Raw genomic sequence first — 144,179 nt, 5'->3', positions numbered from 1 at the left:
GCAGTTCTAGGACACTAACGCAGAGTTTTCATAATGAGTGAAAACTAAACTACACAGTGCCTGTAATGATTTTTCCCTACCTTTCAAAAACATTCCCTATGGAATAATTCAATTAAAAGGCATAATATTTCATGTTACTAAACCACATTTACTCACAAAAACTTGAAACTGAAAAACACAACTTAAGACATAGCTTTGTTCCTGAATTGTAGGGGCTTTTCTTTATTCGCACACCTTGCTCACATACCTTACTTTAAATGGATAACTATAATAGATTACTAAGAATAAAGCAACAAAATGTAAGGGACAGTGAACATCCATCCTAAATGCAGTGAACTCTCTACCAAATGTGTATATAATTTGAGACGCCAATGAATAAAAAGAACAGAAACTCACTTTATCCAAACTGAGTGAAGGCTTCTGAAATCTTACTTTAGCTGCAACAAAGAACAATCACTGTACTTTAAACATAACTGTTTACTAGTAGGAAACTGAAACAACTCCTTTCAGCCCCATCTTCCCTTGCCAACGTCCTCACACAAATGTTTAGTTATGGACTTTTGCACTTTATGAAATTCAAATTTCTTAGTGTTGTTCAACACAATCGTTCATGCTAATACAGATACACGGCAACTCCATCCTGTTATCAGTTAATAAGTGAGCAGCATGCAAACTGTGGACAGACGTATGTACAATTATATGCATATTTTCACACATGCTTATATTATTTACAGAAACATACATTTACATTAGCTTGAATATTATTACTCTATGATAGTAGGCAGGTACAGATATAAAGTTAACTTTATTCACTTTAAGAACCAATAGATATTTTATTTTAAAAAAGTACACATGGAAGGAAAGGATAGCTGCTATGAGCTGCTTTTAAATTTAGGTAAAGAAAAAACTGATCCTTTGATAGCCTTTTAAAGTAATCTGGCCTGAAAAACTAAATCTTGTAACTGAAATAATTTATCACCATTATTGGCAGTAAGAAAATACCTTAAAGAGGTTCTTAACTCTCAGTGACTGCTTTAGGACCACATAAAGGCCTTACAAAGGAGGAACACGGACAGGCTCCATAAGCCAAAAGACAGACTGTAGAGTTTATCAGTCTGACACTTCTCCCTAAAATCACTATATTCCTCTGAAGTAACTAAACTGAATATAAAACCTGCAAATAGAAGGTAACTTCCCACAGAGAACATCTTGGCAGACTTGCAGGAGACTTAGGAATACGTACCTCCACAAATAAGCAGACAGCAAACCAGAAAGGCACTGAGATAAACATAAACTAATAAAACTGAAGGTCAGAAGGCACATTCTAAAGAATACATTCCAGTAAAAAAAAAAGAGAATGAAGCTTTACTAATAAAATTCTCAAAAAACTCATTAGAGGCTTAGAAAACTATTTTAAAAATTACACATTTAAATCTTATGCAAAAGCAAAAAATGTTTTCTTATAAGGGCTTTTTATTTTAAAAGAAAGTTTTAAAAATTTACAACAGAACTAAGAGAAAACGAGGGGACTAGCCCAGTAGCATAGTGGTTAAGTTTGCGCACTCCCCTTTGGCAGCCTGTGGTTGGAAGGTTTGGATCCCAGGTGTGGACCTAGCACCGCTCATCAAGCCATGCTGTGGCAGCATCCCACATGAAACAGAGGGAGATAGGCAGGGATGTTAGCTCAGCAATAGTCTTCCTCAAGCAAAATGAGGAAAGTTGGCAACAGATGTTAGCTCAGGGCCAATCTTCCTCACCAAAAAATAAAAACAGAAATAGAGCAAATGAAATTTTCTTCCAATTCAAATATTCTCTGAAGCATGTCATTTTCTCCTAATTTGTCCTTTAACTAAAAAACAAAGATCCCAGATGACATTAGTGTGGTATAGAGTTCATGGCAGATTCAGTGCTGTTTTCTTTATCCCGATTTTCTTCCTCACGTGGTGAATCCAGTTCATTTCTGCTATTTTCCTCTTCACTGGAATCACTGTCCAGTCCACCTCCAGCTCTGGCAGACTTCTTGTTATGTGAGGAACTTCCACAGGCGTTGTCTGTGGGAACAGCTCCTTTCCGCTGGGGTAAGATGGTAAAAAATGCTTCCTGCCAGTCTCTGGTTTCCAGATATTCCAGAATAATCTCAAACACTGCAACAAAGACAAAGCCCATACATTTCTTAGCTGAGTTCATCACAATGCTGCATGCTGTATTTTAACACACATTGTGTTTGTGTGAAGAGTGCCAGCATGTCCTAACAACTACTCCGTCCTTACCACTTCCTTCTCCCACTGGCTCTCAGGGCCAGCTGCCCCAAGGTGCTCAGCCTGTCCTGCCTTGTCTGGATTCCCCTCAATCTAGTCCGTAGGCACGCAGGGGTTCACCACTACTCTTGTTAGTGATAATCAGCAGACAGAGGACCTTTCTCCTTTCCTGCCTATTCTTCTTTATCCTCCTCACTTCTTTATCCTTTATGTGCTAATAACAACCAGAAAAAAAAAGTTGACATTAATCTAAATTTCTTCTGTCTTTCCTATAGAGCCACTCACTCCGAGGAGCGTCTGGCCTGCCTTTTTTCTATATTAGAGGTAAAGAATATTAATGCTGTCTCCAAGGTACTCTCACTTTAATACACTGCTCAAGGGTTAATCAGGATTACTTTACGGAAAAGTAATTTCCACTGTCTATCCAAAGTCTTAGAAGTAGTTCATTCTCTGAATCAACAAGTTCATTTCTATAACTCCCTAGATGCTGCTATAGAGAATGTGCTTAGCACATAAAAAGAGTCCACTAAATAGTTGTGTACTAACAAAAATCTGTACTAAAACTGTTTTAAAAAGCAAAACTCCAGGCAAAGACTTAGGTCCAAGGATGTCTATTAAAATGTTATTTACAGTAGTAAAAAGAAAAAAAAAATCAACAGAAGAACAGTTAAATTATTTTATATATATATATATATATATATATATTATATATTCAGATGGTGGAATATTACATAGTCATTAACAATGATTCAATGACATGGAAAAATATAATTATAAATGGGGAAAAAAACACCCCAGATTTTTAACATCTTATGCAATACAGTAAAAATCCAATTATGTAATAAACAGTATCTATGCATAGGAAAAAACTGGTAGGAAACACATCAAAAAGTTAATACCAAGTATCTCTGGATAGTGAAATTATAGCTTATTTTCCTTTATACTTTACTACATTTTCAAAATTTTCTAAAATATGCCTGTGTTATTTCTATATTCAAACAAATTACACATGATTATACTTTAAAATTTTGTCTCCAGCAAGGTACATATTTTGTACTTGTCCAAATGTAAATGTAATATTCTTCTTCAAAATGTTCACTCAGGTATATTTTCAGTTTATCCCCTCAGAGCTTACCATGATTAACTGCCAAAACTTTTCTACTATTCATCTTCACGAAATTTCCAAGGGGAAGCTGCGCATGATCAATTCCATGCTCTGATGCTTGTTTATATGTGAGTCCCTAAAACAAAGACACTATAACTTGGACTAGAACATTAAATTATTTTAACTTAAAGTCTATGACAGAATAAATAATTTCTAGAAAATACTTTAGTTCAGAGAATGTAATCTGAAGAAGTGTGTGTGTGTGTGTCTGTGCGTGTTTAACTGCTAATTTGGAAACACTCTCCTGACAGTAGCAGTTTGTTTAGGGCAGTAAGTAGAATGTTTAGGGCATTTGCTTAACCAGTTTACAAGGAGGAAACCAGAGACATGTCCCCTCCCCTGTCACAAAGCCCCCAGTGGCGGACCCACAGGAGAAGCCTGGCTCATGCCTCCTGGCTCAAATATCTTTTCACCACTCCACTCTGCCTTTTCTCTCACTTTAAAATACTCAAACTGAATTCCTAGAGCAGCACCATTACTCTTCCCACACATGTAAAAGATATAAAGACAAAACTATGTTTCATTACATAAGACTAGAGGCACAAAGGACAAATTAAATGAAAATCTGAATTTAGAAATTTTAAAAATTGCCTATAAAATTTTATTTTTCTCTTTCTGTCAATTAAAAGAATGTTGAATATGAATTTTCTCCCTTCTCAAAATTAAAATCCTTAAAGCCTGGGTCTAACCAGAACTGAAACAGCCAAAAGACAAGAGCAGAGGAGAAAGAAGAGCGAAATTTCTCAACTAGTAGTTTGCCTATTTTAGGGACAAATACTTAGTAACAGATTGAGGTAAGTGCTTTTGAAAACAAAATTGTTTTAGTTCAGAGAAACAGTCAACATGAGAGGAAAAACTTTGGTTCCACATAAGTAAAAGAGAATTTTTCCACTGAGAAAAAAGTAAAAAGGCCACAGATCATTCTGCTAAAATTCCCTATGATGCTAGAGAGCTGCCCTGTCCGACTGCAGCCACAGTGACCACTCCAATTTAACAGTTTACACAAAGTCAGCTTCTCAATCACTCTGTGCACATGTCACGTGCTCAGCAGCCATGTAGCTACCGTGCTGGACAGGAGGACAAACGTTTCCAGCATTGCGGGAAGCTCTTCTGCACAGTGTGCTCTACAAGAACAATGAATTCCTTCCTGTTACTCTCCTAACAATACTTCCTCAGACACTTAGGAAGCATGGTTTTCTTTAGTTCGGTTAATTTGGCCTGCCACAAAGTAGCTGGCAAAGTACAAAATGATGTTTTCTTTTAGAAAGTGTATTTATGTAATTTTTCATTAGAATGAGGGTGAGTAGGTGGGAATAGACAAAAGTATGAATATGAAAGAACAGAAAACACATCCCATGAAAATCACATATTTAAAACTTATAAATTTACCAGTTTTGGTATAAATTGATATAAATTTTACCAATGCCTAGACAGTGATTAGCAACATCATCTTCTATCAATATAGTGTATCACTTAAGTATGTGGGCTCTGGAACAATCCGCCTGGTTTCAAATATCTGCTTTACCACCTATTACTATTGATTCTAGACTTATTTCTCTGTGCCTCCGGTTCCTCATCTGTAAAAGGCAGATGATAACAGCACTGACTGCACTGGGCTGTAGTGAGGATTAAGCAAACTAACGTACGTGAAATGCTGTGCCTAGCTAGAAAGGTGACTGAAATTTGCTAGGCACTCAATAAAGATCAGCATTACTGTTACTATCAAGAAGTATTTTTACTATCAGGAAAATTGATGTATCAATTTTAAGTATGAGCAAAAGCAAAAATGAAACCTTAACAGTACCTTGTGATGGTTGTGATCCACTAACCCTCCGATCACATAGGCCTTGGATTCATCTAATTCCTTCAGGACATTAGGTGAATCTGACGTAAGATAAATCAGGTCTTCTTTCTTTATGAATTCACTATAGTGATCTGGTTTGATGTAGATATCCTTTAAGACACAGGGCAAAGATGTTATTAATTAATAAGATTTTGTGAAGACTGGCTAAAAATGATTATGTTCTGTTCCGTAGACAAACCCACCCAAAAACACACAATAGGAAGTTTGAAAGAATATCGTTACGATGTATCATTTAGAGCCTACTACCTCAACTCCTTATCACCCTCACATGTCAATGATTTAAGTAGCCCCCTAATGTTACTTCCCTGTCTCTAGCCTCAGATCCCTCCAATTTACCTCCACATGCTGATGGAAGACTCATTTTCTAAAACACTATTTTCAGTGTTTTATCATTATCTGTAGGATAAAATTCAAACTCCTTAATTTAGTAACTCTTTCCTGAATATGGCACTGACCTACCTTTCTAACTTTATCTCTGTTCCAAAAAAACAAATGCATTTTTGTCACATATTTGCTCACACTGTTCTCCAGCCAAAGAATGCCTTCTTCAATTACTTCTTCTACATCCACATGAATCAGCAAAAGAAAATGGCTGATAGATTTAATAAATTCCATGCATCTGTTTTTACAAAGATACACATTTGAAATCACCTTCACCAAAATTGTCAGGTTAGAAGTCCAAGACTGAACAACAGCTGGCAGGCAGAATTTTGAAAACTACATTGACAGAATAAAAGAGGATGTGACACCAGGCCCAGATGGCATTTACCCAATAATTTTTAAGGAAATCAAAAGTGAAGCAGGAAACCTCTCACCTAAAATGTACAACCTACTGATTAATAAACCGCCACTTTTCTGGAAAATGGTATATTAAAAATTTGACCCCTATGCTTAAATAAAGGCCCTAAGAAGGACCTGAGTAAATACAGACCAGTGAACTCATGTCTTTCTGGAAAGCTGGTGGTATAAATAATAAATTTACAAGGCACAAAATAACTGAAGGTATGCCTATTTCAACTTATTACATTATGCCTCAGGAAAACAGGCATGAACATAAAACTTGGTAAATATCTGTACTTTAAAACTTAAAAAAGTCTTTGACAATGTTTCACCCTATAAGCTATTAATAAAATAAATGTAGTCATTACAGGACTAGTGAGTGTGAGAGGGAAAGTTAGTCACAGAGAGAACTGGCTTTGAGAAAGAAAAGCATAGGAATAACCCAATACAGACCAGGGTTCCTCAGCAATGGTACCAAAGCCGAGCTATTAGTCATCTTTGCAAATGACTGAGAGTGCTTTAGCCCAACATAAAAAAAAATGTGAGCCACATATGTAATTTTAAATCTTCTAGTAAAAGTAAAAAGAAATAGGTGAGATTAATTATAATAATACATTGCAGTCAACACAACATAGACAAAATGTTATCATTTCAACATATAATAGTTTTTAAAATTCCACGGAGATATTTTACATTCTCTCTTTTTTTGGTTACTAAATCTTTGAAATCCAATGTATAGTTCACATTTACAGCACATCTCAATTCAGACTAGTCACACTTCAAGAGTTCAACAGCCACGTGTGGAATGTGGATGCCATATGGGACAGTGGAGATTTAGAAGAAACAGAATGCATTCACATTTCCAAATTTTAGAGTGACTTCACTCTTATAAATAATGGATAGACAGTTCACTAGGCAGAGATTGTATAAAGATCTTTAAAAGTCTTCCTTTTTCAAAATATGTTTTAGGTTGGTGGTAAAATGGCAAGGGAGGTTTAACGAGAGTGAGGACAAACTAATAGAAATCTCAGTCTCTCTAGCTTCTCCCAGTCTTGTAACCTTAGACTTAGGTACAGTGATACACTGGGTTTGGGTTGCTGACTCCTATATTTATTGGCAGTACATAGAATATAGGTAAAAAATGTAGACTTTTAAGCATAAATATATTGGAATTATGTTAGAGTTACTCTATTCTAATTACCTTCCAGTTGACCCATCCTTTGTCATTTTCATCCATGTTCTTTTTCAACTGGCCTCCATGGCTTGTCAAGTAAAACTGTAAAGAGATTGGTAGGCATAGAAAGAAAGAGCAAATGACTATGAAAGTCCAATATTTTATTTCCCTCATTCACCCATCTGATCATCAAGGAAACACAAAATATTTTCATTCTAGAAAAAAATAAATTTGTGACATGCTTTAAACACACAAGAACAAACTTGTGGAAAAATGACATTTTGTTTCTCTCATAACCCACCAACTCCCATATTCCATCTACATTTTCACCCCATTTTTCAAGCAGCTATCATTTGCCTCGCCCTTAACGACCACTCTTCTACAAAGTCCCTGCTTCCATGTCGAGTTCCCATTCCCTTTCTTTTGCCACCGCTGTTACTTTTCACCAGTCCAAAGTCTTTGTAATTTGCCTTTGATTCTAAACCCTGATACCTATTTCAAGTCTAATCAAGGGTGAGAGAAATATAAAATTATTATCACTTGACAAAAAGAATATAGCTAACCAAAAAATATCAAGAGTTTCTGGTTCTTAACATCAGTGAGCCAGTGTTAATTTGTAGGTCATCTAGAACTCAAGTAAATTCAGAGAGAAAAAAGACCCTCCTCTTAAGAGTAGCCAACTAGTCTCACAAATCACTTCCTCACTCTAGCTAAGGAAGTATCCTTCAAAATTATCAGTGACTCAAAATCCTTTAAGTAGAAAAAATCTATCCAACAGGTACCACAGCACACAAGAGGCAGGGGAGTTCCCCCACTCCCCAGAAGGGAAGGAATTGAGAGCTGAGAAACTGGTATGAAAATATGTGTATATCCCTTAATGCAGACATTTAACTACACAGAAATGAGCAGCAGGTCCATGTGCACAAGACTGACGGTGACTCCGCAGAGCGTGCCTGAGAATGACATACATGAAAAGACGTTTAAAACATTTTCCTTTATTTTTGCAGAAAAATGAAATATTTTTCAAATAGGCATTTTGTTCTCTAAGGAAGATTATCTGTAAGACTCTTGTAAAGGCAATTAGGATCATCTATGCCTTTTTCTGAGGCAGACATAAAAGGAAACTGGAGTCTGTTTTAAATTCCTCAAACAAACCTGCACAGGATGCAGTGCTCGTCGATTTTCTGCATAACATCGTTGAATCTGCTTATGAAGTTTCTTAATGTCCTATAAAAGAGTGCAGTTTTTAAAGGAGCATTTTCAAAATCATCTATGACCATTCCATAATCTCAGTGGAACAGAATAAGCAGAAGCCATGACTAGATAGATGCATGTTTTCTTTTGAAATACAAGTCTTTTCTGATAATTTCCATTCAATTTCCTCACATATTAACAAAATAATTACCATAAGTAAAGTCAATACTCTGTAAGTGAACCAATATTTCATATTTTGCATCCACTTAAAATACTAGTTCATCAAACATGTACTTTTCTTAAGAGACAACAACAACAGAAAAAACTCTCTTAGAGCCATACTATTACTATTTTCATAACTAACCCATGGTTTGGAAAGTAATTAAACCATGTTCTCTTCACTAGCATTGCTCAAACAATCAGGTTTCTCAAACTATTAAATATAAATAATTCTATTAAGCAAATCATATTTCTTATTTTCTTCTTTTTGATTAGGACAAATAAAAACACACAGATCCTTATGACTAATATGCCGTTATTGACTTTTATAATATAATCATGGTGTCTGTCTCTCTCCCTCTGTCTATACATATACACATGAGCAATTTATTAGTTTAATTTAGGGGGCACAGATTTTTAAAAACTTGATTTAAGATACATTTTAGCACACAAATTTATATCAAAGTGGTATCACATATTAAAGCAAGAATGATTCACCCTACTTTACCTACAGGATTTTTCTTACAGTGATTCATGATACCTTTAACACCATCAAGCTGTCAAAACTGCAGTCAATGACAAGGCGGAGTGTACTATGAACAACATCTCTTCGAATACGTTTTCTGTCATTTCCATCTGAGTTTGAGTCCTGTTGACAATGTCGCTCTAACTGCTTTCTCTTGCGTTTTTCCTTTCGCTTTTGTCTAAAATTAGTAATTAAAATAACTTTTTGTTATTTGTATATCCAGATATTTACAAGCCTCTTCTAAATAGACAAAGAAACAATTACTTTTTTAAATCAGCAGACTTGAACTAACGTATGAAATTGCCACTTCTGTGGATCAAAAATGATCAAATATCAGCAATTTTATATAGTCAATCTAAAAACTTTTGATAAGAAGGAAATGAGTTTGAAAAACAATATAATGCTTTCCTTACAAACTTAAACTACACTACTAATAATTTCATGTATTATTGGCATCACACTATACCAAGAAAACTTTATAAATACTGAATTTGAGAGTTATGATGAATTTTTCTTTTATTCTTCCCCTACATGATCTTCAAGCAACATTTATGTGCTATCGGAAAAAAATAAAGTAAAATTACTTGTAAAAAGCACTCATAGACTTCTTCTTTGATCTACATTAACTATAGTTTATTTCCTCCCAGTAAATTCTGACATTAGACAATATTAGCTTCAGCCTTACTGCTCTCACCAAAACCTGCAACAGTTCTAGCAAAATCAACATTAGGCCCAAATTTGATCTTTCTGAGGTAGTTATTTTTGTTCCACATCTAGCACATGGATACTAACTATATCCCTTATCTAAGTCAGTTGTTTCAGAAACTGTGCGGCTTACTCACAATAGGTTCTGGGTGAGAAAAAGTGTATAGTGTAAATTCATTAACATTGCTAAAAGAAAATAATCGAAACACACACAGTTTTAACAGCCAACTGACAATGTCAGCTAACAATATGTGTAGCCCCAATTTCAATTAACACAATTACTTTGAATGTGAGAAAGGGCTACGCGAGGTCCAACATTCCATACGTCTGAATGGAGCCAGAACATAGGCACTTTGAAACATACTTGCGGAGTTCTCGTTGTTCTTCCCACTGTTTCTGCTTTATTAGCTTCTTCATTTGTCGTTTAGATATTGGTTCCAACCCTTCACCTGATCTTGGCTTCTGGCTCTCCTCTTGATCCTCACTTAAGTCTTGCGTTCTTTCAACATTAGAAGTCTCAACAAATGCTGGCAACGTTTCAGATGACATTATTTGATGCTTCTGAAAAACTGAAAAGCAACTTTTGACATGAACGTGATTCACAAACACACAAAAAGTAAAAAAACAAATAACCAAGAGATGAGGTTAAAATTAAACCATATCAGTAATGAATAAAAATGCAAACCAAGACAATTAAATGTCATTTACTGGCAAAGAGCATTTGATGAAATGGGGTGTTTTCATATACTACAGGTGGTCATGGCATAATTTTTCCAGAAGGCTACACAGATCTATGTTTTAAGAGCTTTAAAATGTTAACACCCTTTGACCCAGTAATTTATTTCCTTAAAATAAATTCCTGTAAATGAATCAAAAGTACAAAATTAATGCAAAAGAGAAACATTACTTTCATTATCTAGGTATACACTTACAATTGGTTTTTGACCAAAAATATGCTACAGATTTGTACATTTTGAACAGCGTAAAAAACAAATTTTGTTGCCCCCCCACTATTTTTCACTGTAAATATATAATTGTAAATATTCCACTTTAGTAAAGTCTGAAAACCAAAATATGGAAGTTGATTCTGTAATCAGTTGTGGAATACTTAGGGCCATCTCAAACATTTCGATTTAACTAGCCACATTTTTATATACTGCCTAGAACTGAACTTGCCTTCAGAATAGAGAAAGAGCTAGAAATACTGAGAGTTCTTTTCTTGTTAATAGATTACTAACACCAGAGCTTAAAAATGTATTTTGCTATTTATCCCTATCAAAGACTAAGCATGAAGCTTGCAAATACTTCATTGGCCTTAAAGAAAATTCTATGATTCTTCCTTCTTACAGAGATAGCTAACAACTCAGTGCAGAGAAGCTACTATCTAAAACAAAAAGAAAAAAAACCCACAATTCAGATAATGGAAGGATGAAATCTTAACAGCACATAACAGAAGCAGTAGTTTTATTATATGGTTCTTGCTTTCTTTAAAAGTGCAATGTCGTTTAAAAAACAAGACCCAACAATATGCTGCCTCCAGGAAACACACCTCACCCCAAAGACAAACACAGACTCAGAGCGAAGGGGTGGAAGATGATACTCCAAGCTAAGAGCGAACAAAAGAAAGCAGGTGTTAGCATACTTATATCAGACAAAGTAGACTTCAAGACAAAACAGGTAAAGAGAGACAAATAGGGGCAATATATAATGATAAAAGGGACACTCCACCAAGAAGACATAACACTTATAAATATATATGCACCAAACACAAGAGCACCAAAGTACATAAAGAAAATATTAACAAAACTAAAAGGAGATGTCACCAACAATACAATAATAGTAGGGGACCTCAACACCCTACTAACACCAATGAATAGATCATCCAGAGAGAAAGTCAACAAAGAAACTGTAGAACTAAGTGAAAAACTAGACCAGCTGGACTTAATAGATACATATAGAACACTCTATCCAAAAACAGCAGATTACACATTCTTCTCAAGTGCACATGGAACATTCTCAAGGATAGATCATATGTGGGGAAACAAAGGAAGCCTCAACAATTCTAAGAGGACTGAAATGCTATCAAGCATCTTTTCCAACCATAATGCTATGAAACTAAAAATCAATTACAAGAAAAAACCTGGGGAAGGGGCAAAGATGTGGAGATTAAACAACATGCTACTGAATGACCAATGGATCACTGAAGAAATCAAAGGAGAAATCAAACACTAGCTGGTGACAAATGAAAATGAAAACACACCATAGCAACTCATTTGGGATGCAGCAAAAGCAGTCCTAAGAGGGAAATTCATTGCAATATAGGTTCACCTCAACAAACAAGAAAAATCTCAAATAAGCAATCTCAAACTACACTTAACAGAATTAGAAAAAGAAGAACAAACAAAGCCCAAAGTCAGTAGAAGGAGGGACATAATAAAAATTAGAGCAGAAATAAATTAAATTGAAACAAAAAAGACAGTAGAAAGGATCAATGAAACAAAGAGCTGGTTCTTTCAGAAAATAAACAAAATTGATAAACCTTTAGCCAGGCTCAGAAAAAAAGAGAGAAGACTCAAATAAATAAAATTAGAAATGAAAGAGGAGAAACTACAATGGATACCACAGAAATACAAAAGATTATATGAGACTGCAATGAAAAATTATATGCCAACAAATTGGACAACCTAGAAGAAATGGATAAATTCTTAGATTCTTACAACCTCCCAAAACTGAATCAAGAAGAAATAGAGAATCTCAATAGACCAATCACAAGTAAAGAGATTGAAACAGTAATCAAAAACCTCCCCAAAAATAAAAGTCCAGGACTAGCTGGCTTCTCTGGAGAATTCCACCAAACATTCAAAGAAGATTTAATACCTATCCTCAAACTATTCCAGAAAATTTAGGAAAATGGAGCACTTTCTAACACATTCTACAAGGCCAACATCACCCTGATACCAAAGCCAGACAAGGACAACACAAAGAAGGAAAATTACAGGCCAAAATCGCTGATGAACACAGATGCAAAAACCCTCAACAAAATATTGGCAAATCGAATACAGCAATACATTAAAAGATCATCATGATCAAGTGGGATTTATACCAAGGACACAGAGATGGTTCAACATCTGCAAGGCAATCAATGTGATATACCACATTAACAAAATGAGGACCAGAAACCACATAATCATCTTAATAGACACAGAGAAAGCATTCAACAAGATCCAACATCCATTTATGATAAAAATGTTCAATAAAATGGTTAGAGAAGGAAAGTACCTCAACATAATAAAGGCTATATATGACAAACCCACAGCCAACATCATACTCAATGGGGAAAAACTGAAAGCCATCCCTCTGAGAACAGGAACAAGATGAGGGTGCCCACTCTCACCACTCTTATTCAATATGGTTCTGGAGGTTTTGGCCAGACCAATTAGGCAAGAAAAAGAAATAAAAGGAATCCAAATAGGCAATGAAGAAGTGAAGCTCTCGCTATTTGCAGACGACATGATTTTATATATAGAAAACCCTAAAAAAATCCACTGGAAAGCTATTAGAAATAATCAACAATTACAGAAAAGTTGCAGGGCACAAAATCAACTTACATAAATCAGTTGCATTTCTATACTCTAATAATGAACCAACAGAAAGAGAACTCAAGAACACAATCCCATACACAATCACAACAAAAAGAATAAAATATCTTAGAATACATTTAACCAAGGAAGTGAAACACCTATACACTGAAAACTACAAGACTTTCCTGAAACAAACTGATGACAACATAATGAGATGGAAAGACATTCCATGTACATGAGTTGGAAGAATAAACATAGTTAAAATGTCCATACTACCTAAAGCAATCTACAGATTCAATGCAATCCCAACCAGAATCCCAATGACATTCTTGACAGAAAGAGAACAAAGAATCCTAAAATTCATATGGGGCAACAAAAGACCCCAAATACCTACAGCAATCCTGAGAAAAAAGAAGAAAGCTGGAGGCATCACATTCCCTGACTTCAAAATACTCTACAAAGCTATAGTAATCAAAACAGCATGTACTGGTACAAAAATAGGCACAAAGATCAATGGAACAGAATTGAAAGCCCAGAAATAAAACCACACATCTATGGACAGCTAATCTTCGACAAAGAAGCTAAGAACATACAATAGAGACAGGAAAGTCTCTTCAATAAACGGTGCTGGGAAAACTGGACGGCCACATGTAAAAGTATGAAGGTAGACCATTCTCCTACACCATTCACAAAAATAAACTCAAAATAGATCAAAGACTTAAAGGTAAGACCTGAAGCCACAAAACTTCTGGAAGAAAATATAGGCAGTACACTCTTTGACATCAGTCTTAAAAGGATCTTTTCAGACACCAGGCCTTCTCAGACAAGGGAAACAATAGAAAGAATAAACAAGTGGGACTTCATCAGATTAAAGAGGTTCTACAAGGCAAAGGAAAACAGGATTGAAATGAAAAGACAACCACTAACTGGGAAAAAATATTTGCAAGTCATATATCTGACAAAGGGTTAATCTCCATAATATATAAAGAACTCACACAACTCAACAACAAAAAATCAAACAACCCAATCAAAGAGTGGGCAGGAGATTTGAACAGACATTTCTCCAAAGAAGATATACAGATGGCCAATAGGCACATGAAAAGATGCTCATCATCACTGAGCATTAGAGAAATGCAAATCAAAACTATACTAAGATATCACCTTACACCCATTAGAATGGCTATAATCAGGCAAGACAAAAAATAACAAGTGTTGGAGAGGTTGTGGAGAAAAAGGAACCCTCATACAGTGCTGGTGGGAATGCAAACTGGTACAGCCACCATAGAAAACAGTATGGAGATTTCTGAAAAAATTAAAAATATAAATACCATACAACCCAGCCATCCCACTACTGGGTATCTATCCAAAGAAACTGAAATCAGTAATTCAGAGAGACTTATGCACCCCTATGTTCATTGCAGCATTATTCACAATAGCCAAGACATGGAAGCAACCTAAGTGCCCATCGACTCATGACTGGATAAAGAAGGAATGGTATATATACACAATGGAATACTACTCAGCCATAAAAAAATGACAAAATAGTCCCATTCATAACAACATGGATGGACCTTGAGGGTATTATGTTAAGTGAAATAAGCCAGATAGAGAAAGACAAACGCTGTATGATTCCACTCATATGTGGAAGATAAACAAACAAATGGACAAATGGAAGAGCTTAGTGGTTACCAAGGAAAAGGGGGTGGGTGGGTGGGCACAAAGGGTGAAGGAGTGCACCTATCAGATGAATGACAAATAACAACATACAACTGAAATTTCACAATGTTGTAAACTATCATAACCTCAATAAAAAAAAAGAAGAAAAAAGTGCAACGTTGTAAAAGGACATATGGAGATAACTTAGTAAGCAAACTTAGCAAGTTTACCAAATTTTGACTGAAACACAAGAAGTTTTAATATGTGTGCTTTCTAGGCTACAGCAAAAGCCCTGGCATTTTACCAGGTCACAAAACTACTAAGATAGAGAAAGAATCATCCAGTAATCCAAGTAGGAGTTCACAAGTTTTCCTTATACTATTAACCAAATAGCATCCTTAGTTTGAGGGAACACCTAGAAATAACTCAAATTTGATTCTACACTGGAAGCTCCACATGAGCAGGGATGATGTCCACTTTTGCCTAACATTAGATTGTCAGTACTAACACAAGGACTGGCACTTAACAGATGCTTATTATATAGTGGTGGAATAAATAAATGAGTGAATATGATATTACAAAAGACTTTAAAATGCAATGAAAATAGTAAAGTCGTGAGTCACTTAATGACAGGAGTATATTCTGAGAAATACGTCATCAGGCGACTCGGTCATTGTGCGAACATCACAGAGTGTACTTACACAAACTTAGTTGATACAGCCTACTACACACCTGGGCTAAATGGCACTAATCCTATAGGACCACCGTCACATATGCAATCCATCATTGGCCAAAACGTTATGTGGCGCATGTCTGTAATAGCAAACATTTATTAATTTTTACTGTGCTTAATAAAAAACTTAATATCTAATTTAATCCTTAAAATAACCCTATGAGGTAGACGATATTATGCCTACTTTACAGAGAAGGCAGGCACAGTGAGGTTAAATAACTTGCCCTAAATTACAAAGCTACTAAATATTTCCTAAGAAGCAAGGCACCTAGACCAAACCTAGCACTAAGTAGGTCCTCAAAATACTTGTTGAACGAATAGACAAAGCGATGGAGCTAAGATTCAAACCCAGATCTAACTCTACTATCTCCAAAAATCCAAAACCGTATTTAGAAAATAAGAGTTTCCAAAGAATGTAAAAGAGCTGCGTTGCTTCAACCCTGCTGTTGGAGGCCTCTGAGAAGACTTGTGTCACTGTAAGATACAGGGAAAAACAGCTGCAGTCCTATTCCTACGCCACAGAATAAGGAAGTTGGAAGAGACTTCCTGGAGATGGTTGCCAAGAGTTCATGTTTTGAAGCACCTTGCCTCCCAGTCTTGAAATACATGACAACAGGAGATAAAATATAAAAAGGGGAAACAAAAAAAGGTATAGCCTCTCTCAAAACCAAAACCAAGAACTAGAATAGGTACTGACCCTGCTGGTCTGCTGTGCAAAGGCAGCTGGGAGACCTCCTAGTTGTAAAGTAAGGAGAATAACAACAACACAAGACAGAGGATGGGGGAGACAGGAGACAGTTTAAGACGAACCCTTAAACTAGTATTTACAGTGGGGCTCTCCCTTCCATGAAAAAAAACTGAAAACAGGTAAAATGAGACTAAGGCTTATACAGAGTACTTGGGGGAAACCTGAAGGAAGCAGACACAGCCTCGTAGCGACAACCTGGGCCAAGCCGTGAGGGGACATACGAACTTTAACACTACATGGTAAGAATTCTGAAGCACCCATATACGCTTTGCTGTGGCCTGAAGCACTGAACAGGACCATGGGTGGGACCAACCACAAAATCAGTACTAGACAGACAGGTGGTTTGGAGAAGGGAAGTGATAATTCCACTCAACATGAGCCTGCAAAGTGAAATTACAAAAAGACAGAAACGATGGGGAAAAAGCCAAAATCAACACTTGAGATAAATCCACTCGACACAAATTGAAAATAATAGGGCAATGTGAAAATGACTTTAAAATAAGTTTGACTGGAATCTTTCAGACATCATAAGGAGTAAGGACCATAAAAACAAAACAGGAAATTGGGACACAAACATAGACACAAAAAAGTAGAATTAGAATACTTGAAAAAGAACCAATTTGGAAACCAGGAAATGAAGATATAAAGATTTCAGAATATGAGACAAACTCCAGATTACCTGGTGTCCAAGAAGTAACTGATGAATTAGAAGACATCCTCACAATCTGACTCAGAATTCAGACAGAGAAGAGAACGAAAAAATAATACGTTGGAGCAGTTAAAAGCCTGAATAATAGGATGAGAGAAATACAGGCAAAAAGGCCTCAATTGGAGACAAATGTATAACATTGAGGGCATTTACTAATTTTTTTTTTTAAAGCTAGAAGATAAGGTAAGCACTCAACTTAGCAAATGGGAGGCAGGAGAAACTCAACTACCCCTGAAAAGATTAGAAGGAAGAAAATTTTAAAATACATATTGCGATCCCCAGGATCACTTTCATTTTACTTCTTTCGCATAGACAGTACATTAAATAGAAGTCAGCCATGAGTGTATCTAAAACAACATAGGGTGAAAAAAACATATGCTGAACCTGTCTATTAGGCTAAATGTGCAAACTTAAAAGCACAATTAAAATTCACAGGAAACAAATTGCTCTCGTCACAAAACAATGATTAAGATTCTAAGAAAGAACATTTCCGATCATCACTGGCATCGTGTTTTGCCAGTTCCCTATTAAGTTTAAAACTGCAAGTGTTTATTCGCTCTATAATGTGAAAACTTTAAAAAGCAATGTATAGCCATGTTTTACAGCTCATGTACACCAGGGGGAGCGTTTGCCTTTCCTATCCAAGCAGCCTAAGTTAAATTTAACCTGGCCTATCATTGCATACTAATATTTTTAAACAGCCTATCAAATACTAGGAAAGATCATGAGTTGGTCAACATCATCATTATTATTTTTAAAGCCATTCCCAATTAAGAAAACGCACTGTAGTAAGTGAATTTTTTTTAAGTTTTGAATAAGCTACATACAATGAGGCATGGAATATAACAAAAATGATGCTGGCTTGAGCTCCTATAAATTATTGCTCACAACACTCTATGTACAAAGATATGTACCAACTCCCCCTGCTGTACCACCCAATAGCGTTTCACTATGTGCTAGCTTGTTCGGATCGCCTGTTCAGCAAAATACGGCGCTTCACTAGGTACACTTGCTTCTTATTTTAGTTTTGGCCGGTTTATAAGCTCCACGGCAGAGGGTTTTGCACTCCTTTCTCACACACAGTGATGCTCAGTGTACGTTTTCATTCATTCGACCACGTCCAACCAACATTTAAGAACGGTATTTTGTAGCAGTTACAGAAATATTTGCGTGAAATTTTACTTTAGCATAGGGAAAAAATTTGGTTCATTGAGTCACAGACATCGATTATCAGGTGGTCTTACAAGAACGGGAAAACGATGACTAAGGCCATCTGCTGTGGGACTAATGCGTAAAAACTGATGCCAATCCTCCTTGTATTTCCACCTCTTCGCACAGCTTCCGGCAGGGAGGACACATCATCCATCAGTGAGCGTCCAAAAGAAATGTTAAAGAACAAAATAACTTTTATGGATTTTATTCACTGGGCTGAAATAGAGTCTTCATTTGTGACAGCCTCCCTTCCAGAAAGATCCAAACCAACGCCGGAACAACTGCAGAACGCAATTACAGAGCGACAGCGACGGAGCAGGAGCAGCCCGGGGAAGGGGCGGGCCGAGGCCGCGCGGCGTCAGTTCTTCGGCGGGCAGGCCCGGGGCGGGGCTGGGGAGAGCGGCAGGATTTAAACAAACAAAAACCGGAAGAGCCGCTGTCGCTACCCTCCCTGCAGCTCTAGAAAACGTGCCGAATTGTAACGCTGAAAGTATTTCGCTGAAAGCAGGAACACTGGGTCTCGCGGGCGCTGGACCGGCCTTGGCGCTCCACGTCCCAAGGCGCTCGCTGCGTACCCCCAGGGGGACACGGGGAAGGCGCCTTGCCCACGCTCTCCAGCCACCCAGGGACAGGACGAGAGCTCGTTTTCCGGCCCTTCAGAGCGCAGACTTCCCTCTCCCATCATTCTTTAGAAACTCACTCTTCACATACTAGGGCCCGGCCGACCCCACACACACGTCGACGACAGGAGGGCCACTGGGGAGTGGCAGAACCTCGCCCCACCCTCCCTCTAGGCCACCCCCAGCGAATGCACTCGAGAGGCGGGATTAAGCAGCAGCCAGCGAATCAGGAAGCCGCTTGGCGCACGACGGGGACGCGCGGTAGCTGACGTCACTTCCTTCGGAAACTGGGTTGAGGCTGCCCCTTCCACAGCCCAACTCCCCTCTTCCCCCGGAAGCCCTTGTTAGTCGAGAGCGGCTCTGGCACGCACTGTTTTTGCGGCCGGAAAATACCAAAGGGTAGGAGAGCGCCAGCCTCAGTGCCAGGAGACTTACCTAGCTAAGGAGTGGTTGGGGAACCTGAGAGCTCAAGCAGAAAGCCTTTCTGGAGTGGTCTTGGTCCCGCACCCGAGTCCTTTCGGAAACTTCAACTCCCAGAGGCAGAGACGGTAGCCACACGTAGGCGGCTACGCCGGCTACGCCTTACGTCATCTAACTGCGCCAACGCCGGACCTGCAGTGGGAGAAAGGGGAGGGAGGTTTTGTGGGGCGGAGTCTGGAGTGGGAGGTAGTTACAGTGATGCCTGTTTTTCCGCTTCAAGGCTAGTGCGTACCTACGGGCGTGTATTCATTCATATATTCCTGCGGGCATGGGGGAGGGGGGATCTTAAGACATTCCTACTCTTCAAAATTAAAAATGCGACACTGACAAAGGGCTCTTAATCTGTGTTGGAAATGAAAGGAAATGATTTATACGGAAGGTTGTCAGTATCACATGATTCTACACAACTCAAATGGAAAATCAAATTTAAAAAGCGAGTCAAATTCCTAATAAGGTGCATTTCAATCTAGAATGCGTAAGCCTTTTTTCCTGCTTACAGCTGTAAGTCTTACTCCCATTCATTCCTTGAGCTATTTTTCTCTATCCTGTTTTGCAAAACATCAGGTGACATTTCATTGTTTATAATACTTGACCTTATATAATCTTTTTGCTATATATAGACCAAGTCAACTGAGGGAGAACTGAAACATAATCTCATAGACTGTCGTTTTCTATTTAGTTTTTGATTTGATCCTACTTCTAATAGTATCACAGAATTGGAACATAAGAATGAGATTTGAATCAATGAGTAGAAGACTACCATTTCAGCGTGGAAAGAATTTGGAAGTATATTATTCTTGATATTTGAAAACATTTAAACGTTTAAATGTTTCAATGAGTAGGAATTTAAATTCAGAATTTGAGTTTTCTAAAAGTATTGAAATTTCTCTAGTCACAAAATTAAAGTCACTCTTGCTTTAAACCCTCAAATTTTACTTGAAAAATCATGTCAGCTGGAACACTGTCGTGGCTTACTCTGTTTCTTCCTCATCTCAAATCTAAAAGATCTCTTAACTGGGCATTGGCAACGAAGTCTGGATCCATTTCTGATCTGTTAGTAGGGCATCTTTTTTCAGCTGCCTCCATATCAGGGCAAAGGGTAGCTGAGGGAGGATTAGTAATTGGATATGTAGCCCTTCACATGTAGGTCATTAAACTCAGGCTGGCATAGTGATGTGCCAAATCTTTGAACAGCTGTTCACTTGCCCCTTAGGGATCTGTTTAGTGAATAATTATATATTTTTTCAGAGTTAATGCCTGGCATCCTTAGATTCGCATATTGGAAACAAAAATTTTAAGTTACTTTAAAAGCCCTCATCTTTGAATAGTGGAGTTTGTAAGTTTTATTTTGACATAGCCATTTAACTTTATAGTCATATGGTACAAAATTTAAAATGATTCCAGTGTCAATCCAAAGCAAGCACCAAAAAAGTACCGTCAAAAAAGGGCACTTTAACAGAAGATTGAAGCATATAGAAAGTATAGGAAGATAAAATCATGATATGGAATAATCTTACTTTCATTGATTTGTAAAATTCATGGGTTTATTTGACACATTTATTGACTTCCATGTTTTTTGTCTTAGTACTGTTGATACAAAGATAACTAAATCATGATCTGTACCCATAAGGAATCCCTAGTCTAGAGGGAAAGCCAACAGTAAATAAATGCCATACACTATATAATGTACTTGAGATGCCTTTACTTGGAAAGGAGCAAACTAAATGCTCCTGGAGGCAGGGGATGTAGTTTCAGAAACTGATTAATTTAGTTCTGTCTTGGAAAGTAAGTAGGAGTTTTCCAAATGTCAAGAAGGGAAAGGTATTTAAAATATTGGGAACAGTGAAAGCAAAGATATGTCATAGTTTGGCACATGACTGAAAAGCTGTGGGTAGGATGAGGAAGAAGGAGGAAAGAATAACCCTAAGGGTTTTTCTAGTTTGGACAACTGTGGGACTGTAATTCTGTTAACTGGGTCTTTTAGAGAATAGTGGAAGAAAATTAGGTTTTGAAAAAAATGGTTTGATTTTGAATATGTGGGTTCTGGGGAGAGTCTACAGGACATCTAAGTAGAAACAGATTTAGAAATCATTAGCATGTATTTGGTAGTTTAAGCCAACATAAGAGATTGAAATCAAAGAGATGCTAGTCCATGGGTTACAAACTTGTAATGTCTATGAGGACTAGAAGGTAACAAATGAGAGAAGCTATCTGGGAGAAAAGTGTCACAGACTGAGCAAATTCTATGTTTAATCAGGGTACAAATTCCAAGTAGGAATGTGGGCCTAATGACAGAGATGTCAATTTTTTAAGAGCAGATGGAAATCTGGATTTTTATGTAAAATCTGGTTTTTTAAGTGTTAGCAACTATTTTGTTTGTTTTTAAATACTGAGCAGGCAAAACAAAACGTGTCTGTGGACCACATTCAGACAATTGGCAGCCAGTTTGTTAAATTGGACTGTAGATTGTAGAGTGAAAGGTGGCTACAGATAGAACCAGAATTTCAGGACACAAAAACATGGTAATAAATACAATTATGAGCTCCTCCAAATGTTTGGCCTGAAAACATCAGGCAGTCATTATAAATTCCAGTATTTTAAGCCTACTTCTGATATTTTGTTAATTCTGAGAGTATTCTTAGCAAGTTGAGAATGAGGAAGTATGCAAATAGAGTAGCACTTGTGAGTATCTTAATTTCAGGCTAAGAAAGATAAAAAGAAACTAATTTTTTTAAATGACTTGAAAGGTATCTAAAAGGCAGAATCAACATATCATCCATAAACATTTCTCTTGCATTTTGTTTGACTTTAAAAATATAGTAAAAGTTTAAAGTGTTCTTTTAAAAATACTTTATTCCCCTCCCAGTAATATATGAATATTGAAGACTCTAGGAAGATGATTATGGAGGGAGGATAGTCTGAATCTCCTCATAAAAACAGGCGGAGTGTCTAGAATAACAAAACAACGATAATAACAACAAACCCAGATCATGGCTACAGCATAACTCAGTGAAAAAGAATCCTTATAACATTCATAATATGAGCAAGCAGGAACAAACCACCAACTTAGTTTCATCATCTGTGTAAGAGGAAATAGTGGGAAGACAACAGAGCATCTGAAGGCCATGAAAATGGGAAGACCCCCAAACTGCCAACAGGTGTCCACTGAAAAACAGGGGAAACCAATATAAGATCAGCAGCAAAACTGGCAGAACTGTTATTCAGGATGAGTACAAAGGGAAGAGCAGGAAGCTCTGAAAGTGCTGGAGGGATGTGAAGTCTCCGAAGTCTCGAAACTTAGTAAGCTTGAGCTTCCTTCTTGGACAAAGCCCAACACCAAGGAGAAGCTTCTGGGAGTAGAATCCACATTGAACATGACAGGGACAATAGAGGCAAAGGAAAAAGCGGGTCCAGATAAAAGTGGGAGAGAAGAAGAGGAGACACAGCTCAGAAATGGCAAGGATACATGTGTGTCGTTTTATGAACAGATCAGGAAAGGAAGCTCTAGAACCATGAGGCTAGGAAAGCTATTTAACCCACTCCTCCCTCTTAAATCTACAGAATAACTTATGTAGCCTACAAATATACCACATAAAATGATCGCGGTTGAGTCCTATTTAACATTATTATAATAAAAAAGAGAATATGAAGCAGGAAAAAAGCAAATGAAAACTATAACCCAATATTTCAAAACAAGTTAAAAGAATTTTTTTAAATGATGGAAGGTAAAACAACAGAAAGCAGAAAAACTCAGGAGTGACAGAACGCAGAAAAGAATATGAAATATAAAAAGTACACATATATATTCAACATCATGTTGGAAGTCCTAGCTAGTGCAATGAGGCAATAAAAGGAAATAAAAGGAAGTAAAACATTTCAGATGACATCATTGTCCATGTAAAAAATCCCCCAAAATCAGCAAAAAGAATCTTCATGAAACTAATAAGTGATGATAGCAAGGTCACAGGATGAAAAATTAACATACAAAAGTCAATTGATTTCCTATCTACCAGCAATGAACAACTGAAACTTGAAATTAAAAAAGTAATAGCACTGAAAAAGGAGAAATACTTAGGTATAAATCTAACAAAATATGTATAGGATCTATATGAGGGAAACTACAAAACTCTGATGAAAGAAATAAAGATCTAAATAAATGTAGAGATCTTCTGTGTTCGTGAATTGAAAGACTCAATAATGTAGAAATGAGCACACTTTGTGTCCAGATCTTGGTTTCTAATACCATTCTTCAATAAAAGGAACCAGAGCTCCTTGGGGAAATGACTGATTCTAGAATTGGGGTCAAAAAGTACAAGATGATCCTGGAGCATCTTGTAGTGCCCGAAATTAAGGAAATACTTACACACACACACACACACACAAGGATGGGGTATGTCAAAGGAACACAGGAGCCAACTGAAAGAGCTCCCAATGGCTAAATCTGGAACAACTGTAGAAACAAATTAAATAAAGGAGTATTGGATTATACCACAAAATATAAAATAAATATTCATAAGTCCATACTGATATAAATGATAAATAAATGGAGGAGAAGAGATAACTCTCCCATATAGAGGAATTCCAAATAATTTATGGAGGTACTCTAACCTTAAGGAGGAGGAACATAACTCCTTACTCCTTAAGTATGGGCTGCACATAATATTTCCTTCCAAAGAGTACAGTATGGAAAGGAAGGTGAAAAAAGAGTAACTTTTACAATGTAGAAACCTGACAATACTACTCAGCCAGGTGGTCAAGGTCAACATCGACGGTGATAAATCATGTTGATAGCATGTCCCTTTGATGTAATAAAAATGGCACCTCTGTGGTCTTCCTCCCCCAACCCTATAAGCCTGGTCAAATCATGAGAAAAACATCCAACAAATTCCAATAGAGGAGTATCCTACGAAACTCCTAACCTGATGCTACAAAACACTTCAAAGCTGTCAAGATCACCAAAAATAAGGAAAATCAGAGAAATTGTCCTCACCAAGAGATTGTTTATGATGTGACAACTAAAAGTAGTGTATCCTGGGTGGGATCTTGGGACACAAAAAAAACGTTAGATGAAAACTGAGGAAATCTGTGAGCCAGCCCCATGGCCAAGTGGTTAAAGTTCCGCACACTCCCCGTTCGTGGCCTGGGTTTGCAGGTTTGCATCCTGGGTGCAGACCTACTCCACTCATCAGCCATGTTGTAGAGGCATCTCACATACAAAAGATAGAGAAAGATTGGCACAGATGTTAGCTCAGGGTGAATCTTCCTCACCAAAAAGCCAAACAAACAAACCAAAAAAACTAATGAAATCTAAATAAAGTATGAATTTTAGTTAATAATAATATATCAATATTGGTTTATTAATATTAACAAATCTACCACACTAATGTAAGATACTAATAATAGGGGCAACTGGGTACAGGCTATATAGGAAATTTCTGGGCAATCTTAATAAGTGAAATTATTTTGATCAAAATTTAAATTTTGTTTTCTTTGCATTAGTCTACTGAAAGAAAGCCATCGATTCTCTCCTTTAAATGCTAGAAATTCAGTTTTGTGTGATGAAAGGTAATGTAAGGTTAGACTGCTCTTGGGGTGACTGTCGTTGACCCATGAAGACTTTTTGGTTGTTGTCAAATATGAGTGCTTGGGGGCGATGAGAGCTAGGGGTAAAGTTTGGTTAATAACTCCATTTCGGAAAAATGACTATTTTTCTTGGAGGGTCTTAGATTCCAAATGTTTCAAACCTGATTTTCAAGTTTACTTTTGTTAAGGAAAGGCATTTAGTGGGTTATTATTTTCTCAAAGGGAAATCTTAATGCCCTTTGAAATAGTATATGTACTTTCTTATAATTTTGCCTTGGTAAGAGATCATCGCATCATAAGAATAATCTTAACCTAAGAAAAATCTTTTTTGCGAGATTCCTTGGAAATGCTAACTTTCTCACTGAATTGAGAATATTAGTAGATTTTATTATGACCACTTAGGGATAACTTGAAGTGCCTCTCTAAAAAATTTTTTTCATTAATGTCATTCTCCTAAGAACAGAGTAAAGTGTTCTGATGTTATAAAGTCTTTTTTTTTCTCTATAGCTGTCATACATCCTGACTTATCATATCTCTATCTGATAGGGTAATACATTTCCTTCCAACCTTTAGTGGGGTGAAGTTCATCTGTCTTCCAAGCTAGGAAAATGAGTTAACTCCCGACAACTTCTAATACTCAACAGAAGCACAACTGTATTTTGTACATTTCATAGTCTCTTATTTATCACTAAAATGGTAGTATAGCAAATATTCCATGGTGTCATGTACTATCAATGGAATTTCATTGCAATAGGATTGTTTTAAAATCTACTATTTGATTTTGACTTGGCTAGAACAGGTCAGTTTTTTCCCCTGTATGTTTAGCCTGGAACATCTAACCATAACAAGCAAGTGCTCTGTTAGCCTCCATAAAAAATTATGATGGACTTATTAAAGGACAGTCCCAATAATTCTATGTCATCCATAAGAAATATTTTCCACTTCCTATCTCTAATAATTTTTAAGTAAAGAAGAATATTGGGTCTAGGTTTCAAAGTTTGTTTTCCTATTTTGCTTAAATCATTTTACTAAATTAATCTGAACTTCATTTTTCTAATATGTAAAATCTTTATTTTTAGGATATACTATAAAAAATGTAAAGTGCTTAGCATAGTGTATTGTACATAGTAATCATTCCACAGATGGTAGCTCTTGTTATTTTCATACTGTGCTGTGCACCTGTCCTGCTTCACATGCCGTGCAAAAAAGCCGATGAGTTTTGGGAGGTATCTCCCACGTATGTTGTACAGTATGATATTTGTTCTGCTTCATCAACAGAGCAATAAAGGAGAATGCCTGTTCTTTAGTACACAGAATTCACTGAATATGGAAAGAGTTTGGCATTTTTATTTCATCTCTGGTAAAACAATCTTAATATATCTTTCAAATGACATAAGAAAAAGCAAAAAAAGTTTTTGTAAAAAGAAAAAGTTATAAGCAAAATATAAAAGGGTGATATTATTTATTGCCAACAGAAGCAGCCTTATTTGAACATCCTATGTTGAAATGACTGCTTAATACAGTGACTCGTAGGAGCTTTCTAGTGGAGAGCCAATGCTGAAATGAAACAGCATTTATTTTGTTAGGCAATAGTGATATGCCTTTTATTGGTTGGACTCTAGGAAACACCTGACCACAAATGGTACTTTACCCTAAGAGACACGTATCACATACCACATATTCTAAATGCAAACATTAAAGGTCCATATAACTGTGAACCTCAAGTGAAAATACAAAAGACAATTCTCATAGAGTCATGTAGTATTCAAAATAGTCTTTAATTTAAGTAAATAAGGATGTGAAGTTTAAGTGACTACGATGGCTTCATGTATGTATTGCAGGAATTGTGGGAATACATAGAAATCTATTCAAATGCAAAGCAATAAAGCACATTCACGTTACCTTATATTTATACCAACTATTCATAAAAAGTTATGTTTCTTCTACAAAGGTATTTTTCTAAGAATGGCCTTTTCTGTTTGCCCCAGGAAAACTTATTATTTATGACTTCAAGGTAATAGTCACAAATATTTTCTTTTTGTGTAGGTACTTTAGCCATGATCTGTATACAAAGCTCATGATAGCACATGAAGTTCTCAACTCAACAGACAATAAAGACAAACACTTTTCATCTTTCACTTCCTTACCTAAAAATATATTTCAAGGGGAAATGTGCTTAACTTTGGAGATTTTTAAATTTTGTATTTCATTTTGTGGCCCCGTCTGTCAAGCTGGCTATCTTTTACCTAGGTTGTCTAGAAGATTTAAGCTTAAGGTTAGGATTCTAGAAAAAGGTTTTGAGAGAGAAATGAGGGTAGATTTAGGAACTCAGTTTATCCTTAAACGTGGCTGTAAGTATTTTCAAGTTCATTCACACAGCCCTTCACCACCGCTTATTCCCTCCTTTGCCAAAACCTCCTCATGCGCCTCCCAGACATCTCATTTTAGTAGGTTTTGTTTGATCACGTCTTTCTTGAGGGAGTTTCCAAGGACAAGAGTGGGTTCAGTTAGCGTGGCCTTAGCCATACTAGGGTATTCACTTTAATTCTGGAGAAGCTTCCTAGGTAATTTTCTGAAGAAAAGTGCTAAGGCCTAGAATCCCTTCCAAGAATGGGATTCAGAAAGCACGGAGGACCCTCTCTAGCCAGTCTGGGGACTTAGACAAGTGTTTCTTGTCATAGACATGGCTAGGGGTCTGCTAGGATATACTCAATCGGCCTGCTAGCATGTTAATGATAGACAATGCTGATTTGCTACAACTCCATACAGTTTCACACATAAGGAGAATCATGTAGCTTTCAGAAATGAAAAGTTCTATCTACTCCAACGTGTTGAAAGGATTGGTAGTGGTACAACTTAAAAATTTAAAAGTCAAATCCTAAAATTCAGAGTGATTTTTTATAATAGCACACGCATAGCATAAGAAAATTCAAAGATGACCATACAAGACATAATACAATTCAAGTAAGTTTAGCTGAGTTTGAGAGTCCTCACCACCCTTCCACATAAAGTGGTAAAATGTGAAGACAGGCGTTTAATGTTATAGGCATGGTGATGATTACGTACTGAGCGGAAAAGTATCACCACCAGTTTTCCTCAAATGTCCCTCAGTATTTCTGAAGTTACAAGAAGGTAGACTGGTTTAGTTCAGCTCTCAAAAGTGAAGTTTTTAAAAATTTTTACTTGTTGAGTAAAATAAGTAGAAGTAAAAAATAAGAAGAGCGAGAGACTGAAAACTACAGCCCACCTAAGTTTAATCATTAATAGGGAGCCCTTTGGTGAACTTAGGTCCTGATTTTGGAGTTTGGAATCTGACCTTTCCAGCGAGATAAACATTATTGATGCAGATTCTGAGGAGGGTCACTCCCCGGCTGCCTTCAAAGGAGTCCACTTCTCAGTGACTGCTCACTGGGAACCGGCTGTGTTAAGAGGGCAACCAGTCAATATGATTCTTCTTGCTGTGCTTTTTCTCTGCTTCATTTCCTCATATTCAGCTTCTGTTAAAGGTAAGTTTGTGTTGCCTTTTGCTAAATTTTAATTTAATCTTTGAGGGAAAAAATGTGTGTGCGTGTGTGTGAATGGTGAAAGAGTTCCTAACTAAACCATCCTCAGAACCATGTAACTTTGGAGTGTTTGTGAAGACAGGACTGGGTTGGAATGAAAACCAAATCAAATTCCTACATACACTAAGAAAACAGGGGTTCCTTTTAGTTTCAGTCCCTCAGACTGGTGTGCTTTTTGCTTCGTTTTCTCATTCATGGTCTATTTTTTAAATGGAACAAAAAGATGCCAACTATTGTTACCTGCTGCTGTTGGTCACTCACTGAATGCAGCTCTTTCATTTGAATTGTAAAAGAGGCTTTTAAAAAACCAGTTCCTAAATTTCCCTCTAGTTGCTTAGCAATGTGACATCGAGAAGAATTAGAAGCAATGAAAAAGGCCTTCCATTTGCCAAAGAATTATGAATGAAATGGTAAAGAGTGTATTTAATTCCATTACCATTCAAAAGTGATAGAATTATCTTGGTGAGTTAACAGAAAATAAAACTACGTGATATAGATTTAAGAAAGAAGACATTATCTTTGGAAAAATAGTGTTGCTGGTTATAGCTTCTATTTTAAGTTGAAATTTATTTAAAAAAACACGTATGAATTGATACCTTTAACAGAAAACAAATTTTTTATGAGTAATGGTTTCAAAATCTGTATGAAATGTATTAATATGGAATCTTGTTTTAAATCAGCTCGTTTATACACTCTTTTGGTTTCTAAATGTTGCACCTGTAAAATTTTCGCTTTTTATAGTCTCTTAAGAGGCTGCAATGTCAAAACCAATTGATCTAACACTTAGCACAATAGGGTCCAATTTTAATAACTGTGTACTCAAAGTAATTGATATAAAATAATTCACTTGTAAACTTCTAAAACCCTTTTGGGATAACTGTGGCTTTTGATCATAAAAATGAAGTTTGTCTTAAGATTCTTTCTGAGGAAGATTAGCCCTGAGCTAACATCTGCCACCAATCCTCCTCTTTTTGCTGAGGAAGACTGGCCCTGAGCTAACATCCATGCCCATCTCCCTCTATTTTGCATGTGGGACGCCTGCCACAGCATGGCTTGATAAGCAGTGTGTAGGTCTGCGCCCAGGATCTGAACCAGTGAACTCCAGGCCGCCAAAGCGGAGTGCGTGAACTTAACCACTATGCCCCTGGGCCAGCCCTGTCTTAAGATTTTTTGTGTAGAAAATTTCCACGTGGAACAATAAATGGAGAGCTAAATAGAGATTGTTTCATCTAAGCAAATCACACTTTAGGTTCTTGAACTAAAGATAATATTTTTCTCTAGTTTCTAAAATGTTTAGCATTTAAAGATACAGTCCTTACTTGGATGAAAAAAGTTTTAATGAGAAAAAAGTAAAGGTTTCTAAATTATATCTGACTGAGAATTTTTATAGACAGCTTACTATTTTATCTGTCAAATAAACTGTTGAGTATTTGAAATATGAGCAATTTATATACCATTAATATCAAACCTAATGTCATGATTATTTTGAGACAAATACTTGAGATATAGTAGTTATTGTGGTGTTTTTTCCCCCGGTCTATAAATGAGAAACTTGAATAACTTGATATTTTCAAATACATGCACTTATAAAGATTTAAAAATACACACACATACATACACACACATATAACAATGACATACAGAGAAATATGATTTAGAACATGATAGATAGCTGCAGTTTGTTGTGTGCAAGCTCAGTGGCAAATTGAAATTTTTAGACCCTGAAGCTTATGCCGTTAGGGATCATCTTTGAGAAAAGATTACAAAAATATCTTACTTTTGCAAATGTGACTGAAAAAATGATATGGCATATGTACACATTCCTAGAGTCCCCTCCAAGGTCTTGGAAGGAGCCTGGGGAAGTGAGGGCCCCAAAGCCTCAGTGCCATTAGCCTCATAGCACCAGCTGCTTCTACCAAATATCGCAAATACAAGGTACAGGACTCGGCAGGTCTCTCTCTACTTGGATGCGATAATCTCTTGTATTGCAGTATAGTGATTTAATTGTAGGTTCCTTTCCCTCTGTAATGATTGACATTTAATATGCAAACAACTTGTGAAGAGATTACTTTAAAATCAGGCCATTATAAATTTTGGGATCCTATGCATCACCTCAAAACTCATCTCAAATTTAATTATCAGTGTAACTGGCAAATCCCCGGATCTGGGTGGATGTTGAGTGCAGCTGGGCTGTGAAGAGAATGGAGGAGGGGTTAGGATTTCTATGGAAGGGGTCTATTTAGAAGAGATATGCTGAGTGTGAACATTCTAAAGATTCAGGTTTTCCCTACTTTTTCTGAATCGTATTTTGTAATGATGGGTCTATTTTCAATGCCTTCTTCAGCTTTCCTTTTTGTACTTTACTTCCAATAATTCATACATAAGCTTTCCGTGTAATCCTGTCACCTCTACAGTCCTGAACTGCTCCTGCACTTCCTGTCTTTCTCTCAGCCCCTGGCCCTACCTGTACTTTTCAGTCCATTCTCGTTAATCATCGTCCAATTTGTTTTTCCTTATCTTTCATACTTCTCTTTTACTTCCAGCCTTATAGTTTTCTGTTGGAATCCTAAATCCCATTGCCTATCATCTTTATCACTATTGCATGTCTCTTCAAACCTCACCTTTAATTTATCTCTACTTTATTTTCTTGCTTAAGCAAATTAACTGTGCTGTTGTATGCATGTAAGTGTGATAAATGAGTATTTTAAGATATTTCTTAAAAGATTCAAAACTGGGGCTGGCCCAGTGGCATAGTGGTTAACTTCATGTGCTCTGCTTTGGCAGCCTGGGCTTTACCTGTTCAGATCCTGGGTGTGGACCTGGCACCACTTATCAACCCATGCTGTGGCAGGCATCCCACATATAAAATAGAGGAAGATGGGCACAGATGTTAGCTCAGGGCCAATCTTCTCCAGCAAAAAGGGGGAGATTGGCAGCAGCTGTTAGCTCAGGGCTAATCTTCCTCAAAAAAGAAGGTTCAAAACTAAGAATTTTGTTACTTTTAAGTCACTTAAAAATTCTAAATGCACTTGAAGAGGCACAGTGATGAGGTACCGACTCCTTTTTGGGCTAAAGTGAATTTCCCTTCTGGTTTTACCAACATCACTTCCACAAAATGCCATTCTAGAAATTAAGTCAACAATATGAATACTGCCCTGTGTTGCCAGATCTCTGAATAACCTAAAAAGAGAAATATTTATCAAGGAGGAGAGGATAAAAGGCCCACGCTACAGCACAATCCACTTATTTGAACCCCTTTAGGCTTTATCTCCTGTTGAAAGAGGTAGGAACAAGTTCTAGGTGAGCAAGGCCCAGTCTTTCCTGTGCTTTATCACATGCAAGTCGTCATCAAGGACTGGTCTATGACATATTGTCCTTTTTCACATTCTTTTGACCAGTAAAGGAAAACTAAGAAAAAAATGATCAACATGAAAAGCTTTGGAATTTAAGAATTTAAGAAAGGCTACCTTCCTACAAACTTTTGTTACTTATTTTAATCAAAAGACACCTTCATGTAGTCCACAAAACTTGGATCTCAGTAAATTTAAACGTCAAATTCTGCATGCTGTCTGCTATGTTGGGATGAATGCAGAGTCAGCTTTTCTCAGCTGTCGTATAACGCTTACCTTTCAGAATTGCTCTGAAGATTAGATAAGACAGCATGCATTTCCTACATGGGATTTGGTGGGTGTCGTAAAAAGAAGGCCTCTCTGGCCAGAATATCTTTCCTGGCCAGGAAGCCAATGTTTGACCCTGCAACACTACCTCCAGCTAAGATGTAGAACAGTTGGAGGTTGGCGAGACTGGAGGGAGTCACAGACTTCATCTCTGAGGTTTTTCCTGACTTCCTGCCTTCCCATCTCACACCTGAGCTTCTGCCTGCCTTGGCGCTTGGCCACAGTCTGTTTTTGTGTGTATACGCCTGAATAACCACTCCCCCTTCCCTTTCCTGTTTCATTTTCTTTCATTAGTACTTCTGACGTACTTATAATTTGCTTATATGCTTATTTTTTATTGCCCATCTCCTCCTCATTTAAATGTAAACTCCACAAAGGTAGATATGTTCTCCGCTTGTTAAATAGTATAACCCCAGTGCCTGGGAAAGTGGCCCCCACCCAGCAGGTGCTCAGCACATCCTTGTCGAGTGAATGAGTGAATGAATGAATTCCTAGATCACTCCCTAGGAGTGGAACAGAGTTCAGCCTAAAGCTTTAGATACGTGCAGTACAGGTAAGAGCATGGTCTCTGGAGCTGGCAGCCTGGGTTCAAATCCTGGCTCCACTGCTAGCTATCTGAGTAATCTCGGGTACAGTGTATAATCTCTGTGCCCCTCGATTTCCTCGTCTATAAAATGAGACTAACAATGGTACCTACCCCGTTAGGTTTTTGTGAAGATTAAATAAGTTAATGCACAAAAAACATTTACAACACTTTATTACAGACAATGTGTCTTGGCCATTTTTTCCCTCTGGGCAATAAGTGCTGTAGTAGGTGATGAAGACTGTAGATGGTAAAGACTTGCCAGAGGTTTTCTTAATTTTTTGGACTTGCAAAGTAGCTTTCCTTCCTTTCTCAGCTGCCTCACTTTAGTTCCAGTCATCTCAACCTCCTTTCCTGTCCCTCCCCCCATATGCATATTTCCTGAGGGAAAAGAAAGTTATGGTTGACTCTTATAGTTAACTAGGCAATGCAACCTGGTTAGCACCGTGGAAAAATGTGTACCGAAATGTTTTTTGACTATCTCCTGAAAGCCACAGACAGAAAATATACAAATAGAGTTTGTATGACCCTAAACTTCAAGTCTTCTCTGGGAAAGACTTGATCCTACTGCTTTGCATGTCTTTGGGTTAGATTAAACTGAACTGGAGAGTGTGTGAAGTCCTCTATATATGATTTTAGCAGATGGAGAAGTAGAGCCACCTTTCATTCAGCAAATGTTTACTAAGCTTCCACTGGGCACCACTGTGCTAGATGAGGAACGCATTGATGACAAGATAGCACACACCCTGCCCAATGGGTGCCTTACAAGTAAGACTTAACTTGTGTCACTATCTTTGTGCAGGTCACACAACTGGTCTCTCATTAAATAATGACCGGCTATACAAACTCACGTACTCCACTGAAGTTTTTCTTGATCGGGACAAAGGAAGCCTCCAAGACAGTGTGGGCTACCGAATTTCATCCAGTGTGGACGTTGTCTTGCTGTGGAGGAATCCTGATGGTGATGATGACCAACTGATCCAAATCACGGTGGGCAGTTTGTACCAGAGAGACGCAAAGCTTAGATGTCAGCAGTCTTTAAGAAGTGTACCATTTGACAGTAGTTGTTCTGTGCGGTCGGTTTCATATCCGTTTAGTTTGTTATCTCTCACTAAAATGAGTTGACTACAGTTTTGAAGTTTTTCGAATCAAAGTGATCTGATCTTTCTAAATTGTTGAAGCAGGCAAAAGAAGGCATATACTGGGGAGTAACTAGAGTATGAAGTCCCGTTCTACATGTTGTGTTAATAGGCACATTAAACTAGAAGCCAATGGAAACGTTCTGAGAGTGAGCAGTCTAGAATCCATGTCATGGAAAAAAGCAATTGAGACTGTGCTAACTGAAAGAGGAGATATATTGGGACATCCCAATTTTTCTGAGTTCCTTGACATAACAGATGGAATTACCAGTGAGGGAGTAAACCTATTGTGTACTCATCCTGAGGAAAGAATCAAGTGCTCACCTGCATGGCAGTGTTTGGTCACTTACGATGGTTCAGGTTTATGTGTTGAGAAAGGGGGTCAGATTAGATGGCCTCTGAGGCCTCTTCCAGTTTTAATATATGGTGATTCCATATTTGCTTTTCAAGGACCTAAAGACAATAGATTTCTTTAGTAAAGTCGGTTGGTGTTGTCCACGTTAGTGTGAAACAGGTACACAGAACCAACATTTGCTTGCTTGTAACTAAGCAGCTGCTGGTATACTTTATAATGAAGTGTCATTGCGATACATCTAACAAGGAATCTTTGCTTCTTTGTATGTCTAATAGCTGTTGTGTTTTCTAAGTTGGATCAAAACTTCGTCAGCCACCTCTCTGAGCCATTTCTCAATAAAACAGCAAAGTACTCTGTAGAAAACATTACATACCTCCTTGTTTAGTAGTCAGACTATCTTTAATTTTGTGTATACAGATAAAGTGCAGCGAGGCATGATTCCTTTTAAACAAAAAGTGCAGAAAGTGAAGAGATCAGACAGACAGCAACACTTCAAAACGAATGAGGAGAGTGACAGTGGCATAAAAGAGCCATCTTCCAGTCACAATTATGGTAAACCTGAAGTCACAGATTTCTTTGAGTATCAGTATTTTTACCTAATTTTTGAATACCTTCTCCATTCTGTTGAAGTTAATGGCTAGGTCCTGTGAATCATAAATTGAGAAACAACTGACGAAATTATGGCCAGCTCTGTTTATTGCTTTACCATTTTATTTTCTAAAAGACTCTGATGGAAACAGGCATAGGAAGTTTTTCTAAGAGGTTTCTTTCCATTATTCCAGATGAAGGACGTAAATGTTGAAAGTGTAAATCAGCAGCGAGGAGAGCAGAGCATTTTCAAAGGAAAAAGTCCACCCAAAATCACAGGAAAGGAAAACTTGGAAGCTTTACAAAGACCTGTGCTCCTTCATCTAATCCATGGAAAGGTGAAAGTGACTGGGGGCTCCACATCTTTTTTCTCCAAATTCATGTGTTTCTTCCCTTCAGTAGAGATTACTTTGAGGTGATCATGGTGTCACTACATGTATGGTAAATGGAATTTTTTCAAGAACTGATGAATAGAAGTTGCAAATGAAATGTTTCAGAAGTAAATCAAGGCATTAAACTCACATTTTCTAGCCCTTTATGTTCTCTATTTTTATGAAAATCTTTATAGTAGAATCAAGTATCGAGGCGTTACTAAAAGGTGCATTTCTTATTAAATTATGAAGGATTAGAAAGATATTGTAACACAACAGGTCGTCACAGCTGATTGGATAAATTTAGGAAAGTAGACAAATTATGAGAATGAAGTGATCTAATTTAGATAAGTGATATTAACTTGTTATGAGAATATCAATATCTGGCTAAAGTATAAAATTGAAGCTTTTGAAAGGGCATAGCATTTCTAAGGTAGAGTTGATTTTTAACACAGCGTTTAGAGATTAGTTTAACACCATGACTTTGAAAAGCATTTTATGTATAAAGTAATTAATGAATACTATAATATTCATTTGGAAATTTGCTCAGAAAATTCTGTAAGTGTGCATTACTTATGATTTGATTCTAGTCTGTTAAAATGGTCTTAATATCTTTGAAATTGAGAAGCAATTGTGATCAGTGAATTATTAGGCATTATATTTGTGGGTTTATGAAGAGTATAGATATTATATTGACATGCATAAAAATGTATCAGTAAAGATGAAAGCTCAATTTTAGTAACTAAAGCAGAAAAACAGAAAGAGATCATTAGTTAAAAGTTTACAATTTCTAAAATTTCTCTAGACTCAAAATAAAAATGAAAAAGAACCTTTAAATATAAATTTCAGACAATATATCGCTAATCACAATGCACATTTTTATCTAAAGTACTAAAAAAGGACTCACAAGAAGCATTCTTGTGTTGTCACCTCTCCTACAACCAAATATGAATCACCACCTCAATAATGCTTCTCTTCCTTCTCTACTTGTCAATATACCACGCTTCAGCTTTGCTCACAAGCCTTTTCTTTCATAAAGTTCACACCCCTCCAGCCATCAGGAAATAGCCATCCCTCTTTGGAACCGTCTTAACGTTTTGCAGCTCACTCAAGGCCCTTATTACTTTCAGTTTGGCCATGTGTGTTCATGTTAGGTTATGGGTAGAGAAAAATTCCTGTTCCTCTTTGTATTCCAGGTGCTCCCCCTCACCTTCATACCCTTCCACTCCCTTCCTCCCTAAATCCCCAAGAACCGTGCACTGATTGACCTGATGTTTGAGGAAGCTTCCCTAACATTCTCCCAAACCCATACTCCCCTGGGTTTATTACAGTGTATTGTAACCCTCTCTTTATCTGCACACCATCCACATTCGAGTAAGCTTCTCTTGGGCAGCAATTGTGTCTTTATCTCTGTATGTTACTGCCTTGCTCATAGTGGGAACTCAATAAATGTTTGTAAACTAAAGGAATGAACAAATAAGGTTATATGGGGCTCAAATGAGTTGAACTTTGAGAAAGGCTTTGCTTATTGTTTGCTTAATGATAGCTAAAATGTACTGAGCACTTTCTGTGCCCCAGAGGCTGACTGAAGGCATTACAGGAGTTAGCTCTTTCATCTTCATGACAGCCCTAGGAAGAAGGTGCTGCTTCATCATCCTCTTGTACTAGATGAGAAAACCCAAGTTAAGAGAAGTAAAGAAACTCGCCAAGGGTCACACAACTGTCAGGTGGTGGGGCTGGGAAGGTCTAATTTCAGAGTCTAGCCTGGAAACCTTCCATGTATACTCTCTTCTAGCTGGAAAGTATTTGGGGAAATACCGCGTCTTTGGTTGACTTGTAGTATTCCTGTTTCAATCTTCACTGTATCTGTTAACTCACTTGATTTTCATATGGCACAACTTTGTTAACAACGCGAAATACTATTATTTTCTTCTCTGGCCTTCCAATGTGCTAAGACACTTAAACCCATGAGATATTAATTGCATTTACAATCTTAGTGACAACCAATCATTTTCTAGCTCCTTGGGCAGCAGTTGAGTACAAAGTCTTTTGTTACACACACAAAAGGACTCAGTACCCTCACTGTTCAAAGGCTGGCAGGGAGCTGCCACATCACTATTTCAGTGACTCCAACGTGCCAATTCTGGAGGAGCTATGACTTATGATGGTTTACTGTAGCCACAGGTTAAAGTGCAGTATGGTATCTTTTAATTATACAATAAAGTACTTGTGGGAAAAGACATGACCCTGGAGGCTAACAAGCCACGTGGAATTTTCAGCCACATCACTGTTAGAAAGATCATTATTGAACTATCACTTCAGCTTACTATGAGAAAAATTATGAAAGGAAAGACTGAACTGCTGATCGGCAATTTTCTTAAAGAGTATTTTCTACCCCAGGCTCAAATTAAGTTTTACTTTCTGGAATTTCTGTGATTTCAAGGATGCTCATCAGCATGTATTTTTTTGTCCTTCCAGAGCCCCTTTTTTATGCTCCTATATTTACATTATAAAGGAGAGCCCATTAAAACACTTAGATGCGTATTTATTGCACGTCTTTTTTTTCCCATGTCCCCTCATCTCCCATATGTAAGTGTTTGGGTGTGACTCTAGTTTTGTCTACAAACCATAATTGAAATTGGGAATATGACATTTTCTGGTTAAGTTGATTAACACCAACAAGCAAAAGATGCCTCAAGTTACTGCATGGATCCTTTTTGACCTGAAATGCTAATCCAGTTAACTGGATAATTACCTGCTTTCCATTTCTAGTTTTCCCGGTCAGTATCCATTAAATTCATCACTTTGCTGCTGAACCGGCCCTTTATTTTGTGTCATATCTAAGCATTGGTTTGCTATCTGAACCTCGCAGTGTGGCTCCTGTGTGCACACTGAACCTCTAAAAGAAATGTGACACCTTGAGAGCCTTCTAATTCTCCACGTATTTCTTCCCTTCTTGGTTTCCAGTGTGCCATTTCCTGGCTGTGCTCTGTCTTAGACACATGTCAAAGATACGTTTAGAGACGTGGCTCCCGCTAAGTAGACCAAATCAAATGACCAATCTCTGTTTGCTGGGATTCTTTTTGTTTCTTTTTGCTTTTGGCCACTTAATGGAATTTTGCTTTACCTTATCCTTAAAGAATGTATAAATTAAGGGAATTTATAGAAGCATTTTTTTCCTAAGGTAAAAGTACTAATAATCCCTACTGATTCCAAAGGGAAATTTGGCCCTTGGAATTTGGCTGGAAGAGGCACCGCATCTCCTTCCCCACAGCCCACCCGTCTCCATCTGCGCTCGGTTCCTCTGGGTTAAAGGCCGAGTCTGTAACTGGGTTGCGCCGCTGCTGCTCCCGGGGCGCTCTGGGGACTGTGGACGTAGATAAGAGTCCTGTGCTCTGAAATGTTCAAAGCTCATTTCAGAGCTGAATGAAGTAATCAGCTTTACAGCCTAAACGTGGTAAAACGTACTCAGCTCCTATTGAGAGAGAATGAATTTAAATTATTGCTGTGACAGCCACGTGAATTGAACTGCAAAGTTCTGACTTATTATTAATTTTTTGATTATCTAAAGCCAGCCCAATTCTAACAGTTTTGACATTTCGCTAATATGGATACCAGTGCTGTCTTCATTTTGGATCTCATTGGTCTGCAGTAAAGGAACAGAATTTTAGGCCCCAAAGCGAGCAGTCATACAAAGGAAAAGAGACTTGTCCACCTTTCTAGGGAAACAATGAAAACTAACAGAAGGAATGAAAAAAACATTCTCTTTCTGTCTCGCAGTTTACATTGTTCAGACTGCCAGGAACAAAAAAGGATCTAACACCATTTTCTTAGGGACCTAGCGGTCAAGATCAAAACTTGATCCATAGAAGTGGGCCCCTAATAGAGGAGCGCTTAACCTTATGCACGGTCCAAAGGTGAAATCTGAAATTCTAGGTTTCCTGAAATTTTAGGTAAAACTTTATGAGTAGTTCAGCTACATTTTGTAGCCTGGAAGGAAATTGAGGATACTGATGATAGTACAAGTATTTTTCCCGCTTAATGGCTCCTCTTGCTTTCTGAGGTATTTAAGACAGGCCAGAAGAGTCGCAGGCCATAGGCATGTGTATATTGCCACTGAGTGAGCCCTTCTGACTGTATCTGGGCTCAAGGGATCTGGTTATGAACCTCTAATAGTCATGATATCTGGAGATATCATACTCCCAAATATTTGAAAAGGAAATTACACTGTAATTTTTCAAAGGAAAGACCCAGTTTGCAAAACAGAACATCAAAAACTCAGCCTTGGATCTGAGAAATTGCCAGTGATTTGTTTGAGAATATGATAGCATGGATTTTCAGACGCTGAGGTCACTATTCCAGTTCCTTTTTAACCTGGACAAACACAATTCCAACATTTATAGGTTTGTCCAGTGAAACAACTAAAATTGATTGCCGAATAAAGTACCTAGTAAATCTGTCACTAGGCAGAGTATATGTAGAAAATAGAAATAGAGATTCGGGCACTTGTTTGGATAATTCAAATAAAATATTCTCTTCTTCTAAGGTATGAGAGAGTTTTCATGTAGGCTGAATTGTTCAGATTGATATTAATGGAGTTCATTGCATAATTACTGAGCTTTCTGTTTTGCTTGAGAAGTCATGGTTGATTTTAAAGATAAATAGGAAGGCATTCAGGATATTTCTGTTAGAAAAGCTCAGCTAAAATTATCATAGACTTTGGGAATTTTTATAGGGAAGCTATATCCGTCCTCTATTTCTGAATTGTGTGAAGTGTTTGGAGTTAATACAGGGTGAAAAATGACAGACTGCTTTCCAGAAAATTTTCTTTGTATTTTTGTCCTTGTTTCTTAAACATTATCAAAATTGTATGAGACATTGTTATCACCCTTGTGCCCATAAATATCAAGGACGAAGCAAAGCTAAGATAAGCCATTTATTATTGCAGCCAAATCACAGTCACTCTCCTCTTTTCAACTTCCTTTTCCTTCTTTCTTAAAGGGAACTCAAGCAGGCCAGACAGTAATAGCATTCTCAGCCTCAAATCTTCCAACTCTGAATCTCCTTATACCCAAGGCCAACACGAACGCTCTGGAGGGCCAAAGAAAGTCACCCCTGTGGAATTTTGTCCATGGACTTTATGGCCACATCTGGCCCTTATCACATAGAGGCTGTGCCATCTCAGGAGTCTCAAGAGTGGTGATAGCTGTTCTCTTCCAAGAACCTCTGTCTCTGCTGTTGTTGTAAACCTTGGGGTTTTTTTGTTTCAAGCAGGGTTACAGGTAGAGAACATGTCGACATGTTCAAGGAGAATGCTCTTGATTTCTCTTCCTTGAGCAATCTTGTTTTCACAGAAATCCCAGCCTACGTCAATGTTCTCTTCTCTTCCCTGTGCTGTGTCCATCACGTTAAGAGCCTTCCTTATCAGTCTCCTGAAATTCCATATTCTGATGGTCTAGCTTCTTAGAATGTAAATAGCTTCTTTTCGCAGAAAAAGAAACCCCGGCTTTGGAGTAACAAACTTCTTTCTCCCAGAATTGATAGGAGTGAGAATCTGACCCTTCCTGCCACTTATTTAACCAAATCTTATAAATGATGCATTTTTGCCTCATTTGTGCTTGTCCTTTTTCTCCCTTAGGTCAAAGAGTTCTACTCATATCAAAATGAGCCAGTGGCCATAGAAAATCTCAAGAGAGGCCTGGCTAGCCTATTTCAGATGCAGTTAAGCTCTGGAACCACCAATGAGGTACTTACTAGTATTGAGGATCCAGAATCTTATTTGTCAATGGAGTTGCCAAAATTGTTTATATGGATTTTTCTTTGTAAAAATTCAGTAAAAAAGTTACTACTGTGGTAATGCTCAGAAAAGTTGAGTTAGGTAGTCATCTCATTTACGTATGAAACAAATTGCCATTTACCCCAACATTTTATTACTCAAATATAGGGTAAAGGAAAATAGAATTGGTTATACTAAGGAGGCCTATCGAATGACTAAATGTTAGAGATGCAGAAAACTTTGGGGAGCATTTCAGTGACATGACTGTGCATGTCTGTCCTACAGGCAGCTTCATAAAAATGTAGATTCTCTGGATGCCCTGCACAGATTCTGATTCAACAGATGACGGAGGACCTGAGCATCTGTATCTTAACAGTTTTCTCACACAGTTTGTATGTGTTGTCAGTTTGGGGAACCACTGGTCTAAACCAACCCCTTTCATTTTACAGACAAAGAAATTAAGGTTAAACTAGGGAAGTTGAGTGGCTCTCCCGGCATCACACCTGGAGTCAAAGGTAGAGCTGAGTCCAAGTTTCCTAGTCTGAATTCAGCCACCCATGAGTGGGTGAGAAAATCTGATGGTAGGGCTAGGCCAAGGAAGTTGTTGGTTAGTTTGCTAGAACAGAGGCTGAAGTGGTGCTGGCAGATGCCCAAGGGGAGGCTCAGAGAAGCTAAGCAGAGTCTGTATTGGGATAGATTTGCCTGCACTCAAGTTGTTGATGTCATTTATAATGAGTTGAATTAATCCCACAGGATTTTAAGAATTTCTCATTATATTCAGCTGGTCAAAATATGTGCGCACACACACACACACACACACACACATTCACACACATAGCCTAGAAGCAGCATTAAAAGTCAACTCCCAGAGGTTTTGGTTATGACCAAGCCGTTTGTCCAGTTCTTATTAGATATTAAAGAGAAGTAGGAAATCCTTTATTATTATTCTTGGGGCAATTAGAAGGCACCAGAAAGACTCAACCAAAGAGAATAGAAAAGAGTCTATAGGCTGCAGGAAACACTGAGTTCTCCTGTCTTCCTATCTTGTCAGCCTGGACAAAAGGGAGTTCCCAACAGTGTATTAGGGACCCCAATTTCCAGGCCACTTCCCACTAAGATTCAAATGGTCTATGCGAGAATCCCAACATTGTATTTTTACTTTTCTTCTTAGGTAGATATCTCTGGGGATTGTAAAGTGACTTACCAGGCTCATCAAGACAAAGTGACAAAAATTAAGGCCTTGGATTCGTGCAAAATAGAGAGGTCTGGATTTACAACCCCAAATCAGGTATGATAGATATCACTTTCTTTGAGGGATTCAAATAACCACATTTTGTAGAGATTAAATTTAAAATAATAGAAAAATAAGGTAAGGGTATAGTTTTGGAATATTTAAAATGTTTAGTTTGGGGTGTAGTTTCATACATATCAAATGAATAGATTTGATATAATATGAGTTTGGGTATGGGGGGAGGGTGTAAAGGGGCAGCTCTTTTGAAGATTAAAAGAGAGTTTGTTATTTGACTTGATTCAAAGATAAAAAGCAGATTACTTGTGACTTCTATAAATATTTATTTATTTATTTAGGTCTTGGGTGTCACTTCAAAAGCTACGTCTGTCACTACCTATAAGATAGAAGACAGCTTTGTTGTAGCTATGCTTGCAGAAGAGACACATGCTTTTGGGCTGAACAGTCTACAAACCATTGCAGGGAAAATAGTATCAAAGTGAGAGAATTTTTATTTTCTTTTCTATTATTTAATATACCATTGTACTTGGCTTTTAAACAAGTGTATATATACATATTTGTGTGTGTGTATGTGTCTGTGTATTGTGCTCCCTCGTTTTGACTATGAGCTCCTTGAAAACAGTGATTTCATCTTGCTCATCTTTATTTTTCACATCATCTACAATAATGTGGCATGTGATAAAACTTCTATTTTTCAATAGAATTTCATTAAAAATCAGTTGTTTATTGAATAGAATTTAAATTTTAAAAAGACAAACTATTTGATTCATTGTCGTTCATTTTCTAATTTCTCTGTCAAATGATCTTCATGTTCAGGTTAAAAAGTAGTGGCATTCGCACGTTTTCCCCTCAAGAGTTTTTTTGTTATTGTTGTTAAGCAACACGTAAAACTTCCATAGTAAAGCAATGTGACAGAATTTTTGGTGGGATTTATAACACAAATATTCAAGCCTGTTTCTTCAATTGGAGGAAATTTCTCTGGTCAGAATAAATCTCACAGGATTAAGAACTGGAATTTTAAATCTAAGAGTAGGTGATATTTTTAGATTTTAATTCAGAAACGAATATTTTCTAGCATTAAATGTAATAGGCCTTATGCCACTGCTTCGCACATGTTTCTTCCGAAGCAGCCCTAACGTCAGAGGTGAATGGATGCAAAATCTTTGGAGAAGTGCCTCAAACTATAAATGCTTTGAAATTTTATTGAAGCCTCATCTGGAGTAGAATTTTGCATTTTATTTTGTACTATATATATACTGTTTTCATACAAACTAAATATTTTTAATTGCTTATCGGGTCCATCAGATTTCTGTTGGTGTATAACAAACCACCCCAGATTTAGCGGTATAAAAAGGAACAATCATTTTCTTTTTCTCTCTCATAATTCTGGGGCCTGCCTTGGCCCAGCTGGGCGTGACCTGCTTGGCATCTGTTATGCAGTAGCAAACGGTCACTGCCTAGAGCTGCACTCGTTCAAAGGTTGCTGCCTCACCTATCTGGTGCCTGGGCTGGGAAGACTCAGCTACTGCGGGTCCTCATGCGTCTCTTTATCTCCACATGCCTCTCAACACGGCAGCTTCAGGTAGCCAGACCTCTTACATGGCAGCTCAAGTCTCCACAGGTACTTGTGCTACTAGCACGCCATCTGAGAGCTGAGTTCCTATGTATGACTTAGCCTTAGAGGTCACATAGTGTCACTTCCACCGTCCTCTATTAGTCGGGGCAGTCACAGAGTTCTGCCCAGTTTCAAGAAAAGGGATGCACACTCTACCTCCTGATGAGAGACAGGCAAAGTTCTAAAAGAGCATATCAGAGAAAAATATTATTGAGGCTATTTTTGGAAAATAAGATTTCCTAGTTGTCTTAGTTAATAAGTGACACATGGTCGTATTGAAGATATCATTTTCAGAAAGCCGGGCTAAATTTGAAAGAGGTGACATCGCATATCTTGTTCAGCATCCAGGCAAATTTTTTCCCCTGTATTACCTTGTCATAATATTTTGAAAATTCAGACTTACATTTTCAAATTTTTGAATAAAATTATTGCTCTAGAAAGATTTCATAATTATCTTGAGGTTTGTTACCACTGGAGATACCGCAGTTTGAAAGACATGGACTTACACAATTTGAATATATTAGTATCCTATTTGCCAAAAGAATGGCAATCTGTAGCTTGTTCACTTAAAAGAAGGCTGCTAATGTGATATTTCTCTTCCTCTATATGCAGGCAGAAATTAGAGCTAAGGACAACTGAAGAAGGCCCAAGACTGATGCCTGGAAAGCAGGTTGCAGCCATAATTAAAGCAGTTGATTCCAAGTATGTGGCCCTTCCCATTGTGGGACAGGTCTTCCAGAGTAAATGCAAAGGATGCCTTTCTGTAAGTGTGAAGAACTGCATTGTGTGGCCAAATATGGGAATAATCATGCCTTAAAATTTTATTTTCCTGTTGTCTCCACTGGAAGCTTCAGTTAATTCTATGAAGAAAATTGATAAAGAACCACCAGCCGTTACTGAGTTAGAATGGCAGTAGCTTAACAATATGCGCCTGCAATGATGAATAATAATATAACAATAACTAAAAATAACTACCATCCACTCATCTCGAATCAAGAATGTTATGATGTAAGGGCAGCTTTTTAAAAGTGGCACCTAGAATGCAGGAGGAATAAGGGCCCAATGAAGTCAGGGGGAAGCGTATGGTGTCAAGAGCGCGCACAGGGATCCGAATCCAGAAAGTTCTACCACTTAGTAGTGATGTGTCCACAGGTGAAATGTTTTACTGAGCTCAGTGTTCTGAGTATTGCTGTGAGGACTAAAAAAGGATACAAGCTCTCTGCCTAAGTTAGGGAAGACTTCTCTACCATACCCCAAACTGCCCTACAGTTACAGCCAGAAATGAGATAGCATGTCCCCAAGTCAAAGTACAAATTGTCTTACAACACTTTTAATACAACAAAGAGAAATTTCATTTATTGCATGAGTCAGTTGTGATGTATGGCCACAGAAATGACTTTCGGGTCCATTATTTCATAATACTTAACCTCTTGTCAAGAGAGCAAACACTTGGCTTCGTGCTCTGTTCTTAGCTACGAGAAGATGTTCTTCCCGTGGGTCTTATTGGTGTTCAGGGAAGTAGAATGATCAAGAACTAATACCATAATTTGCTTAAAGTACAAGGCACTAATTCCTTACTAGTTTCTCAAATTTATCAAAATTGAATTAAGGGAAAACCAAAATGAAACAGAAAATCATCATTCTCAAACTTCATTTTATTTTTTACCTGTTTTTTTCTTCCATATATCATTTAATGTTCCAGTGTAATTTTCTAATGTCATGTGAGATGGAAATTGTTTAGGAAGGTGACTAATAAAACCAATGATCTTTTTCATGCTGTGAACTATTACTTTCTCCCCCCATAGTTATTAAGCATCATGAGCCATCCAAGATTTTTGATAATTATTTCATCATTATTGTAGGAAAGGTTTATGTCTCTGAGAAATTTGCTTTTCCAACTTCAGTATAATGTCACAATTGCAATGCTTTAGAGAAAAAAAATCTAAATTCACACTGATATGCTCTCTGCCCTTAGAAATGACTCAGGAAATCTTTAGCTAAGTACATCTGGAATTTTGCTTTGGAATATCCTCCTAAGATTAGATAACCAAAAGGATGTGAAAAAGAGCAAAATATGTGTATATCGCTTATTAGAAGGAGTTAATAAATTAAAAACTGGTATCATGCTGATTACCACAGAGTTGGAGAGTTGGAGGTCACTAATGGGATTTATTGCATTCTTTACAACTAGGGGAAATGTGGTCAACTACAAAAAATAGGTTCTTTAGCTTATTTCAAAGCCAAAAGATGTCATTATTTAGAACTATTTACTATTCTTAAAACCACAGTAGAATAGCAATAGAGTGTATGAGAATTACCTTTATCTAAATACTACTCTGACATATGAGTAACGAACAGTTCAGACCTCAGTAATAGTTAAACATTGCTTTCATACAAACAATAAAGTGAAGAGATAGAATAGGGAGCTCAAATTAATACAAAGATGGATTTTCGGTGAGACCCCAGTAAACAAGAAACCTGACACCTTTCTTCAGCAATTCTGATTCTTTCCCCCTCCAATATCATTGTTCCCCTCCAATACCATTAATTAATATTCTGTGCAATTTCACTATGGTAGTCAAAGCCTGGCCTCCGATATAATTCCCTTGGTGTAACCATGGAATGACGTATATGCCCGAAGCCCAAGGTCCTTTGAGCTAAATACTAATAGACAAAAACGATCCTTCTACAGAGGAACCGTCCCCAGGGTGGGTAGGCCTCTATATGTGCCTCTGAGCAGGGCAATCAGGTATAATGAGGTAAGATGTAAAAAGCTTCTTTTGCTTGTCAGATCTGAGGAAAAATTTTTTTCTGGGGAGAACATCCCTTGTAAATGTGGATGTTCAGAATTCTGAATGGGGTATGAGCCTGCCGCCATGTTTTGCAGCTCTCAGAGCATTGGCATTTCACCAGAAAACACCTGCAGCCTGACAACCTCTCCAAAGCTGAGGCTGTCAGAAGCTTCCTGGCCTTCATTCAGCGCCTCAGGACTGCGAAGAAAGAAGAGATCCTACAAATCCTAAAGGCTGAAAACAAGGAAGTACTGTAAGTTCACTGAACATCGTGTGGGGTCATCTGTTGGGAAGCATTTCTGGGTTATTGTTTTTTTGTTAAGCAAGAAAGACCCCTTTTTAACCAACTGCCTGCCCCACCTCCAAATCAATTATTTCATTGTTTTGCATTTTCATCCAACAGTTATGCCACAATGCTGTAATTTAACAGTTACTTGGCCAGAAATGCAGTAACAAGTTTTTAGCAGTGACTCAGGATGAACATTTTTTGAGTATTTATGAGTTTAAATCAGGTCTAGCTTGGTACATAGATAGAGGAGGGCAGGCTCCATCTTGACACCATGGTGCATGTGCGGTCTCATGGCTTTTGAAATTGTGTTCCCAGAACTATTAATTTACACTTGAAAAGATTTCAGAGTTGATTATAAGAACAAAAAAAGAGTATGACTTTTTCAATTGAAAAATATGATTTCATTAAAGATTCAATGATCATCCCATTGAGGCAATGTTTTATGTAGAAAATTGAGAACTGAGGTAAATAGCCAAAAGAATCTAGAAAAAGAAATCTGTGCATTATTTGAATATTTGGTGAAAGTGTGATTCATTGTACATGCACAGTAAAGACAGTTGACTTAATTCTCAAATTTACTTTGCAAGAGTTTTTTGTCTGTAATGTAGAATTTCTAAGTGCAAATTCAGCTGTGTGCTACCTGTTATCCTCGTGATATAGAATATGGCTCCGATTCATTTGACAAACACTCGAAACGGGCCATTAACGTGATCAAAAGTGGTAATTGGCCAAGTTGCACGGACACATGGCAGCAGTAGTCACTGAGTTCAAAGGACTCAGATTTTCAAGAAAAGAATTTAGGTTTTTTTCTGAGAAGTCTATTTATTCTTGATTGTATTTGTCATTTACTTGCCTTGAGGATATTAAAAAAAATTGATAGGAATTCCATATGACTAACTATACTTGGTTGCTTTCTCACAAACTCATAAATTCTCAGACCCTGTTTTAATCCTAGAACTTTAAGATGTGTTCGTAGGGTGATTTGTCTTTATATCAAACACAAAAATACTGACAAGAAAGAGCAAAAATTAGCTATTGATTTAGAATAGATATAAAACTAGACCTTAACCTTATTTGTATCCTAAAAATCTTAAGGTGGCAATGATCTGGATGACTTCATGTATTTGATGTATTTTCTAAATCAGATTATTTTGAAAATATTGTATCATATTTGACACACGTAGCATAGTGTAGTAGAAAGGATACTAGGATGAACTAAAATCAGAAGACGTAGTTTTAAATTCTTACTTCCAATGGCGTATAACCTTTAATCAAGTCATTTACATTAAGCCTCTCTGAGCCTCACTTGCAACATCTGTAAAGTTCAGAGAATAATTTGCTCTATTTACTGTAGGATGGTGAAAGGCAGGGTGGTGGAATGTAACCTTTCCCAAAGTGTCTATTGTGTGTATCCTGTAATTCGCAGAATATTAACAAGTATGCCAAAACAAAAGGATTCTGTAGGCCACTGAGTTTGAAAAACACTGCATAAAACTAAGTCAAATAGTTCTCTTTGCTGCAGAAATTTTCAGCATCTTTAATCAGATAATATTATAGATGTTTTCATAAACATTTTCTAAACTTACATGACCTTGAGAATCCCTTTTCTTAAAGCATTTTGTAGTACTAGAGTTGCATGGAAAACACTTTGGGAAACACTGATGTGATTAAAAGATCACGGACTCCTGAGTTAGAAAAACCTGAGTTCAAATCCCAGCTGTACACTTACCAGTTACAGGATGCAAACAAATGACTCAATCTCCCTGAGTCTGTTTCCTCATATGTAAGGGGGAAAATTAGTATTAAACTGGCAGAGGTGTTCAGTGGATTAAATGAGGTGATTGTGTTAATAATAGCACATATTTATTGATCGCTTAACATGTGCCAAGAACTATTCTAAGTGTTTTACAAAGATTACGTAGTTTAATCCTTCCAACAATCATAAGGTAACTGCTATTTTTAGCCCCATTTTATAAATGAAGAAATTAAAGCAAAAGAGACGTTGTCCACCTAAACTGTCGAATGCAGTGCTTACATAATAGGCACTTAATAAGTATTATCTCTCAGTTTTTGCTTTATTCCCTAGATTTTTGTTAGGATCAAAATGATATCATGCAAGTCTATCATTTTTGTAAAGTGTAAAGGACTAACCACATATATGGTGTGCTTATATGGATATAGAATATAATATTTGCCTACATAATGTGTTTATTAGTATGACAACTAGTTTCAGAAATTTTACCATCCCAGACTCAACCAACCAAAGATTCCATTAGACTAGAATATGCAATTAGAACTTTCCTATGGGATTTCCTGTCTGCCCATGCATAATTATTGTAGTTGAACTATACCATGGTCCTTTTTTAAAAAAAAAATGGCGAAACTTCTCCGTTGGGTACAAATTAAACTTAAAAGAATTTTCTATCTTTCTATTAAATAATCCTACCTGAGTTAAATTAGGCATTTGGGAAGTGTGTATATTTGCAAAACTGATTAGAGAAAGAGAACCAATTTTGGGGACTATGGCTTTTATGTATTACCCATGTAGAAAAGAATTTGAGCCTAATTTATAATTTGTTTATATAAGTTTTGTTTACAGTTCTCCAAATTACATTTGCCTTAGGCTAATATAGTAAAATTAGTTTGTGTACTCTGAGTATACACTGAATTAGGGAGAGAGGAGGTAAGGGAGAGGATTAAAATAAAATGTAGAGGTATTTTTAAGAAAGTCATTCATTTTTCTTTTGTTCAAGTAAAAAAATTTCACTTCCTTAGGAAACTCAAATCAATGGAAAGTCTGTGAATGGTAGAGATTTTAAGTAATTTCTTAAGCACCCTAAACATTGATATCCATCACTGTGCCTTTTTGTAGACCTCAGCTGGTGGATGCCGTCACCTCTGCTCAGACTCCAGACTCATTAGATGCCATTTTGGACTTTTTGGATTTCAAAAGTGACAGTAGCATTATCCTCCAGGAGAGATTTCTCTATGCCTGTGGATTTGCCTCCCATCCCAGTGAAGAACTCCTGAGAACCCTCATTGTGAGTCAGTGAACACTGGGAAAATAAACGCTCTCAGCAGCTGAAAACCTCCTAAGAATCTAAGCAGTAAAGGGAAGTTGCTAGATCAGAGTGAGGGGTGAAACTAGAGCCTTCCGTTTATTTATATTCAAATTCTATTGGACTCTCTTTTCATCCATTAATCGTTAACTGTATAGTAAATTATTTCACATAATGTCCTCTTCGCAATTCTTCTAAATAACATAAACTATATGGAAATTTAAAGATTGTGTTTACCTATTGTGTAATGTGACGGGACAAAATTTTGGATGGAAGTCTTGGTTATGCTTCAAAAGTTGATTTTAAAAGATTTATTTTGATTTCAAAAATCTTCATTGTATTTAATACACAGTACACTGAACAGATACAATTCTTCTGATATTTAAAAATTTGGGGGCTAGCTCTGGTGGCCTAGTGGAGTTCGGTGTGCTCGGCTTCGGTGGCCCGGGTTTGGTTCCTGGGTGTGGACCTATGCCACTCGTCTCTCAGTGGCCATGCTGTAGCAGTGGCTCACATACAGAAAGAGGAAGATTGGCAGTAGGTGTTAGATGAGGGCAAATCTTCCTGAGCAAAAAAAAAAAAAAAAAAAAAAAAATTATTTGAAACAAAAGCTAGACTTCTTTTGGGTCCAAAATTTAAAAATAAAAAGTGCACTTATCCCCTTATGATCTAGTGGAATAGTTTATCATCTTTTTGGAAAATGGGCTCATTTGAGAATCTGATAAAAGCAATGAAACCCCTTTTCACCCATACATAAAATTTTACATACCGTTTTCTTGGTTCGCTGATCCAGTGAACTCAATCCATAAACCTCTAGGGAGTTCACAGACCGATGTTAAGAATGTCTGGACAGGGGATATTCTATTCACTCTTCAATTCAAAGCGAGACAATGAATGTCTAAGTGTCCTCAAAGCAAAATTCTGAGTTTGCAATCTAGGAACATAAAAACATTTTCTTCAGGCATTGGTTACTTTGTCTCTTAACTAAAAGTGTCCCATGGAAATGTTTAAATGTTTTGGTAAGTCATTTTATCCCTGTTTGGCTAACAGAGTAAGTTCAAAGGTTCCTTTGGGAGCAATGACATCAGAGAAACTGTCATGATCGTCATTGGGGCCCTCGTCAGGAAGCTGTGTCAGAATGAAGACTGCAAACTCAAAGTAAGTGTGAATCCAATCTCAGGTGTTATATGCACAGTCACAGACCATTCTACGTCCTACTCACCGTGCTGCCCACCACTGGCGCCCCTAATCCCCTTACGGTTCTTTATTTTCCCTGTTTACATAGCAATTATCGCCATGTAACATACTTTATAATTCAGTTATTATGTTTATTATTTCTGTCTTTCACTGAAATGTAAGCTCCTTGAAGAAATGGATCTTTGTTCAACACCAATTGCTTAAAATGGTGCCTGGTACATGGAAAATGTTCAATAAGTACTTGCTAAAAAGCACATAGTCCGTTAACCCCCATCAATATCTATTGCCTGCCCACTATGTATCAGCTTTGAATGGTGTGTATGGTATAGTTCTTGTTTTTAGAAAAATAGCAGCCTCTAGGGCTACCTCCTAGAACAGGACTTTATCATAAGTGTGGTTCGCAGCTTTGAGTTTTAATGGTGGGAATTTACTTACTTCTAATTACTTAGAACTTTATATTTTATTTCATTTGCTCAAAACTTCCCCACTTGCCTGAATGGACTATCAGTTTTAACATCTTTCTCACTAAAATAAAACAAAGCCCTCCATAAGCATAACTAAATGTGGAAAATCCAGATGGATTAATATCCAACACAGTCCATCTTTCTATAATGAAAATAGATTAAAGATGGTGAATATGTAAAAACATAGTCTTTTTTCTGTCCACATTTATTATACAACCAGCTTCCTGTCAGTATTTTTCTTCTATTTCCAAAAGACATCACTATATTATTTTGCTGAGTGCTTGCTATTAAAAACAAGAGAGAGAACATTCTTGAAACCAAATAATTCCCAAAGAGGGAACTCATAACTAGAACATAAACTATGAAAAAGATCACTAAGAATAATGGCATTGAAAATGCTTGAGTATCAGCTTATTAAGTTCTGGCAGAAATCAAATTTGCATAATTTTTATGACATCAAAGAGTTATGACTTCTTATGTTTTTCAATTTCCACAATTGTTGAGTAGCTGGTTTACTTCAGCAATCAGATATCAAACCTCTTGGCTAAAGAGAAAACTCACATATAGAAACATCCATCCAGCAGTATTTAATGAACGTTTAGACTGTCCTAGGCGTGATGCTAATCCCGTAATGAAAAGATGCACAAAATATTCTGCCATCCTCAGAGAACTCCTAGTTTATCAACTGCAAACAGATAAATAATAATATTGAAATATAAACAGAATGCTCTGAGAATGCAGAGATGTAGCAAACTATTCTGTTTGGGGGGAAGTTTTCGCGAACGCAGTAATATTTGAGTTTAGTCTAGAAGAGCTTCTTAGGTGAAGAGATAGAAGTATGGAATGGAGGACATTCTAGGAGAAATACAACAATGTGCGAAAAAGCCCAAAGTCAAAATGGGCCTAGTATGCTTGGGAACAGTAAGAAATTCTGTGGGGCTGGAGCACAAAATACGTATGTTTGTAAGGCGGATAAGTGAGAGGGGCGATGCAGAAAAGGGGAAGAGAGAAGAAAGTAGGCTGAATCTTTATTAGTAAAAAGCTAAGGAGTCTGGCCTTCAGTACACAGAGAGAAGGGAGAACAATGTGGTTTTTAGGCAGGTGGATGACGCGCTCAGATTTTCTATTTAGAAAGAAGCAAAATGGTATATGGCCTGGGTGTTGGCTGGGTTACAGCCAGTGAGGTCTGATTGGAAACGTTTGCAACAACCTGGGCACGAATTATTAAAGCTCTGGATTAATGTAGGGTCAGTAGGGTGAAGGAGGAGACTGATTTAAGAGCCATTTAAGAAATAGAGTTAATAGTATTTAGTCAGTGAAAGGATGTGGGGAATGAGAAAGAAGTAAGAGTCTAGCTGACTTGAAGCTTCCAGGTTAGGATACTAGATGTATGGTGATGTCAACCGCTTAAGCAAAGTTCATAGAACCTGGTTTGGGGGTGGGAAGAGGGTAGAATTGTTAATTTATTTTGGCCGTGTTAAGTTTGAAATCCTTTGGGCCACCAAGTTGAGTTGTCCAATAGGCAGATGGCCACACCTATCTGCAGCCCAGAATCGGAGTCAGGGTCAGAAATAGAGAGTGGATGGAGCCTTGGGAGAGAAAAGAACGTGCATGAGAAGGAAACTTAAAGTTCTACTGATAATGGAACAACCTAGTTCTCATCACATCTTTAAAGTTACCTTGTAGGTAGCTGTAAACTATCCATTATCACCGTCATTCAATTTTGTTAATGTGTTTGAGCAACTTTTAAAAGATGCATCTTTGAAGATAATTAGACTTGGCCACTAGATGGATTGTAGTAAATGCACATTTTCTTTTCAACTTTCTGCTATATATTCTATCTTTTGCCCAAATCAAAGACATATGAATAGAAAGAAAAAGATGTAGGGGCTGGCCCAGTAACATAGTGGTTAAGTTCACACACTCCACTTCAGTGGCCTGGGGTTCACGGATTTAGATCTGGGGTGCAGACTTACGGCTCATCAAGCCATGCTATGGCAGCATCCCACATACAAAGTGGAGAATGATTGGCACAGATGTTAGCTCAGGGACAATCTTCCTCAAGCAAAAAGAGGAAGATTGGCACAGATGTTAGGTCAAGGCCAATCTGCCTCACCAAAAAAAAAAAGAAAGATAGAAAGAAAAAGATGTATTCTAAGTACAAATTTAAGTTGTCTATTGGGACAATACTTATACTACCCCAAAGGTACCTGCCATCCTATTGAGTGCTATAGCTTTTCAGCAATTACTAGCATGAAAGCTACTGCCCTGTGACAGTCTGAATGGCAACTAGACAAGTTCACAGAGTGCTAAGCCCCTACTTCTTTTTTCTATTTGTTTTCTACTTAAATTTTGTCCTCCCTGCATCCTAATTTCTTTTTTCCTCAAATTCATATTTGAAAAAATTCAAACCTACAGAAAAGTTGTAAGAATAGTACAATTCCATGAACATTTGTATACCCTTCATCTATATTTGCCAATTGTTTACATGTTGCCATATTTCCATGAACTAATTCTGTTTTCTTTCATTTTATTTTATTTTGGTTGAGCCACTTGACAGTGAGTTGCAGACATCTGACATCCAATGTTTTACTTGTAAATGCTTTTACTTCTCATTACTTGAGTGCCGTTGCATCTAGGCTCTAACCATGGACAAACGCATATTTTTGTATTTATTATATGATGAGTTCATAGTGCTGCCTTTACTTCCAATCCGATATGACAAGGTTCTTTCTCTCCTTTCCCCACTCCATAGTTACATCTTCCTTCTCCCACAGAGAAAACACTGGTTTTCAAGAACATCAATATATTGATTCATTTGCTCAGTCCTAGAACACACACAACATAGTTTTGGAATTGGTACACCAACATCACTTCAAAAGATAAACTGACTAAATAAAGGTCAAGACTTCGTCACAGTTCCTTTTTTCCTTAGAATATATCTCAGGAAATGTGTGCAGAGTTCTATGTTCGAAAGTCTCTTGGATTCTTTTTCTTTTCTGTTTAGTTATGTTATCAGTTTGATATATGCTTAAGTTCATTCATTTCTGTTTGAATTCAATTTTAGCAATCTTCCATCCTTGATTTTAATTTTATTTCTTGAATATATGAACTATTAACATGGTTCAAAAGTCAAAATGTCATTCTGAGAACATTCTCGAAGAGGTCTCCTTCCCTTCCCGGCCCCTTCCACCCATTCGCACCTGCCTCCTCTCTGGAAGCAGTGTCGTTGGTGTTTGATTTCTCTGTTCTGTGTTTCTTTTTGCACAGTGAGCAGATGTACACACATATTCTTACTTCTTTTTTCTTGCACAAGCCATAACATTCTATATAGACTCTCTTGTATCTTATTTTTTCCACTTAACACTATGCCCTGGAAATCCCCCCATCCTGGTTCACAGAGATCTTCCTCATTCCTTCTCACAACTGCCTAGGCTCCATCTGTCTGTGTACCACAATTCATTCACATCTCCTCTGTATGATCATAAGGTGGTGTCCACTATTTTGCTATTACAAACAATGCTGAAATAAATAATCTTAGGTACATTTTTTCTTATGGTTGGAGATGTAACTTCAGAGCTAGGGTTGCTGGATCAAAATTCAGATTTTTTAGCTTTTGCCATATTATCTTCCACAGAAATTATACAGTTTTATGCTTCCACCAGCAACGGATGAGAACACCTATTTCCCACAGCCTCCATAACAAATCATGTTATCAAACTTTTGAATTTTTGTATCATTCTGATAGCTGAGAAATGGCATTTCTGTAATTACACATGAAGTTTAGCATCTTTCTGTCTGTTTTGGGGCCTTGTATATCTCCCCACATTCCTCAACTCTCTCTCTCTCCCCCACGTGTGTGTGTTTGTATGTGTGTGTATTTGCAGCCTAATTTCAGAGTTTGACAAATTCAGTAGATGAATTAGATCTTAGGAATCTTTATTTTAAAGATGAAACTGAAGCCCCTAAAACACATGTAGTGGCAAGGACCAGAACCCAGACACCCTATTTCTAATTTGCTTTTCCATTAAATTGTTAACTTGTACTCAATTCCATTTTTTCTAGGCCCGGAAAAAGGCCTTTTCTGATTAAAGAACATATTTGAAAAGTAGCTAGCAAAATACGCGCCACAGTCAAGAAATATTTTTTGAACCGTGTGGCAGCATTAAGCAAATTTGGAGTCAGATGGAAACAAGCGCTTTTTAAACATTTAGGATGAGGCCTTGTGGTGGATTTCTAAGCAGTTTCACCAAATTGTTACTTAAGAGAAAGCATGTGGCACCACGTAGGTGCCATCTAATTGTTGCTTTAGAAATTCAATGAATGGGCAGTTTCACGAACAATCAATTACAAGGGAATTTTAAAAGTGACTTTATACATTCAGAATGTCTTCAAAAGTAAATATGTCCATTATTAATTATACTCATCACTTCTTAAGAATATTTTAATGCATGTATTTTTTAAAAACACACCACACCCTTACCAAGCTTTACTTGTTCATTTTCATCGCGTGCCTCAGCCAGGCAAGCAATGCAAAGCTTTCTAAAGCTTGAGGTTGTTTTCTTGGACGCAGAAGTGAAGCCAGTCTTGCTCAAGCCTTGTGTAATGAACGGTTGGGCATACGTCTGAGGAAGTCTGTGATTTTTTAGGCTGTGGTAGAAGCCAAGAAGTTAATCCTGAGAGGACTTGAAAAAGCAGAGAAAAAAGAAGACACCATGATGTACCTGCTGGCGCTGAAGAACGCCCTGCTCCCAGAAGGCATCCCTCTCCTTCTGAAGTACGCCGAGGCTGGGGAAGGCCCTGTCAGCCACCTTGCTACCAGCACTCTCCAGAGATTCGATGTCCCTTTCATAACTGCTGAGGTAAACTCCCCGAGAATGTTCCCAACCTTCACAAAAGGAAGAAAATATGCCTAAACATGAGTCAAATGCTGTCAGCCTGTTTTTTCCAATACTAACAATCTCTTTCTTGTTTAAGAATAACTCTTAAATTGAGTTGAAGGCTATTCTGAAGTAGCCTCACATTTTGAATAGATGATGTTCTGTACCCTGAGGCATAAATATTGAGGCACGTTCTCTTATTGTAAGAAACAAATCTTGTCAGAAATATCTTTACTTCTGTAAGTTTTAAGATGCTGTGAAACTTTTCGACGTTGTGAAATATCTGGGGTTAAGTCTTACTGTGTTGGTTCCTACAGCTACATTTTCAGGAAGCTGGCTAAATTAACTTTTTGTTAGGGCAGAGAATGTTTGTAAACCTCAAGATCAACCGTCTGCTGAGAATGGTGTTTCCGGTTTGCAGCTAGGCGCTTTGTCACCAGTTTTGTGTCAAAGTTGGTAGGCTGCAGTGTGACGGGCTTTTGAGACAGACAGACCCCTGCATGAATTCTGGCTCTGTCCCTTCCTAGCTGTTTGTGCTCAGGAGAGTTGTTTAGCTCCCATAGACCTGAGAACAAGGCCAACATTTAGGGAGATAGCAAACGGCAGAGGGAAGGAGAAATGAAAGAAATATTTATAAGTGCTTGGTACAGAACCCCACACACCACATTATTGCTAAGCAATGCCAGTGACCAACAAAATTATTTGTCACCACAAAACGCAATTATTTTTGCAAATTTTCTTTGGTGTTACTGTTTTTTTAAAGAAAAAAAAAAGCCCCCTAATGTAACCTATGAACTTTGGGTGATAATGATGTGTCAATATAGGTTCATCAGATATAAGGAATGTAGCACTGTGGTGCCGGCTGTTGACAGAGGGGGAGTTGTGTGTGTGTGTTGGAGGAGGGGAGATGGGCACAGAGAGTACACAACAGCTCTCTATACTTTCAGCTCGATTTTTCTGTGAACTTAAAATAGCTCTAAAAAATGAAGTCTATTCATCAAAAAAGAAAAAAGAAGGGAAGATTCTGAGGTACTTCATTGTAAGGAAATGTCGGTTCGTATAGCTCTCTCTCCCCAGAGCCCCACTGCACGTAGCAGTAGTATCTTTAAAAATCTAAATTAGTTTGGTAACACCTAAAAATTTGCTACAATAGCAAATGTGCCTCCAAATCTCAGCTTATCAAAAGTTTATTTCTCATTTGTGCTCTACCTGCTGTAAGTAAGGGGAAATGTGGCCCTAAGTTCACCACAGGAGTAGAAGAGAGGGAGAAGGCACGCCAGCTCCCAACTGCCTCAGCCCAGAAGTTACCACAGCGATTCTGCTCACGGTCCATCAGCCAGAATTATGGCCCCGCCCTAACTGCAAAAAAACCTGAGAAATGTAGGGATGCATGTGCCTTTTTAAGAGCACTAACTATTCCTGCCACAGTATCAATTTTAAAAATCTAGATGTGCACCAGCTAAGCTTGAACATCTTCTGAACAGGTGAAGAAGGCTTTAAACAGGATATACCACCAGAATCGTAAAGTTCATGAGAAGACTGTGCGCACTGCGGCAGCTGCTGTCATTTTAAATAGCAATCCATCCTACATGGAAGTGAAAAACATCCTGCTGTCTATTGGGGAGCTTCCCAAAGAAATGAATAAATACATGCTCTCCATTGTTCAAGACATCCTACGTTTTGAAATGCCTGCAAGGTATGATACTGTGCCCCTGTCTCTGCTTATTCAAGCTTATTTGTATATTGGGGTGGTACATGTGTGGCTGTTAATAATGGTTGTGGTCATTATGCTGGACTATGTTGCATAAAACCAAAGAGTTTGCCGAATTTCCCACATGAGAACTATTCGGTGGGCCAGATAAAAGAACTTCGCTTTGGCACTATGATTTGGAACTCTGGGTGTGATTTTTACTCTAAGTCTCCCGTTCAGTCTCGTGAATATATATTGCCAAATGTTTGTAATGTTTTCAAATTCAACTACATTTTTAATAGGACTATTTTTACAAATAGCACAACAAAATGATGTAAGTTCTCACCAAACAGTCTTTGACCTTGACTTTCCAAATGTTAGGGATCTTTGATACCTCATTTATCACAGACCAAAATTAATTCACCGTTTAAGTTTAAAACCTTAGACATGGCCCATGTTTCAGGACTAGCAAGGTGTGAGGCGTGGGAGCAGCAGACTGCGTTGCGCGCTTACTGGATTCATCTTCCTTCCCGTTTCCACATCTCTTCTCCTGAATTCACGGACGCCTCTCTTCACAGCGGCCCCCCGAGCTCTCTACACCCCTCACTGAAATCAGAGAGCCATAGAGGGAATGTCTAGTTCCCCTGCTGAGTACGTGCGGAGCACCATCCCCAGGAAAGATCCAATTTGAGCATTCCCAGCTGAAAAGGAAAACAGACATTGGCGAGGGTGGAAAATAGATAAAGGACATCTTTTTAAAAATCAGTAAAATATTGAAGGAAAGAAAATAAGGAGTAAGAAGACTGAAGGAACAAGAAACAGGAGGGAGTGAGTGGAAGGGAAAGCAGGACAATAAGGAAGAAGGATGGAGCAGATGAGTGAGGGAGAAAGAAGCCAGGGACTCCTGGGGGACAGAGTGGACTTCTGCGTCTTGGTCTGCTTTTAAGGCACTCTGTGGAGGAGACCCTGGGTGTGTTTGGTGCCCTTGTCTGGTGAATTTAGTGATTTAGGGACAATGAAGGGGAGGCAGTGGGGTAGAGAGCAGCCTGGGAAAGGTGAGGAAGCATCGCAAACACTGCAGGTCAGATTCTTAGAACAAAGATGCTAGAGTTGGAGGGACGTGAAAGGCCAGCTTGCTTGGTGTGTCTCTCCAGTGTGCGGGTCTAGTCTCCTGGCAAGTGGAATCCAGACTCTGCTTGTACCTCTCCAGAGGCAGGAGGCTCACCTCCTCTGAGGAACTTGGGTCATTTTTCAGAAACTCGCACCGTTGCTTCTTTGTATAACTGAAATCTTCCCCTTGGCCCTGGTTTTATCCCTGGAGTAAAGCAGAGCAGGTCTAATCATTCATCCACATGCAGGCCCTTTGAATAGTTGAGGACAACTATCTTGACCTTTCTCATCTTTTCTTCTCCAGGCTAAAATCTTGTAAACTAGTAGTATTATGGGGAAAACCTGTAAGGTTACCATTCCCTCCTCTCAATCATTTTCTACCTCAGTTCTAGATCCAGATGTCTATAGCTGATTATTTTAATGCTTTTTGCTGTGTTGTCACAATTTTATTCTTACTGATATGATTAGTGTTAAGTAGTCTGGACTGGAAAGATCACAACACTATTTAGATAGATAGACAAGACAGAACATGGGGTAAGGCCTAAGGCTTCCTTTAGAGGAGACAGTGGTTACTGACATGTCTTTTTAATTGGAAACTACTGAAATAGAAGAAATTCTTGGAAACTTGACTGTTATATATCATTATACTATTGAACAGTAGAACCATGGTGATTCAAAGATCGTGCGTCGTCCACTCCTGAAGTACGTCCATCAGTCATTTTAAGCCATCTCATAGCCAGGCATCCACACCTTCCTGTCATTTTGATACCAAACTGAATTTTACGTATGTGAGTAATGGACAGGAAAGCCCTAATCCCAAAGCTGGGGCTTCAGCTGGCACCTCTCCAGTCTTGGAGCGGCAGGAGGAAAATTTGGCCACCTCTTTTTTCCACTGAGGGTTTGATTTCGTTCCAAATCTGACTTGGGAAATAGCCATTACAATGAATGTGCAGCTTCTTCCTTTTACGTGTTGCAGCAAAATGGTCCATCGAGTTCTGAAGGACATGGTTGTTCATAATTATGACCGTTTCTCCAAAACTGGATCTTCTTCTGCCTATACTGGCTACATGGAACGTACGTAACCCAAAAAGGGGTTCTCCCTCCATGCCCTTCCCCAGCTTGGGTGATGCTGGAACTGTTATTAAATTGCGGGGTTTTTTGTCGTTAGGTAGTCCCCATTCGGCATCTACTTACAGCCTTGACATCCTTTACTCTGGTTCTGGCATTCTAAGGAGAAGTAACCTGAATATCTTTCAGTACACTGGGAAGGCTCATCTTCACAGCAGCCAGGTAACTCCTTTTCCATTAATTTTGCTTAATAAAGTACGTAAGAAATTAGTCTGAGGTAGAATAAAATATGCACTGATGGTAACACTGTAGAATGCAGAACTGAGCGGTGGCTTCTGCCATAAGTTGCTCGTGACTCCGTCATCTGCAGGAGGCGGTATGGTTCATAATCCCAGAGAGAGTTTCAAACACGAACTTGAAACCTAAGTATTTTGGTTCACTGGACTTGCCAAACCTCCATTTGCCATTTCAAAGGTATACATATTCACAAAATTGAAATCATGCCAGTATTTCTCACAAAAGTTTTAAAAAATATTTTATTTTTATTCACAGATATATTTCTTATAGTCATATATTAGTTCTGGAATATATTTTCCTTTCTCTGGATGTTTCCATGAAGAGATTGATTCCCCATAATAAAAACTTTCATAATAGAACATGGCTTTCTAAAGAGTCGTTCTATATTTTTCAATACTGATAGGAGAGAAAAGAATAAAGTGTCAGCTTTTGACAACTGGCTGATTTCCATCCCTTTGGTTTTATCTAAAATTTGGTGACAATCTATAAAGGTTTCCTAATTATGAAACATACTTTCCTTTTAGTTTTCATGCCTATCAAATTATGACCTTCTAAATAAGTTCATTTAAGCTTTAAAAATGATCCAGTGCTATACACGTGAGTTTGTATCAATATTATATTACCACACCCCATGAGAGGACTCTGCTGAGAATACTGTGCCCTTCTGTCCTGAGGAATCACCATCTGTCTTCTGATATGCACTGTGAAATGCCAAGCACCCAGTGGTCAAGGGGCTGGGTATGGAGGACAGAGAATGTGTAGGATTCCTATGTATGGTAGAGCTCAGGGTATTAGCCCTCTTCATGGCGATCAACAGCTTTCTTTTAGCTCGCGAGAAAAATTTGGTATGGAAAGGTGTGAGTCATGGCGTAGAGAGTTCCACACCCTCTCACAGCAGAAGCCTTAGGTCGACTGTCCCAACACCTCTCCCTCTCCTTTTAGGGGCTCTACAAGATAGCCAATCCATTATGTATGACAGTCCTGGAGAGACGGAGAGTCTTTCGGACAATATCATAAAGTCAAAAGCTCATGGCCTTTGTAGTCAGACAGAAGGGGTTTGAATCCTGCCTCTGCCATTTGAGCAGGGTTTTTTTTTTGCCTTATCTGCAAAATGGATAAAGCTATATGTACCTCGAGGGTGGCTGTGAGGATTAAGTGAAGAAAACTAGCTCACCTTATATTCAGGCATAGAGTTGTTTTTCGTTTTTGTCTATTTATTTATTTATTACCTAGCTACTGCAGATATTTGAATTTTATTTCATTTATTTTTTTGTGAGGAAGATTGGCCCTGAGCTAACATCTGTTGCCAATCTTCCTCTTTTTGCTTAAGGAAGATTGTCGCTGAGCTAACATCTGCGCCAATCTTCCTCTGTTTTATGTGGGATGCTGCCACAGCGTGGCTTGACACGCAGTGCTACGTCCACAACAGGGATCTAAACCTGCGATCTTGAGCCGCTGAGGCGGAGCATGTGAACTTAACCACTGTGCCACAGGGCTGGCCCCTGAACTTTTGACCCCTAGCAAAATTCTACCCATAGCTCGGAAGGCTCACCATCACTTACATAAAGGCGGGGAGCTCGCATCATAACTGATGTATCCATTTTTCCTCAGGTAGTCATTGAAGCGCAAGGACTGGAGGCCTTAATTGCAGCCACTCCTGACGAGGGGGAGGAGAACCTTGACTCCTACGCCGGCATGTCAGCCATCCTCTTTGATGTCCAACTCAGACCTGTCACTTTTTTCAATGGATACAGTGATTTGATGTCCAAAATGCTGACAACATCCAGTGACCCTATCAGTGTGGTGAAAGGACTTATTCTGCTAATAGACCATTCCCAGGTAATTCATTCATTCTGCAAGGATTTGTTGGATCTCTAAAGTGTGCCAGGCACAGTTTCAATGTGCTCTATGCTTGGAGGATACAAGACAAAGTTCCACTCACCTTGGAGCTCACATTCTAAGCATTCGGTCCTCTTGCTATTGGTGCCCTTTCTCCTTTTCTCCTTTGCTGTAGGTAAGCAGGGTTTGTGTGTGTGTGATTATTGTGTGTGTGTGTGTGTGTTTGCCTTTATTAGCTGATTCAGACTTCTCACTGCCGAGGCGAAAGAGAAAATACTCAATATAATATAATATAATGTCAATTCAATAAAACTGAAAGAAAAAAAGAGAAAATACTTATGCTAACAGAAATGAGAACTTATGGAGAAAATAACCTCAGATACAACAGAGCAGAGGTGGCACTACCTCTTCATGTGGTTTTCCTGGGCACAAGGGCATAGATGATATTTATTGTGAAGGCAGGCACTGAACTGCATGGCTTCCTAAGTCACCAATGACATTTATCATGACAGCGATGATGAAGATCCAGAGAGTGCATCGTCTTGACCCTGCCAAGTTAGTAGAGCCACAAACAACCACTGACACCAACTACGTGTTTCATGGAGACTCTTTACTCAAAATTCTCGTGTTCACAGAATCTTACAAAGGTTCATTCATTATCAGAGAATAGGAGTACTTTCACTCACTTGAACTGCATTCTTCAGATCATCCTTACGATATTGAAAATACTCGAGGAGATTGGATTAAAATTTATAGACAACAGTATTTGCCTGGGAAGTTCGCTTTTGTGGTTTAATAACTTTATGAGCAATAGCCTAGGTCTGAGTTCTGCCCCCACTACTTACTTTCTATGTGCTCTTGGGCAGTTGCTTAATAGCTTTACACAGGATTTCTTACTAATACAGTATGCCCCCCTTATTTGTGGTTTGCTTTCCACAGTTTCAGTTACCCGTGGTCAACCGCAGTCCAGAAAATAAAACTAGGTCACAATGCCTGCATCATTCACCTCATTCCTCTCATCACGCAGGCACTGTGCCATCTCACACCATCACAGGAAGAAGGGTGAGCACAGTGCAAGGAGATATTTAGAGAGAGACCACATTCACGTAACTTTTATTACAGTATGTTGTTATAATTGTTCTATTTTGTTACTAGTTACTGTTGTTAATCTCTTACTGTGCCTAATTTACGAATTCAACTTTATCATAGGTATATGGTCATCATATATGTACAGGAAAAACAAAGTACATATTGGATTTGGTCCTATCCATGGTTTCAGGCGTCCACTAGGGGTCTTAGAAAATATTCCCCACGGATAAGGGAGGACTAGCATAAAGTGAGGCATTTAAAACAGATGAACCAAAGTTTTTACCGTCTTCGCTGTTTGCCGGATGATTTGAGGATTCTCATTTGTTGGATTCTGGTTGTGAAATCATAGATTTTAAGACCTGGGAGAGAGCTTAAATGTTAAATTTTGCTAAAACTCCTCCAAAACATTGTCAGTTAGAACTAAACGTCAATTCCCCATCTTTATTATCCCTCACATCAGTTCACAATGCCGTCTGTAACAAAAAGCCGATTTAGAGTGGCTTAACCAAATAGTTCAATTTTTACCATGCAACCAATATTTGGAAGTAGCTAGTCCAGGGTCGTTATGGAAACCCTAAGATATTATCAGGATCCAAGCTCTTCTTCCCTCAGCTCAGTCATCTTTACTTGTGGCTTGTCCCCCATGCTTGTCCCCTCGTGATTATCAGCTGATGGCTACACTGCCAGCACTATCGACTCATTCCAGGAAGGAGGAAGGGAAGGGGCAGCAGAGTCTGACTCTTTTTAAAGAACTGTCCTGGAATCTCTATCTGTTCCTGTAAAAGTTAAGCATCTACAAAAGGAAGCCCTTTTGTTATTGACCAAAACTGTGTCATATGATGTCTCTAGCTGCAGGGCAGGCTGGTAAATATGGTTTTTCAATGGATGCCTTGTCGCTCTGAATGAAACTGTGTTTTCGTTAATATGAACGAAGAGAAGAAGGGCAACCAACAGTGGCTCTCATGTCCCTCAATCCTCAAGGACACACGTGAGAAAAGTTCTCAGACCATATGAGAATTTTACACTGCACATTTCCATTGCAGTGTTGGCTCTGGGGAGATGCGTTGTTAGTGAACGAATCTCTAAAGAAGGCCTAAGAGTGCTGAGGGAGTGGTCCATATTCTAGGACACAGGAATAATAGCAGTTCAGCACCATCTGTCTGTGCTCAGCTACCCTTCAACAATGCCTGACGGTCTGAATCGGGTGTAAAGCTTGATGCAAACATAGGTAGTAACCTACATTAGGGTCAGCAAACTTTTTATGTAAAGAGTAGAAAGTAAATACCTTAGGCTTTGTGGGACACGTGGTCTCTGTTGCAACTATTCAACTGTGCCATTGTAGAGTGAAAACAGCTATCAGTAATACATTAACAAAGGAGGACGCCAGTGTTCCAACAACATTTTATTTGCAAAAGCAGCGAGGGGCCAGATTTGCCTGCAGACCATAATTTATCAGCTCCTGATCTAGATTATCTTGTAAGGTTTTTCTATTCATTGAACAAGGGCACCTAAGGAATATTCTAAGAAAAAGATGTCCTGTTGCTATTAAACATAACCCAGTGTCTGTATTTCAGAGTGGAGTATTTGGCAGATCCGTGCTTACTATACAGAGAAGCTGTGTGAGGCGCCCTGGCTCTGCAGAGCACTCCACTAATGCCACCCCAGCTTCAGAGGCACATACCACTCTAGGTCAAGTGCTGACTTTGAAGGAAATTTTGGCAGTGGGCAGCCTGTCACAGCCACCAGGGCAGATGGAATTACTTTGTGCTCACTCTCTCTCTTTTTTCGGCTAATTGGATTACTCTTCAGAGAAGGATGTCTGCTAAAGTCAGCTTATTAGGGGGATCCTTTTTATCTAGCAAAGAACATATTTCCCCGAATGGAAGCAATGGGATGAGTTGTCAAAGTATTGGTGTCTGAACTGTAAGAAACACCTTTGGGAGCAAAGGTCAAGGATCCAAGGAGCCACATTAGCTACAAATACAAAGCTCCAGGATCGTGTTCCTGTAGTTCAGAGTCAAAAGTTTAAACACACATGCACTCTGGGTCAAACAAGGACCAAGCCTAGGCTCTTTTTCGCAATATTTCTGAGAACAGGCTTCCTGCACACCAGGAGACAACAGAGAGCTCTGAGTTTGTGCTAGCCATGTCTGAGAGTAGAAAGGTCTCCACCCTAGAGACAGTCTGGGTGTTCATTCTGGCTCCATGCGTGGCCACCAAGCCTGATTTTTCTTGTCAATCTTCAGATATAATGCCTAGCATGGAAGATTAGTATAAGAATGAAATGAGACACCAAATGTAGACACAGTAGGGACACAGTGGGTGCTCAAAACTGTTAGTTCCGCTTATTTTATACCCTCACAAACAAGAACCACTGCACTATGTGCTTTAGTCCCTCTCACAAAGAAAGAATGGTTTGTCCTTCTACAGGGGTCAGTGGTTGGGCCTGTTATGGGGGTCCAAGCAAATTCCTCTGTGGTGGCATGTAAGAGTTCTTCCATGATCCCTTTGCACGGGAGAAATGGAATCTTCCCGGAAAGCCAAGGCACTCCTCAAATCCACACTGCAGTGGAAATGTTCTCTCTCCATAAGAGGCACGTTGTCTAACAGCCAGAAAATGTTCTTTTCCGTGGCACTTGGTGTGTTTTGACATCCATCTAATATATGGCCAGCAGGAAGGCCAAAGTCCACATCGCAGACCTTTTGTGGGTTGGATGAACTTAACAAGATGATAATTTTTGCATTGGGAAGAGAGGAGAAGACCCAAAGAAAGAAACACCTCTGAGGCAGGACACACAGCAGCGTTCATTTGGCAGCAATCACAGCTACACAGTGCACGTGCAGAACTCTGGTATCTTGGTTCTCCAGTTCATAGGCACAGCTTAAAATTTGGGCATGATTATTGTAGTTTTTTCAGGATAATTTGTATTACTTCATATTAGTTATGATACTTTAGACAACCCCTGCATCCTACCACATCCTATTTTGTTCTAGACTGAATGTAGCTGTGAGTATCCTTAGGGCTCTCTCCTATGTGTCCTGAGCTCTGTGTCGAGAGTCTCACGCTTTCAGCCAAGCGTCTTTGAGATTGAAAGTAGCTTCATGCCACAATCAGATTTCTCTAGAATGCCTGGTTGGAAAGCAAGTCCTTTGAATGAGATTTCCTGCCACAATTTTTAGGACGTGGAGAGAATTCAGGGAGATCAACGTGATCCTTTCTAGAAAGGGAGATCAAGGCATTTGAGTCAGTGAAAGCACAGCTTGTTTGGTCTGAGCAAGGCAGTTACAGAAAGAATTTAGTCATGCTGCCGCTTGCCATGAACCTAACATCGTGGAGAGAGATCAAAATTAATGATACTGAGCCTTTTTCCCAGAACCTTTATCATTTTCGACACTGTCCCCAGGCAATCTGATTGCAATCCAGCTGAAGATGTTTTCAGCCAACGTTACCCTCCCTAACATACATAGAAAATGCAAGACTTGAGGGCTAAAGGTGGGCAAACTGCACAAAATAATGGGTTTCAGACAACTACAAAATTTCTCAGGATGGACTGTGTTTACAAATGAGTGCCGTCCCTCTGGAACATGCTGTTGAGTTCATGCTGGACTTGTTTGTTAATTTGATATTCCAGTTGTCAAACAGCAGGTATTAAGGCTTAGTTAAATTGCCTTGCCTTCCTTTCCTAGCTTGATTAGGCGGTTCCTGGAACTTGCATAGGGCACCAGCAGTTTTTATCCTGCCTTTCAGTTGCCAGCAGGATGCAGTTGTCTATATTTGACACGGCACATAGCTAGAGAAGTGCTGAAGGACCTCAAGAGATCATCTAGCTCAACCCCTCACCCAACCCCAAAGCCATGGCTAGATTTCTGATGGAGATGCCCTCATTTTCCCCAGGCTGGTGGCTCTCAAATTTAGGTGCATCAGAAGCACATGAGGGCTTATTAAAACACAGATTGCTGGGGGCCAGCCCAGTGGCATAATGGTTAAGTTCACGTTTTCCACTTCCACAGCCTGGGGTTTGCTGGTTCATATCCCAGGTGTGGACCTACACACTGCTCATCAAGCTGTGCTGTAGCAGCATCCCACATACAAAATAGAGGAAGACTGGCACAGATGTTAGTTCAGCAACAATCTTCCTCAAGCAAAAAGAGGAAGATTGGCAACAGATGTTCGCTAAGGGCCAATCTTCCTCACCAAAAAAAAAAAAAAAAAAAAAAAATTCACCAGATTGCTGGACCCTACCCTCAGAGTTTCTAATTCAGTAGGTATGGGACTTGCATTTCTACCAAGTTCCCAGTATGCTGATGTTGTTTCTCAGGGGACCACACTTTGAGAAACTTTGCCTCTACCAAAATGAGGGAATGATTGAAAGAAACACCCTTCTCAATTTGTGCTTCACTTCTCTAGTATTTTAGTTGACTAATCTAACAAACCAGCAGTCTACTTCTAGTGATCAAGATTAGAATAATGTGTTTCCAAGCCTAGGGAAATACTCCAACATTAACACAACTCAGATGGTATTATGTCCAGCAGGAGGTTGAATGCGCCTTTGGAAATGGGTTGGCTAAATTGTGCTTATTTTTATTATACTACTATTGTATATTTTCATTTCTAGGAGCTTCAGTTGCAATCTGGACTTAAGGCCGATATGGAGGTCCAGGGTGGTCTCGCCATTGATATTTCAGGGGCAATGGAGTTTAGTCTGTGGTATCGTGAGTCTAAAACTCGGGTGAGCAATCGGTAAGCATACGTATAATATTCTATGCAAAGAACCACCGAGATATGGTTTTGGAATTGTTTAATTCTCTGACTTTTCAGAATCTATGCTTTCTATTTGTAACCATTAAATCACAGAGTAGGAAGTAACCATGGGAAGTCATTCTTTCCATAGCTGCTTGTGAGCAAGTCAGTACCTAAAATGACTCAGCCAAGAACCTTCTTGCTTTTGAAAACGCCCGTCGACAGCACGCCGCACGTTTGAGGAGTTCACTTCTCTTGGGCTCCACTTCAGTGTTGACAGTGCTGCCAGGAAATTTTACTTTGAAGTAAACTTTTTAGCTTATCCCTCTTGTTGGGATTTAAAATCTTTTCTTTTGCTGTCTTCAGTGGAGAAAGATAAAAAGCTGATCACTTTTGAGTAGAATCTAAATCTTAAGCATGAGGAGTCCCTGAGTTTTTTGTTAGCATCCATTTTTCTAAACAAAATGTTCTCAGCTCCTTTAGTTTTTTTCTAATCTACCTATCAGCTGAAAGTGAAGTATTTTACTTTGAACATAAAATAATATCTCTGAGCCAGTGTGTTCATCAAAAGAATTTTCCTTCTGTTTGTTATAGAATTGAAGAAAAAGAAATGGAAAATGTGATTAATTTTTGCCTTTTTTTGGTATTTAAAAATATGGTGGGGCAGAAGTGAGATAGAAGTGATAAAAGTAAATTTTTGATTTATTTTAAACTGTGGATGAAGGAATTGAGAACAATCAAAAGGTGGCACATTTAATGTGAGAGGTGACCCACAGTGGAACCAAAGGGTGAGAAATGGAATAGACCATCAGAGGGATCAGCAATATAATTTAAGGCTTCCCACTGAATAGGTCATCTTTCTCCTCTTTCTGGAGGATTTTCTAGATAGACCTTTCCCCAAATTAAACTGAATTGAATTCTTTGCAGGAAGAAATCAACAACAGCAAGAACAAAAAGAGTTTCGATTTTTGAAAAGGACACAGTATCCCTAAGAATCTACCAGTATCCACATTGTAGCCAATCTAACTTCACTTTTTCATTTGTTCAATTTAAAGACCATCTTGTAAGGCTTTGTTGAGTGTAAGATGTTGGAAGGTGTGTTCAGGGATTTGGGGGTTTAGATGATACCGCCTCTGACCTACTTTTCCACTGACAACAGCAGCAGCAGGACCTCTAACGTTCACAACAAAAAGTAGTACCCCTACCAAAAATCGTGGGCATACAACTCTGATTTAACTGTGGGAGTATTTCCCACAAATTCACTTAAGGTCTACAAATAAATGAGACTGGTCCTAGAGGTAAACCTTCTACTGGGATCGTTTTTCCTCTTCATTCATCCAAGCCACATTCCCTAGTCAATTCCATCTCTGTCCAGTCCTCTGGGGGATTATTGGAGAACCCACCATATCTATCCTTCCTGGACACCCATTTTACATGCCCCACTGTCGGAATGGTTCTTTGTGACACAGTATTTCTTCAAAGAGCTTGGCAACCATAGACTTATGTCTCTAGAGACCCTTTGGAGAAAGTAATGAAATGGAATTGAAATAGTTACATAAAAACCAAGAAAGAGCTAGTTACCAAGAAAATTATTATAAACGTCAGCTGTCTTCTTGGTGAATTTAGACTTTGTTTTAAGATAACTCAGGTATTTCTGACTTCCTAAGAGGACAACTTTCCAGGCATGTTTTCACCTTGGCCCTTGGTATGGCCATCGCAAACAGTAGTACCTGATAGACATTTTACTCGCACATCTAGGACTGAAGGCTAGGGGTGGGCTCAGGGCAAGGACAAACCTTCCCGCCCAATCCCAGGGACTACTCAGGCCCTGGCTCCCAACAGAACTCTAAGTACACACAGGTCACATATTGGTCCCTTAAGTGTTTCCTTATAGTCATCAGCATCACAAGTTCAGACCCTGTGAAACTATAGCTGTTAGTTGAGCTCAGTTAAATGTGACCTTAACAGATTTTTTTACCCAAATCCTTAGGGTGGCTCTGGTAATAACTGGTGACATCACCGTGGACTCTTCTTTTGTGAAAGCTGGCCTGGAAGTCAGTGCAGAAACAGAAGCAGCCATGGAGTTTATCTCCACAGTGCAGTTTTCTCAGTACCCATTCTTAGTTTGCATGCAGATGGACAAGGATGGAGCACCGTTCAGGTAAGAAGCTGTGCTCATGGAATGTTCCAGGGCCGTCCCCAGTTCACTAGGACCTTGCACTCAGTTTGAGCATTTGGTTTCAGAAATTAAAAGAAAATGGTAAAAACCCAGTGAAACATGAATTTTCTTTAAATGAGTAAAAGAATAATTGATAAGTCTGAAAAAAGAGTCAGTTTCTAGAATACCAAGAAACTGTAGTGACTAACCAGTTTATTTGATTCTGAAGATAATATCATGTTCTAATCCAGAAGTAATTTTTCAAGGAAACAAAAAGGATTTGATTTACTATAAGAGTTGCCATGTAGTTTCAGCAAAGTACTGGATGCATATATATATATAAATATATTTTTTTAAGGTTGGCACCTAAGCTATCGACTGTTGCCAATCTTTTTCTTTTTTCCTCTGCTTTTTATCCCCAAATCCCCCCAGTATATAGTTGTATATTTTGGTTGGGGTCCTTCTAGTTGCGGCATGTGGGACGTCGCCTCAGCGTGGCCTGACGAGCGGTGCCATGTCTGCACCCAGGATCCAAACCAGCGAAACCCTGGGCCGCTGAAGTGGAGCGCGCAAACTTAACCACTGGGCCACGGGGCCGGCCCCATGGATGCATATATATTATTGGCTATCTTCACAATTGTCTCCTGGACAGAAAGTTCAAAACAAAACACCTAGCAATCATTTACTGTGGCTTAAGAGCCCAAGTGAAGTCACAATTTTTAGGTAATCCATACAACAGCATTTTGACCTTGTTTAAGTTTTGGCTCAAGCTTGAGAGTGTGAGATTTTGAATTTAAAAAAAAAAAAAAAACGCTTTCAGAAGAACTTTTAGTGTCTTCAAAACCAAATATACATGTAATTGTCCATATAACTTTCTCGACACCTCTTCCGCTCTAGAGCTTCTCATTCACACTGTGTCCTTTGAATCTTGAGGCCATATTTGTAACAATGCTGTCACGTGGAAGTCACGTGCTTGGGTCTCCGTAGCGCTGACTCTTCTGTTGGTTGTGGAGGCCTCCTTGACACGTACCCCTAACCATGAAGCCATAGCCTACATCTCACTCTTCATAAGTAGGCCAGAGCTGAGCACCTTCTCTATTTGATTGACATTTCATGATCCAGCTAAGGAATGCAAAATGATGTAAGTACAAATATGTGTAGGTTATGTTTTTACAGAATAAAAGGTAGTGGATTATAATCAGAATATTAAGCAGTTGCTAGCTTGTAATAACTCGTGTCCAGAATAAACCTCCATGAATGCAATATAGAAAATCAAAATGCAGTGACCACCAACTGAAGCACATGGCTAACTGGTTCTACATTTCACTCGGGCCAGAGCTCTGGGAATGTTTCCCTGTCAGCATTCTCAGCTTAAGTCCAGTTGGACTTGCTACTTACTCAAAAGGGGAGTGCTCCCAAGGTGGGGCTCCTGGAATGTGGGGTGGGAGACATAGCAAGGCCTGCAAAGCTTAACAGCATCTCCAAAAGGCTGAAAGGAATTTAGTCCTTCATTGCAGAAAAATGTATGGCAGGATTCCCATTCCCAGCCATTTGAAGCATACAGTGAGTCTGTTGGTGTGAAAAGAAAGGGGAAGAAACAAATCGCCTGACTCACGGGAGTGAGAGCTGGGAGTCTGGCGCTCAGGCCCCTTCTCAGGTTGCTTTGAGAGGAAGCTTCAACGTACTCTCAGTCACTTGGCTCTGAGGGGTGTGAGGTGGCTTCAATGTGTGTGTGACTTTGTTCTTGTTGTTGTTGTTATGCAGGCAATTTGAGACAAAGTATGAAAGGCTGTCCACAGGCAGAGGTTATGTCTCTCGGCGAAGAAAAGAAAGGCTGGTGGCAGGATCTGAATTCCCGCTCCACCAAGAGAACTCTGAGATGTGCAAGGCGGTGTTTGCCCCTCAACCTGAGAGTAATTCCAACAGTTGGTTTTGAACTGATGGGTGCTGTTGGCTTGAACCTGTTTCCCCAGAAGGGATACAATGTGACATGCCAGAGTACTTGCTCTCTGAGAGCACAGTGTTTACATATTTACCTGTATTTAAGATTTTTGTAAAAAGCTGTAAAAAACCTCAAATAGTTAAATTTGGGCCTATTCAGTATACCCCCTACGGTGTCAATTTTGAGCCAACGTACGTGACACTTTTAGCAACGATCCTAGTTTTCGGGTACCTCTCTTGGATCCCATTTGATACAGTGAGAATCATTCTGCCCTAAGAAGAAACTATTGTTTATGAAAAAAACAAAGCAAAACACGCCATACTCACAAGAACCCAATTTTGTTTCAGCAATTTTCAATCAGTGTGTATGAAGCCCTTGATAGAACCTTAAATGTGGATTGTTTCTACCAAACATGTTGCCCAATCAGGAAAAAAAAGACCTTTTTTTCTTCTTTTTTGGGAGGGTAGGAGCAGGGGACAAGACTTTTTAAAGCCTTTTGTCAGCCAACTTCAAGAATTAATATTTATCTCTTCTATTGTTAGTTTTACTAAGCATTGAGATAGAAGGTACACAGAATTAGAACATACCATCGCATCTTTCTGCAGACCACAGAGTTAGATTGCTAAAAGAAAGCATTCAGTCCTCTGCCTTCTGCCCTACAAAAATAGTGAGCTTAGCACATAAGAATCAGAGACATTAATTTCAGAAGCTCCATTTGATTTTTTTTGTGCTGTGTCTTTTTGACACTGCAATGTGGTACACTGTCCTTTATAAGGGATGTCTTCATATATTCATCATTTTACCTTTCATTCTATTGTTTTGTGGTGGAAATTCTAGTCTGTTTGACTACAATCATACAAAAGCCAGAATAGCTGAGAGAATTTCAGCCAAAGAGAATGTTGCTTTGAGAAACTAATAGATTTGGACTTCTAAAATATGAAATCAAGGAAAGATTGTCTTTATTTGTATAAATTAAAAGAGCCATGTTAAACATTTTCAAATATTTATTAATCAAACAGATACATGTGTTTATAGTGTTAAACCCAAAACTGATAACAGGTGCTCATTTTTCCATTAAACACACACACACAGTGGAAGCTTAGCTAGCCTGCCATTGGTTGTCCATTTAGAATGATGTGTGATGAAATAAATATGTGTAAATCTTATCGAATTACTTTTGTCTTTCATTACTGCAAACACCGTATTTCTCTGTTCTTGCCACTTTCTGAGCCAAGACACATACACAAATAAATCTGGCTCTATAGTACGGGCTAGATTCTCTAATAGGAGGTCAGAGCCTTTTGAAAAATGGGCCACTGAAAATCGCCCTCATTTTTAATACTCAGAACCACTTAAGGACCTGTCAACTTGAAAACAAGCTTCTAAGCCCAGTTTTCATAAAGGAGGGGACTGATACCATTATTGTTACATTACTGAGAAAAGAGAAAAAAATCAAAAACTAAAGGTGGGGGTGCTGTGTCATTGGTGGTGGCATTGACCCTGGAGGATGCCCTCTATAAAGACACTCATGCTGCAGCAAAAGCAAGGTGAGTGAGGGCACTAAGCTGAAGATTTCATGGGCTAAGGAACCTCAGCCGTGTCATGTTCAACAAATCACAGCTGCTTCTGTGAAATGGAAAATGATGATTTACTTAAGAGTGATGGCTGCGGTGTCCTGGACATTAGTGCTGTGCCACTTCCCAACAGCTCATCTGCCTGGCAGAGTCAAACACAGCCACACATTTGGAGAATGGATAGTACTTAGCAAGTCTAACATGCTCCAAAGAAACAAGAAACCTGAAGCACAGAACAAACATCAACCTCTTTCTAGATAAATTGGAAATTTAAGAGGAATTGAGTGATAGTCCACATTTTGAAGTGACATATTGGAGCCAGAAATGTAACTGTAAGCCTCGCTTGCTATCCTCTAGTTCTGACGACTTCACTGGTTCAAACCTCAGTGTCCAGATGGTTTTGCCCTCCGCTAAGATGTCTGTCTGGGGGCTACACAGCCCTCTGATGCGGTCCTCTGCCCAGCCGGCTTCTTCCTGCAAACCTTAAGGGTTGAGCCTGCAGCTTTTCCTCTGTGAAGTGCTACTGCCGTTCCCTGTCTCTCGTTGGTGTCCTGCCTGTGACAAGTTGCCCTCTGCTTCTCTGAACCTGATCACCTCCAAAATATTTTTTAATCTAACATTTATTTAGTGCTTATTATGGGCCAGGTATTTTTAAAGACTTTACATGTCTTAAATCATTTAATTCTCACAATAACTGTATTTAACAGGCAGCCTTATTATTTCCATGTTCTAGATCAGCACGGTCCAATAGAAATATAACGTAAGCCACATAAGTACTTTTAAATTTCTAGTAGCCTTATTAAAAAAATAAAAAGAATCAGGTAAAATGAAATTTAATAATATATTTTAACCCTATATATCCAAAGTATTATCATATCAACATGTAATTAATATAAAAGGATTAATGGGATATTTTATTTAGGGGGAGGATTAGGTCTTTGAAATGTGACATAATTTGCACAGACAGCACATCTCCTTTGGAGTTAGTCCCATTTCAAATGTTCAACAGCCACATGTGCCTGGTGGTTACTGAACTGGACAGCACAACTATACATAGAGAAACTGGGACACAAAAGACGTTTACCTTACCCCACAGAAGACATTTTCTCAGTGAGAAAACGGTAAACTAGGATTCAAGCATGAGCCATCTCGCCCAGAACGTGCTCTCTCAATCCACTAGACTACATTTTCCAGATCGTTTTGGTTTTAAAAACTTGCCACTAAAAGAATATAGACAGTAGTGATGAAAGTGACAAACGTGGGACAGCAGCTACAAGGCTTGAAGCTGTGTTACAGAGTTCTGGGAGTCAGTGCCCTTTCTCTGTGGTTCTTGTGTGTTTTTCTCTGACACTATCAGAGTTCCTCGTCCACTCGTAGACCTCTATTTTTTCTTTTGCCAACTGTCCCTTCCCCCATGAAGGGTACTTCATCATTCGAGGCAGGTCTGAATGTGCAATAACAAATGTGCATTTTTTTTGATAGCAGCTTTATTGAGATATAATTCACATGTCATACAATTCACCTATTTATAGTACAGAATTCAATTTTTATATTATATACAAATATGGCATATTCACAAAATTATACAGCTATCACTACAACCTATTTTGGCACGTTTCATCATTCCAAAAAGAAACCCGTATCCTTTAGCTGTTACCCCCAATCTCCTCATCTCCCACTCCAAGGCAATCACAAATCTACTTTCTGTCTCTATAGATTTACTCATCTAAATGGAATCATATAATATGTGGTCTTTTGTGACTGCCTTTTTTTCACTTAGCATTACGTTTTCAAAGTTTATCCATGTTGTAGCATATATCAGTACTTCATTCTTTTTTAAGGTTGAAAAATATTTCTGGATTTTCAGTTCTGTTCCATTAATCTATATATCTATCTTTTTGCCAGTACCACAGTGTCTTGATTACTGTTGCTTTTTAGTAAGTTTTGAAGTTGGGAAATGTGAGTTCACCTACTTTGTTCTTTTTCAAGATTATTTTGGCTATTCTGAGTCCTTTGAGTTTCCATATGAATTTTAGGATCAGCTTGTCAATTTTTTCAAAGCCAGCTGGGATTCTAATAGAGAGTGTGTTGAACCTGTGTGTCAGTTTGAGGAATATTGCCATCTTAATATTAAATCTCCTGATCCATGAATGTGGGGCATCTTTTGACTTACTTAAATCTTCTTTAATTTCTTTCAGCAATGTTTTGTCATTTTCAGAGTATAAGTTTTGCACTTTTTTTGTTAAATTTATTCCAAGCATTTTATTATTTTTGATGCTACTGTAAATTGAATTGTTTTCTTACTTTCATTTTTGGATTGTTCATTGCTAGTGGATATAAATACAATAGATTTTTATATATTGATCCTATATCCTGCAGATCTGCTGAACACATTTATTAGTTCTAATATCTTTTGGTAGATTCCTTATGATCTATGTAAAAGATCCTGTCATCTATAAACAGAGGCTGTTTTACTTCCTTTCCAATCTGGATGTCTTTAATTTCATTTGATTGCTCAATTGCCCTGGCTAGAACCTCCAGGACAGCGTTGAATGGAAGTGGTAAGAGGGGACACGGCAAAGATGACGGTGTGGTGAAGAGGGTGGTGGGCGATAGCAGTGACAGACAGTAACAACCACAGAACGGGAGAAGAAGGCTCATTTAGCGATGGCTTTGGTTCTATTTTCACTAGGAAATATACTTGAAATTCATAAGATCTTATTTGAAAGCTTAAAACACATTTTGAACATAGTCTAAATGCCCTCCTGCACAGGGAGGGGAAGCAGAACTCGAGGTGTCTATCCCAGCCTTAGGAATCTATTCAGGATTCAGATTGATTGAAGCTTTACTGCCCCTCATCAGTTTAGCTGTCAACTAAGAGGCAGTGGGGGGAGCAGGGGAGCGGGACAAGGAGGGCTGCCTTGGAACTCCAGTCCCACCATCTACCGGTTGAATGATCTAGGCATGTGACTCAATCAATTGTCCTTTCTGAAATGGGTGTGGCAATCTCTATTTCCCTGGGTTGTTTTAAGGATTCATTGAGACAATACAAGTAAAGTACAGTGCCAAGCACAAGCATTTGATAAATGTTATTTTCTGCTATCATTAGTGTTGCTTTTATTATTAGAGATGTAGCGAGCAGTGTTCTTATTCATCAATGATCAGTTTTAATAAAAGAGGTTTGTTCGCACTTCATCTCTACCTCTACCTTGCACTGGTTGGAGCACACAGCGGTCATTCCCCCTCTGACTCTCAGGGTTCCGTGCGGTAGATGGGACATCAGAACCTCTCACATGCAGCATCCAGGAAGGTGGCAGCAGGAGAGCAGAGCAGTGAGGGCAGTTTGCAGCAAGATACTCCTGCACATCTGAAATCTCACCTTTTCCACATAATCTTGCTGTAGATACCTTCAAGCCTCTCAGCTTCCACTTCTGTGCAATGAGGAGCCCCTCCTAGGGTGTTGTGAGGATGAAGTGACGTAGTAGGCCAGTGCCTGGCACATAGCAAGTGCTTAATAGGTATTCACTAATATTAACTTTTAATATGTGGTCCTATGGAATTCCTGAATAAACCAACACCTTATGTTCTGACTCCTTGGGATGAAACTGTTCTCTGGACTTTTACCCATGAGAATCATGGGTTTTAGGAAGATTATCAGGTTTGTTTATTTGCTTATCATGAAAACGCTACTTTCAGATTGTAAAAATTATTCTCATATTTTGTAAGAACATGACTTACATCCATGTCTGCACACACCCAAGTAGACTTCAGATTTCACCGATTCCATCTTTACTAAATTCCTTTGCCTTTGTTCTCTGTGAATCTGATAATTATCACGAGGAAAGAGTAAGTACTTTCGTGAGGAAGCATAAAATGAATCTAAAACTCAGCCATAAAATAAGCAAGTTCCAGTAGTGTTCTTCGAAAAAGTAGTAAGAGTTCTCCACATCGTAAGTGAAAGGGATAGCAGTTTTGAGAGGGAAGAGAATACTGGAAGCAGACGGCATCCCAGCTCAGTCATCGTCCTTCTTCGGGACTTGAGCGGAATGTCATATCTGTGCCTACACTTCTGCCTGTTCTCAGTCACCATGTCCCTCACCGTCAGGTTGTCTTTCTTTGTCAGGCTCCCTGCAGGAACTGGGTTGCTGCATGAAAGGGATGGCACATCTCAACTGGGAATTTGAGAAGAGCTCAATGAACTTTATAAAGGTATGAGCAGGAAACAGGGAGACCAAAAGGCATGGTGCAGCACCCCGAGGCTCATAATGCCAGGGAGCCTGACAGGTCATGAGAGAGCATGATCACTGGAAGCTGGAGAGCATGGCTGTGTGGAGCAAAGGTCTTGAATTAAGGGTTGCAAGAAGCCCTCGACTGGAGGGAAGCAGGGAACCCAACCCGTGATTTCACTTTGTTTCCTCCCTCTGATCTCCTGCCTATGGTACCCATTGGCTGAAACCAATCAGAAGGTAGAGGTCAAGAGTGCCTGTTGATCCAGATCATCCACAAAGGCGGAAGGGTAGAGTAGAGTTTGGAGAGGAAAATGGAAGAAATCCAGTCCAAGCTTATATGATGAGTCCTTCCCTACAACTTATTAATTTACTTAATCAGTCATGCCACACAATATGGAGAGTCTATTAGGATCAAGAAATGTACTAGGTTAAAAAAAAATAGGTCACCTCACCTCAAGAAACTCAGTATAGTGTGAAGGAAGTGAAGGAAGCAATATAACTAAAAATAATTTTAGGACAATGGTACAAATATTGTAAAAGAAATGTATTCAAAATCCTAAGAGAGCATAAATGGGAGAAAGATGAAGAAAACATCACCAAGGAGGTGAAATTTGAGCTAGGCCATGTGATTTCTTACCTCTGTCCCAGCTATTACTTAACCAGAGTGGTTCTCTTCCTTGGGCAGTGTATCAGATTCTTTTACTACCCATGACATCTGAAATCTTCAAATGGACTACGGTCTGTTTGTCTTCAGCTTGAGTGTGCAGACAAACAATTGTCAATGCTCAGAAAGCCTACCGTACAATCGCATTTTCTGTTTGATGAGATTAGAAAAGAATATAAAGATTTAGATCAATAAAAAGTCCACCAAGGGAGGTACATTAGCTAATCATTTACCTTCCATCATGGGATTACAGTTAACCTAGAAAGAATTAGTAATATTTTGTTGCCCCCTATTAATAAAAGTGTAATTTATTCACAGTTGACTTGGAACATCATATAAACCTGTAAGCTATTTTCATCCTTCTATTTTTACTAGAAAGATTCCTGTCATAATCTTCTAGGATTACATGTAAAAGTTTGGATGTTCTCTTTGCAGAATAGGCTTTAGGTTTAAATGAGCTGATTGCTTTTGTTAGTGAAAGTAAATCATCTTCCTTCTGTTTTGGGGTAACTACTCCCACTTTTTTTAACGCTTCTCTCACTAAATTTGCCTGAAGATTAACCATGTAATCACAGTCATGGAGTAAGATTTCAGTGTGACATGAATCTTTCAAGTTGTTTAGATACACAGAGAGCCTTGAGTGTAGAGATATTCTAATATATTCCTTAATTAGGAAAGAAGATATTAGCTCTTTAGTGAAATCTAAGGAGGCAATGGTGAATACAAAGCATTTATTGGATAAGACAGTTTTCAAGACTTAAAATCATTTATGTGTATTCAAAGTCTTCCAACAGAAAATTCAAACATGCTACGTTGCACTTGTTGGGTGCCATGCACTGCTCTAGGCACTTCATAGGTTCCAGTCATTTCATCCTCATAACAACCCTATAAGGTAGGAACTGTTATTATACACTCCTTGTGTGCGGAGAACTGAAGCACAGAGAGATTCAACGACTCGTCCAAGAGGTTACAACTGAAGGGCTGAGTCAGGATTGAACTCAGGGCTCTCCCTCTAGAGTCAAGCATGTAACCATTGTACTCTGCTACCTACCAAGATCCTGTCTAAGCTCCTGAACCTGGAAGTCAATTCCCTCTCCACACTCAGGTTCAACATTTCATTCCAGCCTCATGTGCACTACTCTTCATGAACAACACCCCTCCTGTTCCTGCAGCATGCACTGCAAACACACCAACCTTCAGCTGTTTCAGTTCCTCTGCTCTCATCCTTTCTCCTGCCCTTATGCCCAAATGAATCTTACCAAGCTCAGCTCCCACTATATTTCCTGTGCATATAAACTGCCAGCTACTGAGACACCTGCTTCTCAGGTACACTTATTACATATACCACCTACTTGGGAATTAACTGATACCAACTGGGGTGTCTGCCCTTCTCTGTTGCACCATGTCATTAATAAAAAATTACTTTCAGGGCCAGCCCCGTGGCCGAGTGGTTAAGTTTGCATGCTCCGCTGCAGGCGGCCCAGTGTTTCGTCGGTTCGAATCCTGGGCGCGGATGTGGCACCACTCATCAAGCCACGCTGAGGCGGCATCCCACATGCCACAACTAGAAGGACCCACAACTAAGAATATACAACAATATATAAGCCCGGGGGGCTTTGGGGAGAAGAAGGAAAAAAAAAATCTTTAAAAAATAAAAAAATAAAAAATAAATTAAAAATTACTTTTATTATGTAAATATCTTATCTTCCCAAATAAAGTGTAAGCTTCGCATGTTCAGGAACATGTATATATTCCTTAATATCCTCCATGTCCTAGTTAGTCAGTGTTCAGTAACTGCTGAGCTATTCCCTGTGGATGTCAGTGCACTCATAACCTTCGGGATGCTCACTGCCTTCAGGAAGGCTAAGGTGCCATTTGGAGAAGATAGATTTCTGTCAGAACCTCCACAGCAAAGCAATTTACGCTCCCTTCATGGCCCAGTGCTCTTACACTTCCCTCAAAAGAAAAAAGTAAAGTATCAAGGAGATGTCAGCATCATGGCAGAGTGAGTTGTTCCCTTTGTCTCTCCCCTCTAAGCTACAACTAAATGGACATCCATTAACTAACACAGGATTCCCTACACAGCACAACAGGCTGCCTGAGAGATCCCTGCAGTCGTACATCTGAAGGTAGGTGGACTGGACCCAAGGAAGCAATGGAACTAAGGGAGTGCCTCCTCTCACCCCTGGCCACAGTGATCCAGGATGTGGATTCTCACACAACAGCCAGCGCTACTGTGACTGGAGGTGGGGGCAACCTCGGTCCCCTCATGAATGCTTGTGGAGCAGCGGTCGCCCAGCTCCCAGGAGCCTCAGCAGCCTCGCCCATGAGAACACTCTCCTTTGACTGGCAGTGGCTCAGCGCTCATGAAGGCACCCTGCCTGAGTGGCAGCTCTACCCATGCAAGCACCACCCCCCCTGCCAAGCACAGTGGCCTAGCCTGCACAAAGGCACCCCCTAAGTGACTGCAGCTTGGCCTCCACAAAGGCAGAGTGGCTGACGAGCACAGCTACCAGCAGACAGGGCAGGAACAGATAAAACAGCTCCTTCCCCACCCCAGTGGTGGCAGGGGGAGTCTGCAACCAAAACCAACAAGAATCACAGCAGAACTGGTGACCCAGCACCCAGTGGTGGCCACACAACACCAGCTCCAACAGTGAGGGCTGTATACAGTCCCCAGGTCCCCCTGCCCCTACCAGTGATGGTGACATCATGAACCCAGCACTTCTGCCAGTGGTGCAACCAGCACCCCAAGACAACTCAGGAACAGCAGTGCAGGTGGTGCACGGAACAGAAGCATCTGAGCCCATGGAGAGTCAGTGGAGGAACATGAGACCCAGGAGACCAGAACCAAAGTAACCAAAGCTGCACCCAAGTAAGAAAAGGTGATTACTACCACAAATGTGCCAGCAGAGGATCAATGCATCAGACACCATGAAGAACTACAGTAATACTGCAAAGCAGAAGGAAAACGACAAGTCTCCAGAAACCAAACCTGAAGTCACAGAAGATTACAATCTAACTGACAGAGGATTCAAAAGAGCTGTCATAAAGAAACTCAATGAGTTACAAGAAAACTCAGAAAGATGGTTCAATGAGCTCAGGAATAAAATTAATGAACAGAAGCAATACTCCACCAAAGAGATTGAAGCCCTAAAAACAAAAAACCAAACAGAAATTCTGGATATGAAGACACAATTAATGAGATAAAAATAATGTCAAAATCATAAAAAATAGGGTAGAACTTTATGGAGCAGAGAATTAATGACCTCAAAGATAGAAACCTAGAAAAGCTTCAGGTGAACGAGGAGAGAAAACTAAGATTTTTTTTAAAATGAAGAAATTCTTTGAGTATCATCCAACTCAATTAGGAAAAGTAATGTAGGATTATAGGTATCCCAGAGGGAGAAGGGAGGGAGAAAGGAATGGAGAGCTTGTTCAAAGAAATAATAGCTGAGAACTTCCCAAACCTGGAGAAGACACTGGACATGCAAATACATGAAGCCAATATAACTCCTAATTACATCAATGCAAAAAGTCCTTCTCCAATGCATATAATAGTAAAACTGTCGAAAGTCAATGACAAAGAAAAAATATTAAGGGCAGCAAGGCAGAAGAAAATAACCTACGAAGGAACCCCTTTCAGTCGTTCAGTAGATTTCTCTGCAGAAATCTTACAGGCTAGGAGAGAATGGAATGAAATATTCAGAATACTGAAAGACAAAATCTTTCAGCCAAGAATACTCTATCCAGTGTAACTATCCTTCAGATATGATGGAGAAATGAAAAATTTTTCAGATAAACAAAGGCTGACAGAATTCATCGCCACTAGACCTGCCTTACAAGAAATGTTGAAAGAAGCACTCCTACCTGAAACAAAAAGGCAAAGGTTTGAGCCAGGATATAAATAGACAAAATCAGAAAATTGCATCTCTCTATCAGAATAGGTTTGCAAACACTTAATTATAACATAAAAGATAAAGGGAAAGAAGGCATCAAAAATAACTATAAACACCTCAATTTAGTCACAAATATAACACACAAAGAAATAATTTGTGACAACAGAAACATAGAAGAGGAAGAGGAAAGGGATGGAACCTACTTAGGCTAGTGGAGACAAGAGGCTATCACAAAATGGACTATCTTATCTGCAAGATCTTTTATACAAACCTCACGGTAACCACAATAAAAAAAAAATCAGAGGAGAGTTACAAATCATAAATAAAGGGCAAATTGAGAAAACCATTGCAGAAAACCATCAAGCTGCAGTGGACATCAGAAATGCAAGGAAAAAGAAACAATGGAAACATAGAACAACTGGAAAACAAGAGACAAAATGGCAGTATTAAGCCCTCATATATCAATAATCTCTCCAACTTTAAACGGACTGAATTCACTAATCAAAAGACAAAAAAGAGTGGTTGGATTGATTAAAAAATAAGACCCAACAGTATGCTGCCTCCAGGAAGTATGTCTCAGCTCTAAAGACAAACATAGGCTCAGAGTGAAGGGATGAAAGATGATACTCCAGGCAAATGACAAGCAAAAGAAAGTGAGTGTAGTCATGCTTATATCAGATAAAGCAGACTTCAAGATAAAAAAGGCAATGGGAGGCATGGAGGGGCAGTATGCAATAATAAAAGGGATATTCCACAAGAAGACATAACACTTATTAATATATATGCACCTAACACAGGAGCACCAAATTATATAAAGCAACTATTAATAGACCTAAAGGGAGAAATTGACAGCAACACAATAATAGTAGGGGACCTCAAGACTCTGCTTACATCAATGTATAGATCACTCAGACAGAAATTCAACAACATGGCTTTAAATGAAACACTAGAACAGATGGACTTAATAGATCATTGTAGGATATTCCATCCAAAAACAGCAGAATATACATTCTTCTCAAGTGCACATGGAACATTCTCAAAGATAGACCAAATGTTGGGAAACAGGGTAAGCCTCAATAAATTTAAGAAGATTGAAATCATATCAAGCATCTTTTCTGACCACAATACTATGAAACTAGAAATCAACCACAACAAAAAAGCTGAGAAAGTCACAAATACATGGAGACTAAACACCATTCTACTGAACAACAATTGGACCAATGAAGAAATCAAAGGAGAATTAGAAAATACCTGGAGACAAGTGAGAATGAAAACACAACATACCAACACTTATGCGTTGCAGGAAAAGCAGTACTAAGAGGGAAATTTATACCGGTACAGGCCTATCGCAACAAACTAGAAAAATCTCAAATAAGTAATCCTAACTTACACCTAAAAGAACTAGAAAAAGAAGAATAAATAAAGCCAAAACTCAGGAAATGGGGGGAAAATAATAAAAATCAGAGCAGAAATAAATGAAATAGAGACTAAAGAAATAGTAGAAAGGATCAATGAAACTAAGAGCTAGTTCTTTGAGAAGATAAACAAAATTGGTAAACCCTTAGCCAGATTCACTAAGAATAAAAGAGAAAATTCAAATAAATAAAATTAGAAATTAAAGAGGAGAAATTATAACAGATGTCACAGAAATACAAAGGATTGTAAAAGAATACTATGAGACACTATATGCCAACAAATTGGATAAACTAGAAGAAATGAATAAATTCAACCTCCCAAAACTGAATCAAGAAGAAATAGAGAATATGAATAGACCAATCACTAGTAAAGAGATTGAAACAGTAATCAAAAACCTCCCAAAAAACAAAAGTCCAGGAACAGATGGCATCTCTGGCGAATTCTACCAAACATTCAAAGAAGATTTAATACCCATCCTTCTCAAACTATTCCGAAATACTGAAAAAGATGGAACTCTTTGTAACACATTCTACAAGGCCCACATTACCCTGATACCAAAACCAAATAAAGACAACACAAAAAAGGAAAATTACAGGCCGATATTGCTGATGAACATAAAGCAAAAATTCTCAACAAAATATTAGTAAATTGAATACAGCAATACATTAAAAGGATCATACAACATGATCAAGTGGGATTTACTCCAGGGACTCAATGATGGGTCAACATTTTCAAAACTAATCAATATGATACCCCACATTAACAAAATGAAGAATAAAAATCACATGATCATCTCAATAGATGCGCAGAAAGCATTTGACAAGATCTCACATCCATTTATGAGAAAAACTCTCAATCAAATAGGTATAGAAGGAAAGTATCTCAACATAATAAAGGCCATCTATGACAAACCCACAGACAACATCACACTCATCTGTGAAAAACTGAAAGCCATCCCTCTGAGAACAGGAACAAGACAAGTGTGCCCACCCTGGCCACTCCTATTCAACACAGTACTGGAAGTTTTGTCCAGAGCAATTAGGCAAGGAAAAGAAATAAAAGGAATCCAAACTGGAAAGGAAGAAGTGAAACTCTCGCTGTTTGCAGAAAACATGATTCTATATGTAGAAAACCCTAAAGAATCCACCAGAAAACTGCTAGAAATAATAGCAACTACAGAAAGTTGTAGATTACAAAATCAACTTACAAAATTCGTTGCATTTCTATATACTAATAATGAAATAGCAGAAAAAGTAATCAAGAATACAATCCAATTTACAATTGCAACAAAAAGAACAAAATATCTAGGAATAAACTTAACGAAGGAGGTGAAAGCACTATACAGTGAAAACTGTAAGACATGATTAAAAGAAATTGAAGATGACATAAAGAAATGGAAAGCTATTCCATGCTCATGAATTAGAAGAATAAACAGTTAAAATGCCCATGTTACCTAAAGTAATCTACAGATTCAATGAATCCCAATCAGAAACCTGATGATATTCTTCACGAAAATCGACTACAAAATAGCATGTAAGTATAAAATACACTTACAGGTATTTATTTCTAGAGGCGATTTGTGTAGTAGTTCCCTTTGCGTGAATAAGAATTTTCCCTACTTCCCAGTTTTTAGAATATTTTAATATTTTCTAAATTTCCTCCAAAGAACAAGCATTATTTTTATAAATAGAAGATTTTTTTTTTTTTTTGGTAAGGAAGATTGGCCCTGAGCTAACATCTGTGCCAATCTTCCTCTATTTTGTATGTAGGATGCTGCCACAGCATGACTGATGAGTAGCATAGGTCTGCACCTGGGATCAGAATCAGCTAACCCTGGGCCACAGAAGCACAGCACATGAACTTAATCACTGTGCCACCAGGCTGGCCCCAGTTTGAGTATTTTTAAGCAATGTGTGTAGCAGTGAATTTGAATTTTTCAGAAGCAGAAATGCTATAATAGAGAGGTATTTTGTAGTGCTTAGCATTTCCTGAATGCTAACTACAGGCTAGAGGTAATTTATATTATCTCTTTACAATTCACACATTATAATAATATACAACATGATAATGTTATTCTGCAATACTCCATCTAGTGTGTTTTTGTGTCTATAGATATGTATATAATGAAACCTATTCTTACTCTCTACCCAGTAGTACTGAAGGTATATAAGCCTTCAGGGGAGACTGCACTCAAGGGACAATCTGTTGATCAGGTTGTAACCTAAGGGGTGGAAAAAACAATTTTCGTTTTTGCGGTGTCTTCGATGACTCTCTTTTCCTCCCTCCTCTGCTGGGTGAGATTCCTATCAGAGGGCTCTGGCCATGCTGCTTCTCCCTGTGCCCCTCCCCTTGCTGCCCTTCAGTAGCTCCCTACCCTCTGCACAGCCGAACAGCTTCTTCACTTTCCTCTCCTGTTATTGCTCTGGTTTTCCTGTTCTCTTCACACCTAGCCCTCTTTTCTCCCTGCCTGCCGCATGCTGGGTCATTGGCATGGATCTCTTCTCTGTGGCTGTTAGCCAGTTTCCTCTTCCAATCTCCATGCCTTTGACAAGGCTTAGACTAAATGGCTTCATCAGCATATCAGGCATTCTCACCATATTTAAAGGCTTCCTGAAACCCTAACCTCTTCATGAATCAGAGCACCTGGCATATAGCAGGCATTCATTCATTCCTAAAGAACATTGCTTCCCTCTACACTGGAAATACAACAGTGATTTCTGCTTTGTGAGACTCCAATATATGCCCAACACACAAAAAAGCATGCCCACCAAAACTTGTATAGACTACCTCATTCTAGATCTTTCTAGAATCTTTAACTGGGCCTAGACTAATGTAAGAATTGACTTTAGAATTTCCTTTAAACAAAAATATCTGTTTAAAAACATCCCTTAATGAGGCTGGTGGTCTTAAAACATGTCCCCAAATTGTTTGACACTCTTGCCGTTGAGAGGTGGGATCTGAGTTCCTGCCCATTGAATCTGGGTTCTGTGATGGCTTGTCAAATAGGGTACAGTGAAAGTGATGCTGTGTCACTTTCTGAATTAGGCCTTAAGAAACTGGCAGCATCTTCTTCCTGCCTTTTGAGATACTCATTGTTGGAACCCAGCCACCATGTTTTGAGGAAGCCCAAGCGGCCCATGGAGAGGCCCAGCAGAAGAGGAACTGAAGCCCCTGGTTGGCCCCAGCTGAACTCCCAGCTGACAGCCAGCATCAGTTTTCCAGTTACGTGAGTGAGCCATCCTGGAAGCAGATTCCCCAGTCTCCTGTGTGAAGCAGAGCTGAACCTCCCATGCTGAGCCTTGCCCAGATTGCAGATTAATGAGCTAAACAAATGATTTTTGTGTTTTTTAAGCCACTAAGTTTTGGGGTGGATTGTTACTCAGCTATACGTAACTAGAACAATGGGTCTATTTGGTTATGAAGATGACGTATTCTGGACATAGTACAGTGGGTCTGCATTAGTAGGGCTTCATTAGGTGGTTAAATTGTTCTATTTACCACCTCTAAGAAATAACAGGAAATTAGAAGATTCTGAGCCAGCAAGCTAAGGAGCAGAGGAAGCAGAGGATGAAGAGAGGGAGAGGATCTGGCAATAAGGTGGGAGTTGGCTGAAGCACAAATGAACTCAACAACCAGTGAAAATTATCTAGTGCCAGAGATGGCATGCGGCTATTTAAGAACAGGTAGGTCAGTGTTTCAGGTTTAAAGTGTTTGCTAATGCAGCTGGCTGTCTTAAGATGGAGGACCTGATAATCTCCATCCATGCACCCTAAACCTTCAGCAAAATCCACACATACAGCGTTGAGTCTGGAATACTCAGGATTGGACGGGTGCACTGCAATGAAGCCCGGTGGGGTAATGCAATGCAGAGTAAAACAGTGCACACTTGAGGCAAGATGGAAAATGGAGTCTGAGAATTCACTGGAAACAAGAGCTGGAAGCCAGGGGTGACCCAGGGAAATATAAGGCCTGGAACTGCCTTCAATATTCTTCTTCCCCGTAAAACCCACAACCCCTGGGCATATGTGAGGAACCGTGGATGTCCCTCTTCATGAAATGTGGGTGCAAGTCCTTTTTGGGCTTCAATCTGAAGGTTTATAGTGACTTCAGTTGACTGGTGATTGACTTAAGGGACATGTTACAGCATTGGGATATCCTCATTGTGCAGTAAGTCTCCAAATTGTCTGCCTCTTATATTCTGGTTTTGAAGGGGATAACCACAACTACTTTCCTGGGCCTCAGTGTGGGCCTTCGGGGACACTTGTTGTCTGGGTTGCTCTCTGGTGTCAGTAGAGCATCACAACCTTGGTAGATGCTCCTCACAATGCTACTTAATGACGCAAGCAGTTAGATTCCTTGAGTTGGTTAGGTGAATATTCTGCGTACAGGGAAAGACCCATACCAGACTTTTGACCTCTGGGACTGTAAGATAATAAATTTGTGTCATCTTAAGTCACTAAATTTGCAGTTACCGCAGCAATAGAAAACTAACACAACCTGGATATGAGAAATTATGATAAAGTATTTTAGTTAAATGAAGGATTGAAGTTAGAAGACAGAAGAAAATGAAAATGTCCAAAGCTTATTTTTTCAGTTAAAATAAAAACAAACAATGCATGTTTTCTTTGCAGTTACTTTTACTGGAAAAAACAACAACAACAAAACACTTTTTTTTCAAAGGAGTCAAAATAGAAGACCATTACACAAGATTGCACAATCACTGACAAATGCTGGCAATGAAAGGTAAGCAGGCTAGTCTCATAGTCCTTGTCTAAGTCGTTTTCTCCATCCGCAACACACTGAGAACGGAATTCTCAGAGCTGCTGGGCTGGGTTCACAGTCCCATTGGCCAAGCTCACTGCATTCTATCACTGAGTCACACCAAACCTCAGGTAGGGGCTCTTCCACCGAGATTTCTCGTCTTGAGAGCAGTTTAATTTTTCACCTTCTTTCTATTTACCACTGGCGTTTTCCACAGCCAGGTGTATAAGTCAGCATTATCCAATGTCTTTCTTCATTTCCCACACAATTTACGCTCCTCTGTTTGGGACATAACTTGCTCAGTCTTCACATTCTTTTCAACCACCACTGTCTTTTCTATACAATAATATGATTTAAATGTAAATATAGAAACCTACAACTTCAAAGCGGCGGGGAGAAAGAAGCACCTGCTATAATATAGACACAGGTATCACAGGTAATTTCAGAGAGCACTGGAAAGGACTTTTAGCCATTAGCGCTAGCTTATAAAAAGCAATTATGAAACTTAAAAAAAGAAATCAAATTAGATGTGTTGTGTGTGTGTTTTATTCTGCACCATTATGAATTACATAGGAATAAATCTAATAATATGCTCTAGTTGCAACATGAGACAAGACTGTTAACAGCTTACAAATACTGCTGTAAACACCCAGTCTCTTCTGACACACGGGGTGTACAAATAAGTCCAATTTTCAGAATCCTCCCCTGGGCCTTGTGATCGCACCTGCCACGAATGGACATGACTTTGTCCAGAGGACCAGAATCTGCAATCCTGATTAGATTCAAGCTCAAGGTACAATTTAGCAATGCTACATGCTTCATTAATGATTTTATGCACCTGTGAGGTCTACTTAGGACCCAGAAGTTAGTTAATAATATAGAAACAGTCTCTTGAAAATATATATCATATCTATATGTATATCTCCTTAGGAATTACGTAAAAGCCTAACAGATTTTATGAATTTGATTTGTATAAGTAGTTTTCTAAAACAAACCTACACATAATTTTTTCCCTCAACAGTACTGATAAAATACAGGGCACCTTCTTCTTTCAAGTATTTGGGTAAAATAGTATACCCTGAGAATTTGGGGTGCAAACCTACACCTCGTAAACTGTAAAATGAAACTCCTCAAGCACCACATAGGAAAACGTATACCGTGATAGTTTTCAACACAGAGACTAGTACTGAATGTATTTTCTCATGCACATATATAGAGAGAGATATAGATTATCTCTATATATCTATATAATTCTCATGAGATTATAGTTCATCTACTTAGGAATCAATACTGTCCTGCAGTCCAAAGTATTATTTCAGGTAGCATGAGCATTCAATTTGTAGCAAACACATGGAGTACGAAAATAATTAAAACGCATTAAGTCATTAATGGCAAGGATAATAAAGTCAAATATGAAATTAAGAAAGAAATTTATATTACTAGATATTTCATAGTGATATAAGGATGAATTTGAAACGTGCATTAACATTTGAGATTTATCATAAAGATGTCAAAGTGTAATTTGTTTTAGCTTATTTACTCAATGATATATAGAGAGCCATATACACACAGACATATACAGACATACGGAGAGCCTATATGTTAAGTCACTAACTGGGTAACTGGGCTTCATTTCATCCTGAGGGCAATTTCAGTGAGTGCTTTGAAGAGAATACATTCTGGTGAATTAGATTTTCATAATGGTTACAAATGTGCTCAGTTTTCCAAAAACAATTCAAATGGAGCCTATTTCAACCTGATCATTTAGCCAACAGTGAAAAGAGGAAATTGGTCAAGATTTCTAAACACAATGCCCTGTGGTTTCTCCGGAAAACTGAGTCAAACATGTAAACCTGAGAGGAAAAGGGAAAAGTCAGACTCTGCAATTCTAATTAGCTTCAAGTTCAAGGCACTATTTAGGAAACGCTGCATGCTTTATTAATGGTTTTGCGTACATAAAACATAAAAGGACATTTCAGTAGTTAAAGGGACATTGTTAGGGTAATAATCTTATGGGTCAGAAAGCTTCATAGACTCTTGTTTTATTCCACTTAACTTTGGTTGAAAAAGGAAGGAGAAAACCACTTCATTCAAATATCAAATGCAACCTAAAGAAATGATAAACTGAAAATGAGCATTTAGATTGACCTAATGTCTTTAAAACGTTCCTCTCTATCACCTGAGGTAGTAAATGGCCTAGCAGCTTTGGTTTGTTTTTTCATGGTTTGATGAAAAATAGAGAACCATTACATTATCCATAGATGACATGGCGTTCATTGACTATTACTTTAAAGCTCTATTTTTAACCACTTGAGCATTTACTACATCCTTGGCAGCTTCTCAGAGGACATGGCTTCTCTGACAAAACCAACAAATGAAAAGTTCTCCTTTCTTTCCTAGTTTCTGTCCTAGTTTACCTCAATGTGAGAATTTAAGGCTCAGATCTGCTGGTGATAAATCATGATAAATAGCTTATGAGGACCCCAGGCCCCAGATAGGTAAGAACTCTACCATATTTTCTAGAGAAGGAGATGTCTCTTTGAAGACCTGGCAAGCAGTTGACACTCAACATGACCACTGGGTTTTCCTAAAAGTCACAGGCAGTCTTAAAACAGTCTTGTTAATTCTGACAGTATCCACCCAAATCCTATATTAATGTGTTCAGATACTTGAGATTTCATGGCGCTGCTCTGAGTATTACAGGTTTGAGATCCTCGCAATTGATTCTCCTTTCTTGTTTCAATATTGAATGACCTCATACCCAGCCAGTCTCTACTGAACATGAGGAAGGGCTGGCGCTGCAAGAGAAGTTCCCCAGTGGTGAAAGGTGAAGTAAGTTCTGAGGCGACTCTGTTGATGGAGCTGGGTAAGACGACCTTGATGACAGGGGAAGGATGCTTTCCCCAATATGGCATGAGGGCCTCTCTTCTGTACACGGAGGCCATTTCACATTTCATGATTCATGCCTCAGAGGCTCTCGCTTCATTTCACAGCTCACCAGCTCCATGACTGATCAACGTGTGACCAGAGCTGAGTATTTCTACCTCAAATCTTTCCTTTTACCCCACAGAACTTCTTTTTAGGGTAAAATTCCTTTATGGAGAGCCCTGGAAGTGAAATTGAGCTCTTTTTCTTAAAAAAAGTCTAAATGATATGGGGGGCACAGCCACGAAGTCATGAGATGACACAAACCAGCCTCAGAGCTTTTACTCACACCCTCAGCAAGAAGCAGCATAAAACTCTGGCTTCAGGAAGCAATTTTAAGCAGAAACCAATATTAATGATCATTAAAATCAAAATAAGGCTTTTTAAAAAATTACCAGAATGCTTTATCTTTGAACAAATAAATAAATAAGAGCAGATTCCTTAAAGAAAGTCTGGGAGAACCTTCAAGTTATTCTTTTAAAAAGTAAGAAATATTTCAATGTAATATTTGTCAAACATATATTGACATACTATTAATGATGACAAGCTAAATATTTATCCGTTCAATCAATTCTTCAAGACTCACTGTGAACGCTCACTAAAATAACCTTCAGAACTGGGTTACAACTGAGGCAGCATTGCATGTTGATGAACGATTCTGTGATTTGGATTCTCAACATCTCTTAAGACCGTAAGGAACAAGTGATGCGATCCTGGGTCACTGCTATTGGTGTGTCTAGGGCTGCAGAGAATCGGAACCACTGAATCAGAGTTTACATTCTACTCTACCACCCCAACAAGTCTCTCTTCACACTCCAAACAATGCCTGGGAGGCAGGAGTATGCAACTATGCAGGGAATCATTGAGGAAGAAAAATAATGCCGTACACACATAACAAAGGTTGGATTCCTAGAGAGAAATGGATATTTTATACCTTTCTGAGACTAAGAACTTCATTCTAAATGTAATAATCGCTGGCTCTCTAGTATTTCAAGCCATTCTATTTTAAGGGAACAAAGAGTGTCATGGCATTGTACAAATGGGAAAATTTAAGCAAAGCACAAAAGTTAAAATCACTGTTTTTCACAACCACATTTGAAATCATGCTAAACCAAATAAAAGAACATTAAAACATAACCAAGAGAATGACTAGGCTTGGCCGGTATTGATTCAAAATGCAGACCCAGCATATTTAAAATGCAGACTTGTGCTACAACTCTGCCAACTAGTCCTGATATATTCCAAGAAACTATAAGGAGATTTGTGATCCAAATATTGGTTTGCTGGCTTGGTTTACAACAGAACCAAGCTCATTCTGTCGTGTGTTTTGATTGAACCATGAGAACACTTAAGAGATTGTTTGCCTAGTCATGAATGCAGGAGGGAAAGACAAATAGAAAGTTTCTATCCCGTATTAAAGTATAAAAAGAAAGTTTTACACAGGAAAAATGCAACCATTCAATCAGCTTAGTAAAACTAAAATAACACAAACTGTCTTAACGGGGTTGTTCAAGAAAATATAGAAACTTACACACTTGTTTTATAAGAAGCAAAAACTAAGAGTAACACATGTAGAAGAAGTTTTTCAGATGAATTCTTAGCGCTGTTACAATGCAACTTTCAGATTAAAGCAGAACCATCCATCTTTCTTTCTTGCTCCTATAAATAAACAAAGAAAAAATTGTCAGTTCTAAAAGTAAATCTCACTTTTAAAGAAGCAAGAAAAACATCAAAATACATTTTATTTAACTATTTGACTAATTTCAATATTAGTCATGATGAATTTCACACTTACATGTTTGGCAAACGTGTTTCTGAATCTCCAGACGGTATACTGACCTCAAGAAACTGCTCACAGTGGAAGCTCACTTTAGCTTGAACTAAACACAATCAACTATTCACAAATGATTATAGAGTTAAATATTTAGTTTCATTGAAATCATCCACAGCAGGGATAAAATAGGGTAAGAGATATGTTCCTAAGATGAAATGAGACCTAGATTAAATTGAAAGATTAGAAATTTGCCATGAGTTATTAATCTAGTTAAATGAGTGAACACTGCACTGAGAATTCTTGTGAAGTGAATGATCACTACCTAAATTATATTGAATTTCATATAGTGCATTTTGTCTAAAATGAGATATACTGGTTAGAGTCTATGATTTAGCTAAATCCATTGTAATTTAAGCATTGACATGTTCAAAAGCTTACTGAAAATTAGCCCTTTTCTTTCTGTTGATCTCTGTCATATAGGATATCTACTAGAACTTTGCCTAAAGAACACTTTTTTTTAACATTTGAGAGTTGATATTTGAACATAATATTATGAAGACAGAAATAGAGTGGCCTACAGGTAATGTTTGTTAGGGATTAAGAAGACTATCACGTGAAAAATAACCTCCAAGAAGGATCAAATAATGGCTATCTAATCAATTATCTGCAATCAGATCCGTGCGGCCAAGGAGATTTCAAATCCTGCCACCTGGAACTGACCTGTGTTAAATATATGCTTAAGAAAAAAGAGGTCTATGAGAATAATTATGCTTTTACAGCTCGCATGTATATATTTCATGTTTGTTTATTTTATTCTTTAGTATTTTATATTGAGGAACGACCTTCTAGACGAAAGGGACCGTTGTAGGCTTGGAAACTTCTCATCTGCAAATTTAAGTTTTTGGACCTTAGGACATATAGAGCAGCAACAGGGGAAAAAATGTAATGACGAGGGGAGGAAAAGAAAATTAAAGACCAAGAAGAGTCATCTCCGTGCAAATCCAAGGATTTAACAACAGCTCAGGCTGAGACCAGTCAGGAAGCAAGGTTCATAAGGACTCCCTCCCTGACACCGAGGGGAGACAGAGAGAGAGAGAGAGCACATGACAGGATGACAGGACGGGGAGAGCAGACCAAGCACGGGAGGAGAAATTGGACTACACCAGCTACTGGCATTGTTTTTAGGCATCCAGACTCTAGATATTGCTTTTGTCTTCATTCACAGGATAATGCTTCTGCTCACATTAACTGCAGAGGAATTTGGGTTGAAATCTTGAAAGTAATAAAGTTTTACTCCAATTCCTATTAAGAATAAAATAATAAAAATGTCCAGTTTAACCTATCAGAGGATCATGAAGAAGTCAGTAAAGATGCCGTGTGACCAGGCAGTGTGGCCTGGATAACTTCCAGTGACTTTAGGACCAGAACACACGACACAGTTCAGCAGGGATGCTGGGCCAGATTTTCCCTTGCTCCACACAGGCCTGTGCCCAGACAGAGAGGACAATCACCACAGGCAGCTGGCACGCCATGCACAGTGTTGTATAACATTCTGGAAAGCCTTGGGGGATACTAGAGTACCCTGACCTCTGCCAGCTGGCCTGCCCCAAGGGATCAGCCAGCTCAAAGGGGGCCGCAGAGCTGTGGGCATTGCCTCCAGTTTGGGAAAATGCAAAGCAATCCCGGGTCTGGGCCCCTGAGGCTGCCTGAACGTTCACAAGGACAAGCGCTGATTCTCTGCCCTGGCCAAGGCCCCTGCTAAGGCCTGAGATGAGGGGGTCCTGAGGCATGTATGAGGTTCTAGTCTCCCAGGGAGACTAAACTCTTACAACCTGCCACGTCCTGGGTAGTATGTCCTTTGTAATGGTCTTATAATTCAATCTTTACAACACTCCTGCAGGGTATCCCTGTTTTACAGTTGCGAAAACTCAGCTCCGGAGAGGGTAAATCACTTGTCCAGAGTAGTAAGAGTATCCGAACTTGAGCAGAGGCAGCCTGACACCAAGATGCACATACTTGGACTGCAGTCAAAGCCACACAGCCCCCCTGAAACTAAAGTGCATGAACCCACTGCCATCCAGGAGGGATCCCCCTCTCAGGGGGGCACCCACAGCAGCCCCTCCCAACGTGCACAATTTCCCCACCACTGGGAGCCACAGCCGCTAGAAGTGCTGAAACTGTCTCTCTTTGGGGCATACAATGTTCTAATGACTAAGGATAGCTAATTTCTTAATCAAAAGAAAAACACACATAGAGGCTTAGTATATGCTAGACATTGTCAGATTTAGGGTCAACTTCTCAGGTTGTTCCCTCCCCCTTTTTCCAGACAAGAGAAGAGGAACAATTCACAACAAGGAACAGAGACGTAGAGGGCAGAGAGCAAGAGAAGTGGGCACACAGGGGTCATGTGCAAGAGCACCGGCCCGGAGCTCAACGGGCCTGGCTGTAGGTGACCTGTTGATCTGGGACAAGTATTTTCTCATTCATCAAATAAGAATAAATTTAGTACCTACTAGTTTAAAGAATCAAATGGCATGATGCTAAGTCTTGGTACACAATAAATGATTAATATACATTAGCTATTACTTTTCATTTTTTGTTAATTTACAGAGGGTAGAGAGGAAAATATAAAGGCAATAAAATTATGGAGAAAGCCACAAAATAATAAGCCAGAGGAAAGCTACAATCTAAGAAAAGAGAAAGTGAGGAAAGAAAAGGCAAAAATGACACCAGGAAGACAGTAAAAGAAAACAGCAGCTATATATAATAATTGGGAGAGGAAGCCACAATCAAGCTAGGAAAAAAAATAGAAATAAATGAACTGATTCAGGAATGCAATTGTGGAATGAACTGAAAATGAAATTGGAGTCTGCAGCCCAGCCACCTGGCCTCGTGCACGAAGCTGCATAGAATGTGCAGGTGAGGGAGCTGGCAGGGGCCCTGCCGGTTAAGCCGTCCAGTCTGTGACAAAAACAAACTACAGACAAAGCGGAAGGAAAAAAGTAAGATGGGGCATTAAACTACATCAACTTGAAGTGAATGGGAAAGGTAAAACCACAATAAGAAACAAAACAGCAAAAAAAAACAAAAAAGCAAAGAACAAAAAGTGAATTCTCCAGCAAATGGCCCAGGAAGAAAGGAGGGAAGCAAACGAGCGGGCCAGACTCCAGGAAGGAGGACCACCAAGGCAGAGTGGCCCTGGGGGGGAAACAGAGAGGGGCCTGGAGAGCAATAAGGAAGAAGCGGGCGGAAAAGACACTCTGGTCTGGAACAATGCAGGTTTTGAGTCCAACTCGGCCCCAAAGGCACACTGTGACTTAAGAAGGTTTACTTGACCTCTCTGAGCCCCAAGCTCCTCCTGCAATTTGAACACAGGGGACAAGGTTTGATGATCGAAGGGCCCTGCTGGGCCCCCTGGAACTCTCTACAAAGGTAACTGCCCCTGAGTCCGGGCCCGGCCTCTTTCCCCTACAGCTGCTGACATGCGGGGCTCCACTCAGGGGGAGAAATAACCCCAGGAAGTAAGGAGAAAAGAAAGACCAGTGATGTAGGAGCAATATAAAGCACGATCAGAAATGAAGGAACCAAAGGATAGGCCCACAGGGAAAAAAAGACATTCAAATGAAACAAAACAATTGGTAAAACCCACTAAGCAGCAGGCACGGCACCAATTAAAGTTTTCCTTTGTTATTATTACATATTTTATCTTTATGCCCTTGTAAATGGCATTTAGTATCAAGTCTCAATTAAAATTTTAAAACAATAAAATGGCATCTAAGTGGGTGAGCAGGAGAAAGTATGAGACAATACATTGGGGAAGGAAAAATCTAGCTACGTGCCTCAAATGACAGAAAACTAAAACAAAAAAATTTCATCAGAAAAGACATCTAAGATCCTGTGAAGAAGGGACTTTCAAAACAAAAATCAACCAACCACAAAGGCCTAAAACAGAAAAGACCCGGCAAGAAGGAGAGAGCAGTGAGGTTTTGCAGCTGGGCTCCCTGCACACTGACGTGTGGCGAACGGCTCCTGCCGTGGCTATCCATCCCCGGCCCCGGGTGCCAGGCTGTGATGGTCCACAGCGTGCAATGTCATTCCTATGTGACAGTAAAATAAATACTATCACGACTTAGCTTCTTAGATGAGCCGTGACATGGCAAAATTTGAGGAGTACCGCAAGACTGACCACAGGAAGAAGAGAACTCGGAAGACCCACCTACGAAAGCAAAACTAAGGGAAATTCATAACAGAATAATCAAAGAAAGATAACAACAGCTGGTTATGCCCAGATATATACAGGAGGAAGAAGCAAATCTTCCTATCACAATGTACAGCTGAAAATACAGGATGAAATATTTATTATTTGAGCCGGAGGGAATCTTAACGGTTAAGACAGGACTTGATGGACGGGTTTGCAGTTCTGTGTGTTGGGGTGTGTCCTTGTGCTGGCGCAGGCTCCTGGCTTGTGGGCCAACACCAGGTCACATGTGCATTTACAGCCTCACGGGAGTAGACTACAGCTGGTAGAGTGTAAACATGTAATTTGTGTTTGTTGAATGAATGAGAGAATTAGCGCATTTCGTTCAAACATTCGTGTTACAAATGTCCAGAGAGGCAGAGAGTAGCTCCCAGGTGTCCTGGCTACCGGTTTAGAACTCGTTAGGCTCCTCTGCCATCCTTCCTTTGCTCCGGGCTCCTACTGAGGGACACGCAGAGCAGCCCACAGGGAGCCTGGGGTGGCCCAGGAGCCAGGAGCCAGTCCACGGGTCCTGGCTCTCTCACTGTCCGGGGACCTCAGCAAAACCGTTTGTTTCTAAGTCCCAGTATTCTCTCTGAAATGTTGTGGTTGGATGAAATCATTTACGGGACTTCTTAGCAGAAGGGAGCACGTAAAACCCTATCCTACCTCAAGGAAAATCTCCGGGATAAGTCTAGTTTTCAAAGGAAATCTTGAACTGAAACCAGCTTCCAAGACTTCTCACCCGACCGCCCGTATGAGCCTCAGTTGATGAATGAGTGTGTACAGTGTATTTTTTTGATGTATCTGAACAGCGTTAAAATTTTTTTCACACAAGGAAAAAAATTACACTCTTTTGTTTATCTGGCTTTTCTTTAGAAAACGGCAGAGAACTTTCAAGAAGGTGAGTTTTGAAGGATTTTAGTTAGTAATCTGAGTTAGGATAATTAGATTTTTGCCTGTACACAAAAAACTAATCATTAGTTTCTGACTAGTCTTCTTAAATCGCGAAGCCAGGTTTTGTCTTTCTGTGCCCTTTAGGGCTGTAGACAAAAATAAAGGCTATACTCTCAAAAAGGGAACAACTTTCAAAACAATCACTGTTCAAATCTCGAATACTAAAAACTCTGATTTATGTTTGTGTCTGACGGAAGCAGCTCCAGGCCTAATCTCTCCAGACTCAGCAGACAGGAGGAAGGCCCGAGGCAGCTGCTGAGAGGGCACCGTGCCCCGGCCCGCGGGCTGCCCGCCCTCCCCTCCCCGGGCTGCTGCGCCTCCACAGCTCACGCAAAGGCCTCGCGGGATTAGCTGCTGCAAAACAGTCTCAGGTAAACAGACCACCTGGCCAGAAGATTACAAGGCATTCGTCTAGAGGCTACTCTTTTCCTTCTGCAAAACGAATTCTCTAATTCTGAGTCGTTTCTGCATGCGTACTGAATTTTTCTTTGTTTTCTACATCAGACAAAAGATGCACTATTCATTCTCAGTCTTCCTAATCCCCTCTTTCTTTGTGATCCTCACACAGCGCCTGGTGCACACTCTTGGAGAGGAAGGAATCAAGCCGTCTACTTCTAGATTGCAAGTACAATGAGGTTTGTGCTTTCACCTGAATTCTTAGAGAAAGAGCCAAGAAGTTTTAAACCGTGGCCTAATGCAGCCTTGTAGTTCAGTAAACGTGATACGCAGTAACAATCCTCTAATTTGAAAAGGTTTTATACCTTGCAATGCCCTGTTCTATCATCTGACATTCAGATAAATTGTGAGGAGCAGTTTCATTGACGCCTGAGTATCACGAGTGCCGGGAGTTTGCAGGCCCAAGAGCACACGCCAGTCTCATCCCACGACCTACCTCCTAACTGAAGGCTACTTCACTGCACAAAGAAACGACATTCCTCTGTTCTTTTTCAGTTCAGAAAAGAGAAATGGCTTATTTCTTTCATATAAGCATAGAAAGGGTTTCTCTCCTCTCCATCTCCTTTCTTGCTTCAGTATGATCTCATCAAGGAGTAAAAGTCCTAGAAGCATTTATGATGTCAGCCCGTCCTAATCTGAAGAGAACAGGAGAATGAGGGGACAAATTTGTCTCCGCAGTGCTGACACCTTTGTACTCATATCTGAAGGTGGCCCCTATCTTACACGTCTGACCTGAAGTGTCCTGGTTCAGACAAGCCAAGCTCGCACTTCCTCTCAAGTTCCATGGACTGTGTTTACAGCAAGGATTCCTGCCTGTGAATTTGGGTTGACCAGGTGTCAGGAATCTACTTTATCTGACTTCCCTTAGAGGGGCAGTGGGAGCGATTCTTCTCTGCAGGGAGAGAACGCAGATCTGAAAAGGAGCCTGGGAGGGATGAGCAGAGCGCAGTAGATCCAGTCTGAACAGACTGGACCAAGCACAGCAGCCCCATCTGAGGAGCCGCTGCAGCTCCTGGTAGCTGTGAAGCCGTGTGTGTGTGTGCGCGTGGGATACCTTAAAGACTCGAAAAAGTATTCTGATCTTGTGATCGTCTGAAAACAGAAAAACCAGACCTTAAAAAATATAGTCTCTTTGTATAAGAAACCAAGAGGGAGATGCGGTGGCAGAAGACAAGCCTTTCTGCAGACTTTAGAAAACTCCCTGATGAGAAAATGTCAGTCTTTGACTCTCCTTCCTTCTGAGGAGCAGCCAGATAACGGCGTCCCCAGTGATCTCTCAGGGTGTTCTGCCTGGTGTCACTGCACTGCCAGGAATAGAGTGAAGTTCACCCCATGAAATCCGGACCAGGTTTTCGTTTCTTTCCCTGCCAACCTTCACCAAAGGCAAACCTGACAGATCAAGGTGCACTTCCCTCCCACTCCGGGTGGGAAAAACACTCAGGCAGTTGGAAAAGGTCAAAGGGGAGAGGCCAGAGCGGGGGCTGAGGAGTGGGAGAGGAGGAAGCTTGGCAAGAAAATTAGCTCTTTAATAATTTGATGGGGTTTTGCTCTATTCTTCCAAAGCCCCCATTTCTAGACAGCCTCCCTGCTGTAAACCTGCCGCTTCGAACACAAAGAAATAGGATTCCTCTTAATCTCTTAAACCTGATTATCAAAGTAACATTCACTCACCAGCAGCTGCTCCACTCTGCTCTGTTTTCTGGTGACTGCTCGTCATCGGTGTTCCACCACAAAGCTCATGGTGGTGCCGTCAAAGGAAGGGGGCGCAATGATCCGTGGCCCCAAGGGCTGCGAAGTGATGCTGATGACAGGCTTGCCGTGCAGCTGGGCGAAGCCCTTGGCCCCCACCAGCTGGGATGTGGCTGCTGGGGCAGAGGAGGAAGAGGAGGCGGGAGCCTGACCAGAGGCCATGAAGTATGGGACCTCGGTGAATGTCGCAGCTGCCTCTTTGCTGGGGGGCTCTGCCGCCATGGGAGAGAGCTCACCGCCTCCTGGAGTGTGAGCAATTGGTGTGGGCTGCAGGGCGTTGGTGGGTAGCACCGTGGGCAGAAACCCAGGGTAGATCATGTAAGTGGGTCCATAGGCACCGGGACTCAGGGCCAAGGGAGGCACAGGGAGGGACAGGGGAGCCACAGCCTGCTGTTGGGTGGTCATGGGCACGTCCACATACTGCCCTGTCTCGGGGTCAAAGAGTCTCCGGGTCATAGGCTGTACCGGTGTGTCCACAAGATAGTACTGGCCAGTTGTCACATCCAGGAGCATCTTACGCTGGGTCTGCTGAGGCTGGGGTTGCTGGAAGGGGTCTGTGGGGACCGGAGCCGGGCCTGCAGGTGCGGGGGCAGGCATGCCAGGTGGGGAGAAGCAGAGCACCTGGGGCTGGGCCCCCTGCAGGGTGAAGGGCAGCAGCTGCTGGTGGTAGATGGTGGGAGGGGGGTGCTCGGGGCTCTGTGGCCCCGCGGGGGCAGCTACCGTCTCCCGGAGGTTGTCGGGTTTGGTACGCCAAGCTGGCCGGCTGGTTCCACTGACCTGAGAGCCTTTGGGGCTACTGGGGACCTGACTTCGGGCACTCAGCGGGGGCAAGCTGCAGAGAGTGGCCGCCGAGGAGACTGGGGGCCCCTCCCTCCCAGCCCCTGGCCTGCCTGGAAGCTCCCCAGCGGCAGAGCTTCCTTTTAGGGGGATGGTCAGGTAATTCTCACAATCACTGTTGCTCTTTTCCAAATTGCTGCCATTTTTGCTGTTGGTCACCTCATCGAGAGGTGCCCGGGTGGCCGGAGAGATCTTGAGGGACCGGAGTCCCTGCGATTTGAGGCCCTTTGCGGCTGAAGGACTCTCTGGAGAAGGTCCTTGGGGGAACTTTCCGGCGACACCCCCAGTTTTCTGGGTGCTGCTGGCGCTCACTGTGAACACGTTCCGGTTGCTGGGGAGTGGGGGGAGGGGCTGCAGGGGTGGGGTTCTCTCCACCTCCTTGGGCGCGGGCGGAATGTACAGCGACCGGGGCCTCTCCCTGGCCAGGTTCTCGAAGGCCGCCGCCCGGGCCGACACGCTCTCAGAGCTCGGATTGGAGTTTCTGCGCTGCAGACGCTCCAGGGGAGCCCCTCGCAGGACCACTCCGCCTTTGTTTCCGGCACCCCGCTCTTCCCCCTCACCCAGACGTCTGGCCATCTTGTTGGGGTCCCCCTCGGCACCCCCGGCTCCTTCCCTCTCCTCACTGGCAATGAGCGACAGGACGTGGCTGTCGATCATCATGGGCAGGGGGTCACTTTTGCGCTTCCACTCGTTCCTGTTGAAGCTGTACAGCTCCTCCATGGACCTCACGGCGGCGGTCAGCTTCTCCAGGGCGTTCCGGGATGGCTTCGGGCCCTTCCCTTCCTCCTTGCCCTCCTCATCCTTGGCCTTCTCTGGGGTCTTCTGAGCAGATGCCTTGGAGACGATTTTGAGCACAGGCAGGTAAGAGCCCTGCTCAGGCTTATTGGGGGCGATGGTGGCCACGGGCAGCCTGCCAGATGCCCTGTGAACCAAGACTGTCCCTTCAGGGGAGGAGGAATCCAAGACCCTGCTGCTTCCACCTTTGCCCAGGTGCTCCCTCAGCTCGCGGGCTGCGCCGTCTTCCCTCTGGTTCACCACAGCCTGGCAGGTAATCACCATGGGGGACAGGGATCCCGACCCGCCCGCTGCAGCAGCCTGCGGCCTGGCTTTGGGCCCAGTCAGCCCCTGCTCTGGGGTCACACTGCCCTTGTCACTGCTGTCCCCTGACCCTTTGATTAGTTTCCTGACGTCTCTCACCTGGTGGAGGGGGCCTTGGGCCTTGGACTTGTCTCTGACATCTCGCACCTGGAACTGGGGCACTTTTTCCAGGTTGTCCCCCCGGAAGAGTTTCTGCTGCGTTCTGCTGTTGTCCTCAATGGTCTTGAAGAGGTTAGAGGCGCTGCCGCTGGCCAGTTTGGGAGTGAGCAACTTGGCAATGTTGAAGTCGGAGCTTGGCTGCTGCACGCTCCCTAGCCGGATCTTGATTTCCGGAGCCTTGGGCCTGATCACCGCCGTGGAGGTGGCCTGGGCAGCAGGGTACTTGGTGGCCTGCTTCCCTGGCTGCTTGTCCTTGGGGGTCTGCTGGATGTTGGGGACAAAGAGGCGAGACATGATGGTGGACTTGCTGGCAGAGATCTCCCCGAGATCGGCCCTCCAGTCGCCCCCTTTGGGGAGTTTTAGCTTCCCGATGGGGGCTTTTTCCTCCCTCTTCTCTGCCTCTTTCTCCTTCCATGACCGGAATGCGCTGTTCTGACTACGGAGGAAGATGCCCTTGACAGTCTCGGATGCACTCTTTTTAATTTCACACACTTCTGTGTGTGCATCAGCGAGATTTCTGCCGGAGCCTGTACTGCTCTCCCGAGGTGCACTGGCTTTGAAAGTTGGGGATTTGGAGCCGGCCACGGACCCTTCGCCCCCTGCATCTGACACGCTGAGCACCGTGTACTCAGAGCCGGCCTCCGAGTGGCGGGAACTCTGCCTCTGCAGGCCCCTCTCCCGCGGCTTCTCCCCCCCAGCCGGGCCCTCTGTCTCCTTGGGGGTGCTGGAGAGGTGATGTTGGGAGGTGTCGGTGACTTCTCCCCTCTCCATTTTGAACTCGTGTTCCCGCTGCATTTTCTTGGAGATGACATTTTTGAGCAGACTGGAAGCAAACTTGGACTTCTTCTGGGGGCCGTCAGCGCGGGCGGCAGGCTTGCTGCTCTCTGACGTCTCGGAGCCATCGTCTGTGTACACCGATCCGGGGCCCTTGCTGGAGACTTTGGGGGCCCTGCAGGGCCCCACGGCTGAGCTGGCTTTGCTCTCACTGCGTAAATTCAGAGGCTCGAGAAGGGTGACCACGCGGGAGCCCGTCTGGACCTGCTTCTGGAAACACAGCGGCGTCTCCACGTGTTTGATCTCCCCCTCCACTTTGCTGACGACGAACTCCAGGGCCTTGGTCTGGGACTTCTTGGACTGGACGTAGAGCTGGTCTGCGGCTGTCCTGGCCCCACCTCCCTTCCTCAGGCCTGCGGCCGCCGAGGCCGCACTGCTCCTGAGGAGGCTCTGTTCCACCCGGGCTCCAACCCCGCCACATTTTAAGTCCAGGAAGGTCGACCAACGCCCGAAGCCGACTTCGGAGAGCGCGGAGGACTCCCGGGAGCTGATGCTCAGAGCCTCGAAGTAGGGGTAGGCGAGGCTCCGGAAGGCCCGGGCGGTGAGGGTGCGCACCTCCTTGTCGGCGTCGTCCAGCTCGCTCACGGCGCTGGAGGCCCCGCTGGAGTGGTCCGCCAGCTCCTTGGCGCGGATGGCTCCGCACCGGGTCTGCAGACGGGCAGGGACGGCGATGAACTTCTTCGCATGGTCCTGAGCCACGGCTGCAGCCGGGTCTTGCTTCAGCGAACTTGAATTGCGTTCAGCAGCTGTGGAGACGCGGAGGCTCATGTCGCCTTCATGCTTGGCAGCAGGAATAATGTTTTGCTTTGCACGCACGTTGCTAGGCTCATTTATAGCCCGGGAAGTCGGCTTGATTGATAGGAGGATCTGGCTGGCCGCGCTCGCACAGCTGCTTGCGGCGGCGGCTGCCCCTGAAGCTGCGTCCGGGGGCTCGGACAAGGGCTCCCGCGGGGTGGCAGTGCCAGGCCCGGGGGGCGGGGGAGTGGGGTCACTGTCGGAGGGACCGCTGCCCACTTCCGTGCTGCTGGTGTTGCGACCACTGCTGCCTACTCTGGGGCGGGCGGCGTCACTGCTGGTGGGGCTGGGTGTCCGGGTGGCGGTGGTGCTAGGAGTGGTGCTGAGGTAGCAGCTGTTGTCGTCGTCCTCTTCGGTCGCGGTGGTGACGTCCCCCGGGGTCTCGTCGCTGCCACCAAAGGAAGCATAGTCCACGAATGAGTAGATGACGTTGTTGTCCTCGAAATCCAAGCGAGAGGCCAGTCCCACGTCGAAATCCATGTCCTGCTCCACCTCACTCAGCTGGATCTCGTGGGTGGTGATGTAGTGCGCCTCCTCATTTTTCGGGGGGTCTCTGCTGCCCTGAGACTTGGCAATAATGTCCCTGCACTCGGCTGCATCTCCCCCTCCCCCACCTCCCCCTCCTCCTCTTCCTCCCCCTCCTCCTCCTCCGCTGGGCTGGCAGCTCACAGCGCTCTCACCACTGTCACTCTCAAAGCCTAAAGATGAAGACGAGGTGGCCAGAGCCCCTGTTGGTGTGGTGGTATCATCCATCTTGAAGAGGCCACCTTCTTCTGCTTTGTCCACGGGGGAAGAAGAGGAGGAGTAAGAAGAGACGTTGCTGCCCTCCTCAGTGTGGGAGAGCTGGGATCTGGAGAGTTCTGAGGAAGCAGGAATCTTCCGGGAGGCTGGAGCCTCGCACTCTTGACCACTGGGTTCATCTTGTGCTTTCTCCTCGGGACTCCTAGGGGCCCTCTGATCCCTGGGCCGGCACTCCAGAGAAAGGCTCATGGTCCGGGGACTCTCACTCAGGACTCCAGCTGAAGCGCACATCTCCGCATGTCTCCTTTCTCGCTGGGAGGAGGTTGGTGGCTTGGGCAGCCGCCGCAGCTGCTGCTTCAGCTCCTGACTGTCTTGAGCTCCGCTCACCCTGTCCCCCACCTCCCGCAGTCTGGCCTGCGGTTTCAGCTCAGGAGTGGCGGCTTCCATTCTGAGACCTCGCCTAGGTTTCAGCGATAGGAAGAGACAGTGGTGAGCTCTGCGGCTGTCCTGGGTCCCTCCCTGGCCCTGGAGAGGCTGCAGAGTTGCCCGAAGCAGGGTCCCACGTGCCTGGACTGGCCCCAAGGCTATAGGCACTACTGCCGCTGCTGCCACCACCTCCCAGTTCTTCAGCCCCTCTGGCGGGGCCGGGGCAAGGCTGAGGGAGGTGGGAAGGCTCCTGGACTGGGTGGCAGAGGTGGTCTGTGCCTGGGGGGCTGCTGCTCTGGCCGAGACTGTGGCCAGCTTCCTGTGGCTGCGCTGTTCTGTCCAGTTGTTTGCCTGGCACCGTCGGCAGCTAGGAGTCTGAACGCCATCGGCCACGGGAGGAGCAGCATCTGTAGGTCGACCCCGAGCCTCCCAGAAATGAAAGGAAAGCATGTGCTGTTTCTTGTGAAGCCTTGTCCCTTTCCTGGATGGGGCGAGAGTGGGTCACGTCATTCCAGAAATATTTTTAGTGTCTATTCCCTAGTCATGCTGAAACCACACTTGAGCGTGGAGAGAAGAGGCTTCAAGATGAAAAGAGAAGGCTGGGGGTGGAGGAGGCGTGTGGGTTCTAACTCAAATCAACCAAATGTTCCCTGCAATCTAGTAGAGACACGTCTAGCAAGTACGAAATTATTCTTTGCTCACTGCCGTCTTTCATTTCCAAGTCTGATTGAATGCATTTTTTTCCCTTGTTCTTAAATAAAATTCAAATTCTGCATTGCATTGCAAATCAATTAAGGACAATCCAGAGAGATTTCAAAATCTCCCTTGGGCATATGGTAAACTTTATGTTTTCCTCAAAATCTGTGCCTTTTCTTTCTCTTTCATCTCCAATCAGATGAGTTCTGGTAATAACGCTTTTCATAGGAATAAAACATTCCATCCCTCTTTCCCAAAGTTCTGCTCTGTGAAGCAGTCTGCTTCAAAGTAGAAAGACTCCCTTCTCGGGTCCTCCCTGTGTTGACTCCAAGTGCAGAAGGGCAATTTTTGAAGACCATAACGCTTTGCGTAAACTTTTAACTATGGTCAGTAAAAAGGAGCACGTGGGGTCAACATTGACACTACTTCAAATGCCTGCAATATCTAATCAAGCTCAGAAAAGCTCCCTAGGCTTCTAAAAGCGTGGCAAGACAATAAACCTGCAATTAAATATAGCCTGAGCTGCAGCCTCCTGATTCGGTTACACTGGCTGAATTCCAGAGCTGCAGGGCGCCGAGTCAAAAGGCAGGAAAACAGCGAATGCACTTACCCTCCAGGAGTGCAGTGCGGCTCAGAGCGGGGCTCAGAGAGGAAATGTGACCCGCTGGCATGCCCCATGGAGATGAAGCCAAAAGCCCAGTTCACTGGCTCTGAGGTACATCCATTTCAGACAATTCAGTATTTGTGCAAGTGAGTTTGCCAGGCAACCCATGACGGGGCTTCTGTGCTGGCATCCTCAGAGCAGATCTCTTGGTGCTATCAGTGGAGAACCACGACTCTTGGTTTTGGTGAGGTCTGGCCCTCGTCCCCTGCCAGGCCCACTTCCACCACTATACATAGTCTATGTGTCACTTATGCCGATTGAATAAAGCACTATTTTAAACATCCACATTTGTGGGGAACGAAAATAACACCATCAACCATCCCCTTCCAACGTGAATGCCACCCCCACACAGAAAAATGTTCCTTCCTCTGGATAAGCGTGGGGGGAGGTGTGGGGTGGGAGCCCCTGACAACTGAAGCTCCTGCCTTCCCGTAAGGGGATGTGGTCGGCACAGCCCTGCCGTTCCTCCACAGCGGCTCACTTCTGCCCACGTCACTGCCATTACAAACATGACGACAGAGGGAAGACTGGAAACACCGAGTATCACAATGTGGATGGAAAGCCAGAGTGCAGGTGAAGAGAATGAAGGGGATGGGGAAACAGAGAGAGGGAGAGGAAGGGGATGGAGGAGGAAGAGGAGAGAGAGAGAGAGGGAATTTGCTAAATTTGCAATCAACTTTTTGATTTTGGAGAATCACGCTAATGGCACAAAATCCTAGATTCTTATTGATAAAAAAAACTTTAAAATAATAATTACAACTAAGAGGTGTATAGAGCTTACTGTGGGTAAGGCACTATTTGAAGCACTTATAAACATGTGTATATTAATTTCTTTAATCCTCATAATAACCTATTGAGTTAGGTACATTTATTGTAGTGATTTATAGATGAGAAAGCTGAGGCACAGAGGTGTTAAGATTATGGATCAGAACTCAAACCCAGGCAGTCTGGCTCCAGAGCCTGAGCCTTAACCATTCTGCTGCAGAGCCTTGCTGCCTTCCACGCTCACGTGCTCTCCAGGACACCCAGATGCTCCGTCAGAAGGGAGCAACGCATCCACTAGGCAATTTCATCTGTGTGAGCACAAATAAACCATATAACTATTTCCTAGTTTTGTTTTTTTTTTGTTCATATCATCGCCTTGTGTACTCAGGGATTAAGGAACATGACCCTATAAATGAAATGAAATAAAATATAATTGGTTCCTTCAGCCAAGCAGAGTATTTTCAATGCCCCATTTTAATTTTGCTTTGAGGCCTTGGACAGTAAACCCTGAACAGTGCCTCAAGCACTGTGGGTCAGACACACTTCATAGCTGAATAGAAGACAGTGTTTCTGCCCATCAAGGCAATTATAGTCTAAGGAGGAATTTTTCCAGCACTTTCCATATGGCCCCGTCTGTCATGACAACTCCACAGATTTCAGCAGTTTCTCCCTGCAGTTGGCAAATACAAAACTGGAAGGTCGGATGCCCTGGGTGTAGGTTAAAGCATAACTCCTGAATGCCCACAGTTCTGGACGACTGCTTCCAGAGTCCGGCTTCCTCCAGAGGGCACAGCCCCAGCCAAAGCTCCCCAAGAGACAAAGAAAGAGGCTTTCCCTAAAAGAGGCACTTACCTCCCAAATAGCTGTGTGGCTTCTTTTCTCTTTTCTGTCTCAATGAATGCAGTGTAGAAAAAAAAATTGTAGGGAAATCTTTTTCAAATAAAGTTGATTTCCAAAAAGTAGGGTTTAATTCAAACCACAAATTCTATTTAAAAATCAAAACAAGTGGGGAATTTAAAGTAGGACAGACTACTAAAAGATTTAGAAAAAGAAAGTGGTAAATGAAAAACTATGACCACTTGTAGGGGTAAAACAATTAAGAACCCGAAACTGCCTGCCCTCTGGCATTTTCAGAGTTTGGGGTCAGTAAACATCACCATGAAATACTCCCAACTCTGTTGAAGTAATCTGCAGTCATTTGGTACGCATAGAGCCTTTTATTCCTTAATATGACTACAATCATTTTTTTTTACAGATGAACTCAGTGATTGCCTCCCTGATCTCAGCTCTTGAGAATTAATGGTGAGTAATGGCCCCAGCATTAACCCACATTAAGCAGGCCCACTTGCTAGACCAGGCAAGGTGTTCTCGGTAGATAACTTTATATGGGAACTCAGAGAACCACACAGGAAATGACTCAGTGTCCTTATTTTTATCTCTGCAGAGAAAGTTCTTAGATTCCCTGAAAGTCTTGTGAGATGTATCCTAGGATGGGAAACTTCAACATGATTAGAGGAATTGAGATGAAGGCCAGAGCATCCACCACCCGGCGAAAGCATATGGGCATGCTCCAGGTTTCTGACAGGGACGTAATGGGATAGAGCGATCTATCACTTAAAAGGAAGAACAGTTTATCCGGTGTAGACTGCTAGACGAGAAATGGAGAGCTAGGTTGAAACTTTGACTCAAACCAGGAGTCAGACTTAGGCTTTACCAAGCACAGACGTTCTCAGGATTCTCTGGGGTGCGATAGAAGGGAGATATTCTCTGATTACTTTAAATTTTGTACAAGGTTTTCCATAAACACCTGCACGCCTATTTGCACACACTGATTTTAAGGAGGCTTTTCTGCTGCTGCTGCTCAACACTCAGAGTGTGGCCAGCTGTTTCTCCTCCTGGCCCAGGTCAGAAAACGTGAGAATTATATCTGAAGGAAGGGCGTCATATTGGCTTTTTTTTTGCTGGGGGTGCCAAAGAGTGTCCATTTATTTAGTTACTGAGGCATATGCTTTACATATTTCAGTTCATTTAATCCTCTCAAAATCACCATGAGAGAGCAATTATTATTCCCAGTTCATGGATGAAAAATTGAGTTTGAGTGAAGACATGCAGCCTGCCTGATTTTTCACAATCAGTAAGTGCTGGAGCGCTGACTGCCCAGCTCTGAGGTACCCAAGCCCGTGCTCAGCTGATGATGGAGCATTCAGTTCAGGAGGTGGAGGTCACGAGCTTGTTTCCACTGCTGGCCAACTAGCTGTTCCACAGCCTCGACCAGCTGCCTGCACACAGGACCAGCTGGTCACCACGGAGTCCAAGGAAACAGAGTGGCGGGATTAGTGAGAAAGTGTGCCTGTGAATAGAAAACAGCATGTACCACGAGGATGAATAAGTAACACTGTTCCCCTCTGCAAAGAAGAGCACGTTAGTGCAGAGGCGTGCCATGCCCATCGCAGATGCAACCCTTAGCTACGTCCTCAAAACTGGGAAGGACAGGAAGGACCAGTTCACCACCAGAAATGCAAGTTTAATAGACACTCAGGCCTGCACACAGAGGGCAGAGGTGATGCAAAAGGCTCTTTACTTTTCCCCTGAGTCAGGAGTCAGGATGTGTAGCAAGGAGTCACTCGTCTCTGTCTCCCTCCCTCCGCCTCTGCTCTCGTAGACGTTTTGCCCTCCCCGTCCCCTCGCCCATTCCCCTGCTTCCTCGTGGCCCCTGACTTGTTCTGGACAATAGGCAACAGTTTCCATGTGGTTTTCTCCTGAGGGAGTTGTGGAGGTTTTGATGGTTCAGGTCTTACTGGATAAAAGAATCTCCTCCCTTTCAGAGCAGCCTCAAAATGAAACATTGACAGGACAAGTAACTCTTCCTCCGTGTCATCCTGACGACTTTGAATAGCCTAGCTCTGAATGTCTGTCCTTCTCACGAAGATGGGGTCTGCTCCCTAGCCAGCGGGCAGCAGGGGCCTGGGAGGGGCTGGCTTGCAGCTCCCTGCTCAGAGAGGCAGCTCCGGAAAACAGGCTCACTGGGCTTGAACGAGTTACTGTCAGTTTTTCCAGGTTGCTGTTGAACCAAATTTAAATAACCAGTCAGCTCAGCTGCCTGTCTACAGAGTTGCATGAATGACCTATTTCTGTGATTTTAGAGAGGAATTTTTTTTGCCTTTTAATTCTTGATATTCCATTCCGGGGGCTAAAATCATGTTTCTGTTTTGTTTTGCTTTGAAAAATATTTCTTCTCCTCACGTATCTGATTTCAGATTCAGCAGTTTCAAACGTAAGCCTTTATAAGTATACTTAATATTTTATTTTTCAACTTTCTGTTTTCTATGCATATTTGGAATAATTATGAAATTGCTTAAGATCTCCTTTCTTTACTTGCTTGAAATCTCACGTTCAGATCTGCTCAAAACTCAAGTACTATCATGCAAATTAAAGCAACCTTCTAGAAAACCATCTGACAGTTTCTGTCTGTCACAGATAAGAACGTTAGGGTTTAAGAACATGCGTGCAGGGATGTTCACTGCAGCTCGTTGTGATAGCAACACTTCGAAACCCCCCAATTTCAATCCACAGACCAACAGCTGATTGACTGTAGCACACACGCTATGGCACATTGTGTCCACGTTAATTCTGTTAAATGAACAGGAGTATATGTTCCAATCTTGAAAGGATTTACATGAAAAGAAGATTACACAATGAAATGTTTTAGTATGATTCCGTTTCAACAACAACAACAAGAATAAAACTCATTAAGTGAACTTAGAGTTGTATCAACATAGAAAATACAGAGAAGCATAAACACCAGATTAACATTGTTTTTGTATATGTGGGAAGGTAAGATTGAACAATTATTATTAAATTTTCCTTTATGCAGCTTAGCATTGTTTGCATTATTACAGCAAACATGTTTTTCTCTTATAATAGAAAAACATAATTTTATATTGAAATAATTTCTTCTCCTTTATAAACTTTCCTTAAATTAAGCCCATTAAGCTTAGAATTAGAGCAAAGACAACTTATACTGAGGTAGCCCAAAGAGAGCTTTTAGCTTTACTTCTTCATTTTATCAAGGTAGGAAATGAAGCTCAGAGAAGTTAGGTGACTTGCCCAAGGTCACACAGCTATGAGTAGAGGAGGGCAAGCATAATCCATTTCTTCTGACCCCAAACTCAGTGCTTGTTCCTGCATTGCTCAAACTTTGTCATCAAAGTGACCAAAGGGAAAAGGAGACTAAATTGCATTCTCAAAAGATTGGAGGGTGTTCCCTAAAGAAAGCAAATAATTTCACTGTGGCACTATGTTTTACTTAAAACCTAAGGTGAATTAAGTAATCAAAACTATTACCACATGCAAAGGTATAGATGAGTCTCACAAACATAATGTTAGGAAAAAGAAAACAGCTGCAAAGAGAAGACACTATATGATTCTATTTATACAAAAATCTAAAACAAGACAAAGTCATCGCTGGGGTTGGAGTCAGGATAGTGGCCCTCTGGTGCTCGCGTCAGAGAAGCGGCAGTGGGGTCTCAGGAGGGCTTCTGCGCCCGGAGGTGTTTCTGTGGGCGTGTGAGGTCTGTGAAAGAGTGTCGAGCTGTATGCTTGTGCCTGTTTGCTGCGCTACACATATGTTATACAACACATTCATTAAAAATTCATGTGATTCTTACAATCATAATATACCCATATCTATTTTCATATTTTTTTTCAAATCTTGAAATAAAGCTGGTAGTTTATAAAAGTACATGCAATATTTATTTTATCACTTCACCTACCGCTTGGCAAACTCCAAGCTGTCTCCAGAGGCGTCAGCACCCCATGAGAAGCGTGGGCTCATGGCCATCTCTGGCTGCAGCAGTGACCCGGATAATGTGGGCCAGCCAACCCCATGTTCCAGAGCTTGGGCACTGGAGTTACACTGCCTGGGTTGGACTCTACCTTCCCTAGCTGTGTAGCTAAGGAGAAGTAACTTAACTTCCCTTTACCCAGATAGGTCCATCTCGGTAGGATTGTGAGCATTAAATTAGATAGTCCCTTTTAAGCACTTAGTCCTGGGCTGGCCCTTAGTGGACACTAAATAAATGTTAATTACTGCAACTATGCTATGCTGTGCAGAAATTTTAACCCTTCTCACCCTCCAGGAGGATTTTTCATCCCTACCCCCCCAATCAGAACACTACCCATTGCTTTACAAGTATCAGATGCTCAATATTTTTAAGTTGAACTGAATCCAATGATTCGCCACAGTCTGTAGGAGAAAGTCCAATCTCCTTAGTTTTCATTGAAGATTGTCCTCATTTCAGTCCCCACCTATTTCCCAGCTTCCGTTTCTCCTCTGCTCTACATAAATCCCAACCATTTCCAAGGCTGCCTTGCATTTTTTTGCTCTCAGAATGCTTCTTTTGGACTGTTTCCACTTCCTGAAATAGCCTTCCTCCTTCTCTGTACCTTCTATAATTTAACCAATCTTTTTAAGACCAAGAGCAAATTGGTCTCTCTTTTTTGATTCACAAACTCCTTTGATTACTTGACAATTCTCTTTCAAAAAAAAAATACATATTTACAAACCATCCAGTTCTGAAGTTTCACACTCCCTGAATCCCCGTCCAGCCCCTGCTCCCATCTATGGTCCTTAGACTACCATCATCATCACAAAGTGACTCTTATTCTCAAGGCCCATAGTAATTCCTCTTTGGACTAATAAATTGTCTGTCCATTCTTTTGACATTTTCTTTCACCTTAATGTGCTTTTTTTTTTTCTCACGTCCATAACGTAAGTTTCTTGAGGATAAGGGCTTTGTCTTACACATTTGTTTGCCCACAAAAACTAGGCGTATGCCTTGCACAAAATGAGTCCACAATAAAAATGTGTCGACTAACTGTTCCCTTAGCATCCATAGTCTTCCCTCAGGTGATCTCATTCTGGCCCATCTTGTTAAACCTTGGCTGACAGCTGCCACCATTCTGCCTTCAGCCTGGACATCGCCTCCAAGGCCAGACTTATTTATCCCACAGGCTGCTTGAGCTTTTCATGCGGGTGTCCAATAGGCATCACGGTTGCAACATGTGAGCAGGGAGCTCGTGGTTGTTCACAGCACCCTTCCCTTTCCCTGGCCAGCCTGGTTTCTACCCCAGTCTTTTCCATCTCAATCAGTAGCACTTCCAACAATTGAGACCTGGTCCTTCCCTTTTACTCTGCTCATGCCCATCCCACCCTTTAATAAGTCATCTCAAATCAACCTCCAAAATATATCCCAAAGCCATCCCTACTCTCCATCTGCAGAGTTGCCCCCGTGGTCCGAGCACTCACCATTCCTATGTGGCCTGCAAACTGCTCTTCCTAGTCCCTCTTTGGCCCTCTGCAATCCTTCTCCCGTTGACAGAATGACTTTTTACAGATGTAAATCAGTGCTGCCACTCCCTCTCTTAAAACTCTTTCCTTTGCTCTTGAGATAAAGTCCAGACCATGTGTGACCCAGCTCACCTGTCTCCAGGGCTGCTCACAGGAAACGCCAGTCACAGCAGCTCTGTCTGCATCGCTCCAGCAGCAAACTTCCCTGCTTTGGGTTCTCAATCTGTCTGAGAAACTCTTCCTCCCTTCCCCTGGCTCTTAAATACCTGGCTTCTTTCTATCCTTTCTGTTTCAGCTTAATCTTCACATCGCCAAGAGATCTGCCCTTACCACTCCTTCTAAAGGGGACCTCAGAATGACCATCACCCCGGATATTCCATCCCACACCGATCCAGTTGCATGTAGAAAGTTGCTGTCCTGATCTGTTGCCCATCTTTCCCGCCAGAACGTAAACTCTCTGAAGGCAGGTCATGTTCATTGCTTTAATCCCAACACCTAAGAAAATAAAAGCTCCACAAAGGCAGAGATTTTCTTTCCTCTTTTTTCTTCTTTCTTTTGTTCTCTGATATTGTCCCCAGTGCCTAAAAAGGGGCCTGCCACATAGTAGGCACACAACAAATCTTTGTTGACTATTGAATGAGGGGTAAGGACTCAGTAAATGCTCTTTTGCCTGCATTATTGAATTAGTCAATCAATAATTATTACCTTTGGATAACTAGAGAGAAGCTAGCAAAATTATTTAGGGAGAATTCTCCTTAAATAAATAGCTAAAAATGATTTCCAACTAAGGCATCAAAGCTTTATGATCTATGGGTATTATTAACACATTGCTTATAAATGGTTGCATCCAAAGTCCTTAGAAACACTTGATACTTAAAAGTTAGCAAATAATTCCCTTGTTATCTTGTTTACCTTATAAATTTGCTTAGTAAAAAACTTTTTAAAATAGAGGAAAGATAAACTTCCAAATACATTGTTATCAAATAATACAAATTCAGAATGAATAAATCCTGAAATAATGACTTTTCTTTATAATTCAACTCAGCAGTTGAGGAGGGCATTCGGAACGGGCCTCTCTCAGGCATGCCACTGCGCCTCCTTACACCAGGCACTGCCTCCAACAAATCCTGTGCTGTCTGTAGATCGCCCGTTATATCCTGCAAATGTCAAAGACGTTTCTGCATACACAGTCTTTGAAAGGTCGGGGGTCATTAATCAAGAAAGAGCATTTACTTTCAGCTCGGAAAGCTGACGGTTCTCTGCCAGCAGCCACGGGCGATGGGGGCGCAAGGAGATCTGACCTTCCCTGCTGAGCATCTAGGCTTAGTGGGATTACGGAGGAAGGAGGAACCAGCCAGATGCTTTTCAGGCCTGCAGACCCTTCTTATATTTATAACAACATGTTTTCCTAGTAACAGTTTATTTTGCTGAAAACATTTAAATAAAAACTTCCAGAGCCTCTTTTGAAAAGACGGTTTTACATTCTCCAGTCAAGCACCTGCTTGCCTTTAATGTGCTACTATTTTCGTCCCTGTAAACATATACTCCCTTCCATTAGACTCGGGTTGGTCTCTGTGTAGTTACCACGCACACAGCTTCTAAGAATAGATGACAGTACAGAGGATCTTTCTGGCCAGCTCTGATGAACTGTGCTCTCTGTGCGCCCTCAGCAGCTGGAGAAGCAAACTCGTGGGCAGGAAAGCCTTTTCCAGCTCAACACAGCACACTCTTAACATGACAGCTCCTGAGGCACTCTCTCACTGGTTGGGAATATGTCCTCTTGGTTTTGAAAAGTCTTCTTACTTGAGTTTTCTCCCAATGGCCCTAACGTGACTAAAGAAACCTCTGACCAACTCTGGATAACACCTAACAGACTGGTCAAAACACTCCGGAGTCACGGTGACTTCATTTCCTTCTCTACTCCTGGTGAATTCGAGACACAGAGAGACCCATCTTAATAACAATCAGATCTGGATTTGTCCTGGGGACTAGGAGACAGCCACTCCAGGGGCCTTCTGGCTCACTGAAGGCTTGTTCTTATTTACCTTGGAGTCACAGGCTGGTTGAGCTCCTAAGACTCTGCTCAAGGTAAAAGGAAAGTAAGGTCAAAATTACCCGTGGGAATCCCTTAAATTGTCCTTAAAGTCTTATTGCAGGGCTTTGAGTATACAACCTTGAATAATAAAATATGTGAATGTGCAACAGTATGTACAATATATAATATATAAGTGTATGTGTTTATTCAGCATGTAATAAAGGATATATATGCAAAACAACGTTTTATAACAGTTTATGTCCCAGCCTCTGGCCCCCGCAAACAGAGGGGTTGAATTTGCATAAACCAAATGTACTTGAGTTCAGAAAGGCCCTCTACTTCAGAGGGTAGAGATACCTTTTGGCCTCTGAGCTCTATCTTGAAGGCTACCTTCTTGTTCTATGCTTGAAACAATCCCATTTGGAACCAGTTGTATACCTTAAATATTGTTTCCATGGGAAAACTTTCATAAATGTCAAGGACCTTAGTTAGACAAATCAAATAGTCACAAGAAATCCATTTCTGGGCACCACTGCCCCATCTGATTATCTGGAAGGCAGGCAGGGTTTCTTTCCCAGCTGGAGCCCTGAACTTTTCAAATTTCTATCTGTTAGTTGCTGCCTGTCTTCTATAAAATGATTCACTCACCTGATTGACTTTTGGTGTTGTACTTGAGTTTTTCTAAAAGCCATTAAACGTAAAATATATTCCATTTCTAATATTGTTGCGCAATCAAATTTAAATTATTTGAAATGGCTGAAGTGAGTGCTTCGTGGATGGGGGTATTTGCGCGTGTAGCGGGAGTGGAGGGTGGGTGGGAGAACGAGATTTTGCAACTTCTAAGCAAAGTGTTAGAGTCTCAGAATGGACTTCAATACCAAACATTCACCCTTTTTCTGTAAATGGACGTGTCTTACTGAGTTCTCACTTTGCAGAGCTGCTCTTTTTAAAGTTCAGCTCACGCTGTTACTGGCATGAGGAAGACCATGCTGATGACTCCATGGAGAGAGGAAGAATGCTCTTCCCTATGTCTGGTGAGTGGAGAACGTAGGACACTCTTCATGAGATACCAGGCAACTCTGTCAACTGGGATAACAATAGCTAATAGGGTCAGGGTGAGGATTAAAGGAAGTGAAAGCCGTGAAAGAGCTTGAAATGCTGCGCGGCACACAGGGAGTCCTCTGTTACTGTTGCTGTTGCTTCTGTTGCTGGTCTCATGACAACAGGTGTCCTGAGAATGAGTTTAGATCTTTTGGGAACCATATAGTGAAGTTTTCATAACTTACTGACCCAAGATATTCCAAAGTTATATAAAAGGCAGGTAGAGTTCACTGTTAATACTAGATATTCACTTAGAAATAAAGATTCAGCTAAGTCTTTCATCTTTTATAGCCTTTGGGGGAAGAGAAATGGGCTTGTGATTTCCCTGTTGGAGAATGAGTAGACGTCTGGAAGAAGATGACTATATAGGTCATTTAGTTCAACCTACTTACTGTAGCGCTGATAAAACTGACAACGAGAGAGGCACCAAGGTAGCAGGTACTTGTTGCTATCAGTAAGTCTACTCTATACAAGTAGGTCTTTTTTCCTCATTTGTCAAATCCCGTGGGGAAAGGATAGCCAAAATCACGTTTAACCATAAGATTGAAATTCAGCCCAATCTTTAAGGAAAGAGAACTTCATATAACTTTTAAAACTAATCCTACTGCAGAGGTTTAACTAACCCCACAAAGTTTTCAGATTCTTGGCCAAAGCTATAGTTATACGTCCCTATGAAGAGTTGAATAGTTGAACAATTAATGCCTTTTCATTATCTATTTAATAAAAGGTCACCTACATAAAAAAAAAAAAACAATCAATAGGAATAGAAATCATCATCAAAATTAGATTTAATGCTAAAATTGTGCCTTAAATGACTCAGTGGTGTATGCTCCCATCATGGGAATACCTGCAACATTCTTGCTTTATTGTGGGCTATCGAAAAGGGAGTGAAGAAGCTAGAAAAATAGGTATATTTCAAAATTAAATTAAATAATTATTATAATATAATATATGTATCTCTGAAACCTGTTAACCCCAAAGCCCAACTTCTGAGTCACTAAACGATATTGCTAAAATTTGGTAAATATCAAGGAAAAGGTGTAAAATGTCCAGAACTCCGAAAACATCTTAAAATGGAAATTAAACTGTGCATAGAGAGACCAGATAAATACAGTTGATGATTTTATTAGTACTCTAGGATTTCAGGGAGGTAATGTCCTCAAAAAGTTCTGTATGACACGATATTTGTTATCAATTGCTGCATAGCATATTATGCCACAACTTAGTGGCTTAAAACAACAAATGATTATTGTCTCACACAGTCTGTGTGGTTCAGAAATGTAGAAGCTGCTTAGGTGAAGGGTTCTGGCTCCAGATCTCCCATGAGGTTGCAGTGAAGATGTTGCAGGGGGCTGATGATATATGAAGCTTTAGCTGGTGCTGGAGAATCCCCTTCCAAAATGGCTTACTTAGACATTGGCAAGAGAATTCAGTTCCTTACCGGAAGTTGGTAGGAGGCCTCAGTTTCTGACCGTGTGGGTCTCTCCAAAGGGCTGCTTGAGTATCTTCCGAACATGGCATATGGCTTCCCCAGAGTGAGTGATCCAAGAGAGAAAGAATAAGACGGAAGCCAGAGTGCCTTTTACAACCTAGCTTTGGAAGTCACATACCATCACTTCTGCTTCATTCCAATGATCACAATGTGGGCGGAGACTATACAAGAGTGTGAATACTAGAAGGGAGAGATCAATGGGGGCCATCTTCGAGACTGGCTACCACAGACACCTTCCAAAATTTTCCATCATTGTTAACTTAAGTAAATGGTGAATTTTACTCACAGTTTCTGTTAGGATGCTTCACCTAATCACCATGGCCATTCTAAGGTATTATTCTGTTCATTTTCAGGAAGTGTTCATAAAATACTTGGACTAAAGAATATGGACAAAGGGAATTAATTTGAATTTTCTCTCTGGATAGTATCCTTTAGCAGTCATTATTCAATACCTTTCCATTCTTACCCCATCATACCTTTATTTTTCAAGAAAATTTAGATCCTGGGATCTACCACCACTGAAATCATCTTGGCCGAATCGTGGTGTTGAATGGGGCCATAACAAACATAAGGGCCAACATAAGAATACAACATAAGAAGAATACTCTTATCATGTTTCTCTGGATGATGAACATCTGTTAGGAATCCTGCTGACCTTCTTTTCATCTGTCCTGCCTCTAGCATTCAGCATGGTCTGGCATTAGTGATGCAAATAAGATAGGTATTAGAGCTGCTCTTGGTGACAAGAATTTAGTAGAAGTTCCTATACAGGATGATCTTTGAAAGAGAAAGTTCCAAACTAGCTTCAAAGGAATTCAGAGGAAGACAGGCTACTAGGGAGATAGAACTCTCCATGGAAGCCACATGGTCGCTGAGAGAAACTAGACCTTGTAGCCAGCTTAAGACCTGGAGGGTCCCAGCCTCAAGGGTCGAGCCCACTGTTCCGTCCAGGTTGGTGAGTCTGCCTCAGGAAAAGTGAAACAGACTTGGTTGAAGGAAAGAAAGAAAATCGGTAGGATCTGTGCACCAGGAAAGCTTTGCCAACAACCCGATCTAAGTTAAGCTCTTTGACACTTGTATCTGGTCCCCTCTAAAGCCAGAACAAATCCAGTAGCAATAAGCCATGAGGATAATGTCAGAGTAGAAAGGGTCAGGGTCAGAGAGAGCTGGGAGGGGTTTATATTTGAGGTGTCTGGAGGCAATGTAACCAGAATACACAGTTATTTTTTAAAGGAGTCAAAATTATAATCATGGAAATGGGGTCAAACAACAGATCTAAACCAGACATGAAGAGAGAGATGAGAAAACAGCAAGGCAAACACCCAGGAGGGTGAGAGGCAGGGCAGAAAGAGGAATGGGAGGGGAATACGGTTCTGAAACAGAGACTGGAAAAGATTTACTCCAATCAAGTTTTGCCTCACCACTCCATCAAAACTGCTCTCGTAAGAGTTACCAGTGAGTCCTTGAATTTAACAACACTCTTCACATTGAATAAAAAGTTCTATACTTTTTTTTCAGTAGTATTGGACGCAGTTGACCATTCTTTCTTCTTTGTCATAACTTTCTTTGTCTGGCTTCCAAACACTACATTGCCTGGTGATCCTTCTACCTCATTGATAGCTCTTTCCCCAAGTCTTTGGTGCTTGTTCCTTTTCTCCTTTGTACATGGTCTTCTTTTCTTCTCTATATCTACATATTCACTTTGTGATTTCACCTAGCACAATTCAGTACTTTCAGTACAATTTATGCATCAATGATTTCTACCTCCATCCCAAACTCTCTCGTGAACAGCAGGTTCGTGCCTCTGCTGGGGGGTCTACCAGACATCTCAAACTTCATATGTCCACAGTTGAATTTGTTATCTTATCCCCAAATCTGTTTCACTTGCAGCCTTTCCCATTTCAGCTGATGGAAACTCCATCCTCCCAGATGCTCAGGCCAAAATCTTTGGTGTCTTCTTTGAATCCTCTCATTCTCTCACCTCACCGCTGATCCATCAGCAAATCCTGTCAGCTCTGCACTCAAAATATATCCAGAACTCCATCTCTTCTCACCAACCTCCACTCATTGCTCTGCTCTCAGCCTCTATCTTCTTTCTCTGGTATTACTGCAGCCGTTTCCCAAACATTTGTCTTGTTTCAACATCTTCCCCCACAGCCTATCACCACAACACAGCAGCCAGATTGGGTCTTTTTGAAGTAAAAGTCAGAGGGAATCATTCCTCTGCTCAAAACCCATTTCCCAGAGAGAAAAGCCAGATTCCTTTATACTACCCAACAGAGTCTTCCTGAGGTGACCTCGCGTGACTTCTCTGACTTGTCCTTACTTCTCTCTCCCTTACTCTCTGCTCCAGTCATAATGGCCTCTTTGCTGTTTTTGAAAACACAAGGTACTCTTGCACTTTTGCTGTTCACATTGGCTGTTCCTTCTGCCTGTAACACTCTTCCTCAACTGTTCACATGGCTAACTCCCTCCCCTTCTTTAAGTTTTTGCTCAAATGTCAATTTCTCAATGAGGTATCCCCCGGCCAATCTATTTAAAATGTCAACCTACTCCCAACTCCACTCCTCCTGATGTCCTTTCATTGCTCAAATTTTTAAATAGAATTTACTGCTTGCCAATATATGATAAAATTTACTTATGTATACTTATCTGTTATGTTTTTCAGTGTGTGACTGTCTCCACTGCTAGAAATAAGTGCCACAAAGGCAGGAGTTTGTTTACTCACATGTTCTGACGGCCTGACATGAAGCAGGTGCTCTGTAATATGTGTTAAAGAAATAAATGAATTACATGTTGAAGAAATGGGTCTTGACGCTCTGTGGAGAGAAGACTTCTATAGAAGGGAGAGGGGAAGCAGGAAGACCAGTTAGGAGCCTGGCCTTGCATTGAGGTGAGAGCTTACGGGGTTTACACCAGGTGGTAGCAGCTGAGTAATCCTGGTTCTGGCCGAGTCACCTCATCTGAACAGAGCTGGCCTCCCTGTTAGTGAGTATGGCTCACTATGTCCCCATTTAGTCCCGGCCTTACTCCTAAATCTTGTTGGATAGCATCTCTTGAAAGCCCAGCTTAAATGTTAATATCCACATGAAGCCCTACAAACCCCTGCCCCACCCCAGGCCGAATTCGTTGCTCCTTCTTCTTGTTTCCACAACAACTTGCCCATACCTTTTATATAATACTCGTCACACTGTATGAAAATTAGAATACGTGTCTTCACATAGTTGTGAATTTGTACTTCCACTGCTAGATTGTGAGCCCCCTGAGAACAATGACTATATTTTATTGGTTTTTATCTTTGTAACTAAACCAAGATTAATGCCTGCCCATGGTAAATGCTCAGCAAATAAATAAGTAACGATTATTTTAGATCCAGCTCAATTAATTTCAGTTTAAAGAGAAATATCTTTTTGTCTTAAACAGTTATCATTTAATCATATAATAACAATAGATGCAAAATGATTCTTTCTTAAAGAAGTCATGCATCCTTATGATTTTTAATTTTTTTTAAGTAAAGGAGAGGGCCCACCATTTCTGCTATTTAAAAATTTTTAAATGCAAATAGTTCAAGCATAACAGCTTAGTTTTTTTGGTTTTGCTTTTGTTTTTTACCAGGAAAAAATCGGAATTTCAGGTGATCACTTGTTAGTTCCCAAGTTTCTGGCCTTAAGAGTTAAGCACGTCTTCAGCCCTAAAGAAGCAGTTTCAAGCAGTTGTGCTGTCAGCTTGAAGCGTTTGGAAACTGGCCAGAACTGCTTAAGAATCGTTTTCCTTCTTGTTCTCTTCCTTGCTGCCAGGCTCGCTCAGAGAGTCCATTTGCAGAATCAAACGAAAATCTAGCTCTTTCATGCAAACCTTCCTGAAGCAGCAAGGCTGTGTTTGGACACGAGAGCGAAGGCTCCTGTAATGGAAGCCCTGAGGGTGATTTCTCTCTACCCCGAGCTTGGCAAGGTCCTCTCCACCACGGAGCGATGACATGGAGGATCAAACAGCTCTCTCCAAGCCAGGCCCCATCAGACTTGCCTTTTCTAAATATAGTGCACTTCAGTAAACACCGTGTGAATCTGCACTTCGCCTGCTGGGAAATGCATTGTCACCTCCATCACAATTTTGTGCACGTGTGTAAGTATGTATATCTTATTAGACCCTCTTTTATCAACTGAAATGACTGAGCCAATTCCCTTTTTATTTTAAAATTTGACGTTCAATCAGTTTCTGCTCAGTGCTTTAGATAACTTAACTTGAGGAAAAGTGTTCTGCATGAGGGAGGGTTGAATGAATTGAAGTTCAACAATAGACAAGGTTGAGGGCTCGGAAATTCTTGAAAATACCACCTTAGGCCCTGCTGCTGAGGTACACTGCCCTGTGTCCGTGATGCGACACTTCCACCAGGCAAATAAGGACGGGTGGATCAAATTAAGACAATTCACGGCTTTAGACAAATCCTCCTGAGCACTGTCTGCTGATAAGACTACAAGAGCATGTTCTGTTTCATTGTCTGAAAGCCCCTGATGCTGACGCTGCCGTCCCTAGTTTTGGTTAATGTGCACCTTTGATCCTGATGGACGCTACACATCTCTGTTCTGTAGCCAGCACCTGATCCTCTGGCTGCTGTTCACCCTCACCTAAAAAAAGAACAGGAGAGAAAGCACACCAAGTGTGCAAAGTTCAACAATAGTTTAGGACAGGAGCCAAGAACATAATCTCCAGTAGGAGCCAGGGGCCCGCCAGGGCAGCATGTGGAGATCTGAGCTGACGTGGGCCCACCAGGCTCCTGTGCGGGTGGGAAAGACAGAGATCTGAATAACCGCACAGGGGCAGAGCTCACTCTCTGTGGAACATCTGAAGGGGGACTCTTTCTGAGACCAGCTTCCTTCACCACTGGGCCCAACTACTTCAGTCGTGACCTAGGAGAACGCTCGGAGCCCCGTGACTCAGGACTCGCTCCATCTATGGCTGTCAATACCTGTGATCTTGGAGGGAGGGTTTCATTCCTTTACAGATCAATTTCTACTTCATTAGTTTATCAAGTCAACCCCACAAATTAGGATCCCACTTTTGGAAAACAAATCTTTCAGTCTTGAGTCAGACGAAAAGAAAGAAATAAAACATTATATAATGCTAGCGAAATATGAGAGAAATAGATTCTAATAGGACAAAAGAGGGGAAGGTAAAGATGCTTTTTCTTTTTTTGAATTCTGCTTTCCTTCTTTTTCTCTTTTTGTGGCTACCAGCCATTTGTGTATCTTTTATGAGCTTCAGTTACTCCATCCTCAAAATGAGTGTAAATTAGGGATTTACGCATTTACAAGATGAGAGCCCCACTCTAGGAGAATCCAAAATAAGACTCAAAAAATGACTTACAAAATATATATTAAGCAATGGTTTTCTTTTTTACGAGAAGATTCCTCAGTAGGTTCCTTTAAATCGGAATTATGCAGACTAAAGCTTTTACAAACAGCTGTCAAGTGGTGGAAAGAATAAAAAGATCTTAAGTAACGTCCCAGCTACACCATTTATTAGCTACGCAACTTTGAACACTCAAGTCAGTTAACCTTTTTGAGCTTCTGTTTACTCTTCTATACAGCAAAGATAACAACACCTACTTCACAGACTTGTTGGGATCAAATGAGATAATTCGTATAGAAGCGCTTAGTTAACATAACTCATTTATTTGTGAATTCAGTGAACGTTCATGGAGCCTCTACTATGTGCCAGGCACTGTTAAGCGCTGATCTTCTGATCTACACAGCGTGTGACACTTTAATTTGCAATCTTCATCTCGTAGAGGCTTCCAATTTGTGTTGTGATTGGATTTGTTTGTAGTACACCCACAACTTCTTGGAAATGTATGAACTGTGTAAAATGAAGGCCAATTACACATATTCGTTTGCTTCTTCCTGTATTTCACATGCAGGAATTGTGAACAAAGCTAGAAGACTTACCATCCTTATTGGCTAAAGTGAAGCGAAGGAAGGTGCACGAATCTCAGCCTTTCCCAAACACAGACTGGAAAGAAAACACCTCTTGGTGTGTGGGTGCACGCTACTGAGGGGCTCGCCATTGTGAAGACTCCTCCAAGTTCCTCCGCAGTCCATGCCCTGAGCCCTTGGGTTGGGCACCATGGCAGGCCGTCCCTAGTGGGGCTGGTTTCTACGTTCCAGCATCGCGCTACATTGGTGGAGGTTCTGCCTCGGTCTGTTCTGATGCCAAGTGCTTTGTACAACCTCCTTGTGTCCTTCCCCAGCTGCCTGGGAGCCCACTGTGATCTGCACTCCTCTCCTTTCAGCACTGTGTGCAGCAAGGACTCGTTCACCTTGCGTTAGGTCCTGAAAGGGACCCTTAGTAAACTGGCCTTACCCTTAGCTCTTCTCTATACTAGGGCTTACGTACCTCCCATAACATTTCTCAGGAAGCTGTGTGGATAGATTATCTCTGGAAATTTTCATTTGCACAACGATAGGGAACAGTATGGGAGCATTGTGCAACTTGAAGAGGCTTTAAACACGTTGAAGTCTATGTCAGTCACATCTTCTGGAGTTGTGCAGTGTACAGCCTGTCCAGCTATACCTGGCAGCCCTGATAGGAAAACTAGAAGCGCTGGAATAATTTCTGAAGTTGAATCTGAAGCTTGATCATGTTTGAAATCCTCACTCTCTTTCATACCCCTGAAAATTGTTTGACCACTTTAATCTAGCTTTCTAGCCTGCATTGGAAAGTGTTCTGTCTAACCACAGGCATGCTTAATGCCTTGCGATCTATATCCTCCCCTCTATCCAAATTGTCACTGCCTTCAGGTCTCTGTCGCCTTAACCCTGAATTACTGGGGCCACCTCCTATCTGGCCCCCCTGCTTTCAGTCCCACCTCCCACCACCATTCTCTAGCGTTGACAGTGTGACCTATCTAACTCATAAATCTGGTCATGTTGTGATCTTGCTCGTAATCCTTTAATACCTTTCCATTGCTTTCAGGATAAAATCCAGACTCCTTCGCATGGAGACAGGACCCTTCACGATTCTGGCCCCTGCTCTCACCTTCTGCTTTTGGAACACTCACTGGCCCAAGTCAGGTCAACGCCTTTGGATTTGATACTCGCTGTACCTAGGATGCCCTTCCACTCCCCTGTCCCTTCTCCTGACCAAGCCCAGCTCAGATGTTACCTCCCCTGGGAGCAATTTGAACACATGCTAAAAAGCATGGGACCATGCATTTAGCAATGAAAATATCTCTTCAGCCCACAAAGAATTGAAAAATAACAGTCTTGAAGTAAGGTCAGAAAGAAAGTCATGCGTGGACCACCACACACTGATTCACAGAGTTAGATGCCAGCTGCAAGACGTTCGGAGAGCTCTACAGAGAGTAAGGGATGTGCTGAGCCTGTCCCACTACATTCCTTCCTGCCTCCAGCTGCCGCACAGAGAGAATCAGATGGCAGAAACGCCCCATGAGCGGCAGCCTCAAGTTGCACGGGAAATAAAAGTCAGAAAATGTAGCAGAAAAAGTTTAAGCTCAGGGACCAGAAAAACTGAGTTCTGGTCACGTCTTTAGATCTGAGTTTCTCGTTTTACTGTGAAAGAATTGGACTCTGTCAGGGGTTTTTATGTCGCGCTTCACACAGCCCTGGGTGTTCTGGATGGTTTTCAGGGGTCACCTCAGGGGAATAGAATGGACACAGAGGGGTGAAGGCAACTCCCCAAGAACGCCTCCACTCTTGTTGGATATTCTGTTTTTCTGTGTAGGATTTCATCTGAAGAAAGGGTTATGCTGCTTAAAATGCATTGAAAAACCCTAAAAGAGACTAATAAACAACAGACATTCCCCGAACTGACCTACGCTTCACTGTCTCTGGAGTTCAGTAAGGACCTGTTGACTAACCCACCCAGTGGCAAACTGGACCCTGCTATGCTCTTTGCCAGTCACATCTCCTGCTGCTCCCTCTGGCGGGGATGCTCACTGTGCAAGGTTCAGCTGGACTTTGTCCCCAAACCAGTCAATGCCAGTTGTACTAGTTGTTTTTTATTATATCCTTTTTATTACGTATTATATAGGCCAGTGACATGAGAGCCGTTTTTTCTGTGAATAATAAGGAGAATGCTTGGAAAGACTTAGTAAAAACAAGTCACTAAAGATATTGCAGTGGAATTATGTATGGGCAAGTTAACTCTTTGGGGAAAGATTATAAAAATCTGCATGGAATCTATTCTCAGATCTTCCACAAGATTCTTGGAGTTCTCATTCCACTTTACAGAAACCCAGCCTGGAAATTGTATGTGGTGCATCAGAAAGTGGGGTTCACCCAAAAGAAGCAAGAATGCAACTCTAAACAGTATGTGCACACTCAGATCAAGCCTTGACCCTACATGAGACTTTGGAAAATAAACAGAAATCTATGTTTTAAGATAAAACAAAGTATTTAAATACATATACATATCATTTTTATGATTCCCCACTTCGGCTTTTTCAATTAACTGCTAGTCCAACCATCTGTGTGTGTGTGTGTGTGTGTGTGTGTGTGTGTATATCTAAAGAACCAGACCAGAAAACATTCTGCAAACTCAAACAAACAAACCCATAGCAACAGCCCAAGATCTGAGGTTATATTGGCATTTTTCTTCCAAAGAGAGAAGAGACTTCTATTGAAGTGGACCCTGACTGGCCTTACATTTGTGCAGCTGTCAGGCCCAATGGCCACTATAACACAGACAACACAGTCGTTTCCAACTACAACAGGTGTCCTTGATTTTCAGTCTTTCTTAAATTTCAGCAGAGACTGCAGGATGATCATGGAAAAAGAAGTTGGACGAGAAGAAGAAAGATAGTCGGGGGTGCAGAGTGAATGGTGTGACCTGGAAGGCATTCTCTCTAACTGGTCAGTACGGTGTCTTGCCAGAGAGCTCTGCTTGGCGAGCCCAACGCTTCGCAGATTACTGATTCTGCTTTCAACTGAGATCAGTCACTGAAGGATTTGTCTCTTTCTTGTTGGACAGTGACAGGACACCAACCACACAAAGCCACCTCCACCCAGTGATAGTTCTAACTGTTTACAGCAAAAGTCAGCATTGCCAGGAGTCAATAGAAATGTGCCCACTAGGTAGGCATTGACCTAAAAAGTAAACTACATTCATGCACGGAAGATGCACTACATTCTTTGGTGGAAGGTATAGCCATTCTGAAATCTGAGTGTGGATCCCTGGTGTGTAAAGCAGTTTTGTGAAAGACTAATAATTTATTTTAAAGGAGTTTCTATGACTGTGATTAAAGTACAACCTTTAGCAAACAAAGAGCTTAGTGCCTTAAAATATAAATAAGGCATGAGCCTCCTAAATGGCGTCTTGTCACCTGTACAACTCTAGGCCATTACTAAAGATGTTTAGCTAGCTAGCACATGTCTTACTTTATAGAGGGAGTATGGGCGTAATAGAAAAAAACATTAAAATAATACAGAAGGATACAACATTTTTTAAAAACTGCTGACAATCTGGGAGATATAAGAGATACTCTGAGGCGGGGAGAAGGGCTGGCATCTGAGGATTAGCAATTCCTTTTGAGTAGGAACGGGCCCATGGGTGACGAGCCTTTCCATCTTCTGTGAAATTCAGGGCTAAGCACAGGCTCGGTGAGAATCTGTTGAATTTCCCAGAGAGCAGTCTGTAGAACAGAACCTGAGTAATATCAGGAAATGTCCCCCCACATGGTCATTGCCCCTAACTGATCTCAGCCAATTTAGAGCACCTCAACTAAGGCGCTAATTAAGTAGGAGCCAGATATTTCAAAGCTGCCTTTCTGGTGGAGTGGGAGTCAAGTTATTATGAGACCTCTTTATTCCCTTGGTCAATATTTTTCCTTGCATTCAGGACTGTCCTTACTTCTTTGAGGGGAAGCTGCATGAGCTTAATCAAGCCCCCCAGATTAAAAGAGACAACTGGAGCACAGTTCTTAATGGGATAAAGAGTCATGATCCCCAGCTTCCATCAACAGAGAGAGAGTCATGGAGCTTCATGAGAAGGGCATTAGCTTTGGGTCAGACCAGATGCTTGGATTCAAATCCAGGGTCTAATTTTACAGACTAGCCGTGTGACCTAGGCATGACTCAACCCTTCAAGCCTCTATTATTCATGTATAAGATGAGGTATATTAATCCCTTCATTATAGGGCTTATTGGGAGGAGTAAATAAGATAATGCACTTACTCATGGACCGGGTCCTTATGTGCCCTGTGTCAGACACTGTGCTGGTTTCCAGAGACTAGACACATGCTAAGCACATGGTAGGCAGTCATTAAAGATTTGTTGAGTTGACTTGATCTCATACAGTAAGTAATAAGGAGACTCAGAAATAAACAAATAAAAGACTAGCTGAAAGCTTTTTGGAACTGTGCTATGAGATAGATTAAGTAACTCTTTCCACATAAGCTCCCTAGCTCTCCTTCCCCAGAAATAGAACTAGAGAGAAGAAGCAGGGAGAAGAAAAATAAGATATTTTTTGAGATTAAAATATATTCATAAAAATAATGTATACAATATGTCCACTGCAGCATGGTTATTAATGAAAAATTCTGTTGTAAAGTGTCACAGCTTGAATCCTGGACCCATTTACTTCCAGGATACAGACATTCCAGGGCCGCATTTCTCAACCTTGACACTATTGACATTTGGGGTTAGATAATGTTTTGTCATGGGGAATTGTCCTATGCATTTTAATGTGTTTAGCAGAATCCCTGGTTTCTGCCCACTTAGATGCACCAAGTTGTAACAACCAAAAATGTCTCCAGACGCTGCCAAATGTCCCATGGGGACAAGATTGCTCCAGCTGACAAGCGCTGCTCTGGAGCATATTTGACCAAAGAATTAAAGAAAAAATATATCCCCAAGGAAGAGACTCAGCACACAGGCTTAGCCCAGTCTCTGCACCTCAGTTACTGGAACACCTCTGAGTGCAGATGTTTCTGCCACCCCGAATGGACCTCAGTCCAGCAGCATGTTCATGCCCAAAGGGGACAGAACTACAAAAACTGGAAAGATCTGCTTTCACTGCAGTCTCTCAGAGACGTTGAGAAGTATCCTGCCTCATCTTCTCTCCTCCTTGCCAACTCCACTGTAGCCACCCTGGCCCCCTTGATGTTCCTCAAACATGCTGTATTAATCATGTCTTCTTATTCTGTGCTTTGATACTTTGACATCTTGGGGTTCACTGACCCTGGAGGGACTCCCATCCCAGGACTACCAGTTCTGGAGACAGCAAACAACCTGCCTGTGAGTGCGCCTTTCCTGTGCAAAGCAACCAGTCCAGAGCCCACACCACCAGCCACTCCTCCATGGGCTCTCATACTCAGGGCCACTTATCCCTGCCTTATCACCCCAGGACAGGTACCAGACACTGGAGAGAGCCCTATGCCCTAGAGCCCACTGAAGCTATCCAATCCTAAGCTGCGCCTCCAGCCTGCCCATTCCTTCCCACAGAAACCACAGCAAAGACTCCTGCCCACATTTCTCCCTTACTGCCTCTGCCTCCTGACTACACTGGTGCTTCCCCATGTACCCTTTCCTCTTGGAATCTGCGAGTATAACAAATGATCTTTTCAATGGCAATTGTCTCCTCACCTCTTGGCCCCTCCATACCTGAAAAATAATGAAACCTACATTTTAAAAAGAAGTGCTTGGTATGCTGCCACCACAGACTTGCGCATGTCGTCCCACCACGTGTTCACTCAGAGCCCCGGGGCTTCCTCCAACTGACACTGACCCTGATATCAGTTTCCCCACATTAAACCCAGCATATATGGGGGTAAGACCAAAACACTCTTTCCCTGCTTACTCTCTGGCTTCCTGGCTCCAGAATCCACTATCTTCCATGGAGACAGACACCGCCAAGGACAAGCACCTGGATTATCTCCTCCGCACAAAGAGAGATGGGCTGGTGGGAAAGCTGCTGACCAGGAAGGTCATGGGTTCCCTCCTCTCTGCAAGTGTCTCAAGGCCAAAGACAGGCTGGTGGGAAAGCTCTGACCAGCAACACCATTTGCTCCCCCTCCCCTACCTAAAACCCCAAATAAAAACCCTTCCTTTTATCTCTCCAGGGAGTTTGGGATTTCAGCGTTAGCTGCCTTCTCTCCTTGCTCAGCACCGTGCAAAAATAAAATTCCTACTTTCTTCCACTATCCCCTGACGTCAGAGATTGTCTTGCTGCACAACGGGTGAGCGAACTCACTTCAGGTTCGATATCATGACCTTCCAGCACACAGTGTGCCTGTTGCCGTGGAGCTTTGCCCTGCCATTCCTTCTGCCGCAGATGACCCTCTCTCTTCAGAGGGTCAACTTCCACAAGACAAGTGAGTCCTGCGTGCTACCATGCCAGGTAAACACTTGGACACAAGTGCTCTGTGCGAGCTGTCACCATGGTGCCATCATCAGTGTGGAAAACATGTGACCTGGTGACGCTTCCCATCAAGGTAATTAACTGTGAAACTGCACGTTCAGATGTGCAGTGCGGGGCCTGGTAACACAAGAAAGGTTCAGTAAAAATATGAACTGTTTTTTGTTTACTGTAAATTGTTCCTAATGTACATTAACGGAAAGAAATGTGAATCCATTAGATATTATTAGTTATTCAACTTTACAGTGCAAATTTCTTATTTTTCACCTTTAAACATCTGGATCAGCTTAATTGGAAAATATGCTGAAACTACAAAATGGAGTGTTAGAAAAATGCTGCAATTATACAGCTACATAAACCAGAGTTTTTCACTGTACAAAATACAGATCTAAATCACATGGGAGGTTAATATGAGCAGTTATGACATCCATTCCTCCAATTCCAATCTATGTTATTTGATAGTAGTTCTCCTTGTTTGTGCTGATTCTAAATATTCTAAATCTGAAGTTATCAAACACATGTATACAAATCAAACTATTTTTAAAATTTAAAAAAAACAGAAAACTTCTCCCCACTTCAGATCTCATCTCAATCAGGAACTTCCGCAGAGACCTTCCCCGAGCTCCAGCCCAGGGCAAGGCCTTGGCCACTGTTCTCACCACGCTCTACTGTGTCTTCATAGCAGGTACAGCTTATGTTTGATTCCTGGGTGATCGTGTGATGAAGGCCTGCTTTCCCCCATTAGGTGGGAAACGCCAAGAGAACAGCCGCTGCGTCTACTTTTTCTCGATATTGCATCCCCAGTGCACTGCCTGGCATATGACATGGCTCAGCATTTGTTGATTGAATGGATGGATGAATCCTCTGGGGTCTCCTAGAAATGGAAGGAGTCTTGAAGAGAGCCACAGGACCAGTGAAAGGAAGTTGGAAGCGAGTCGGAGAAATATATTTTATTGCTGTTAACATGGCCTCATTTTCCCCAGGCAGCTGGATCATAACAGACAATATAAAGTGTTAAATAAGTTATAGTGCCATACGCACGGTGGGTACTGTACAGCCATGACAATCATGTTTGCTGTCTGAATGTCTTAGACATATGGCATAGCCACAGAAAAGAACACAACATACTTATTCAAATTACATTGCAGATTTATGTTTGTTAACATGCAAAAATAATTCTGATAGATTATTTAGTAAAAAGAAAAAAAGAAAGCAGATCATATAACACTTTGTAGAGGTTGATATTGCTTTGTTTCAAATTAGTATAAATATGTGCTTATGATGCTAGGCACTGTGAGAAACACTTTACATTTGTATGCAATATCTTCTAACCCCCTATAAGGAAGATACTGCTATTCTCTCCATTTTAAAGAAAAGGAAACTGAGGCTTTCAGAGCTAAAACACTGTCCGTGGCTCCAGGCTGACTATATTAACAGTTATTTTCTCTAGTTATTCAGGATTATTTACTTTCTCTATTTTATAAATTTTCTTCAACGAACATGGGTTAATTCTACAATAAAACATAATTAAAATATATATAAATGTTTTTAATGACAAAAAATGTTCTTTATGCTGTGTTAATTGTGAAAAACCAGTAAGATACATTTTACAGAGAGTATAATTTGAATTACATTTTTTTTTTAAAGATTTTATTTTTTTCCTTTTTCTCCCCAAAGCCCCCCAGTACATAGTTGTATATTCTTCGTTATGGGTCCCTCTAGTTGCGGCATATGGGATGCCGCCCCAGCGTGGCCCGATGAGCAGTGCCATGTCCGCGCCCAGGACCTGAACCAACGAAACACTGGGCCGCCTGCAGCGGAGCGCGGGAACCCAACCACTCGGCCACGGGGCCAGCCCCCTTGAATTACATTTTTTAACATGCAGAGAAAATATACTGGAAGAAAATGGGTACAAACATTATAAATGAGTCTTTTTTCTCTTTATTTAGGCACTTTTGCATTTTCCCAATTTCCTACAACGACCTTGCGTTTGCTTTCATTATTAAGCAATTTGCCAAAGTCGCCTGCTGCAGAGCAGTCGGGTCGGGGACTTGAGCTTCAGACTGAGTCCCCAGCAAGAATCTGATGCAATTTCACCGCTCACCCAGTGTCAGGTGTGCAAGGAAAAGATTTTTAAATATTTTCCTACAGCAAAATGAATTTTTACTTCAAATCTTCATTTTTTAAGAATGGAAAACCTTGATCTCAACACATTTCACTCTCCTTTCTTCCCCAGCCCACTTCTACCTGCACCCCTGCCGTCTCCCCTTCCTGGCCATCCACATCCATGAGTTACTGCATCTCAAAACGTCAGCTAAAAATTAACATGCTACTATTCCAGAAATTTTTTTTTCCCTCAAGTCAGTGGTACTGAAACACTGAAACAATCAGGTCCCAAGGCAGACCAGCCTGGATTCACAGTCTGAGTGATGAGCACACTGGCCTTAGCTAGGGAGAACCAAGCTGTAAAAACTGGGCACTCCTGTGACTTAGTCAGCCAGGCTGACGTGACCTCTCTCTCCTCAGGTTGAGGATTTACTGTCAAACGGAGAGAGAATCCTCTTTACCTAGAAAGGGCGGTCACACCAGGTCACCCTGGAGGGAACTAAAAGAGTACTTTGAAGCCTAAGCTGGCAGTTGCTTTTGCCTATTAAGTAGTCTTTCTGCTCTGGAGCAGATGGCGTTGGCAGCACCACGTAAGTCACCCTGGAAAGACACAAACACATTGAGAAATCAGCTTTGACTTTCCACATTAAAAACCACTTTCCATATATATAAAACCACTAGCATTTATATGGTGTTTACTCTGCAGGCTGATGTGTCTGTATTTTCAATGCCCACCTAACCCGGAGCTTGGCACACCCTGGGCTCTCAATATCCGCTGTATCAATGATAAACGGATGGTAAATGAATTCACCTTTTCATGAAAGGTGACTATCCACAGATAATATGCACATAGCTATGACACAATTCAAATGTATTTTATCCATAAAATGACACACGCAGAGTCTTAAGGAAAGAACCTAACTCGCTGCTTGTCCCAGAGCTCCAGAGCTGGAGCCGAGCTATCACGCTGCAAGGATACATCTGGAGTAGGAAACATTTAGAGTTGAGCCATGTTGAGTAGGGGAAGGAGGGAATTCCTTGCTGTGTCCTTCGCTGTCCTGGCTCACAGCAGAGTGGACTTCCAAGTGGAGGCATGCCAGGGGACCAGAGCCACTGCAGGGTCAGCCTCAAGCCAGTTTATCCCGCAACTCAGGAGACCCTCAGATGGACCTGCATTCCCTACATACCCAGGACGAGCCACAGGGACACAAGCAGAGAGGCGGTAACTCCTCACGGTGGCTGCAGAGTGTTCGGGGTCTTTTGAACCTGGTACTGAAATCAGCCAAGAATCCAATCGAATGCAGATCTCATAATGAGTTTGGGAATTTGGAACTCGGTGCTTGGCGACACCCTCTGTTTCCATAATCATTGTCATGATCATTAACTTCACAATTACATTTATTTGAACACCTACACCCCAGGCACTTTGCCAAGTACTTAGTTTCTAATCACTACGACCTCTCTGGAAGGGATTATTATCTCCGTGTTAGAAGGGAGAAATTGAGCCCAGGAGAGGCTACATGACTTTCTCAAGGCTCACAGCTGGGAAAAGTCCTGTCTTCTCAGTTCCACAATCCATTAAGGAGTTCCCATTACCTGAAGCTGCCATTTGGATCTATCTGTCAAAGAACCACAGGGGGCACCACAGAGGGGCCTCCCGAGCCACCTGGGGGAAGACCATACAGCAAGTTCCAGGGTTCCTGCCAGCAGTGTGCATTTGGATGAAGCTTCTCTGATTTCATCTATTTTCAGTACTAGTCAGCTGTGTAAAATTTAATTTAATTTCTTCAGGGCTCTGCTCTGATATTTAAAAAAATTAGAGGAAGAAATTGAAGCAGAGAGGAAGGGAGGAAAAGATTAAAAACCATTGGCATAGGGGCTGCATCCTGGCCCAGTGGTTGAGTTCCTGCGCTAGGCTTTGGTGGCCCAGGATTTCACCAGTTCGGATCCTGGGCACCGACATGGCATCGGTGATCAAGCGATGCTGAGGCCGTGTCCCACGTTGAACAACCAGAAGCACCTACACCTGGAATATACAACTATGTAATGGGGGGCTTTGGGGAGAAGATGCAGGAAAAAAAACAATTGGCAACAGATGTTAGCTCAGGCACCAATCTTTAAAAAAATAAAAGCCTCTTTGGAATCCTCAATAATTCTGAAAATATAAGTGGTCTTGAAAGCAAAATGTTTGAGAAATGCTTCTCTGGGACATCTCCTTTATATCCTAGAACTGATCTAGGCTATCTAGCTATCTAGCTATCTAGCTAGCTATCCTAGGATACCCGTCTCCTGGAACTGGAGCTGTGCTCTTCTCGTTGCCTCCTAATAGATGGCGCACGATTTTGATTTGTCCTGTTGCCAGTTACGCTAACTTGATGACATGATTAAGGTAAATCTACCAACTTTCAGCTTTCTCTACTGTAAATTTACTCTTTCCCCTTTGGATTCAATAAGTATTTTGTGAAAACATATTTTGAGGCTATATAAATTTCTTGTTTTTCATCATATTTTTACATCCATTAAAATTTTAACCTCCGTTAAAGTTTCTTGCCTGAATTATTACTATGATGTTTGCCAAAGAATGATATTTTAATTTCACCCTTTCTTCTACATTAATTAGTTGTTGTATTACTGTAAGAAACATTGTAAGAACTTTTCTCTTAATTTATTCATCCATTTATTTGTTTGTATCAGTATGGACTCATGGGTTCCTATTTAAATCAGTAGATCGTTTGTTACTATTATTATTTATTTTGATGCTTGAATTGTCCCAGCTTTGGCCAATAGGAGACCTTTCAAGCTAGCTTCTCTGTCCTCTTCATGTCTTTATCATTCTTTGAGTTCTTTCTTACTTCCTGATACAAAATGACTAGCATTGTAATTTTCCTGACCTAGCCCTGAAATCAGTCATTTCTCCAAGGATCCTCGTTTCTTTTTCATGGTGAGAGGTATTTATAAACCAAGCTCTGGATGCTAGGTGTGCCAGTTACAATTGCAGTGTTGCTGCTTCCAAGACTTCTCAGTGGGCAGAGCTAGGAATCATATGAGTGCGTACAGAGGGAGAGACACGAGCGCATCTACGTATACTTACATATACATATTTATTTTTATGGCCTTGTCTCTGTATTGAAAACTACAGGGTTTATTTTAGCTTTCTCCCTTTTTATAATTGTAACTTCCTTCTCTAGCTTTGAGAAACCTGGCTCCCGTTATCCTGAGCATACTTACTTACATGGTCGGTCCTCATATGAAGCCAAGCTACTGACCTTGCCAGGCTGCCCCACCACTAGGTGCACCTTCCTCAAAGAGCCTCGAGACGCCCCTGGGATGCTACCAGCTGTGCAAGATAGGCCTTGATATCTCAGGCTTCCGGTCCTAACAGCTTTTGGGATGCATTACTACAGGAGGGAGGGAGGGCGGGAGGAAAAGTTCTTCCATTTAATGTAGTTGAATTTATCAATATTTTCCTTCATGGTTTGGATTTCTTTTGTCTAAGAAATCCCTCCTTATTCCAATTTTGTAAAGATATGCTAACATATATTCTCCTAAAAGTTTCATAGTTTTGTCTTCCTCATTTAAATTTCTACTCTACTTGGGATTGATTTTTGACTGTGGTGTGTGGTAGTTGTCCAATTTCTTTCTTCTTTTTCTTTCCTTTTTCTTTTTATTATTATTATTTTATAACATGGAAAATATTTGTCCCAATACCATTTATTGAAGTGTATTTCTTCCTCAGGAAGTGAAGTATATTTAAAATTGTAAAGTGAAAGTAATTTAGTTGGAAGACTTGAGCAAGAGAAGAGAGAGAATTTGAAGTCTGTGTCATATCTGAGCTTTGACAGATCACGTGCCTTTACCTTCAATGGCAGTCAGTTTGGTTCATACCACAATGTTCCTTGAAGAGAAAATTCAAGTGATAAAGCTAAGTAGGCAATCATATTTCTAGTAGAACTGAAGGACTATTCTCATCATGTTGCCAAGAGGCTACAATATATTGAAGTACAAATAAGAGAACTACTCATGTAATTTACCATTAGAAAATATCGCCCAACCATTTGTATTCCCCCATTTCCTTTGATTAATACAATGCTGCACAAATGCTCATGGCTGTCCTTTGACATGAGTACTTGTTGCAGTTGACACTGATGGACTCAGAATCAGTTCTGACTGGTCAACTGGCCAACTCAGCAGACTATGGATCCTCTAATCTTTCTTAAGAAGATAACGTGGTAATATGGAATGTTCTCTGATTAAAACAATTGCAAAAACATAAGAAGCCATAGCAATAAACTTTCCAATAGAAAATAAATCTTAGAAGTATAGAGTATGCTTGTGAGTGAATTAAAGCCCCCCACACTTGATAAGGTGCAGTGCCTACATGATGCCAACAGTGTTTGCCAAGGATCTACCCTACCCTAAAATAAATCCTTACTATTCCTGAATCATCATATGATCACTTGAATTGTTTAAATTCTCTGAGCTACAGTTTACGTGTAGTTAAAAATTTCTTAACCACCCTATGGAGGCCATGCTCGTGTTTTGTGGAACAAGAAAGCCACTTTCAAAATAGAGACTGTGAACTCTTTCCAATAGTAATCTCAGGGGTAATTGATACTTTAGATTTGTCAGTTACTAACTCTTCTTTTCCTTTGATGGAAACCATGTCTGGTGCATTTATAGCCAGGGTGAAATAGTTTCACTGTTGTAAAACAGTGGGGGGTATCGGATTCTAGAAAATGACATCTCAGTTTCCTCGGGGGTGAGTCACCCAGCAGAACCTGGGGCAATGAGTAGAGCTGTTTACATGCGTTTGGTTACTCATTAAGAGCCTCTCTGTTCTGAAGATGAGCTAAGATTTAAAGGCCTCTTTTAGAGAGGAAATAGGAACTTAGTGGGAGACCCAGAAGAGAGTGGGTACTTTCCAAAAGAAAAGACAGAAATTTTGTCTCTCACCATTGGAAGTAACTGGCAAAGATTTAAAACAGGATCTGTCATCAAAGACAGATAAATAATAATAAGATTAGGACATGATGCTCGCTTGGAACAGTAGGTGAGAAAGCTAAGCTTATTTTGACGTTGAAATGAACCTTAGTATCTCACTAGCTGGTGAACATGTGTCAAGGAGACCATACAAGTTGGAGAGACATGGATGAAGGCTTAAGGCCAAACATCCAGGGCCCCATTGTCATAGAGCCCTCCACGAATGAAGTTAATGAAGGGGTGATGGCTCAAGATAGAAAACCTGAGGGCACACAGACACATTGAGAAATGCCTGCTTCTCTAGGGGCCAGTGAAAGAGGCAGAACTGGGGACACAGTGACTGAGCAGCCTGAGACTCAGACTAGGAGATGACACTGGGGTAGACTTTGGGTGAGACTGTTAGCATACTTTTAACAGTGCTCACCCAAATCGACTTAGTTTAATCTAGCAAACACAGACAGAGTGAGAGCAATGACAAGGACCCAAGGTGGGGTATCTAGCTGAGGGGAGTAGATTTAGTCAGATTAGGTGAAGAAATCTATGCTTTCTGTGTCAGCCAATTCTATGCTAGAGTCAAAGACTAAGCCTGTCTCAGATGAACTAAGACATGAAGTAATTTTCCTGACTCCGTGACAGTGAGGATGGTGTGAGGCATGCAGTATGAGGCTGAGGATGCTATGTGTGGATGCCTGGGGCCATCCCAGCTCAGGATGCTGGAAAGAGACAGTGGTGTAGCAAAGCAAAAGGTAAAATACAGGAGGGAAGGAATCAGGACAGCTTGAGGATTCTAACCTCATCCAATATGGAATTTTCCCCGTGAACGTGTTGATATATTTGATATGGTCATTCAGCAGCAGTGGGAACATTTAAACTCCCAGAAGTTATCAGTGGTTACTTCTACCATCACTTTGCAATGATGAAAAGAGACTTTATATAAGCTACAGCTTTGGGAACACGGCAGTGGCCCTCAATAAAACTTTTGCTTCTTAATCCCACACCAAGACTCAGAAAAGATATGAGTGAATTTAAGTGATGATAATAATCTTGAAACAGGACAATGTCTTGTGCAGAGTGGGAAGGGCAAGCCCTTCTTAACTGCCCCAGGCCTGCGAGAGCTGCTTTCTCAGCACTTGATACTTGAAGAAATAGTTTCTCCTGGGCTAGTTTTCTGAACCCAATCTCTGGATTTTGACTGTTGAAAGCGAAACTCCCTTTCCCCAACTTCCAGTCATTCCTCACCCCCTTTCTCACTTCCTACACTCTTGCACATCTCCACAGCTCCAACACGCATGGCCCCACCTGTCTCAGGCGTCTGAGTGTTTGGCCCATCTGGGTTCTCGTAGCGGAATGCCTCGGCCCAGTCTTTGTTCCTGGACCCGCTTTATCCTCGTCTGTCTTGAATAAACTCACAGTACCAATTGCTTTCAGAAATGAGCTGCTTTTGACTGTCATTCACATTTACTCCTTGCCCCAGCATGTCCGCTCAGCACCACAGAAAGACATGAAAGGGCTGTCCACCCCACACTGGATGGTCTCGTCCCGTCTCTGGTCGCAGAGGAACTCTAGGCTGATTAGTGACTCTCCTTCAAGTTTGAGTAGATCTTGGGGCAAGCAAATTGTACTAAGAAATATGAATTTTATACCAGATTGCTAGTTATCATCTCACCGTGAGAAACACTACTGGCAAGAAGACTAAAGTCTTAAGTCAGCTGGTCTGCAAGTTGTATTTCCCATAAGAAAAGCTATCTGGAAAAATGACCACTCATTTGTTTAGTGGCTATAGAGTCAAAAATTAAGAGAACTGACTGTCTTTTACAGGATATTCCGTGAGATTAAAACAGAACCTGATGACTTGCCTTTGCCTCTAGAATTCATCTCTCTAGAATCTGGACTAGTTATTGCTGCAAACTAGTTCTTCTCATCTTCACAGACAACGAAGAGTAGCCCCTAAAACTGCTGCTTTTGAGCCTGGTGATGTGTCGATGTTAAGATAATGTTTCTCTGGGTACTCATCTACCAGTGTATTGGAAGGAAAAGAATGTGGGGATTTAGGCATGCCAACTTGGCTCTGAAAATCAGACTATCGATACAAAATAGATAATTGTACAGAGCCTGAAAGATGGCAGGCACTCAGTAAATATAAGAGAGAAATGATGAATGAATGAATAAAAGTAATAAAAATCCCTGAAGTACTTCATGAAAAAAGAATTCGAAAGTAGCCATTCTTTGTTTCAAATTCTTTTGAGAACGAAGTAGTTAAAAGAATTACATATGAAGAACAATTTATCAATCATTTATTGCAATGCTTCATATGCAAGGAACCATTCAATAGGATGGGAGAATGTCACATCGTTCACTCGGAATCTAATGTGCAAGACTTTCTGTTCAGGAAAGCTCAGTAGTAAAACGACTGGAATAAAAATCTACCAAGTCAGACTGAGGACTCACTCAAAGTTTCTCTTTCTTCCAGTCATAAAGGGAAAAGGAGCTCCTGGAAACAAGAACCACAGAGAATACATAGGGTGCTTTGCCACATGTGTTTCATATGTTCAAATATAAATATAGCTTTTCAGTAAGGATCAAATATCCTTTTCAGACATAAATCTTGTAAGGGTATTGCTATTGCCCAGTTTTATAAATATATACTCCAAGTGAAGTCATAACCACAGACTCGTTTTGAAGGAAATGATCCTTTATGTATATGTTACCATGCTTTGTACCACATGATGGCGTTACCAGGAGCACAGCTAATTGGCCAAGAGCAGGCCCTTTGGCCAAAGGCAGCCATCTATAGTGTGGCCAGCAGCTTATGAGTTGGCTGGAGCCATAACAATGCACAGTAAGGATGCTCCCTAGACACTCCAAGCATATTGCAGTCAGATCCTTTCTGCAGTCAGGTTGTTTAACTCAAAGAGAGATACAGCCAGTGGAAAAGAGAGAAGGATGCAGAAATAAGGCAGTAAACAGAAGCCAGAGGCTGCAAAATGATAGAGGCTATTGTCAGGGGCCGCGGAGAGGTAAGAACAGTACAGGCAAAGTGCCGTGTCACCAAAATGGTGGAACACTAGAGTAGAGAGCGAATGATGCGTCCTGTTGATGGAGTGTGGAAGTAATCAAAGACCAAATGAGAGCAAGCAAAGACTGTTTATTCTAGGCTTGCTATAGCAAGGGAGCCTGCCGCTGTCACCTGCATTTTGAGCGACTCAAAGGCAGACAGTGGAATGGGAAAGCTTTATAGTTGAAAATAGGGAAGGGTCCAGGTGAGCCCTGATTGGAGGCTGGTGGCATGGGAAGCTGTAGGTGGGCTCCCTAGAGTGGGAACATCCTATGTGATTGGTTAGGGGAGCATATTTGACTTTCTCTGGTTGGTCCTACATTGGAAGCAGGGACAGAAACCGGGGAAGCTGTCAGTTATTGATCAAGTCCTGGCCGTTCGGGGCTGACTGTTGCAGAAGTCACTGTGGGGCTTCCTGTGTTGCCATGAGAGGCAGCAATCTGGCTTCCTGCAAGTGTGGCTCACAGCCGGCTGGCTTCAGGGCTGTGTATTATAGACAAGAGAGCTGGTCTCCTGGGCAGGGTGCTGCGGGTTGTGGAACAAATGTCTGTGTTTACATATGGCCTGGCCACTGTTGGTTTGTATGTTCAGTCTCTCAGGAGTCTCCAGCCACTGGGCCTTACCTCATAATCCAGTTCTTCATAGCACCTGGCTCTGTGGTAGTTGAGACTGTTTCCCATATTTTTGCTTCTAAAACTGTTTCTGTTTCTAAAACTGGGATTGTCTTAGGTTTGACACAATAGCTCCCATATCCTGGGAAAGCCCTCAGTTTCAGGCCAACCTTGATGGTTAGTTACCCTACCTGTGTATATCCTTTCAATAGCCCTAATGAACCAAGTTAATGAGCAGAGCATTGATGGTTTTTGAAATCTCATCCTGTTCAATATTCTCTACCCCTTGAAAAATCAAACAGCCTAACACAAGGCAAAATGAGATCCTTGTTTTTAATAAGCAGAGTAGTGAAAACTAGACTTGTCTGATACCACTTGCCCGTCAGGGCAGTAGAGTGCTGCCCAGGATCTGGAGACCCTCGTTTGCTGCCGTCCAGCCCTGTGACCTCGGACAAACTGCACAAGAGCATAATGGTAGCGTGTGCACTTCCTGGAGATGAGGTACAAACTTGGTTTCCACAATTTCTGCTTTAGAGTTTTGGGAAAGTTACTTAATTCTTGAGCCCAGATTTTCTCACTTGTAAAATAGAGACTCTGATAATATAGCTTTCAGGATTGTTGTAAGAAGTGTATGAAATAATGTATGTAAAAGAATTATCCCATTGCCTGGTGTGTACTATGCTTCAATAAATTTATGCACTTTGCAAATATATTTTTCTTGCTACTACCTCCCATTAAGGGCTGAATTGTATCCCCCCCCAAATTCATATGTTGAACTCCTAACCCCAGTACCTCAGAACAAGACCGTATTTGGAGATAGGGCCTTTAAAGAGGCAAGTAAGGAAAATGAGGTCGTTAGGGTGGGGCCTTATCCAACATGACTGGTGTCCCTGTAAGAAGAGAGAATTAGGACGCACACAGGTATAGAGGGACAGACACGGAGAAGATGGCCGTCTGCAAGCCAGGGAGAGAGGCCTCAGAGAAACCAACCCTGCCAATGTGTTGACCTACTTCTAACCTCTAGAGTCATGGGAAAATTTCTGTTATGCCATCTAGTCTGCGGAACTTTCTTATGGCAGTCCTAGCAATCGAATACACCTCCGAAAGATGATAGCATCCAATTTAAATAAACAATTTGAGATACAGTGACAACATACTACAATCTGCTAATTAGTTGATTATTGTTTGATTTGATCTATATCTGATTCTCATATGTAAACAAGAAAATATCACACAAACTGTTTCTATTCAAGAGATCTCCTCCATGGCAAGCCAATATTTGCGTGTCTTAGAGAGTTTCTACAGGTGTTGGCTGAAATTACATTATTTTTAAGGTATATAAATCCTAAAATCACCTATTGGGAAGCAGATTTCTATTTTTTTTTCATAAACACCTGATTCCTAATTTCAGCAAATAAGAAAATAGGTGTTTCAGAGAGCTGTCTACGCGTTCCATGAAAAAATGCTCTCATAGCAGGTCAAGCAGAAAATGCCTTTTAGAAGAAATGAAGAAAAGATGTTGTTAAGAGGGATTCCCTCTTCTCCGTCTGTCACCCTCGGTTCCCGGGACTACAGCCTGGCCTCTGGGTGCAGCTGGGAATCTTCAGGTGCTGATGAGTTCCACTGTATTAATGTCTACACAGTGGGGTCCTTCATCAAGGATGCTGCTGGAGACGGCTGGGGG

The 144,179-nt window shown here is 40.8% G+C and overlaps 3 protein-coding genes and 2 long non-coding RNA genes across 37 annotated transcripts; 2 read left to right on the top strand and 3 right to left on the bottom strand.

Moving 5' to 3' along the window:
- Positions 1–194: 194 nt before the first annotated feature.
- On the bottom strand, positions 195–19,743 carry TRMT10A (tRNA methyltransferase 10A). 21 transcript variants are annotated; one of them, XM_070614191.1, is made up of 9 exons: positions 18,557–19,365; positions 15,855–15,935; positions 10,250–10,454; positions 9,196–9,358; positions 8,397–8,468; positions 7,269–7,343; positions 5,228–5,377; positions 3,394–3,499; positions 195–2,144 (listed from the first exon to the last, which is right to left on the bottom strand). In XM_070614191.1, the coding sequence occupies exons 2-9, from the start codon at positions 15,931–15,933 to the stop codon at positions 1,876–1,878; spliced, it is 1,119 nt and encodes a 372-aa protein (XP_070470292.1). In that variant the 5' UTR covers positions 15,934–15,935; positions 18,557–19,365; the 3' UTR covers positions 195–1,875. The 21 variants fall into 21 exon arrangements, with proteins under 21 accessions (XP_070470292.1, XP_070470296.1, XP_070470291.1 ...); XM_070614195.1 differs by lacking the exon at positions 15,855–15,935 and adding an exon at positions 17,283–17,328 and having other exon boundaries at positions 18,557–19,336; XM_070614190.1 differs by having other exon boundaries at positions 18,227–19,315.
- Positions 19,744–28,512: 8,769 nt separating this feature from the next.
- Positions 28,513–73,904, top strand: MTTP (microsomal triglyceride transfer protein). Its single transcript, XM_008538147.2, has 18 exons — positions 28,513–28,713; positions 33,833–34,020; positions 35,307–35,450; positions 41,122–41,229; positions 42,431–42,547; positions 42,847–42,986; positions 44,736–44,886; positions 47,011–47,168; positions 50,077–50,245; positions 51,314–51,421; positions 56,574–56,786; positions 58,289–58,500; positions 60,581–60,678; positions 60,773–60,894; positions 62,581–62,808; positions 68,514–68,638; positions 70,629–70,799; positions 72,561–73,904. The coding sequence occupies exons 1-18, from the start codon at positions 28,653–28,655 to the stop codon at positions 72,730–72,732; spliced, it is 2,685 nt and encodes an 894-aa protein (XP_008536369.2). The 5' UTR covers positions 28,513–28,652; the 3' UTR covers positions 72,733–73,904.
- Positions 73,905–89,139: 15,235 nt separating this feature from the next.
- Positions 89,140–109,385, bottom strand: C3H4orf54 (chromosome 3 C4orf54 homolog). Of its 3 annotated transcripts, none has more exons than XM_070612609.1 (3): positions 109,247–109,385; positions 101,302–106,750; positions 89,140–93,865 (listed from the first exon to the last, which is right to left on the bottom strand). In XM_070612609.1, the coding sequence occupies exon 2, from the start codon at positions 106,717–106,719 to the stop codon at positions 101,344–101,346; it is 5,376 nt and encodes a 1,791-aa protein (XP_070468710.1). In that variant the 5' UTR covers positions 106,720–106,750; positions 109,247–109,385; the 3' UTR covers positions 89,140–93,865; positions 101,302–101,343. The 3 variants fall into 3 exon arrangements, with proteins under 3 accessions (XP_070468710.1, XP_070468709.1, XP_070468711.1); XM_070612608.1 differs by lacking the exon at positions 109,247–109,385 and adding an exon at positions 107,576–107,762; XM_070612610.1 differs by lacking the exon at positions 109,247–109,385 and having other exon boundaries at positions 101,302–101,526; positions 101,635–107,475.
- Positions 99,424–127,821, top strand: LOC103562972 (uncharacterized). 11 transcript variants are annotated; one of them, XR_011538097.1, is made up of 7 exons: positions 99,424–99,545; positions 99,743–99,809; positions 109,650–109,696; positions 122,040–122,264; positions 123,169–123,493; positions 125,289–125,567; positions 126,344–127,821. It is a non-coding gene; the product is annotated as an uncharacterized lncRNA (long non-coding RNA). The 11 variants fall into 11 exon arrangements; XR_011538102.1 differs by having other exon boundaries at positions 122,987–123,493; XR_011538093.1 differs by lacking the exon at positions 125,289–125,567.
- Positions 127,822–133,664: 5,843 nt separating this feature from the next.
- LOC139082271 (uncharacterized) lies at positions 133,665–135,141 on the bottom strand. Its single transcript, XR_011538103.1, has 2 exons — positions 135,037–135,141; positions 133,665–134,449 (listed from the first exon to the last, which is right to left on the bottom strand). It is a non-coding gene; the product is annotated as an uncharacterized lncRNA (long non-coding RNA).
- Between the last annotated feature and the right edge of the window lie 9,038 nt (positions 135,142–144,179).

Source organism: Equus przewalskii, chromosome 3 (assembly GCF_037783145.1).
Source record: "Equus przewalskii isolate Varuska chromosome 3, EquPr2, whole genome shotgun sequence".
In the NCBI taxonomy this organism is placed as follows: Eukaryota; Metazoa; Chordata; class Mammalia; order Perissodactyla; family Equidae; genus Equus; species Equus przewalskii.
The sequence above is the reverse complement of the archived record's forward strand: the minus strand, read 5'-3'. Positions and strand labels throughout refer to the sequence as shown.

Excerpts from the sequence above, each read along its gene's own strand:
- TRMT10A (XM_070614191.1), bottom strand. The coding sequence starts at position 15,933 with ATGCGCCACATAACGTTTTGGCCAATGATGGATTGCATATGTGACGGT. Across the intron at positions 10,455-15,854 it reads ATTAGTGCCATTTAGCCCAG|TTTTTCAGAAGCATCAAATA; the intron begins GTGTGTAGTAGG and ends GTTGCTTTTCAG. Across the intron at positions 3,500-5,227 it reads TGGATCACAACCATCACAAG|GGACTCACATATAAACAAGC; the intron begins GTACTGTTAAGG and ends TCTTTGTTTTAG.
- MTTP (XM_008538147.2), top strand. The coding sequence starts at position 28,653 with ATGATTCTTCTTGCTGTGCTTTTTCTCTGCTTCATTTCCTCATATTCA. Across the intron at positions 34,021-35,306 it reads ACCAACTGATCCAAATCACG|ATGAAGGACGTAAATGTTGA; the intron begins GTGGGCAGTTTG and ends CCATTATTCCAG. Across the intron at positions 60,895-62,580 it reads CTCATCTTCACAGCAGCCAG|GTAGTCATTGAAGCGCAAGG; the intron begins GTAACTCCTTTT and ends ATTTTTCCTCAG.
- C3H4orf54 (XM_070612608.1), bottom strand. The coding sequence starts at position 107,643 with ATGGGGCATGCCAGCGGGTCACATTTCCTCTCTGAGCCCCGCTCTGAG. Across the intron at positions 106,751-107,575 it reads CCGCACTGCACTCCTGGAGG|GAAAGGGACAAGGCTTCACA; the intron begins GTAAGTGCATTC and ends CGCCCCATCCAG.